Source organism: Mastigoproctus giganteus, chromosome 3, assembly GCF_048544385.1.
Source record: "Mastigoproctus giganteus isolate SK-2022 chromosome 3, ASM4854438v1, whole genome shotgun sequence".
Taxonomy (NCBI): Eukaryota; Metazoa; Arthropoda; class Arachnida; order Uropygi; family Thelyphonidae; genus Mastigoproctus; species Mastigoproctus giganteus.
In genome coordinates this window covers 189,998,721-190,131,993 of record NC_143577.1, presented here as the reverse complement: position 1 = coordinate 190,131,993, position 133,273 = coordinate 189,998,721, and the positions used below count along the sequence as shown (strand labels likewise).

Sequence of the window (133,273 nt, the reverse complement as noted above, 5' to 3'; positions counted from 1 at the left end):
TTCGCTAACAGTTTTATTATGTCTCTGCTGTGCCTTTTTAGTTCTGAAATATAAGAATAGACGTTTGCCTCCAGGACCGATAGGGCTGCCTATATTGGGTTACTTTCCTTTCCTCACAAAATATCCTCATAAAGAATTTTACCGATTATGTCGGAAATATTATGAGGTATGATTCTTAGTCTCTCTCTTATTTAGAACAACCATTTACATTCACTTTTAACTACATTCCAAAACGCTTGTGGATATCACGTGGATATTTTTCGTATATGGTATATACAGGATGTCTCAAAAATACACGGATTAACTTCAGGAATGAGTTCCTCGTATGTAGATAATAAAAATATTTTATATCAACATAGTTCCGGATATGATTGGTTTTTGAGTTTTGAAGGTCTGTCCATGACACTTAACTGTTCACATCATCTTATAGCAATTGTTCAAAATGTCCACCTTCTGCCTGAATACAGGCCTCACATCGTCGTCTCATGGACTCGCAAAGACGATGCCAAATTCTTGGCATGTTTCGTATTGTCTCACAACCTGCCACAATTCGATTGCGGAGAATTTCCACATCAGCTACCGGAGTCGAATACACCAATGACTTTAAATGGCCCCACAGGAAGAAAACTAGTGGGTTTAAATCTGTGAGCGTGGAGGCCAGGCAGTTGGTCCACCTCTACCTATCCACCGACCAGAAAGTTTCTGTACGCCTGCCCTGTGAGTTTGTTTGGAAGTACATGGGGCCCAAATAACTTATCACCAAAAACACACCCAGATGTTGAGGCTGAATCGCTGTTGATGATGTGATGGAAGAATTGCATGTGGGTTTTCCTCAGCCCATACACGCTGATTGTGAAAGTTTTGGATTCGGTCCCGTGTGAACTGTACTTCATCTGTGAATACTAAGGCAGGAAAGTGAGGAGTTATACCACACTGCTGCAAGAACCACTGGCAGAACATTACTCGCGCAGGGTAATCTGCTGGTGACAAGGCCTGTACCCGTTGCAGAAGGTAAGGATACAGCTGATGTTCTCGCAACACTCTCCAAATAGTCGAACGTTGAACAGCCAGTTGCATTGCTATTCTGCGTGTGCTGATTCCATGAGTGGCATGCACAACATCCAAAATATCCTCCTCTACTTCAGAAATCGTAGATCTTGGTCGTCCTCTGTCAGCAGCACGAGGTGTAAAGGTTCCAGGTTCACAAAGGCGGCGATGGATACCTTCAAACGTTTTCCTGTCTGGACATCTTTGTTCTGGGAACATTTCGTGGTACAAACGACGAGCCTTCAGAGCATTGTCGTCCGCCAAACCGTACATAAAGTGCATATCCGCTTGCTCCTGATTTGAGTACAGGGTCGGAATGGAAAACCACCAGATTCTGTGCATTTCCCATTATGATGAAGGAAATCACCTGCGGAAGATAGGACATTCCGGTTAATAACTCGGGAACTATGTTGATATAAAATATTTTTATTGTCTACATACGAGGAACTCATTCCTGAAGTTATGCCGTGTATTTTTGAGACACCCTGTATTTATTTATTTATTACCAGTTCTTAAAATCGCCATAGTTTTCCTTCCTCTATAGATATAAAATCTATCTTTGGCATGTTCTTTAATTGTTTAATTGTTTTTTTATTATTTGTGATATTAAAATTTTATTTCTTAGTTTGTATCTGGGACGTCAACTGGTTGTCGTACTTGGAGATTTTAAAGCCGTGAAAGAAGCTTTCAGCAAACGTGAATTACTCGGCAGAACTCACGAGGGCCTCTTTGAAATGGTGAAAGGGTTTGTTGGTAAGTTGTGGATAAAATTTTAGATTCGCAGATTCCACCCTCCCAAGATTCTGTTATTGCATTTGTAGTTAGATATTGATACATGCTTAGTAATGCTCGTAACATCAGGCTTAAGTGTTACAATGATCCAAATATTTTCCATAAATGTCAGCATAATATTTATTGTTTGTTTAATGTTTGTATAAAACAATTCTTTGGTTTGCAAACATTAATTTTTCCGATTAATTGGTTTTATTAAAAATCATTTCGGGTCAACAGCATTTGTCATTGTTAAAGTATAATTTTTTCAGAGGCAAATACTGTCATGTCTTTAAACCTATTTCTTATTTGTGAAAAGTTGCAGTAGATGTCTCTACCATTTACAAATTCGTGTACCGGTGTCTGAAAGTTAGTTACAACCATAAAACATGAATATTAAGCGCCAAATATGGTTCTGATGGAATTGTATCGAATGTCTGTTTTGTGGAAGGATATTATAACATTGAGTATGCCCACTTTGGGCAGACAACGCTCACGATGAGTTCTAATCCTGTTTATCAGGATTAGTACTTCCCGAATAGTATTACTAGATTCTGTTCTAAAGGCTTTTACTATAACGGATAATAATAATATGTGTGTATTTAAATTTCATTAAACAATAAATAATCTAATCTTCAGTTTTGCTTTCTTTAGGCTTAGAGTCACTGAATGGAAAGAATGGACTGAACAGAGAAAATTTGCAATGAATGCTTTGAAAGATTTAGGAATGAGCAGTCCGTCTCAGGAGAATCTCATAAAGGTATCCACACTTTTAGAGGAAGAATAAATTACATTACGAGTATGACGTAACCGGACGTAACCAATGATAGTAACCGGGCATAACACAAATCAGGATTTTATTTTAATTTATTTGTTTTTTTCTACTTTAAAACCTTTTTTAAATCACATTTCGTGTATAATCAGTGTCAACTAGGATCATTTACAGTGTTATTGAATAAATTTAACAATGATGCGATTTATTAATATAATCATTTTCCATTAAACAAAAGTTTTTCATCCAGCAAGCGTATAGCAAAATAGAGAACAAACCATATTCACTGAGAGATACAGTAGTTCTCAAATTTAAAACTAGTCTTTTAATAAGAGTTATTCATCCACCTATAATTACATCCACAGTACGATTAAAATAGACCGATGAAATAGATTAATTTTCTTACGATGTATTTCTAGCATTCTTTCAAACATTCTTTACTTTATAATGTTTTTTTTTTTATCTTTGCTTAATTCCTAATGATACACTATTTTGAAATTCAGGAAGAAATCATTGCTTTTATGGAGAAACTGAAAGAGCAGGAAGGCAAGCCAGTGAACATTGTGAAATTTATAACAAATTCTGTAACTAATACGCCTTTTCTGTTTGGCAAAAGGTTCTCGCTCGATCATCCCGAACGTAATTTCCTTCAAGATGCAATGGAAGAAAAACTGAAAATTTACTCACTCTTTGTCATCAGGCCATTTTTACCTAATTTGAGGAAAATGTTGCTTTCAGTAAACGCTATGGTGTATCGAAAGGCACTTTATTTGCAACAGGAGTCATTGAAGTTGTTCCAGTAAGTAGATCTCTTCTTTGTTATTAATAATTACATTTCAGGAAACTTTTTACTTAAAGCTATCGAACATATACGTGACTATTATAGGGTTAGCACTGTTGTTGTCTACAACAACAACAGTGCTAACCATCTACAACTGTCAGGTATATGTTTGACATAGGACTGGCCAGCCCTCGTAGGTAACAGTTGGTAGAATCTCCATCCATCTCAAACGGGATGGAAAGGACCTGAGTTCAAGTCCCGTCGATTACAGAGGAAATATTTATAAAACTTTTCCAAAGTTGGCTGAGTTAGTCGGTCTCAGGTGAGGGTGGAATGGTTTTTTTCTCCAGAAAACAGAAAAACGACCACAGAACGTACGCAATTTACAGACTATACACAGTGCAATATGACCTTAATTGCTGATGCTCCTAAAACCCTACTACAACAACAATGCTAATATATTGTTTTAATTTTGCACTGAGAAAACTAACGCAGTAAGACATCCACATGTGCAATGTATCCGGTCTGTAAATTGCTTTTATTATGTGATCACACGTCTGCTGGGTAACAAAATCCAAGTTTTATAGAGAAATAAAACCAATGATCCTCGTTGGTCACCAACTAGCGTATCCACGATGTGAGAAAAGCAAATAAATGTCTTCATCTAACCAAGGGATTCGACCCCAGGAGTTCTACACAGGGTGTGAAGGAAAGGGACCGTATCATTGTTTTAATTGCAGGGTCAGACAGAAAATAGTTTAGACATTTTTTATTTACAATTGTATCATGCTTAACGAATATTCACATATCATCATATTACGAAGGTGACAATTTAAAGTGTAACGTTTACTTAAACAATCATTATTTTTTTATCGTGATGTTTACACTGATTTGCTTGCCATTACCAACATCTACCCAATAGGGCCACCTTTTGGCTGTGAAGCAGGACGTACACATCTTAGCATGGACTCCACAGAGTGATTCAAGATGTTCTGTGGTAGTGGTACCCATTTCATAGTGCGTCCAGTAATACCCGCATATTGTTAGATGAACAGTAAAAGCATCGAATCTCGTATATTTTTCCAGTAGATCCCAAACATGTTCAACTGGGTACAGATCGGTGAATTGGAAGGACGGAGATTTCATTGTTATGTTCCTGAAACCAGTCAGCAAGTTGCAGAGCCTTGACAGGTTACTAACTGGCAACTATCAACTCTGGAATCGATCAATAAGATCACGCGCATGATGCAATATTGTGTTGATAGTTGCCATGGTGGTCTGGCAGCTATGTCAGAAATGGCAGGCGTTCCCATTGAACCCTTGACCAATGATGCTGACCAAAGGATCCAGGGCATGTCACGAAAACAGTCCCAGGCATAACACCACCGCCTCGAGCCTGCCGTCACCAACATTGCACGTAGGTACCATATTGGTACCTCACGTTGCTTTTTCCAAATGCGGATAACCATGTGACCTGGGACAACCATATGATCACAAGAGATCACAATGTTTGCAGAATATAACAAACAGGACCGTAATTAGTAGTCACTCTGGCTTGAACCGCTTTTAATCCCTCGAAGTATATATAATTATGCCTCCGTAGCCGAGTGGTTAGGAGCGGAAGTGCAGTAGCACACGCTCTTTGAGTAGACCGGGGTTCAAGCCCCTGACTGCTTAATACGGTCGATCTGCAAACCCGCACTGGACCAGTGTGGCAGATTATGGTCCATTTCCCTCAGCATGAATTGTTGAGGAGGCTTCCATCCTGCAGTGGGTTGATAATGGCCGCACTTTACCTTTACCGTAATTGGTAGTCACTCTGGCTTGAACCACTTTGAATCCCTCGAAGTATGTATAATTATACGATCTTACACAGACCACTCGGATACAGATTTCGTTAATGCAAAGCTAACTCAGTCTATTGAGTATTTATTATTGTTTATATACTTTTAATATTCATTACTAACATATCTACTTTATAATCTTTAATATTTTAATTTATAATATGGTTCTGTCGATAACAACTAATGTGGCCAAACCAAACCATGAAAAGGAGCCCCATACCATGACACTGCCTCCACCACACTTCATTGTTGGGACGATAAAATCAAGAAGGAACTGTTCCCCTGGCATTCGCCACACCCAGGAATGGCCATCAGACTGGTAGAGTGCGAACCTCGACTCGTCTACCCATAGCACTGTTTTTCACTGCTGTACAGTCGAGCATTCGCACTCTTTACACCATGTTAATCAGCATCTAGGATTTGTTGAGGTGATCAATGGCTTGTGAACAGCTTCACGACCATTGTAACATATATAATGAAGTGTTCTTCTTATTGTAGTGGTGCTGACGTTAGTCCCAATACTCTCACTGGGGGTTGCGTGACTTGAGAAAACGGCAAATTACGATTTGGCACACAGTTCTTCGCAGAATTCTCTTGTCCCGTTCTGTTAGTTTTCGGGATTTGCCATGACGTTTCTTAGAATATTCAGTCCCATTCCTCTGCCATTTGCGTATGGCGTCACTAACCGTTGACCGGTTACTGATGTCGTATGCAAATCCCAGAGTGACTGCGATGTCTCGTACAGAACGCTTGCTTATATGACATCCTACTATCATTCCACGTTGGAAGTCTGTTAATTGTGTTGAACGTGTAAGCTTGGATGTCCACTTTTGCAGTTGTCTGTTCGAAGTCCAATGCGCATTATTATAACAGGTCCTGTGACGTTTTACTAGCACTGGACCAGTTTTCCCATCCATGGAGGGGTGTCCGGATATCAATGGTAGGACAGTGTATGTATGTATATACACTGATTTGGTTTGAATTAGCAACACTCCCTGTGTAGAAATGGACTGATTGTGGTGGTGGTGAAGGCTCAAATTCGGGTAGGGCTGGTTTGAAACTTTCGATCGTACACGTGGCGATCAGTTTTTTGAGTGTCTAAAAAGTGGAATGATTGTGGGAGAATGACTTGCAAGGGCGAGTATCTCGATAACAACAGACATAATTACTTGTATGTGCCAGAAGATTACCGTCTCTGAAAATTACCTTTTAGCTGCTTAGCCCCTGTGAGAGTTCTCACTCCCCAATTTTCATTTACTGTGCAATGCTGTCAGATGCTAATAGGAAACGAAGTTTGGCGATCATTGTCATGCCGCAGGTTTCGGAATCGGATAATTTTACATCATCGAATGTAGATCAGTCTAGAGAGGAAAAAAAGCTTCCCCCACACACTCCGAAGAAGAGGTCTAAAAGGCGTCCTTCTGCGCTAATGTTTCAGCATCCCCACACTGTTCGTGAGGAGGAGGACTTTCCTGGAGTGGCTGAGCGCACCGCCACCAACGTTGAACCAATTGCAGATCTAAGCGAGACTCAAAAACTTGCATTTCCTTTAACCAAATCCAAAATGTTGCTGATCAAAAACGCCTTCCATATCAGTAGGCCGCCCGTCATTCGACTTCAAGGCACATTTCTCAGCAACCACACAACTATAAAATACGTCGGAATCCTTCTCGATCACGAATGGTCCTTCATGGCGCATCTCGATTATATCAAGGACAAGAACAAGAGATACATGGCTATGCTGGCCCGTGTGACTGGAACAGACCGGAGACGTAAGGGGACAAATCTCAAGCTTTTTTCCTCTGCAGTTTCCTCCCTATATTTTCATATGAGATCCCTGCCTAGTTTCTGATGGTTGAGAGAATCACTTTCACCAACAAACTTAATGGAATTCAATGAGGGCTCTTTCTTCTCCCATCCACAAGAGCCTGCAGAACTACCTGTACCTCAGCACTACAGGTCATTTCTGGCAATTTACCCTTGGATCTCTACATTGCTAATTGTGGCTTCCTTCACTGCTCCAGAAGGAACACGCGAACTACCTTCATTCGTATTTCTGCTGCTACCGACACCAACATTGCAACCCAGAAAAATAAGAGACTCTGGTCTGAAGCTTCCAACCTCTTGGCCGGACACTGGTCCGCAGAGCTCAAGAATAAAAAACAAAAAAAAAAAAAAAAAAAAACGTGAAACTGTCCGTGCTTTTTTCATCGAACATGAGATCATCTTAATTTAAAACCCCGATCTAGGATAGGATTTCTAATATTTCGGCTGGCACTAGCGTTGCAGAGAGACATTCTTCTATCGAGCTTCAATCTCTAGTGGCCTACCAAAGCCTTCTAGTTAGGAGTTATGTATTTATTTTTATTTTTTATTGATTTATTTTTATTTATTCTTTTATTTTATTTTTTTTTTCCTTTTCCTGCTGACCCTCTACTCGGCGTAGGATTTCCTGGTACAGGTCCTTATTGCTGCCTGTTGTTTTTCGGTTATCTTCCTTTCCACTTCTTACTTGACTGACTTTTTGCTGTCCTCTCCCTCCTTTCTAAAGGGTGCTCTCCCACTAGTAGCTTCCTGCCCTTCTGCTCGCCTGGAGATCTTGCTTCCTCGAGGTTCCGGCTTTGCTTTCCCCTTTCATTCCTCCTTCTCTATACACGAGTTCATTCCTTGAATCCTTTCCCTCCTTGATCTGCTGGGGGATTGGGCTCCGACAGGTGACCCTATACTGACCTGGTCCGGCAACTTCTGCCGTGGGCAGATTCTGGAATGCCCCTTCCAGGTGATGAGACCACAATTAACTAAGTGGCCAGATGAGCAACAGAACAGCACTCTATTCACGGTACCTACACTACTCACACGCTCATCTGGCCTTAGGAAAATTTACTTCTTCGCTGTGACACTTTCACGCGGTTTTGTGGGTGAGCACTGGTACCTTTGAGAGATACGCACTATGTCCATTACTTGTATGTGCTCCATCATCACGAGTCTACTGTGACTGGCTCATTAGCGGTCGAACAACCAAAGGGTAACAAGTGGGACATTACGGGCGTCGACTACGCAGCCATGTGTTATCTGAGTGTAGTGTTTCGTAACACAGTTAGAACGCAGCACAGTGTTCCAGCTAACGACCCAATACAACGTAGGAACAGCAAGGTCAATATCCACATTGATTATATGCCGGATGTTAGCTCGGAAGGCTATGGCAGACGACGGTCTCCACGGATGTTCATGTTCAAGCGAGACACAAGGAACTGCGCATTACTTGGGCATGTCCGCACCGGCACTGGACCACCGACATGTGGAATACTGTCGCCTGGTTGTTGTTGTTGTTGGATTTTAGGAGCATTGGAACTAAGGTCATGTTGATTCTTGTATATTGTCTGTAAACGGCATGTGTTCTGTGATCGATTTTCTGTTTGATGGACAAAAACCCCGTTTCCGGGAGGAGAAACCGTGCTACACTCGCCTGAGACCGACTAACTCAGTCACATACTGAAAAAAACCTATAAAAATTCCTCCGGTCAACGAAGGGATTCGAACTCAGGTCTTTTCCACCGGGTGTGGGATGGAAGGCGATCCTATCAACTGTCCTACCCAAGAGGGGTCGCTTGGTCTGATGAATCCTGTTTCCGACTCTACCATGGTTCCTAAATCTATCCAGCGATCGTAGGAAATGTTTGCGTTATGTTCTTGAGCAAAAAACGTTAATGGGCTATTTTTCACACATTGGCCGAATTCAGTCACACGAGGGCTACACAGGTTTTGTTTGTTTTTCCTGGAAATTCGGTTTTCCATTCAGAAAAAAACATTTCACATTTGGTACCAAGGCACGACTTAGTTGCCTTGGCTCCAAATTAGCTTCCTAACCAACTGAAGTCATTTAGATATTAAAATGGATGTCTTCTTTTTTTTACAATTTTTTTACCTTACCTCATTATTCAATTGTACTTTCTTGGAAACTTCGACTTAATGCGTAAAATAAATTTCTATAAAACTTGTTATGTAACTTCACGTAATTTAATGAAATGATTTATTAATGCAGAGAGCAAATTGAGGATCATAAAAAATCCATGGATGTCGACAACACTAAGGATTATATTGACCTCTTCTTAACAGATACAGAGAAACAATGGACAAAGGACTTCTTTTAATGGTAGTATGTTATTCAAAAATTTTGACACGTTAATCTATCGAAAGTTATATTGAAAATGAAATTATATAGCGTGATTCAAAAGATACGAAACTCATACTATAATTTAACTTTTAGTTTTGGATATTCGTTAATTTCTGAATATTTCGGATTTTGATTTTCCCCGATGATTTGATGCTGTTTTTATTAAATGAAAGTAATTTTATGTGCTTCAGAATAAAAGTGCAGGTTTAAAGGATTAGTCAGTATTTAAAATGGTTGAATTGGAGAAAAAATCTATTCTAGTAGAAGATCACTTTAGGAAATGTACGAGAGGCGTTTGAAAAGTTTAGGTCTGAGTATGAAAGGTTTGTTTGAATAGTCTTGTGTCATGTTACTCTTTTTGACATAGTCCGCTTTGGAATCAATAAACTTTTGTCACCGATGTTACAATGTGTTAATTCCAGGTGAGAAGAAAGCTTTCTCTTGGAATGCATCCACTTCAGAAATGAGATCACCGTTGGCGGAAAAATGGATGAGAGCCAGGTATTGATTTTCAAATTAGGAAATTGGTGAGAGTCTTATGGTGTTGGATCTGTGAATATGGGAAGGAGGTGCAAGATTTGAAAGTCGCGCTCATGCAAGTAGCCATGGCAAGGACAGACTTTTGAGCAGGCGTGTTGTCCAGGTGGAACAATACTCCTTTTCTGGGTTTTCCTTCAACGTTTGCCCGTGATGTTTTAATCAAACACCTCACAAGGTCTGCGTAATATGATCCTGTGACGGTCTGGCCTTTCTGAAGGTAGAAGGTAATCTAACAGAACATTCTTCAGCATCCCAAAAATCTGATGCCATCACCTTGCCAGCAAAAGGAATTGACTTGACATTCTTTCGAGGAGGAGAAGAACTGTGTTTCACTGCTTGTACTGCTCTGTCTCAAACTGATGTACCATGTTTCATTCATCGTCATAAACCTTACAAGGAAATTTGCTGGATCTGCTTGAAAACGATGCAAATCTTCACTTGACTAGACATCTCCTATACGTTTTTGATCTGCTATTAACAACATAGACTCATCGAGTTGACATCTTTTTCATGGTGAGAACCTTTTTTATATTAGGGATAGAGGCATTCAGATGAGATTCCTAAGACGCTAACAACGTGCCGAACTATCACTCATCAATCACTCATAACCAGGTCATGCACACTCAACAACTTCTGGAATGATGGACGTTGCAGGTCTTTCAGAATTTGGGCCATCTTCTAGGCTCTCCCTCCTTCGTTTAAATTCTACTTCCCACTCTACTTAACTATGAACTAAGAAGTAACATTCTCCCCCAACATTGTAACTATATCCGAATGAATTGCATTCGGCATAGGCCCTTTTTTCCCTCAAATATTGGATGATTGCACTGTGGATTTTGTCCATCTTTCCTCATTCATACAAGTTTTTTTGACTTCGAGGGACCTGCAAGTAAAATCGATATTACTGAAACTTTTAAGTGTTATACTTTTAAGCAAAAAAAAATTAACACCGAACAGAACCCTTTCATAATTTATTTCAAAATAAATATTTTTATTATACTAGAATAAAATGTATAATGCACTGCTTAACAGTTCCTAATGTTTAAAGCTCAAAACCATCCCTGACATGAATTATTTCTAATCGCAGCCGTAAAATATTGACAACAAGCTTAAAAAAGCGACCACTCAGCCCTTTTATTATAAACAAAGTATTTTGTTTAATGAATGGTGAAGAACATCTAATTTCGAGAATTTCTGTGTAATACATGTTCTTGAAATTATTTTGGTTTTTTTTTTTTTCAAAAACGGTAACATGGAAAACTATATTTTTTTCCATTTTGTTTTGACTGAATAGAAAAGTTTACACACCTTAGGGCGGATTAATATTTATCGATCATTTTTCCATTTAGAATGGATGCTAAAATGTAACCTTAATACTATGTACAGTGCTGCAGCCGAATCAATGATTACATCTATCATCTGGGTCATCCTCTTAATGGCGAATATCCACCCATCCAAGAAAGGATATAGGCAGAAGTAGACAGACTTCCTTTCTGGAACGGCCACGACCAGTTGCCATACACTTATGCTACTACGCTGGAAATCGAGAGATTTTGTACTGTTGTTCCTCTCAATCTGCTTAGACGGTAAGTTTGGCCTCTTTAAATTGTTGATTTTGAAAGAGCTGCTAATTTGTGATTGACTTATTTGTTGTGTACATCAAATGAATATATCATTGAAACAGGGTCGTTACCTCACATTGTTTATCCCCTTCCATATTCTATTTCTGTGTTTGCCAGTTTTGTTCATCGCTGCTCCAATATGACAAAAACACACAGTTAAACATCGTGATATAATATCATGGTGTTAAATTTGATTTTTTTCCTCAAAAGCAAAATTAACACAAGATATTTCCAGAATAAGCAAAGCTTACTGCGATGTAAGATTCTCTTCTTCTTAGCATGATTTTCAGCTACATCCATTAGCTGTGCAGATTATGTTCGGAAATTTAAACATCTAGTTTGGATAATGTAATATTTACTGCTTCTCTGTTCTGGTTATAAATTTTCGATATCTATCTAATCCCATGAACCATCGAACACCTGAAATCTAATGAATGAATAGAGTAGTTTTTGTTTTGTTTTTTTCAAATAATAAAATTCAATAATTATACTTTATTTTTAGAACAACGGAGGAAATCCACTTGGTAGGTACACCCTACCTAAAGATACCCTTGTCCTTGCAAATCTCTGGGTTGTTTACATGAATCCAGATGACTGGAAAGGACCAGAAAAATTTATGCCCGAAAGATTCATTTCAGAAGACGGACAAGAAGTGATCAAACCGGATGCTTTCTTACCTTTCTCTTATGATAAAAGTTTTAGTTGCATATCTTAATTTTGTTACAACTGATAAATAAAAAATAGTTCTCGTTAACGTGACGTATTTATTAATCATATTCCTGTTGATATTTCAGGTAAAAGGGCTTGTCCAGGAAAAATGGTTGCGATGGTCGAAGTTTTCTTGTTTTCAGCTTTGCTTCTTCAAAAATTTACATTTTCAGCTCCTGAAGGAAAAAGTTTTCCTACAGAAGGAATTTATGACGTCGTACATCATCCTGAACCATACGAAGTATGCTGCAAAAGCAGAAACTGAGAAAGAACAGAACAGAAATGAATTTATTTAATGTAAAAATACGAGGATAATCAATTTAACAAAACACTGTAGTTCCAATTTTTGCTTTAAATTATATTATACCTAGTAAAATAACTGTTCTATACAGCACGCCCTTTCACGTGATATAAGTATTATAAGCTGCATTTTAAATGCAATTTATTCGGTAGTATTTTATCTTCTTAATGTTGTTCTGTTGTCAGGATAACAAAAAGAACCCAAGAACATCTGTAATTTCGAAATGGGTGTACTGATTGTGCGAAGTGTTGGAGGTTTATCTACACACACAAAATATTCTTGAATAAAGCGGTTTAATGTTTCTCATTTTAACATATTAAAGATTACTCTAAGGCATCTTCAGAAATTCATTAAGATATAATGTTTTGACGAAAGTTCGGACAAGTTACAAATTGACAATAAATTTGATAGTATAGTTGTTTTGCTGTTTATTGTGTAGAAGAAACGCAAGACAACTTTTAGCTTATATCTCCACAGTTTTTATTGATAAATGGCAACTTTACACATATACAATTAGTGCGAGATTACAATTCTTTGAAAATAAAACAAATTGTAAATCAGATATTTTTCGAATTTAAAGTTTTTATTGAATTCACTGCGGTTCTCTCCTCAGAAAGCATATTTTTTGTTTCGCTGGAGAAGCCAATATACTCTGACCTGAGAAAGATACTTTTTCTCCCTTTGGAGGGACAATAAGAAATTTCCGCACGATTCCAGTAAGAAAGATGAACGATTCCATATAGGACACTGCTTCTCCAGGACAATTTCGTTTTCCTGTACGAGACATAATATCTTATTAAATTCTGAAATTATCCATTTTTGCAGAATAATAATGCGCAAATGGATATGAGATTCATGTTCAGCTAAGCACGTTGGACATAAAATTAGTGACTTGTGGTATTTACCGCATACAGTAGATTGAAAGTGTCTTTCTTCTACACTTGTCCGTTTACTTCTTAATTTATTGAGGAAAGTCTTACTTCTTTAATAGAAGAGAGAGAATTCCCCACGAGAATGATAGCCTTTGGCAAGTCTATAGGTCATTCTTTTAAACAAATAGCTGAATTTTCTGCTATTTCAGAGTTTTAAAAGAATGGTGTGAGTGAGTTCAAACCAATCAAAATTAGAAGCACAGTTCTTGTTGAAAGTTTGTGCTAAGGGATCATGATCGGCAACGAATATCACGTCTAGTAAAAGAAATACAGCACGATTTGAAACAAGACAAGAACTACTGCAGATAGTTAACCAAGGACCTTATCAACTGATTCTGAGAAAAGACTGCGGAGAGATTACATGAAATGGATAACAAAGGTCCAATCCCTAAAAAAAGAGCAATGTTAACCAGCTTCTCATTAAAATGGCTGGCTAATATGGGCATAAACACTGCACTGTTGATGATTAGAAAGCTGCGATGTCGTCTGACCAATCCAAATTTTGTCTGTACTCTGATCACGTTAGGCAATGAGTTCACAGGAGAAACAAGGAAGAATTTCATCCAGACTTGGTAAACGTTGCCGTACAAGCTGGTGGTGGGTCGGCAATGCTTTAGGGATGATGTTTTAACTATTATTAAGTCGGTCCCCCTACTTAAAATATCAACCAGGCTATCTGTACAAATATTCTCAATGATCAGGTTGTTCTGTTTGCTGAACATTTGAGGGATACCCGTGATTTCGATACTCCTGAAAGACATCAGACAGGTTCACAGGGGCGTTGCTGTTTTAAATTGGCACGAGAAACACAAGAGAATGATGGAGTATTGAAATTGGCAGCGAAGTCAGATTTCAATTTAGTGACTTCGCTTACGTCATGCCAATTAAATCTTGAATGAAAAATGAAAAAGTAACAACGGCATCCAAGAAATCAGAATGAATTCGGGCTCAATTGTTTTCAGAATGGCTTTATATCGAATAAACTATTTAAGGAGTCCAGTTTTATCCCTGCCAACGAGAATTCATAAATCGATTCATTGAAAGGAGGGGTTACACATTATTGATTGAAAAATTACGCAGGTGACTAATTTTTGTCTGTTGTGCTTATATTAATAATGGTAATGAGCAAATTCTTATGTTTACAGTTCCATGCCACCTCCATAAACAGTCAACAAAAAAATTTAGTAGATTTTGCTTTAAAAAAAGTTGTTTTTTTTTCTTTTTACTTACTTACCAAGACTAAATGGCATATAAGCTTCAGGTTTCACAATACTTTTCTGATCTTCTGAAAGAAACCGTTCAGGTTTAAACTCCTTTGGCGAATTCCAGATATCCGGATCATTGTGAAGTGCCCAGAGATTTGGTATAACATAGGTCCCTTTCGGTATGAAATATTTTCCTATTTGACTTTCTACGCTGGCTCTAAATGAGAAGTTATCAAATGTATCTAATGAGAAAAGTTAAAAATATTAATATTTTATCAAATATTATCCTTGTTCATAAATTAAGATGTTCAATTAAACGTTAGTTTTGAACAAAAAAGGATAAGATGTATGGACAAAAGTGCACCAAGAAGGATTCTATGGAATTTGGAATTCCAGTAATTTTGATAAATGTATTTGTGGGGAAAGGTTACTCGCTATGAATCAAACTGTTGGTGTTGCATTGTCGATGTAATTTAGCGTTTTATTTGATATGTTAAAAGGTTTGGTTAGTCCCTTTTACGGTTACAAAAATAAAACAAAATCGCCCCTTCAGTGTAATTCCTGAGAGGAATTAAAAACTGGCAATAACATCTTCTTAGAGCAATCGGATAATAGATAAAGGGAGTAAAAAAATACTTGGAACAGCATAGAGTCCTTCTTAATATATATTTGCAGAAAAGTGCAAGACTAATTTTTAAGAATAACGCTTAGACATTTCTATACTCATAATTACATTCTGAAATCGCTTAAAGTAGCGATGGTCTTCCATCGTTGAATCTCATGCAATGTAGCCATAACAAACGGCATGCTTTTGCGATCCTCCCAACAGGCAGGTCTGGAATTTCCTGTAACAGTTTCTATTTCTTTAAAGATACGTTCCTGTATTTCAGGAAAGCCAGCCATTGAAAGGAACAGCCACTTTAGAGACATACAGAACGTGTGCAAGCCACCAAGAAAGAGGATGTTTATATTTCCAATCAGCATGGGTACTGAAAGAGAAAGAAACTGGTTGTAGATGTAAAGTTTTCATGATAATAATACTGTTTTCGTTTAGGAAAAACTTAACAATAAAGCATTGAATGTCTTACACATTTTTATTGAAATTGATTAAATTTCTGCTATTAGCAGAAATCGCATTTTGGAATTTAAGGGACCCTTTTTAGTTTCCTATTGCAGGCAGTGTAGCAGTATCTAGGAAGAGGATATCACCGATAGCTGTAAATGTCAACTAGGAAATGTTAACGATGAATTGGCTCTCATAACCGGAAGTTGTTTCATACGCACGCACTATTTTGATACTTCTGCGAAACTATTTTCGTTTGTTTTATCTAAAAATAAATAATAGAATAAAAATAAGTGCTCACCGGATGAAGAGGTTCCTCTATTCTTTTCTTCACAATTTTTTATCTCATTCAGATACACCGTTATGAAGTCCTTTGCATCCATCGACTCCATATTGTTCATGCGAACAGATATTTCCTTTCTGAAAAATTAATTATTCAATGCCTTTAGCGATATTCTCCAGCCATACAAAAACATTATAATATAAATTTTGTTAATGTAAGACAGTGTACTGTGGGCTACTTTTACAATAAAATGCTTTTGGCACTTCTTGGTCCATTCCCGGGCGACTTGTGGCTGTTCTCAGAGTTAAAGATGATTTATAACTCGTTTTAGGTTAGGTGCAACTAATGAACTTTTTTAATTAACCTGTTTTATTTTGATAATATATATTTTCAATTTTACTTCGATTCAATTTTGAATAAAAAAAAGAAGACTTCTAATTCAAATACTTATTATACAGGATGTCCATAACGTTCCTATCTATTTTTGTGAAATAACTGGAAAATATGTGAAATTCAATTATAAAACGATAATTAAGAGTAAGGTTCAACCTGTTCCCCATCAGTATCTCCACACAAATCAAACCTTTCCGCAGCATTTTTAAACATTTCCTGGGCATTTTTTGAGTTATTTTCTTCAGGCACCTTATGCCTGTGACACGTGGACGGCCGGATCTTTCTTCATCATTTACAAATCCGTTCTCTTAATTTGTGCAACAACTCACTTATTGTCTTGTCCCTTTTTTAAATCTTCTTCTAACCTCTCTCTCTCTCTCTCTGATTTCATTGCATTTATTTCTCTGGATTTGCAATATTACCACCATCACACAGTCCTCTACCTTCATTCTGAAGGGTTTCCGCAATAAAAATAAATAAATGTAAATTATTTCACAAAAATAGATAGTGACTTTATGGACACTCTGTACAGTAGGTTAACCTTTTGTCTGTATGACATCCTGAATCCCCTTGGAAAACTTTCTACCAATATCCGACAGACGTCAGCTCGAATTTTCCTCTTTCTGCAAAGCAGTGGCAGGTACCCTTTCAAGAGGAATGGAAGTTATCACTGTTGTAGTGAATTGTTATTTGACGCACTCTAGCTATCATCAGATTTGTCACCCTCTGCTGACTTCCCTTACTAACGAGCTTCTTTCGACCACAGAATCACCATCGGTTGAATGTTTTTGGTTATTGGCCCAATTTCGATACATTCAGGACATACACACAGTTTTACGTGAAAACCCCAGTAGAATTGCAATTTCAGAGATACGCATATCGGCGCATCTGGCGCCAGCGATCAAATCATGATACTTAAATCTCTCGTTTTGCCCATTCTTGCACTAAATTGGACAAATACAGAACCCCACCTGCTTTATATGGCTTTGTAAGAAATGTCAAAGAACGGTGCCATACGAGTACACGCATGTGAAGCACACGATGATTGCTATAACAGATATTATTTTTATTGGAATCGTCATATTCTTGCAATTTTCCGGCTATTTCTATGCAAATCAGATTATTAAATAAACTACTATTGTAAACATTATACAGAAAAACTAATCTACTGTAGTTAAACTAATCTACAAGGTTGTGCTTACCTAATTATGTCGTCGAGTTCCTTAAAGCATGCTTCATCTTCACGATATTGTGAAGCCCTTGGCAACAGAAAAATTTTCCACAGCCAAGGAACGTAGCCAATCGTGACAACGTCATCAAAAAATCGTTGCATGGAATCTAGATATCTCAGGCACAATTGCAACATGGGATCGTCGTGTTTAAGTCTACTACCAAATGCCATCAGCCATATTATATTCGATGCTGCCTTATCAAAATGGTCGTAATATCCACATGGTTTACCTTTGTAATTGTCAAATACTTCAATAAGCTGCTCGGTTTCTCCCTGGAAGGAAAACACAACCAGTTTACAAAAATTAGGATGCACTTTTGGGATTATTGGTAAAAATAGCATGGGTATTCTTCGGGAGATGGCCAAGAATGTTTTACCTAGCTTTCAATGTCAATTGTGGCCCTCATATGAAGTCTAAAATTCTGACGTTCAGGTCATTAATAGCAACTTTTTGCAGTATTGCCTTAATTAGGTTTCGTTATGAAACGTTTATTAAATATGAGATTTAAGTATTGTAAAAATGCTTGACTGGTTAAAATAAGTATCCGTTTAACTCGGTGTTTTTAGTATATTCGTAAATGGGGAAAAAAACGTCTGTTGTCTTAAAGAAAGTTGGTCTTCCCAGAGAAGAGGAGTCAAACAGAAATCACGTTATGACCACGGAACTCTACTTAATATCCATCTTTGGGTTTTGAGCAACTGAGACTGTTTTCTCCTTTCTTTCCTTTGGGGCGCAACTTTAGCAAAAAATATTTCAACTTCCGATCTTTCCATATACTGTATAAACTTCGAATAGAATATATCTCTTGCTAATATTAAAAATAGCAAGCATTTTTAAGTAATATTATTTTAAATGATATCTTAGGAATACATTTTAAAGTGATATCTTTTTAAGTAATGTTAGATTAGTATAACACTGTAGCTAGCAACTATCGGGCTATGAATAATATCAGTATCACATTCTTGCATAATTTTATGATAATTATGAGTACAAATACTTTGAAAGTTATATACTGATAGCTTTCACCTTCCCTCAACCATAACACTCTTCTTAAAAAAAACATCATGGCTCTAGACAGACAAAATAAGAAAATATCAATTACTGCTAGTGAATTCATTTCGAAAATTACTTTATATCATTTTTAAGAGCTACTGCAGCTTTGAAGATCAGTTATATTAAATGGTCTTGAACCATTAAACTTCTTGACCATCTTTCTAAATTGAACCGATATTATTGTTTCCCATTTCCAATGTCCACAATTTCCAGCACCTATCATAAGTTGACAAATGTTTCTGAAAATATTTTCATTCTCGAAAACATTTAGTTTTCTTGCCATTTACTCCCATAAGAGTAATTTTTGCCTCATCTTTAAAGTTCTTAATAAAATGCTTGAACATATAAAAATGACAACTGGTGGAATTTTTCATATACTTACCAGTAGTTCCTCTTCCAGAATTGACTTTCCCATTCCGAGTGTTTTCAAAATGGACATAAATATCCTTCTTTGTTCGTTCCATGTCTTTCCAATAGAAGTGAACATTCCTGCCAGAGGAGAATATTTTCACATCGATATAGTCCAATTTAAAGTGCAAGGTTGAAACAATTTTAAAAATTGAAAATTTAAGGACTTCATTATAAGCATTAAAACAATTGTGCAATTTTTGCACATAAGCAAAAAGGAATATTCGTAAATTCTTACTAAAAATAATTATTAAATAAAAAATGAAAATGATTCAGCAGTAATCATCTTCAGCTTGAAGAAAACGATATATTCATTCTGTGTACACAGTACGTTCAAAACATTCCCAACTTTTATTTATAAAGAGTTTAAAATGTTTCAAGCTTTTCTTTAAAATGAGTTAAAAACGTTCCAAACTTTTCTTTGAAATGTATAAATATGCCTGTACGTTTAAACAAAATTTTCTTCAAATTTTCCCAACCGTAGGTAGAATTTTACCTTAATATGTATACTACTTTATTTTAAGCTAACGTTACATAGAGCTACTCACCAAATCCTCCAGGATAAATATCGTGTGGCATTGGAGGGCGATCCGTGAAATTTGGATTCAGGAATATTTCTCTGAGAATTTTAGGATCGGATACCACCACAGCAGGATGTGAACCCCATCGAATCCTAGACGAAAAGTCAGATAATAAGTAACAAAATGGCTCCGCTGCCATAGATCTCAATTATAACGATTCCGAAAAAAAAATGCTACAAAAATAGTTAAAATGTATAAACTAAATATTATGTCTATTATAACCACTGGATGCAAGTTAATGCTTGAACTTTCAAATTGGACCAAGTATGACCGAAATTGGACCAAGGATCTTGGTCCAATTTCGGTCATACTTGATCCAATTAGGCGGATTAACCGAAAGCTAATACATTATCTTACATTATCTTCATCTGTTTGTTATAATACGTTACAAATGAAACCATGAAACCACATCATTATTTTAACAAATACCAAGATAATCTGTAAACTTTCAATGGATGTTCTTTTATATGAAAAAAAGCGTGTGATCAACTTGGATATTTGGAATTTTCATGAATAGTCTCGGTCTTAGAGAGCACCTCTCCATTTTTATTAATAGCTTTTAAGCCAAATGATTTTTTCTAAGTTCATCTAGGATCAACACTCTCTCGACCCTTTTGCCAAGCGGAAGGAGTATCGCAAGGATCAGTTTTAAGTGTTACGCTTTTCGCCATCAAGGTAAATTCCATCACAGAACAACTTCCTCCAACTGTAAACAGCATCCCCTATGTTGATGACTTTACCATAGGTCCTCAGTCATGCAAACACGAGGGTTATTGAAAGACAACTGCAGACATGATCACCTTAACTCCTCGACATTGGCTAATGGATTTAGGTTCTCGCCGCAAAAGACTGTTCGCGTATATTTTTGTCCTAAGCGCAATCTTCATCTTGAACCTGAATGCAGACTTGGACAAAATGCTATTCCACTACTGCTGGACACAAACTTCTTTGGACTCGTATTTGAAAGCCTTAAAGAGAACAGGAAAGCATAAACCAAAAGTAATAGGGCGTATCTAGCGCACAAATATCCCTCTCAGGAGATGGGGACGTAGTATATATAATGAATTTGATTCATTATATAATATATAATGAATCAAATAAAAACAACCAATAAGAGATTTGTGAATATTGAAAACATCCCTTAAGTAAAAAGAGAAATGAAATCAACCAATAAGCGAAAGCATAAATAACCTATATTTTTTTTACCAAATCAAGTAAAAATAAAATTATTATTACTTGATTTGGAAAATATATAATAAAATTATTACTAATTATAATTTTACAATAAAATTATAATTTTACAATAAAATTATAATTTCTGTTAATAATATTAATTATAAAATTATTTAATTGACAATATAATTAAATATAATCAACAATATAATTATAAAAATTGTGAATGAAATGAAAAGTCATATCTGAAAACATAAAATGCTGTCGCAGTCATTCTCTCAGGTATGCCAAGCTACGCTACTTGGAAGTCTAAAACGCTGATGGAACTGATGTTCGGGTGACCCTGAAGTCAAGTGGACCCTAATTTCGGCAAGTCCGGTCGGTCTGTGACAGCCAAATCCTCTGCTTGCACCTTCACGATGGTGCGACTTGGAGTTACTCTGGGTAAAACTCTCATGGGAAAGTCCTGAAATACGGCATCTAGCACACTGGAGGTGACAGGCAATACAGGTGATAGACGAATCTCATCAACCGGTGCAATACCATCACTTTGCTTATTGGAGAGCACTGCTGCTCCTGCCCAGGTGGCTACGGAGCCAGCTGGGTAGGAGCAGCAGTGCGTAGCACACGCTTCTTGATTAGACCGGGGTTCGAGCCCGTGACCACCAAATACGGAGGATACGGAAAGGTCAGGGAATGACCACTGCATATCCCAGGAGAAATATGGCCTTAGTTGCTAATGCTCCTGAAAACCAAATAACAAACAAACAAACAACAAGCTTATTGGAGGCCTGAAGTGGTGGAACTCATGTTTAGTTTTCAGAGCAAAGCTCCCGCAAACCTCCCACTTAAATCTCTTCCATCGTGCAGTATGATTGATGTCTTTTGAGATTATGATGGACATCATGAATCATTGCGAATTCTAATCTTCCTTACATTTCGAGAGTAAAACGGTCTTCACATGCCGGCAGCTAGATAATCCACCGTACCGAACCTATTAGCAACTCTTTAGAAGGTTTCCGGATCAGGAAGTGTATGATTTCGTTTCCTCTACTCTGCCAGATAGTGACTGAAGAGAATTCGAGTAGTGTGTATGGGGGGGGGGCACTGTCGAGGCCGAATTATGTCAAAGAGTGGGTATATGCTTACCATGTGTACACCTTATCCAAAAATGTCATTTTTTTATACAGCATGTACAAACTGCTTTTTCTTACATCTAAAATGTACCATGAATTGTCAAACTAATAGAACAAACTTCTCTGCGAAAGGTTCAAAATCTCACAAACACTTTCTCCTTCATTTCACAAATACGTGGTCTCAGTTCAAATCTCAATGGTGCCCATTTTCACTTACAATCTGCCAAGCCTCATGTACTTTTACTTACAGAATCCCAGTTATTGGTTGATTCAATCACTGCTCATTTCAGTTGTCCGAATGATTCGCTGTATTATTCTTTTCGCTTGAAAGGTAGTACTTGTGTATCTGTGCGCTCTGATATTCTCTGTCAGAGACTAATTTGAAATCTCTTTTCAACATTTTTTTGGCTTAAATTCTCTACAACATTCTGTCAAATTCATATGTTGCCGCTATCGTTGTACCAACTTCACTTGGAACTCTTTGACTTCCTCTCTTTGAAACTTGACTTTCTCCAGTCCAGCTTTCCTAACAGTTGGGCAATTTCCCTTGACGATTTTAATGTTCACAACTCCATGTGGCTTCCGTTTTCTACTGACAGGGACACAGCTGATATAGACATTGAGACATTTACAATTACTAATGACTTCGCACAGATTGTTCATTTAACTACCAGAATACCAGACAATCCTAACCAAGCAGCCAACATGCTCATTTTTTTTTCTCACAACCCTTCTAAGTACACGGTCGAGATAAATGGTGCTCTGGATACTTCACATTCCAAATTCGTGATGGTCTCATCTCCAATGGAGCCGTTTTTTCGTGGCCATTCTCAACCTCGTGTTGTTTGGCATTATAAAAATGAAAAATGGGATGATCTGCGCGATTCGTTGGTCGTATTACTATTTTCAATTACTGTCAATATCTGCTCAGATCGTTTCTGTAAAATTATTCTTATAGGGATGAAAATATTTATATCTTTTATTCCACACACCACCTTAAAATCTCGTCTTTTATCTAAAACATGGTTTACAATAAATGTGCTAAGGCTGTTCAAGAGAATAATATTGCATATTGTAATTGGCTTGTATCCAAATGCCCAGGTTCATTTTCTGCCTATACTATAGCTTGCCGCAATTATAGTAATGTGATGCAAACGAGCAAGCATATGAGCTTATGCAGCATCAGCCAAAAAAAAAATAATAATAATTCACACAACCGTTCCCTCTATATGTTTGTCCTGTTCCTCCTTGAATTTATTTAAGCTATCAACTTCCACAACGACTGATGGAAGTTTTTTCCAGCAATTAACCACCCGCTGGCTAAAGGCAAATTTCCGCACATCTATTCTGCAACTGTCTTTCCTCAATTTCAATTTATGCCCCCTCAGGTGCGCAATCTGAGCAAGTCGAAGAATTCCATCAGAATTCAGCGTGCTCAACCCATTCAAGGCCTTATACAACTCAATCAGTTCACCGCTGCAATTTGCAGAACTTAAGCCTCTCCTGGTAAGTGGATCCCTTCATTCCCCTCACCAATCTTGTTGCCCTTCTCTGTACATGCTCAAGAAAATCTACATCCTTTCTAAAATGAGGCCTCGAGACCTGTACGCAATCCTTATACAAAGGGACAATCACCTCATTTTCCCTGCTAGCAAAATTCCTGTATATCATTGACAAAACCCCATGACCCGCTCTTGCAGCCTGTCTGCATTGCTCAGAAAACTTCATATCTGACTGCACAATTACTCCCAGATCTTTTTCATTTTCTACCACGTTAAGTGTAGTACCACACAGTTGGTACGTTAATCTGGGGTTACTCCTATTCATATGCAGTATTTTGCATTTGTCGATGTTTAACTTCAGTTGCCACTTCTCAGTCCATCTGCCAAAATTTTCTAGATCCTGTTGCAGTAGCACACTGTCGTTAACAACTCTGCCAACCTTTGTATCATCGGCAAACTTCGACACTAAGCCTGATATACCTTCATCAATATCATTGATAAATATACAAAACAACAGTGGGCTCAACACCGAATCCTGTGGAACTCCACTAATAACATGAGTCCACGAAGAGCTTCTACATTTTATAAAATAATGGAGAAATCAATTAACCGCCAACTCTTAAACTGTCTAGAAACCATCCATCTGATCAACGATCGCCAGGATGGATTCCGTCAGTATCGATCCACTGGTGATATTCTGGCTTATGGTACCGATCTATAGACAATTTCAATGGAAAAGCTTGGTGAAACTCAAGCAGTTGCTCTTGACATTTCAAAGGTTTTTGATCGTGTTTTTTATAAAGGTCTTCTAAATAAGCTTCCACATATGGTTTTCCAACTGTGTTTTGTAATTGGAGTCCAGTTTCCTCTCACTGACCGCCCACTGCGGGTAATAGTAGATAGCTTTATCTTTTAACTTCTCACTAATGCTGTTGTTGCTCAAGGTTCATTTCTTTTAGCCATTCTTTTCTTCTTGTAAATTAATGACCTTCTTCCAATGACCGGAACTCCTATCCATAGTTATGCTGATAATAGCACATTGCATTCCACATTTCCGTTTGAGAAAACATGGCCTGCACAAACAGCTTCAACTTTTCTAGAATATCTAGTACTGATTGCTTAAATGCTGATGTCCAGGTATTTCTCCAGTATAATATAACTTAATTGACTTCAGTCCTTCTAAACTCAGTCCTGTCTTATATCTCGCAAAAAGGATTCTTCTGCTTCTATGCCCATCTTTGTTGACACTTTGCTTTCTAGGCAAGATCATGATCATGCAATGCCCTACCATTAATGTCCGGATGCCTCTCCATGGAGAGGGAAACAGATTCTATGCATGCAATACGTCACAGAACCTGCTATAAATATGCACACTGGGCTTCGAACATATAATTGCAAAAGTAGGCATGCAAGAAACACTTTCAACAGAATTCCCTCAACAGTTCAACAGAATTTATCAGCTCAACAAATGCTAGACGCCGAGTAAACTGGTTTAATAAGCGCGAATCCTGGACTGTAGAGCAGTGGAAAACAGTCCTATGGACATACTAGTCGAGGTTCGCACCCTACCTGTGTGATGGTCGTTCCTGAGTGCGGCGAATGCTAGGGGAACAGTTCCTTCCCGATTTTATCCTCCCAACAGTGAAGTTTGGTGGAGGCAGTGTCACGGTATGGAGCACCTTTCATGGTTTGGCTTGGATCCATTAGTTGTTATCGACAAAATCAGGACAACCTGGACAATTATGCACTTCCAACATAATGGCTCATACCTGTATCAACAAGCCGACGCGCCATGTCATACTGCTCGGGTCGTAACAGTGTGGTTTGAGGACATGGGTGTAGAAAGGTTTAATTGGCCAGCCCAGAGAGCTGATCTGAAGCCTATCGAGCCATCTTTGGGTTGAATTGGATTGTTCGGTATGCGCACATCGATGTCGCCCAAAGAACAAGTCCGAACTGGTGGCTCCGTTAAAGGCTGAGTGGAGGAACATAACACTTGACATTTATAGGACATTTATTAAAAGCTGATTGAGAGTATGCCGCGAAGATTGAAGGCCGTCATAAAAGCCAAAAATTTCAGCACAAAATATTAAATGACACAATAAAAGCTCTTTTTTGTCTAAAGACAGGTATCCGGATATTAATTGTAGGGCAATGTATATCTGTAATGGTTTTATACCCTGATTTCTAACATCTTTTGGCATAAGCACAAATATTGCTTCCTCTGCATCTAAAAACTTGGTTTTCTTTTTCGCTCTCGGCGTTACTTTTCTTCCAAACAGCTGTTCACTCTGTACAAATCGCAAATCCACCCTACCATGGAATATTGTTCCCACATCTGGGGCGGTGCCCCCAAAACCTCCCTCAGGCTTCTTGATTCCATTTAGAAGAGGGCAGTTAGGTTAATTAATGCCTCATCTCTAACAAAGTCTCCACTCGCTGTATCATAGACTTCTCTTTCTGCTGAATCCTTTTATAGGCACTATTCTTCTGAATTGGCTTCTATAATTCCTGCTCTCTCTTTAAAAGCAGTCCGAACAAGTGCCATACTCAGTAGATATCATTTTACTGTCCAACTTCATTATTTAACTTCTTAATTTAACTCTCATTTTCTGGAACAACCTTCCTTCATATGTCTTTCCTGAAAATTACAGTCTACAGAAGTTCAAGTCTAAAGTCAACAAATATCTGCTTTCACCTTCTCAACTTTCTACCCATGGGGGGAGAAGGGGAAGAAATAAATCCAAAATAAAAGGTATTGTAGAAGGAACACGCTCCTAAAAATAATTTTAAAAAAAGTCAATTAATACAATTGCAGAAACCATAAATTAAGGGCACCATCCCAGATGTGGGAACAATGTTCCATTGTGGACGATTCAGATTAGTGTAAAGTCCGTCACTGTTAAAAATAATAGAGCAGATAGCAAAAAAAGAAAGCCTAACTTTTTTTTGTTGTGTTTCAAGATGGATCTGAACAGCATTCTTTTCTACTCGATGTGACACGTAATTTGTAATAACCATTGTGCTGCCACCAGTGCCACATGTTTGCTCATTCCACCAATATGTATATTACCAAATAAGTTATGTTTCAAATTTATGTATTTTAAATATCCACTAATTAATTATTAGCTACAATAAAAAACAATTCTCTGAGATTAATTTACTTACCAGAATGTCTTTCCATACTTCTTCGACAGATTATACAACGCGATGTGGGGCCCTTGTCCAAGGAACGGCACATATCCAACCAGAGGTAAGCAGATGGGACCGGGCGGTAAACCACGAGGCTTTCTACACAACTTTTGTATAATATACACAGTGAGCAGAACACCCACAGCTATTAGCAGAGTGTCCTTCGTAGGAGAGCTCAAAGTATCCAGTAACATTTATACAGTTCAGTGATAGCGTAACTTCGACTTTGACTGGGTGGAGAAACCACTGTGTGCTATCAACACTGAAGGTCTAGCAAGGGCAGACTTAATACTGCGCTCTCTTCCTCCTTCCCTAGACAGGAACAACTTACAAAATACCAGCGGAGTCAATATCAACATCGCTGCTACTACGCATGTCATCCTGCAGAATTGCGAAACATCCCAGATATTTAAAATTAGAAAAATAATAAAAATAAATATAACCCTCCTATCGTTCAAATAAATGTAACCTATCGTGTACAAACCCTTACTGAGAGAATGATGTCAACAGCTTCGGTAGTAGAATGTAAATAGTTTAGAATTACATAAAAGTGAAGTACCACAAACATCGGGGGTGTTAAAACTATTGATGAGTATAAATTAAAAGTTTATAATCAATTCTTCGATTATAACAACTCATTCATTTCCATCGATTCTTAAGAATCATTCAATTATATGTATATCATTTGAATGATTATTAGTGATTGGTATAATTGATTCTTTGGATGGTAATGAGGAGTTCGCAGTTGATGTCATAGTCCCATCCATTCTCCTTCTCTTCCGAAATGTTGAGATAAAACTGGAAGAGAAACTCCAATCCTTTACAAAATTTATGCACCGATATTTCTCTACACATCTGTACTAAATTTTACCATATTAACCATATCTCTTTACACGTACCCCGTACACAGCATGTGATGTCCACGTGATGGACAGCTAAGTCCCAAGAGCGATATAAAAGAAAGAGATACGTACGAATGATGAATGCGTGCAATTCATGCGAAAATGGACCAATAAAAGGATTGTAATTTCTAGGATCATTCGAGAATCACCTAATTTATTCGCTAGTATTAGTCTGTAAATTGTGTTTGAGTTTTCTGGTCGGTTTGCCTGTTTTTTTTACGAAAACTCGAGTTTCCCAGGGAGAAACCTTCGCTTGAGACAAACTAACTCAGATACGGAGTGAAGAAAACCCAAAAACCCCAAAATATTTCCTGTGAAAATGAGCACTATTTGTTTCTTTAAATCCATAGGGTTTAATCGGTAGGACGAACGATTTAAGTGACTTTATACATAGCATAATAGTCGATGCCAGTTCCATTGGTAAGAATATTTCTGACACTGCAACCCTACCAGAGTTTTCCTACACGAGTTTGTTTCGAGTGTATTGTTAATATTATCAATATTATTAATATTATGACATTTTCTCTTTATGTGATATTTTCCACCCCGTGCAGGGTACTGGTACCAAGCTCATAGGGTGAATGGTTGGGCTGGGTTACTATTATTACCGTTGGTCTAGGAACGGTCTGTTTTACAGATGTTGAGGATCGCGGCTTTCTGCAGTTCTATATAAGTCTGGAAAGCCAGCTTCTGCTATATTCTTATGGAGGCTCTTTGACACAATGCCTTGGGTTGGCACGGTGTTCGGGATTTCATGACTTGTTTCTTGCGTCATATTTCATTAACTAACTCTCTTAGGTCTGTGTACTTCCTGGTCTTTCCTCGTAGGTTTTGGAGATTGCTACTGTTGGGCACCACCATGTCAATCAGGCGGGCATCCATTTCCTTCCTCTCGAAAAGGGTCAGATGTGGTCTGTGGTGCAGGATGGTCTTGGTCACCGTACTTGGTGATGTGCTGAATTGTTTGTGGAGCCAGGTGGCATTGTCGACAGGTGTTATTTGTCACTACAGGGTACTCTTCACAATAGTGTCCACTCTTCACTATGGTCAGTCTCTTGATGGCAGATATTGGGTGGTGTTGGCGGCTCTTGGTCATTGTTATCCTGATCGACGTCATAATATCCTCAATCTCGGCATTGATCCAATCTTTGATCCTAAGGGACCATTTTCCAGCCATTCACCCTTGTGTTTAACAAGCTCCTTAGTGTCTAATGGTATTTTTCAGGTAGGCGGGCTTTAATTTTCTTGTGTGCTAACCGTTCAGCTTGCATCATTCCCAGATATATAGAGATAGCCAATTTATTAGAGTAAATATATGCTTTATAATTCTTTTTTTACTTTAATACTGCATTTTCTTTTTAAATACAATACTTTAAAACATATTACTACTTGGTATGCATTCGCTTGTTATAAATTAGCATTGCTATTCTTATTGAAATACTTTCGACATGATTTTTTACAGCAGTTTTTTTTTTTTTTTTATTTCTACATTGTGGTGCCAGATTTAATCAGATTCTCGAACAGCTCAACGTTTGTTGTAATTCTGATTTTTTTAAAATTTCTCTCTTCACAATAGCCCACAAATTTTCTATTGGATTCATGTTTGGATGTTTCCAGGTTTAATTCTTGTAATACTTTGGTTACTTTCTTTGCCTTTTGACAGAAGCTCCGTTATGCATGAAAATGCACCTGCTCATCTGGAAACCACTGTTTAATTTGAATTGAAAGCGTTGTTTGTAAAACCCAGACATATTGGTTTTGCTTCGTTATGCCTTCTACAATATACAGGGTGTCTCAAAAATACACGGCGTAACTTCAGGAATGAGTTCCTTATATGTAGACAATAAAAATATTTTATATCAACATAGTTCCGGAAGTGCTTGTTTTCCGAGTTTTGAAGGTCTGTCTATGACACTTAACTGTTCACATCACCTTATGGTAATTGTTAAAAATGTCCACCTTCTGCCTGAATACCACTGGCAGAACATTACTCGCGCAGGGTAATCTGCTGGTGACAAGGCCTGTACCCGTTGCAGATGGTAAGGATAAAGTTGGTGATTTCTCTCAACACTCTCCAAATAGTCGAACGTTGAACAGCCAGTTGCATTGCTATTCTGCGTGTGCTGATTCCAGGAGTGGCATGCAAAACATCCAAAATCTCCTACTCTACTTCAGGAGTCCTAGATCTTGGTCGTTCTCTGTCGGCAGCACGAGGTGTAAAGGTCCCATGTTCACAAAGGCGACGATGGATACCTTCAAACGTTTTCCTGTCTGGACATCTTCGTTCTGGGAACCTTTCGTGGTACAAACGACGAGCCTTCAGAGCATTGTCGTCCGGCAAACCGTACATAAAGTGCATATCCGCTTGCTCCTGATTTGAGTACATGGTCGGAATGGAAAACCACCAGATTCTGTGGATTTCCCATTGTGATGAAGGAAATCACCTGCGGGAGATAAGACATTCCGGTTAATAATTCGGGAACCAAGCATTTCTGGAACTATGTTGATATAAAATATTTTTATTGTCTACATACGAGGAACTCACTCCTGAAGTTATGCTGTGTATTTTTGAGACACCTTTTTGGATGATAATCGTTCATCAACCCTTTTGATTTTTTTGAATCTCATGGCGCAGATACCATGACGTTGGCTATCGATGGAACTGTTTTGACGTTCTCTGGAGGTGGTGAAAGATACTTCCATTGTCTTGTTGGCGGTTTGGACTCTGACTGGTCGTGAAGCCATGTTCAGCTCATAGTGGCATAGAGCCAGAAAGATTTCACGACCTGCCTGAAATTGAGCAGAAAGTTATTTTTAAGTTTTGAATAGAGAGCGTGGAATGTAAGAGAATGTCAAAAGGAAAGGGACCCATCGTGCAGAAAATTTTGTCCACCTACTTTATTTGACATTCGTGCATTGGAGATGCCGCTAGCATAAATTATTTCTCTAACAATTACTGGACCCATCATCTATCACCATGTCTTCATTGATATTTTCAAGAGTAGTTGCTGTTGATAAATGTCCAATGTGAATTCGTCTTCGATGTTAGTTCTGCCACGTATAATTCATTCACACAACTTTTGACAGTTGCATATGATGAGTTAAATTCTCATAATGTGTTCATGAACGTTCATGAATATTCATCCTCAATAACTCCTTTTGTTAAGATATTTAATTAGGACTCGATGTTCAAGTTTTTCTGTTTATTCATTAAAATATTTAACGTCCAAAAAAAAAAAAAGTGCGCACCTTATGAACTATAATTTTTCGTGCGTTTATATAAATGTTCAAATTATTAGAAAAATGTTACATATCCGCACCAAAATACACTGCCCTATCATTAATATCCGGACACCCCTCCATGGATGGGGAAACATGTCCTATGCATTCAATATGTCACAGAACCTGCTATAAATATGCACACTGGGCTTCGAACAGACAATTGAAAAAGTGGGCACGCAAGATGAGACGTTCAACAAAATTACCTGAACAGTTCAATAGATTTGATCATCTCAACAAAGGCTAGACGAAGATTAACATGATGTAAGGAGCTCGAATCCTGGACTGTAAATCAGTGAAAAACATCTATGGACATAAGAGTCGAGGTTAACACTCTACCAGTCTGATGGCCGTTTCTGGGTGTGGTGAATGCCAGGGGAACAGTTCCTTCCTGATTGTATCCTCCCAACAATGAAGTTTGATGGAGGCAGTGTCATGGCATGGGGCTTCTTTCATGGTTTGGCTTGGGCCCATTAGTCGTTATCGACAAAACCACGAATGTTGTAATACCAGGACAACCTGGACAATTATGCACTTCCAGTATTATGGAAATAGTTCGGGATGTGCCCATACCTGTATCAACAAGACATCGCGCCATGATCTATCCTGATCTGAACCCTATCGAACATCTTTGGGATGTATGGATCGTCGGGTACGTGCACGTCGAGATCGCCCAAAGAACAAGGCCGAACTGGTGACTGCGTTAAAGGCCGAGCGGAAGAACATATCACTTGACATTTATAAAAAGCTGGTTGAGAGCTGGTTGGTATGCAGCGAAGATTGAAGGCAGTCATATTTTTAAAAACACTGCAATATTTTTTAAACTTTTAAACATTAAGGACGGGAAATTGGTGAAATAATGAGCACATAAATCTGCGTGGAGTGAAAATCCGCTTTTAATTTCTTAATGATAGAATTACAAGAGTTCATTGAAAAAGTCGTACGGGAAGTAACAAGAAACATCTGAGAATAATCTGCAATTCTTTAAGAAATATGTCTGAGCTCATAAAAGAAAGATACCCGCGCCCCATGCTGCTAAAAGAATATTAAGAACTTGGAAGTATTATTTTTAACTTAAAAGGTTGATGTTTATATCCATCCACAGAGGGCGCTGCTTACCGGATGAATAATGGCGCAGGTTAGCCGTTTCTACTAGTTCGCTTACAAGTGTTCTATGATATGATGCGTGGTCGTATAGGGGTACTGTACTGGTAACTGAAAACAATCTGCGTTAAGAGCGAGTGAAAAGAATTACGTCATTGCAAATGGCCTTCTGTTTTTTATTGATTCTTTCTGTCTGAAGTGGTTGGGAGAGCGTAGTCAAGTGCGTTGCGCAACTGGCACTGTCAGGATGCACGGAAGGACACTGACAAACAGCACAGCGTTTCAAATTCAAGTGTCACCCACGAAATCGACGCCTGCTGCTATTATGCGGGAGAGTTTCTGACAGTATTTTTTGACGAATCATGGAGAAAATACTGGGAATATCTACAAGTGTTTTGCTGTTAACTGTTGGTGCATTACTGGTAGTGGTACTGTTACAAAAAATATTTAAAAAGCGTAGAAACCTTCCCCCTGGTCCCCTAAATTTACCTATAGTCGGATATCTTCCTTTTTTGGGGAAGGAAGCTCATCTGACCATTAATCGCCTTTCGAAGAAATATGGACATATCATTAGGTGAGTACTGAAATTAATATATTTTATGATCCTTTAAAATATTTCTATAAGAGACAATGATTCTTTCAAACAACATGAGAAAACAGGTTCTCATTTTGTGCATTTCAAAGGTGAACATGCATTCTAAACTTTCTGCAAATAATTTAAATAAATCGATAAATTAAAAGTGGACAAGTTTTCGTCGACTTTTTACTATAATGTTTCATATTAACTCTCATTAATTTATTTAAATTTATTTGTCTATTTATACATATGTGACTTCTAAATAAGGCTTTAAAAGTTGAATACGATTAAAATATGAATGAAGTACTCCAGATGGAAAATCGTGACATTATATTTATATTTTCGTACGCCACCCTTTTTTTAATTTATCTCTGCAGTATTTGTTTCATATTTTACAATGTCCAACAATTATTTACAATATTATTTGCCCATATAAGGTATAACATTATAAGGTATAACAAGAGTCATTATCAGATAACTGTTTGAATTTTTTTGAAAAAAATGGAGCCTCGGCCCCATCAATGGTATCAGCAGAAGATCCCGCACCTGCACGAGTGAAAAAGCAGGATAAAAATATAAATAATAAAAAGATAATAAAAATTAAAAAAAAAACTAGTAATAAAATGAATTAAATTAAGAATAGAATAAAATGAATTAAATTAAGAATAGAATAAAATGAATTAAATTAAGAATAGAATAAAATAAATTAAATTAAGAATAGAATAAAATAAATTAAATTAAATTAAATTAAGAATAGAATAAAATAAATTAAATTAAATTAAGAATAGAATAAAATAAAAATAATTAAATAAAATATTTATTATAATATAATTATATTGATATTTAATATTTCATAATAACTATATTTAGGAAAGTATAAAATTTTAGATGCTGATATTAACCCAGCTAGTTAATGAATACACCCATAATTAGATATTTTCTCTTCATTTACTTCCTTCACCTTTGTGCCCTTTATTATCACTTGTTTTTATCATTACTTGGATTTCTTGTCAATCTCTTCAGCTGAGCGTTGATGAACAATTGGAGCACCCATACCATCCATTCATTCTTATGGACTTCCAACAAAAGAATGAATACGGATGGATAAGAATATGAGTCTATTATTAGATGCAGGGGTATTGATATTTTTCGCATCATCTCCTCCTATGGATTATCAGCACCAAGAAATCATAGAGGTAGTTCCGATCAGCATTAGCACTTGAGCCATTATAAGAAGGTATGCGTTGTTTTCCATTACATTTTAAAGAAATGTGTCGAAAAATTGCATAAGAAAAGAAAAATTTCTCTTCCAATACAGCGCATTCAAGCTTCTGGGACAAAATACTTTTGAAATAATTCACCATAAGCTTCACAGGCAGGCAGATTTCATTCATTGATGCGATAGATGCTAGGTAAATTTCCACACCTTCAAAAACTCTGGGATTCATGCCTTTGCCAATCTAGTTATTTACACCTACGCGTCCCTGCCACATTCAAATGCCTTGTCCTTTGATTCTTTCAGTCCAATACCTGCTCGACTCAAAGAATCACAAGTTCAAGTCTTTTCACCGATCACTCACTTCTCAAATTCTTAACAATCAATTATTTTCAAGTTGGCTAAACTTTTTCATCACACTGACAGATTGACACTATTTCGTTTTTAAACCTATGAACCCCTTTCTAAGATAATCACAGCCATAGTTAAGCTTAGGTTCTGCATAAAATAGTTTTGTTTGTCTTGAAAATATCTGATGTGTAATTATATTAGATATTTTCCAGCCTCTTTTTAGATTCAGTTTGTTTTTGAGCTGTCAGTTTACAAGACCATTGTGTTTGATGTACAGTTTTAAACACGATCATTTGAAACCTCTTCGAAAATTTTTAACTGATAAGTATAAGCTTCACAGAACTGGAAGACCGAGGAAATACTTTGGAGTTTGAATTACAATAAGTTCATCATTATACAACAAGCCCATTATATTTAATTTCCAGAACATCAATGTCCTCGATATTAAGATCGTCACTGAAAGTGACGATCTTGGTATCTTTGTGTCACTTTCTGCACAGAATTTAAACAGATTTTTTGTGTTGATCATGTTATAAATTGTTAATAATCTGGTTAGGTCATCAAAAATTTATAACATAACAATAAAGGCGTCAGACATGATCAGAACATGGTCATCAAAAAAGTGCCAGATGCGGATCAATAAGGTTTATTTATTCTGCTTGTTTCTGGAGCCGTCCCTAGTTACCCGACGCATATCCAACATGACATGTGGTATACTGCAGGAAAAGCTTGGCCACCCCTGGTTTATATATTGAAAATAACATTTTGTTCAATGGCAATCAATCAGTTGTTATTTGTGCATTGTCTTAAGGAAAAAATCTGGTCCTTTTTTTTATTTTGATAGCATCCAGTACGGTTCCTATAATGCTGTTGTTGTTGGGGAACAGAATGCTCTGAAGGAGGTGTTCGAGAGCCGAAATTTTATTGACAGACCCATTATGCCTCACGATATTCTTCCTGGTGGAAGTGGTAAGTTAATTTTCCATGTTATTCATTATTTTTCTCCTGAGTTGTTCCATTAATGGTCTTCTAGAGATGTTCCATTAATAGTCTTCATTCCTGACCCCACATTCCACGAATACAGTTCCTACCGAATTGCTTCTGTAATTGAGATGCCTGGGAGCATAATACGATGCCTCACGATTGTCCAGTTACAGACAGCATGCTCAATTACAGATAACGAGATTTACTTTGATATTCACAAAGAAATAAAGTTGAGTTCTAATAAACTATGGATAATGAAAATAAGGTTCTAGAAATTAAAGTATTCCTAATTATCCTTTTGAAGAGTGAATACACTCTGAAATTAGCCATATTGTTTGCATGAAGCAGAGAAATGTTTCTTACTAATCAAATGCCTCATGTTGAGTTTTTGTTTGTTTTGCAGGCGTGTTTTCGAAAAATGGAAAAATGTGGGATGAAGAAAGAAAAACTTTTGTCTCCGCGTTTAAGACTGCTGGGTTGGGAAAATCTTTCTTTGAAGAACAATTACAGGTTAGCTTTATCATAAATACCAAGTTAAGGTTTTGCTCTCATCGAAATATATTTGTACAAATGCAGTTCCATAGGATTTGAATAATGCATTATTTCAAAAATGGTTTCATTTTAAATTCATTTGAAGACGTTTGAAATAAAGTATTAAATTTCTAAATATGTTATTCTCAGTAATGGTTTTTTAACTATATTTTTTATCCTAGGAGGAAATCCATGAACTTCTACTAGAGTACGATAGTTATGGAGGAGAACCTAGTAACTTCAGCAAGCCTATTCGAAAAGTTATTTACAATATGCTGTGGCGTATGATCTTTGGCAGGAGGGTAAGCGAGGAAGAAGACATCAATAACTGCTTAGAAAGGATCCAAGAATCTTTTCTTGAATTCTTTGGCGAGATCATGACATTAGGCTACATTCCATGGTTATGGAAAATCCTTAGGTTTATGAACCTTTCGCCATACTGTAGATATCGTAACACGTATCAAAAGTTATATGATTATTTCGAGTAAGTTAACGAGTTTATCTTTTGCAAAATTTAACTTATAATCAAATTAATGATTTTACGCATTATTTTGAATATCTCTAGGAAGCCTGAAACATTACTGGTGGAGAAACAAAGTAAATTCGTTTTCGATTGTCAAGATAAACGTTGAAGATAATAATTACTGCAGTAAATTTTATTACAGATCCAGTATATCGTGTGTGAAAGTTGCTTTTTTTATGGTGGGTTTTTCTGGATGAAAAATACAACTTTTTTTTGAAAAAAAAGTTATCTAATTCTCGCCTGAGATTAATTAGATTATATTTTTCTTATTTAAAAATCAGGGAATTCGGAATTATTATCGATTTATACATTTAAAAAAGTTATCTGTTATGCTTTTCTGCCCTTTGGTTATAATTTAAATTATCTTCTTGAAAGAAAATAAAAGGCGTTTGAATAACTGAATTTGATAGCAATTTTCTAACGGCGGCTAGAAAATTCAAGAATATAAATTTAAATTTCATTTTCCAAATGGTTTAATAAAAATCATAATTTCATTTTGAACATTTTGATTTCTAAAATTTAAATTTTTGCACGTATCTTTCTTTTTTTGGTGTACATGAAGCTGAAATATTACGTTATATCTTTAAAATGCTATAAATACTAAACACAGCGATTGAGACACCACGTGTTACATAAAAATAATGCAGTGTTTAAAATAATTGCTTAATCACGTCTTTATAGTTGGTCTTATATACGAAATATCGTATATTAGTTATCCTAGATTCTTAGTATATTGTTTATATTTTAGGAAGGAAGTTTATAAGCGTTGGGAGAGTCTAGACACAGAGGACGAATCTACTTTCATAACCGCATACCTCGAAGAGGTGAAAAAGGCGAAAAAGAACAGGCATACCTGGCTTTCAAGTAAGATCCCTATTTTAATAATAACTTTTCAATTGAACTTTTTTACAATTAATTATAAATGATTTACGAATGATTCTTTGTTATCGTCGGTGTGTAGATGTACTGTCATTTTACGCCTTAACTCAAAATGAACTATTCAGCTTTCTTTCTTTTATAAATTCTTACCATAAAATGTTATCAACTCATACAAGCGATTCTGTTCAATGATGAAAGGCTTTCATTATAGTTCAGTGATTTCATCACTGTGAACTCGTTTAGAACAATTTTGGTTCAAATCTAGGCAACGAGTGGAATAGTGTCTTAAAGGCTTCAATGATCTAATTAGCTAGTGTGAGGTGAATTATTGGTTTTCAGAGATTGAACGGATTGATTATACAACTCTCTTTGTATATTCGTTTCCCACAGTTTCGTAGTGGAGAAAATAGAGAATATGGTCACAAGCAGAACATTTTGGGAACAATGTGGGATATAGGACAAATTTTGAAAACCAGGATGATCCACTAAATGAGGGATGGGTGGCAACGACAAGCACGACTGTGGTGGGAACTTTTAATTCTTTATTTTTTTAATGAAAGCCCTAACACGATAGGTATTCGAAACTATAGTACTTAGTACCATGCGTGGGTTGAAGGATAAGATGAAAGAAGATACTTGTTGACATTAAACTTGAATTTCTGTACATATTGAGTTTTTCAAAAAATACATGGGAAGGGCGGTTGTTCCAGAACACGGAATTTGAAGGAATCAATAAGGAAGAAGAAGGAAAATTGGTTCCACGAGTTTGAAGTTGAATAGTACTGCTCGTAAATGGATGCCGATGGTTGCAACATGTGTTCGGACTGGTTTGGAAGAGAGAGGTCTGTCCGCTTGGTAAGTTATTGAAATGATCATATACATTACTGGATCTGGAAATTTAAACACATTTGTCATATTGTAAAAGTTATAATATTATCCTGATTGTTTTTAAAGATAGCAAGAAAAGCAAATAAGCAGGACCAAAATATCGTATATGATATACACCATGATTGAACTGAGGAGTTTATTATATAATTTCAAGTTCAAAGAGTGAATTCAATCCTTAATAATGACAAAAAAAATCTACCTAACTCATATTAAACCTAACATACATATCAGAACGTTTCTTTCATAAATGAATACGAAATGAAATTTGCAGCAAAGGTTATAAAAACAACTTCAGCATTTACAGACCCATATTAACACTAGTGGTATTAGATAAAAAAATGACATAAAATTCGCTAACACAAAATATATAAACAACTGTATCTAAGAGAATATTATCATCCAATTCTCATTCTAAAGAAAAGCAACAGTGACTGGCATAGATTTCGTCTCCGTTGAAAATATGCCAGTCACTTCTTCAAGCAGTAAACAGTTATTCACCATCTGTTTAGGACACGGGTAAATACACAGATGTATGGATTGCATTCTTTCTCAACGATCAGAAGTAAATGTATATAGCAAACGTCACAATTGGAGTTGAAGATTTAGGATGAGATATACTGGCCCTCGTGACATATTTGTCACTCATTTGGAGGGGTCAGTATTCGATTTCTCTTGAAGACTGAAGGAATTCTGAGTCCCCTCTTCAATCGGGGCTGAGTTAACCGATTTCAAGAGTAGGGGGAGGGAAGAATTTATTAGTGAGTTGTTCCTGGTTATTCTGTTCATGCAAGAGACAAATCATCCCATGAACACGAATGCTAATAAATCATAATAAAATAAGGTGATATAAAAAAAGTGAATTTTGATATGCTGTTAAAACTTGAGTACCATCGCGTTGATACCTCTTTCATAACAAAATCCTCTGTTATTATGCGATACAACATATTTAGAAGACATTCCCGAGACGCTGGAAATGTACCGAACTACCATTCGTCGATCACCCCATCACTATGTCATATACACTGTCAACAGCTTCTGGAGGATGTTGCAGGTCCTCCACGGCATGAATTGTCTTCCAGTCTCATCCTCCCTCATTTAAATTCCACTGCTCACATTTCAACCATGTAATAGGAATGAGCATCCTCCCCAATGGTATAACTATATCCTCGTGAATTGCCTTTTTTGGCATTAGTCCCTCTTTTCTCAAATATTGGTTGGATGACTCAAATACAGTGACTGATTTTGGTCATGTAATTTAAAAAAATACGTTTTTGAAACGGGCATGAAACTTAATAGGTTACTATTTGAAGTGCTATGCATTAAGTACAGAGTTTTTTTTAACAGATCACTGCCCTTTCATAGTGAGCCTACGATCTTTTTAAACGACCCTCGCATGTTTCTCGTTTGCCTGTTTTCATAATAAAGCTTCTATTAAATAAACAAGAAAAATCTTTCAATATACACTTTACAAGCCTTGTACTTCGTTACAGTTGTTTTTAAAGAATAACTTAGTAATAACTTTAAAAGACATATTTTATTCCGAGTTTCTCACATATCTTTTCAGTTCCGATGGTAGTCGCAGACAGCCAGAGTATTATTTATGCAGGTGGAGAGACGACATTAATGACTGTTCAGTGGCTAATATTCAGCATGGCCACTTATCCTGAAGTCCAAGATCGTATATACAATGAATTGATAGCTGTGACGGGAAATGCGCGGCAGGTGTATTGGGAAGACAGGAGGAATATTCCCTACACGATGGCAGCAATCAATGAAAGTCAGCGATGGAAAACAGTTATTCCTTTGAGTGATTTCAGAGTGTGAGTATTTCTATGCAAGCTATAGATGACTATAAATTGTAATATCAATAGACACGCGGTTTTTCACCGGTTGATGACTCTCATCAACCGGTGCAATACCCCCACTTTGCTTATTGGAGGCTTTAAGCTACCTGCCTACCAGTCCGATCCTGACATAACTAAATGGCTAATTTTAATGTTTTGCTAAGCTAAAGATAAAGAGTTATCTATATTCGGGCTTTATTATCACCATCTAATGAATATATTCAATTACTTTCGTGCAGTGCCGTATCAGATTGTTATCTTGGAGGGTACTTTATTCCGAAAGGAACTTCCATTATTCCAAATCTATGGGCTTCTCACAACAATCCTGAAGTGTGGAACAGCCCAGAGAAGTTTCGTCCCGAGCGTTTTCTCACCGAGGATGGAAAGGATGTGCTAAGATTCGATGCCTTCATGCCATTTACTAGAGGTAAGTATTAGTATTAATATTGGCAAAATATGTCCAACGTTTCTTTAAATGCAGATAAACTTCCAACCTGCACAAGAATAGATGAGAGTTTATTCCAATATTCAACCATTCTTTGACTAAAGAAAAATTCTCGGATATCTGTTGTATATAACTATGCCATTCCAATTTAAAATTATGCACCTTTTGGTATATGTCGAATGAATGTTGATCTTAACGTTTAGTTTACTCAATTCATTTTAAAAGCTGAAATCAGCAACTAGTTGCTCCTGTGTTCTTAACCAATCTTGTTGCTTTGTACTATCCAATAGTCTTCTCTTCGCTGGTAATAGTGTGGTTATAATCACTTTCTTCACCCCCGAGTGAGAAAAGGCCTGAATTTGAATTCCTTCATCCACGCGAGGAACTTTTATAACCCCGTGACTAAATTGGTTTCAGATGAGGACAGCAAGTTCTTTCCTCACATAAATTCTAAGTTTTCCGTCTAAAAAACAAGTAAACCGACCAAAGAACGCGCAATTTACAGACATAATACGCATAGACAGATGAAGATTTACCCGTCTGTATTACGCTAAAAAATTGTCGCTTATGTGGCCCTAATATGACACTTTCTTTTGTACTCTCCAATAGGTCCATGTCTGTTATAAATGTCTTCAAGGCGTGACCCATTGCTTTCTACAGGTTGATTGAAAAGAAATGCATTCCATAATATATTTTCAGTTTTATTTCAATTATAATTATAATTACAACAGCGGTTACAATACTTTGTATTTCTATTATTATTATAAACATAATCATATTAAAGATAACAATAATGATACCAGTGTCCTCATTTCCAAATATAATTAAAAATTATTTCCACCACATTTCATGATACTTTACGTAGTGTTTGAACAGTTATCGTTAAAATTTCTGATTCCATATTGACTCTTAATCCTTACAATTTATGAAGGTTTCTGGTGTATAGAGTACCACTCCTATTAAATAATCCTAAAGATAAAATCACAGGGATCTTGGATGTGAAATTATGAACTTGTACTGTGCCTGGAAAAATGGGAGTTCTTTGTAAACAAAACATTATTGGACAGTGAATGAAAGTGAGCATATGCAACTGTTGGACATCCAGGGATGACCAGTACTGTAATTTTAGCAGTTTAAATCAAATTTCATCAAGGTGTCAGCAATAAATTAACACTTATGATTTGGGTTGCGTGATTTTTGACACACTCTCTAGAAAGTGGGTTCCAGCACATCCGGACTTGTCGTAGTTATTAAGTTTTAGGAGCATCGGCAAATAAGGCCATGTTGCTTCGTGTCTTTGTCTGTAAATTTCATGTATTCTGAGGTCAATTTTCTGTTTGATGGACGAAAAACCCGAATTTCCGGGAGAGAAAACCATGCTACCTTCGGCTGGCAGTGACTAACCCAGCCACGGTGTGAAAATTCCTCCTGTCATCAACGGAATTAGAACTCGGGTCCTTTCTACCCGGTGTGGGGAGGATGGCGATCGTACGAACTGTGTTACCCACGAGGGCTCTCTGGATATGTCACGCTACTACTTAAGTGATTTCACACACAAGATTCATTGAATCTGTGGAAAATTAATTCTCCCATAATAAGGCAGGCATACTTGGTCTATAGACTTGGGCTTTTTATAATCTATAGTATACTCCTGCACTAATTTTTTTCCGAATCTTTATATTCCATCAAACTGACTCAATATAGTTATCTGTTCGACTATACTTATTTCTGGTCATTTTCAAGAGTTTTGTATCATCACGGTGGAGTGATGATACAAAACTTATTGCAATGTCTAATAATAATAGTAATTTTATGATGAAAAAATTACAAGAAATTTCAACATACTATTATGATATATTTTGTACCATAATCTTTATAATCATATGAAATATAAACGATGCCCACTTCAATTTATGTGCAGTTTATGATGTATTATTTATAATTCCACAAAGCAATTTTTATTATAGACATTACTGTGCTTATGTTTTATATTTTTCTTTATTAGGCAAGAGAAAATGCCCTGGAGAAACTACGGCAATGCAGATATGTTATTTCTATCTAACTGCAGTAATCCAGAGATTTGTGATTAGCCTCCAAGAAGGAGTGAAGCTGTCACCCGAGGAAACTGAATCTGTGTCGTCTCCACTCGAACACAAAATACGTTTCATGAGAAGGAAATGATGTTAGAGATATAAGATATTTAAAAAACAGTAGCAGTTATATCGATCCTCCTCAAGAATACTGACAGAACTCAAAAATCATAATTTTAAGTTTCATAACACAGTAACTTAGAAAAGGGCATATTTTTATTAAAAAAATGTATGGAAGTTTGAGAGAAGTACTACTAGCCTCCCATCTTTATGGGATAAAAACGGGTTTTGAGCTTTCACTCATCTGGCGAATATGCCATCCACTGTTCGAAAAAATGTTAATAAAAGGTGAGTCATACCATGGTAAGCCAAATTGTCCACTGCAAGTATTTCGCAATTATATTGGAAGAGATAGAAAATATTGTGTAATTTCTTCAAATTGATTGAATACAATATTTTTTTTATTCAAGATAAAAAATATATATTCTTCTAATGAATTCTGGATGTTTATTTCGATAAAATTAGGATTCCATAAAATTTGAAACAATTAGTGAAGTGCAAAAGACGGAAGTATCCAGGCCATTATTACACAGGAATAATTTTTAAGGCACCAGTGGTTAGCTAAGAGTCTAACCATCAGATGGCCATCAGATGGTGATGGCCATTTTAAAGCTTACAATCCGGGACAATCAAAATCCAATTCGGGACTAAAGTTCTCAATTTTTAGGTAGTATTTGCTCTGAAAATGAGAAAGGATTCCAATTTTTCTAAAGATAAATTTTAAAGAAAGGAAAACAGATTAAAAAATAAGTCTTTCAATTGCATACGAATAATTTTAACCGATGTTTTGAGCAGCAGGATTTTAACTTTCCAGATATTGACTGGAACTTGTGGGTTGGTCACTAGCACGCTAGCAAAACTTTTGTGGATTGTTTTCTACAGCAACATGCTCGAGGGGCAATCAGAGGGAGTAATACTCTTGATCTGATTATCAGCAGTGATTATTCGTGCATTAAGAATTTGCAGATAAAGGAACCAGTGGGTGGCAGTGATCACAGTGTACTGATGTGCGATTTACTAAAGATGTAACTACCATTAAGTGTAAAGGGAGGGTTTTTGTTTTCGTAAAGGTGACTACAGTAGTCTGAGACAGTTTTTAAATTCTATACAATGGGATTCAGTGCTTTCAAGGAATTAATCTTGGAAGCTACAAGGCTTTTCATACCAACTAAGAAATACTGTTCAAGATTTAGACCTAAATGAATGTCAGATGAATTAATGAAGATCGTGGCACAGTAGAAAATTTCGTGGATGCATATTAATTATCAGATGACACAAAAGCCATGGAAGATATATGGTAGTCTGTAATCAAGTCACAAAGGAGGCTAGGCAAGCGAAGGCTGATTAAGAGAAATCCTTGGCAAAGGATGCAAAAAAAAAAAAAAACAAGAAAGTCTTCTTTACTTATGTAAACTCTAGAAGGAAGGGGAAAAATCAGATTGGTCCACTTGATGTTGGTGGTTCGACTGCTGATGATCCTGCTCAGATAGCTGACAAACTGAATGAGTATTTTGCATCTACATTCACGCATGAGGAATTCTGTACGGAAGGGGAGAGCAGAAGTTTATTAAACTCTAACAGGAAGCTAAATGATTTTGTAATAACGGAGAGTAAAGTGGAGGAGAAATTGTTGAACTTAAAACTTACAAACGGCACCCGGGGCTGATGGAATCTATCCAGTTATATTGAAGGATGCGGCGAGAGAAGTAAGCAAAACTTAGCCATAATTATGAGAGCATCCTTAGATTTGAGGAATATTTCAAATTCGTCATGTGTGTGTGTGCTCTTAGTAACTTTCACGTGGCCCATATATTTCCTTGACCCAGGAGCATTCCAAGAGGCCTTCTTTTTTCACACTTTGATTTCCAGTCTTCAGCTGCATGACCTAATAAAAACGCCACAGAATATCAAGTTTAATGGTAGCCGGAAGCCTGTTTACGGCTGACATTAAAATGTTCGTCTGTGTTTCCTCACAAACTAGCAGTTTTCTGACAAAGCTAATAATGAGTCGATAGCGTCAGCGAATATTCGTCCTTTTCTTCCAATTAACTATATCCTAGCCTTGTAAAATGAGTCTGCGTTAAATACACAGACTATGCTTCGTAAAATGCTATTTCATGAGCTTGACACAATTTCTCCAGGACCGAATTGATTGACAAACTCCCATCGTGTACTACATCGTATCTTGCTTAACGATCTCTACCAGTTTCCAAAGTGTAATTTTGGAGTTCATAGGACTGCGAGGTAAAAATATCTTCCATAAAGATATTGTGCATTTGGTTAGAAATTGATGAACCTGCGCTGAGCAAGAAATAAATAAAGATTTACAAAAATAATCTAATTACAAGATGATAACTCTACCCGAAGATAATGTTTGCATGTATTAAATGTACTTGCACTTCTTGAAATGCATAAAACATATTAGATTATTAATTGGACGCGATAATAAACTTGATATGATTCATTGAATTACTTGACTTATTTTCCTTATAACTACAGTAATTTCTCCTTTGATTTCAAAATGGCGTAAGGAAAAGTATTAATTCAATAAATGAACAACCTTTGAAAATGTACAAGATTAAATAAAACACCAGAGAACTTGTTTCTTTGGATTGAAAACTGTTGCTTATCCTGGTCTCATTTTCTAATTTCGAAACATACTTTATACGGCTTCGGTTGATTTATGATATCCAAATTGCCTTCAATGTCTAATACTTGACCTTTAGGAACTTTAATTATGAATTTTTGAAGAAGCATGGTCGTATATAAGAAAATTTCAACGATGGCAAACTTCTCCCCCGGGCAGGATCTTTTACCTAAAGGAAATGAATAAAATAAAGGATTGAGGGCACATATGCAGGAAATTGTTTTAAGATGTTAATTTATATCTTGTATTCAAGAATAAGTATTATCCAAACAACCCGCATACTCTAGATGAACTGAATCTAAGTATTGAAAACTAGATAAATAAGATACTCGTGTGAGTGTATTAATGCAGCAAATATTGCAATATTTAAATAAAAATGAATATTTCAGATGTACTGTAGCATTCCCTCCACGTTCAATTGCTGCTGGATTGACAATGCAGTACATAAATCTACTTGGTAATGCAGCAACATCGAAAAGGAGGGTTTCTCCTTTCACAAATATCGCTGATGCTAGGTGAAGCATGCATAGAAATTTCAGCCTTATGCGTAGAAATGTGCAGCCACAAATGCCAAAAGATACTGATGTGTCTTGTCTTTTGGTACTTGTGCAATCCTGCCCATACAGCAGATGTTGACGCGCACGGCATCTTAAAACGCCAGCCGTCGGGAAAAGATATTCGAGATGGTAGTTGAATCGAAGCTCTGGGTCAAACATCTCTCCAAGGTCTGTGGGCTTTTAATTTTTGGTACTACTGGATTGTCTTCACCATTGAGAATGGACTGAATAACAACCTGGGCAAGGTAGAGAGAAAACAACAACAGCATTTCTGCAGACTTAGGTGGATTAATCTATCAGAGGTAGTTGTACAGGTTTGTTCAGTTGTGAGATGATCATCTATTGAAGCGATCTATGTGAGAAGCTTGAGATCATCTGCTAACGTAGCATATTTTCGATATTTATAACGACAGGGATGATTAATACTATGAAAAGGAGCCCAGAATTGACTGGCTGCTTTTAGCGGCCATTTTCTGCTAGGTAGTCGGGGCCAATTCTTCATATTTTTTAGAGTTGTTTCGCAGGAGGGCTTTGATAAGCCTAGTTTCTGAACTGTTTGTTTGTTTGTTTGTTGTTTTGGTTTTTAGGAGCATTAGCAACTAAGGCCATATTGCTCCGGGATATGCGGTGGTCATTCCCTGACCTTTCCGCATCCTCCATATTTGGTGGTGACGGGCTCGAACCCCGGTCTAATCAAGAAGCGTGTGCTATGCACTGCTGCTCCTTCCCACCTGGCTACGGAGGCGCCTTCTGAACTGTATTGTGATTTGTGACTGGCCTAAAGTGTTGATTAATTATGCTTGCTGTTTTATTGCAATGTAGTGAAGTATTTAACACTTCATAATTTTAGAAGGTCCTTGATGTTGTCACAGATATTCTCTCAGGTATGCCACCTAAGTTGTACTTGCTACGTGGGAGTCGAAAACGCTGATGGAACTGATATTCGGGTGACACTCAAGTCAAGTGGACCTCCAATTTCGGCGAAGTCCGGATGGTCTGTGACAGCCAAATTATCTGCTTGCACTTCACGATGGTGGAATTGTTAGTAATCCTGGGTATAACCTCCATGCACATGCACACGGGCGCAGATGTGAGAAATCACAGGTGGCGCCTGACCCTAACACTATGCACACTATGCACATGCACACGGTGGGTAACCACCCAGGTGTGAACCAACGCAAGCAAGGGTCGAGGTGTGGCGTCCACACCACATGGAGGATTGCCGCCCCTCTGTGTTACCAGGCAGTACTAGGTGGTAGATGACTCTCATCAACCGGTGGCAATACCACCAATTTGCTTATTGGAGACTTGAAGTGGTGGAACCCATGTCTACTCTATAGAGTTAAGTTCCAGTCAACCCTTCTCCATCTCTTCCATCATGCCGTATGATTGATGACTTTTGAGGTTATGATGAACATCGTGGCGAGATCCAAACTTCCTTACATTTCGAAGGTACAGCTCTAAAACGGTGTTCGCAGGCCGGCCGCTAGTTAGTACACTGGACTGAACCTATTGGTAACTCTGTAGGAAGCTTCCGGATCAGCTGGTGTATAATCTTGCTACCTCTACTCTGCCAGATAGTGACTGGAGGGAGTCCCAGTAGTGTGTATGCGGGGGTCATTGTCAAGGCCACATTAAGTCAAGGATCTGGGTATAATCTTACCATGTGTACGCCATATTCAAATATTTCATTACTTCATTCAGCATGTCTCCCCCACCCACTTTTTCTTACTATTGAATACACCATGAACTGTCAAACTAATAGAGTAGGCCTATCTGCGAAAAGACCTAAACCTCCCAAAAATTCCTAGTTCATTTCACAAATATACGTGGTCTCAATTCTAACCTCAACGATGTCCATTTCCACTTGCATTCTGTCAAACCGCATGTACGTTTTCTCACAGAATCTCAGTTATCCGTTGATTCAACTACTGCTCATCCCAGTTGCCCAAATTATTCGCAGTATGATTCCTTTCGCCTCAAATGTAGTACTTGTGCATATGTCTGTTCCGATATTCCCTGTCAGAGACTTGGTAATTTGGAATCGCCTCACTTCGATCTTCTGTTTGCTCAAAATCTCTCTACCTCATTGTGTCAAATTCATCAGTTTTCTCTACCGTTCTCCCAATTCCACTAATCACTTGAAGCTCTTTGACTTCCTCTCTTTGCAACTTGACTTTCTCCAGTCCAACTTTCCTAACAGTGAGGTAATTTTCCTTCGTGATTTTAACGTTCACAACTCCAGCTGGCTTCCGTTTTCTAGTCACACTGACTCAGCTGCTCGAGATGCTGAGGCTTTTGCAATTACTAATGACCTTGCACAGATTGTTCATTCACCTACAAGAATACCGGATAATCCTAATCATACAGCCAATACGCTTGATCTTTTTCTCACAAACAACCCTTCTAAGTACACGGTCGAAGTAAGTGGTCCTTTAGGCACCTCAGATCACAACTTGTTGATTGTCTCTTCTCCAATGGAGCGTTTATCTCGTGACTATTCCCAACCTCGTGTTGTTTGGCATTACAAGAGTGCAAAATGTGATGACTTGCGAGAGTTCTTTTTTTCTTTTCCTTGGTTGGAATACTGTTTCAAAAACTCTGATGTACACGTTTGCTCAGATCGTGTCAGTGAAATAATTCTTGTAGGAATGGAATCCTTTATTCCACACTCCAGTTTAGAATCTCGTCCTTTATCTAAACGTTGGTTTTCCAATAAATGTGCTAAGGTGGTTCAAGAGAAAACTGTTGCATATCGTAATTGGCTTGTTTCGAAATCTTCAGTTTCGTTTTCGGCCTACACAAAAGCTCTCAATAATTGTAAAGCAGTTATTAATCAGTCCAAACTAGATTTTGAACAGGTTAAGAGTAGAAAACTTGCTTCTTGCCCTAATGGTAGCCGAGCATTCTGGTCTCCTGCCAAAGCTATTGGCAGCAACCTTTGCTCCCACCTCAGTCAAAACCGGATGGTTTTGTTGTCACTTTATCCAAGGATAAAGCTGACCAGCCAGCATCCCATTTTTGTTCCACCTCCTGTATTAATGATCTTGGTTAAACACCTCCCACGATTCCCAACAAGCTACATTCAATGACTCAATTGGATGGTATATCTCCATCCTCCTGTGCTCCTGAACTTACTCCTGTTCTCTGCCGCCTGTTTTCACTTTCTTCTTCCAAAGGTGTTTTTCCTTCTGCTTGGAAATTTGCTCATATCTAGCCAGTTCCTATAAAGGGAGACAAATCCCTCCCATCCAATTATCGTCCCATTGCAATTACTTCTACTTCTTCCAAAATAATGGAGAAATCAATTAACCGCCAACTGTTAAACTACCTAGAAACCTTCCGTCTGGTCAGTGATCGCCAGTATGGATTCTGTCAGTGTCGATCCACTGGTAATATTCTGGCTTATTTTACAAATTTATGGACAAATTCAATGGAAAAGTTCGGAGAAACACAAGTAGTTGCTCTCGACATGTCAAAGGCTTTCGATCGTGTTTGGCATAAAGGTCTGCTAAACAAGCTTCCATGTTACGGTTTGCCATCTGTTTTTTTGTAATTGGTTATCCAGTTTTCTCTCTGATCACTTACTGAGGGTGATGGTAGATGGCGCTCTGTCTTCTAAGTACTCCACTAATGCCGGTGTTCCCCAAGGTTCAGTTCTTACCTCCATTCTTTTCCTCTTGTATATTAATGACCTTCTTCCATTGACTGAAAATCCTATCCATAGTTTTGCCGATGATAGCACATTGCATTCCACTTCCCATTTTGAGAAACCTTGTCCTGCTTAATCAGCTTCAACTTCTCGAATATCAATTCCTTATCCCGATTTTCAGGTAATTCTCCAGTGGGGCAAAGACAACTTAGTTGATTTCAACCCTTCTAAAACTCAGTCTTGTCTTATATCTCGCAAAAAAGGATTCTTCTGCTCTTATGCTTATCTTTGGTGACACTCCGATTTCTAGGCAAAATGATATATCTCTTTTGGGGATTACTCTGACTCCTAATCTCTCTTGGCATAAGCATATTACAAATATTGCTTCCTCTGCATCTAAAAAACTTGGTTTTCTCTTTCGCTCTCGGAGTTACTTTTCTTGCACACAGCTGTTCACTCTGTACAAATCGCAAATCCGCTCTACCATGGAATATTGTTCCCACATCGGGGTGGTGCCCCCAAAACCTCTCTCTCAGGCTCCTTAATTCCATTCAGAAGAGGACAGTTAGGTTAATTAATGACTCCTCTCTAACAGAGTCTCTTCCATCCCTGTCTCATAGACATTGTTTCTGCTACATGCCTCTTCTACAGATACTTCCATGGGCTCTGTTCTTCTGAATTGGCTTCTATAATTCCCGCTCTCTCTTTCCAAACAGTCCGAACACGTGCTGCCACCAGCCAACATCCATTTACTGTCCAACGTCAAACTCACAGAACCAACTTTTCATCTTCCTAGTTTTTTCATTCAACTTCCATTTTCTGGAACAACCTTCTTTCCTACGTATTTCCTGAAAATTACAGTCTACAGAAGTTGAAGTCCAATATTAACAAATACTTGTTTCGTCTTCTCAACCTCCAACCCGAGCACGGTACTAAGTACTATAGATTCTAATACTTCTCGTGTTTGGGGTTTTCATAAAAAAAGGAAAAGAAGAATCCTTCTTAATAACTAAAAAAAAATGTTGAAGTTGTTGATGCTAGTGGTAGTTTCCCTGCTCTGAGTGTGGACAACTGGTACTTGAGGTTCTAGTTTTATTTTGAATTCTGATCTTAAAAAAACAACGGATGATATTATTAAAACAATGAGGATATTGGTTGTTGAAAAAACTGAGGCATAATTAAGAATTACTCAGATTAAGAAATTTAAAAAAATTAAGAATGTCTTATTATGTGACCGACAGTAAAATTAGTGATTAACTAAGGTTATAAATTCTAAACGATATCTTTGATACAAAGTTCAGATATTTACCATAAGAAAATGGAATAAAAGCTTCTGATTTAATAACTTTCGTTCCATCTGCTGCGATGAATCTTTCGGGCATAAATTTTTCTGGTTCCTTCCAGTAATAAGGATCATTGTGAATGGACCACAGGTTTGCAATTACAATGGTATCCTTTGGGACGTTGTACCCAGCAACGGTGGTTTCTTCTACTGTGCTAAAAAGTAAGATAAGAAATTATTTAATATTTGTTGATGATTCAATTTTTATATATACAGAAGTGGGATAAATAATTCGCTTCTTATACTAAATTTACAGTTTAGCACACAATTAAAATAAACATGTTTCATATTTATTTTAAATACATTTAAATAAATGTGGCATAAGGAATGGCATTAAAGCTATTTTAAATTAAGTAGAAATGTTCAAAAAAGGTTTTAAAATTGCAGATGCTGGTTTCTAGAATATGTGCGCCTAACTCGTGCCGAGTATAAGAACATTTGTTTGGAACTTAATTATCCATTTGAAACAAAAATGGATAATTAAGACGAGTCCTGGTATACGAAAATACACACCAGTAAAGAACAAGCGCCCATTGGGAAAGTTTAAACATTGGCAATTTTTATATAACTTCACAAATAGATTGAGAATTATCACCCTGCTTACCGTCTTGGAAGACTCAGTAGAACTATATTACAAAATCGTTGAATTTCTAGAATAGTTGCGTGTGTATATATCATTTGTTTATGATCACTCCAAGAAGGAAGTCTGTCTTTCCCAATGAATTCGTCCAATTCTTTTTGAATCTTTCCCTGAAGTTCTGGATATTTAGCTACGAAAAGGATTAGCCAGCTAATAGTTGTACTTACTGTCTCTGTACCAGCATTATATATGGAAACAATGTTACCTTTCAGCATCCATTCTAAAAGAGAAATGAACCTTAGCTTGTTTATACACACGATTATCATTATTGTAATCTACAATTTACGATCACGTTAAATATTGTTTAATTTTCCTTAATTGTGAATCTTATTTTAAGAGACTTGACTGTTTCAATAGTTTCTTATCACGTTCCTTAGTTCATCTTTACTAATACTTTATCAAGACTAAGAATATACGAGATGTATTAAAATTTTCATGGACAGCAGGATTTTAAAAAGAAACAGCTGTTCATTTAATCCGTATAATGGACCTAATTTAAGGAAATAATTACAGAAGCTAGTAGACATAAACTAGCCTGCAGTCAAGTCAATAAGAATATTAGGCAAGCTAAGGCAGATTATGAGAAATCTTTGGAAAAATATGCAAAGTCTTCTTTTCTTATATAATCGATGGTTCAACTGTTGATGATCCCACTCGTGTTGCTAGCAAGCTTAACAAGTATTTTGATTCACCATTCACATATGAGGAAATCTTTAGAAAAGTAGATACCAAAGGTTTTTCAAACTAACCGGCAGGTTAATGATTTGTAATAACTGAGAGGAAAGTGGAAGAGGAATTGTTGAAGTTAAAAGTAAGCAAGGCACCTGGGGTGGATGAGATCTATCGAATTATATTAAGACAGGGAGCAAAGGAGGTAAGCACATCCTTAGCCATAACTATCAGAGCATTTTTTGATTCAGGGAAAACCACGTGAATTGGAGATATGCGAATATATCCCCAATTCGAAAAGGGCGATCGAAGAATGACACGCCTAATTGCGGACCTGTTAGCTTAATTTTTGTTCCAGGGAAAATAATGGAGTCACTGGTTAAAGAAGTAATGCAGGACAATGAGGACACTAGTTCAATCATAATCAGTCAGAGCATGGGTTTGTCAATGGGCAATGTTGTCTGACCAGAGTGATTGGATACTATGATTCAATCACAAAGGAAATGGATGCAAAAAATAAATTTGATATCATATACTTGGATTTTAGGAAAGCTTTGATATTGCACATGGAAGAGTACTGCACACATTGGAGCAATATGTCATTAAGGGTAAGTTGCTGCTATGGATAAAGGGATGGCTGAGTGGGAGAAGACATAGAATTGTTATCAATGGAAACTGTTCTTCGTTGACTAACATTATTAACTGAGTCCCCCAGGGTTTGGTGCTAGGCCAATTGTTGTTTTCTCTATTTGTTAATAATAGTGATGAATGTATATCAGGCTTAATCTATAAGTTTTCAGATGATACGAAGGTTTGCAAGTGATCAATGACAGTAACCCCAGCTACTGCAAAAATGTCTGGAAAAATCAGTCAGTTTGGCTGACAAATGGCAATTGAGGTTTAACATTGACAAATGAACAGTACTGCATGTGGGTAGCAGTAATCCAAGATTTATGTACCAACTGTATGGTCCTACACTTAGGGTAGTTTAAAATGAAAAAGACTTGAAGATAAATGTGCAGTCAAACAAGAAGTTTTCTGAGTAGTCCAGACAGGCTGCTCGGAGAGCACATATGGTTTTGTCAATGATATACAGGAATATTAGTATTCATTGTTATAAGGTGATACCACATTTTGAGTATTACATATATGTCTGGAGGCCTCATTTTAAGAAGGACGTAGAGCTGCTGGAGCAGAACATAGAAGGGTAACGAAATTGGCGAGGAGATCAAAGGGTTGGTCTTAGCAAGAAGGCTCCAGTTCTGCAAATTTCAGCTTCTGTAGACTAAGCACTAGAGAGGTGATCTGATTGAGATGTTTAAGGTTTTGAATGGATTGAGCAAGCTCAATTCTGATGGAATTCCTACCCTTGCTCAGACTATGCACATGAGGGGGCATAAATTCAAATTGGGGAAGGACCGTCGCAGAATAAATGTGTGGAAGTTTCCCTCTTTGGCCAACGAGTGGTCGATTGCTGGAACAAACTTCCATCTGTTGTTGTTGTGGAAGTTGATAGCTTAAATAAATTCAAGAAAGAACTAGACAAACTATTGGAAAGAATGAATAGAAAATGGATTGTTTTTTTATTGATGCTATATAAACTTGCTTTGTTGGATAATTTGCGGATATTAATACTAAATTATTGTAGACTTTTTATCGTATTGTGTCTATAAAATTTTGTTCACGTGCTAGTGTGATTCATGTGCTATGTGGAACTTATGGACAGGTACCTGTTCCTCTTTCCCTGAAACTGGTGAATTACAGCCTCCGTCGAAACTGACTATTTCTTTCAATATATGAAAAATAACTCTGTTGTTGTAGGGGTTTTAGACATATATAGTGATTTAAACCATATTTCGCTGTATATATTTATGCCCGTAAATTACGTGGATTCAACGGTCCATTTGCTGTTTGCTGAATGAGAAAGAGGAGGTTTCAGGAGAAGAAAAACATGCAATCCTTGGCTGAGACCGACTAACTCCAACACTGATAAAAGCCAATAATCATTCCTCACATTACTGACAGGATTCGAGCCCTAGCCTTTTCCACCCGATGTGGGGAAGGCGGTGCATATATGCACTGCACTACTAATGAGAGCAACTATTTCTTTAAGAATACATTACTTCCACTCTCTGATGCGATTCAGAGAACGAAGGAAACCCTAACTTTCTAAATGAATGAAAAGTTCGAACTGACTCTACTCTCACGGAGTAGAGTCAGTTCGAAGTAGTAGAAGGGTAATATCAGTTTCTAAAATTTGTTTATTTATATTAGAACAATAATTTTGAAAAGTTAGTTATAAATTATATGTTTAATGGCTTTATGATACGTCTTATTAGTAATTCACTACCATGAAATGAAGACCTTTCTTTCTTCTTCTTCTTCTTCTTCTGCATTTCTATTAAAAAAGCGTCAATGTAATCCCTGATGCTGCTATCCATTGATTTCTTATGTTCTTCTATTTCATCTCTGTATGAAAATATCAACATAATTAATCCACGATAAAAGTTTTTAATGAACTATGTACATCCTATTATGGCTGATACAAGTCTGTCTATAGAAATGTTTGAGCATAAAGGATACTAATCAGTAGGATACATACAGTCATTATTAATATCGATAGGTTTTTCTGGATTCAATTAATTTTTAATTGTGATCTCTTTCCCTCATTTAGTGAGGAAGGAATAAAGGAAACTTTGTTAATGAGATAACAACGTTAATAACTGATACAAACGTTTTGACAAAAATTACAGTATATCCTTCTTAACTAGTTTTTATCAGTATAAGTAAATTAAACTAGGATATTTTGTAGTCTGAATCGCCACAATTGCATACGTGTCCAGTAACACTTGCAGGAACAATAATATATTAATTTGGTTGACACAAACTTGTTGTATAAATCATTTTATTTGGGCTTTTTTGATAACAATAATTCTGCCAATACTTTTAGAGCAATCTTCTTAACCGACACTAACATCTAGAATAACTACATCATCAGGGCTAATCCGTAAACAAGAAATCCAAATATTCTGAAGGATTTTCGGCTCTAATCTCATTAGAATTTTCTCTTCTTAGAATATTCGAAAAGGTGATTCATTTTGAATTTATCAATCATTGTTTCGGCTCCAGACTACGTACAATCTGTATTAAGTAGAAGCTCAACAATCATCAATTTTCTGGCTATCCTTTTTTCGGATTGAAACTTCTTTTCGCAACAAATCACAAATAGATATAGTGTCCTTGGCTGCTATGAAATCGAGGTTTGATCGGTTATCAGTCCCTGTTCAGTCTTCCGAGATGTAATTTAACACGGCGTCTGCGGAAGGTGCTCAACTTGGTACATAAGAGTGAGGTGTCTGCAGTAAAGAACTTCAGACGCTTCACAACTATGCACCAGAATCTTAACCATGGAATTATAATCCATGGTTAAGATTCCACAAGAGGGCGTTCGCCATTATTTGTATTCTCTTTAGATTCCTTCTTGTCAGTGAACCAATATATAATTTCCTCTGTAAACGACAAAATGTTTCATTGCTTCTGAAGATTCGGATCCCATCAATGTTTCGTAGATTAAGAAACAAGTAGCGCAAAAGGCAAACAGCTTATAGAATATCTATCCCTCCGCTGGACTTGGAATTATCCCATGCAAATCGACACAGGTGACATCCTAGGGTGAGTCAGTGGAGTGCGTATTCATGATGGGCCACTTCTTGAGCACGTGTTCTATTAAGGCACGAAATACATAATGTGTCACGGTATCACTTCTTCAAAACATTATGTTTCTTCTTACTTGTTAAAGTGGCACCTCACAAATAACTAGAAATAATGTGGGAAATTAACCTCTCCTTTATTGCGTACTCCAAAGACAAGAGGAAAACATACTACCTGGATTGAGGTCCATAAAACAATCGCTCACTTGCTGTTGTGAGTAGGGCCTATAATTCTTTATTTCGTTCGGTGAGAGTGATTTCCAATCCCCCCCCCCCATCCAACATCATATTCGAAGCAATACCTTCGTTTGGAATTTCAGTTTATGAGATGGCTGGACTGAGCTACTAGGAAGCCGTTCAGAAATATACTTTGACCTGGACATTGCACCGAGGAGTTTCATGTGCATACCTTAATGTTGTTACTCTTGGCCCCGTCATGTTATTCACATACAAGATGTTCCAAAAACAAATGTTTCCCCACAATCGGTGGGAAAGGAAGAGGGTACTGTGCTGCAGTCACCACATATCAAAACAACCTACAGAATCTATAAGATATCATCTGCTTTTTCAACGCCAGCACAATGGGCCTATACAAATAAGAGAACCTCAATAAGCCATTTAATACTTAAACTCCAATCTGTTGGAAACTAAACTGATGTGACAGTTCCATCAAAATAATCTTTTCCTCCCATTGCGCCCTACTTAACGAACACTCTAAAACCAGTACAAAACCCCAGTCAGCTGCCACTCCCATATCGATACCCTAACAAAATTATATGGAGAAAAATCTGCTCTACCTCTTGAAAAAATAATATGGAGGAAACTAAAAACCTGACTCGCTGCCCATAACAAATGAAAACATGGAGATAGAAGTGAATGAAACAAATTACGATGCTGTCTTGGAACTTTATGTGTACGAATATATGGGTGACACTACACCCAAATCATTTCGGACCCGATGGACAATCTTGTCCTTTCAGTCCCTATAGAGACTACAGGCAAATTACCCCTTAATAAGATTTATTTTCAGTGACAAGATTCGTGCAAAGGACAGGTATCAAACAAACCCTATCAGATTAAACCTAATCAAGCTGTGGCAGTCTGTTTTGCGCAGAGTCGTAAAAAGAAAGTTGTTCTTGCTTGGCTCCGCATAGGACATAGTTATCTGACACACTTTTCTGCTGTGCGCTGATGACCCTCCTATGTGCGAGCAATGTGACACCATTTTATCTATTAAGCATGTTTTAACAGTATGTTCAAATTTTAGAAGTGCACGTTTTATTACTTTTAACCATTTGGCTGAGTCTTTTAGGCTCAGTCAGATTTTATCCGACAATGACCACGTGTCAGCAGTTCTTAAATTTGATGTGCTATCAGTGTAAAATAGGAAACTTAATTTTTCTCTTCTACTGCTCTTTTTATTTACTGAAGTATATCGTATGTACAACTTTTGGACTAGACTTTTAAAAGTTACGAAAATCTCAATTTTCCTATAAATTTAAATTCTTCCTGGCTCATTCTTACCCTCATCGTTTTTGCCCCATTAAAACTAAAATCCAATCTGATCCAACATATTATATGCTGTCAAGCGTGAATTCTGACTCAAGAAAATAACTATTCGAGGCAGTGTTAGGTGGGTCGGAAAAACTGCTAGCTTGGGGGGAGACAAAGACCAATAGATTGACAGTAGCCACTGGCAGAGGTGAAAGAGATTCTTGCACTGCTTCTATTAGAATGAGCAGAAGCCTGAAAAACAAGATGCATGGTATTTCAGAGACTGCTGGGAGCCATTGCGGTACAAGTAAACACATGGGTTGTGTTAGGGTAGCTAAGAATAGAAACAGGTGCAGGCATACTTGCGTGTACACCAATGCTAGGAGTTTAGTAAATAAATTTGATGAATTTGAGGTATTGCTCAAAACATCAAAGGCAGATATTGTTGGGATATCAGAGACGTGGTGTCACACAGATATAAGGGATGCGGAACTGCAATTTGGGGAGTACAACGTCTATAGAAAGGATAGACAGGATAGGAAGGGGGGAGGAGTTATGCTATTAGTTAAGAAACACATAAAAACCAAGGAAGTGAAGCCAGTCGACATCGCTGGACAGTGCAGTGTTGAGTCAGTTTGGTGTGACATAAGCATTGGGAGATCCAAATTGAGAGTAGGAGTGTGCTATAGGCCTAATGACTCTGATGAGTATAATAAGGAACTGTACAGGGAAATAGAGTGGGCCAGTAAATCAGAGAGTCTTATAATGGGAGATTTTAATTTCCCAGATATTGACTGGAATTTGGGGGCTGGTTACTCACACACTAGCAGGGCTTTTGTGGATTTATTGGATGATTGTTTTCTACATCAGCATGTTCGGGAGGCAACTAGAGGGAGTAATACTCTTGATTTGATTATCAGCAGTGATTCTTCATGCATTAAGAATCTGCAGATAAATGAACCACTAGGTGGCAGTGATCACAGTGTGCTGAAGTGGGATTTACTGAAAGAGGTAACTACCATTAGGGGTAAAGGGAAGGGTTATTGCTTCCGTAAAGGCGACTACGATGGACTGAGACAGTACTTAAATTCTATACAGTGGGACCAACTGATGATGTTACCAACAGCAAATTCAAAATGGGAAGCATTCAAAGAACTTATCTTGGAAGCTACTAGGCTTTACATACCAACTAAGAAATATTGTTCAAGGTTTAGGCCAAAATGGATGTCAGATGAACTAATGAGGCATATGGCAGAGAAGAAAAATGCATGGGATACTTACAAATTAATGGGTGACATGGAAGCCTATGATAGATACAAGTTGATATGCAACCAAGTTACAAAGGAGGTTAGGCAGGCGAAGGCAGATTACGAGAAATCCTTGGCAAGGGATGCAAAGAAAAACAGCAAAGAGTTCTTTACTTATGTAAACTCTAGAAGGAAGGGGATGAATCAGATTGGTCCACTTGATATTGATGGGTCAACTGTTGATGATCCTGCTCAGATAGCTAACAAACTAAATGAATATTTTGCATCGACATTCACACATGAGGAGTTATTCAGCAAGGGGAATGCCAGAGGTGTATTCAACTCTAGCAGTAAGCTACAGAATCTTGAAATAACTGGGAGTAAAGTGGAGGAGAAACTGTTGAAGATAAACACAAGAAAGGCACCCGGGGTGGATGGGATCTATCCAGTTATATTAAAGGAGGCAGCAAAGGAAGTAAACAAACCCTTAGCCATAATTATGAGAGCTTCCTTGGACTCAGGGGAGGTACCCATAGACTGGAAATGTGCAAATGTGACCCCAATTCACAAAGGAGGATCAAAGGCTGACACAAGTAATTATAGACCTGTGAGCTTAACTTCTGTTCCAGGAAAATTAATGGAGGCACTGGTTAAAGAAGCACTGCAGGATCATTTAGACAAGACTTCAGTTATAGCTCAGACACAGCATGGTTTTGTTAAGGGGAAGTCTTGCCTGACCAACTTGATTGGATACTATGATGCAGTCACAAAAGAACTGGATGCAGGGAATAACTTTGATATTATATACTTGGATCTTAGAAAGGCTTTTGATACTGTTGCACATGGAAGACTGCTACACAAATTGGAGCAGTGTGACATTGGAGGCAAATTGCTGCTATGGATAAAGGGGTGGTTGAGGGGGAGAAGACAGAGAGTGGTAATCAATGGACACTGCTCATCGTGGACTAATGTTATTAGTGGAGTCCCTCAGGGCTCAGTGTTGGGTCCATTATTGTTTTCTGTATTTATAAATGATATTGATGATGGTATATCAAGCTTAATGTCCAAGTTTGCAGATGATACAAAGGTTGGCAGGGTTGTCAAGGACACTACTGACACTATGCTGCTGCAACAGCATCTGGAAAGGTTGAGCAGATGGGCTGAGAGGTGGCAAATGAAGTTTAACATTGACAAATGTAAAGTACTACACATGGGAAAAAGCAACCCCAGAGCAACGTATCAACTCTGTGGTACTACACTGACAGTGTTAGAGAATGAAAGGGACTTGGGGGTGATTGTGCAGGCAGATATGAAGTTCTCTGAGCAGTGCAGACGGGCGGCTGCAAGAGTAGCTCATGGAGTATTGTCAATGATATACAGGAATTTTTCCAGCAGGGATAAGGAGGTGATTATTCCATTGTATAAGGCAATGGTCAGGCCACACCTAGAGTACTGTATACAGGTCTGGAGGCCTCATTTCAAGAAGGATGTAGAGCTGCTGGAACGAGTACAGAGAAGGGCAACAAGATTAGTGAATGGAACAAAGGGGTGCTCTTACGAAGAAAGGCTTAAGTTTTGCAAATTACAGTGTCTGGGGACTAGGCACCAGCGAGGTGATCTGATAGAGGTGTATAAAGCCTTGAATGGTTTAAGCATGCTCAATGCTGATGGCATTCTTCCTCTAGCTCAGAAAAATCACCTGAGAGGGCATAAATTCAAATTGAGGAAAGACAGATGTAGGATAGACGTGCGGAAATTTGCCTTTAGCCAGCGGGTGGTTGGTTGGTGGAACAGACTGCCATCCCTTGTGGTGGAGGTTGATAGCCTAAATAAGTTTAAGGCTCAGCTGGACAGGTATTTTGAACGAACAGAGGGGTGAAGTGGAAGTGGGTTTTTTTTTTTTTTTTTTTGGCTGATGCTGCATAAGCTTGCTTTCTTGCATCAAATGCCTCTACTAATGCTAATGCTAATGCTAATGCTATTCACGCTCAGGCTGCTTTTGATAAGAAGCATGACGCTATCACCTTTCTATCTTCCCTGGAACTCGGCATCCCCAATTTCCTGGCGTCATCATGTTTCTGTTAACCCTATTATATGAATTAGTTGTCCTAAACAGTAGTTCGAATTCAAATTTTATTGGCTACACTCCTGACCTTAATGTATACATAGTTATTACTGAGTATTCTTCTATAGTTTACTACCCCGAAACACCCGTTAAAGTTCTTCAGGCTTGTTTCCCTAGCTCATTTGAAACGTTGCCATCCTCAGAACACCTTGCTGACATCGGCTGTCGTGAGAGAATGGTTGCAAGACGTATCCGTCCTGCAACCATTCTTCCTCAAATTGAATTTATGCTTCCTCCTGTTCGTAGTCTGGGCAAGTGGAAGGATTCCATGCATTGGAATCCTTCCTCTAATGGATTGAGTAAGCCCAATCCATTCAAGGCCTTAAGCACCTCCAGCAGATCTTCTCGCAGGCACTGAAGCCTTTCTTGGTAAGAACACCCTTTTACTCCCTTCACCAGTCTTGTCGTTGTTCTCTGTACTCGTTCCAACAGATCCACGTTCTTCCTAAAAATTAGGCTTTCAGACCTGTATTCAGTACTCAAGTAGTATCTTAGCTATTGCCCAATAAAGTTTGTGTGGGAGGTGGGGAAGGTTCAGGTTTCTAGCGAAGGTTACCATGATAAATGTCTCACAGATCATTTTCGTCAATCTCGAAACGTGCGTACGAAATTATGTCGCAGGAAATCGTAGGCTATGGAATATTAACTACGGTATGCTGCGCATAATCCATTTTATATAGCTTTATACACAGCAGAGGCTATATGCTCAAAGACTACAGACCTGGCTCTCGCTCTATGTTTAACCTTTGGGATTGTGACTTCGAATATATTCAAATTGAAGTTTAGAAATATATTGTAAGTTGGTTTGTGTTGTACAGAGCTTGCGTGAGTATAACTAATGCCATGCCGTGTCTTTAAATTTCTTCTATTCTCTGGTTCAGTGTTTGTGGGATGAAATACCAGAGTTTCTCGCCATATATTCTAATTAGTATTCGAAAAATGCTGTCATCATTGATATATTTTTATTATGAATGACGTCAGTCAGGCATCGCTAGTTAAATAGCTTTTCTAGATGCAAATCTTGTTTTTGATAACCCTGCCCACAGACCCATGAGTTTCATTATGTGTAAAACTTGGATCGTTAACTACGGTTTGAATACAATGAAACTATATAATGGTAACAAACTGTGTAATAAAAATGAAACTATGTAATGGTAGGGAACTAACTACTAAAACTAGTATTTAATAGAAGGAAAAGACTTACTCGAACATTTTAATCAGTTTCAGTTGCAAATTTACAACCTTCTTGCAACCAAAGGCCCTGAGAGAAACCAATATATTCTTCAAGGTGGGAAAGACGGATCCGATTTTAACCCGCGAGACAAAGGTCAATGTCTCTCTAAGAGAGTCTTGCAACAGAATTCTTTTAGGATCACCATATTGAAACTGTTTGCCAAACACAAACGGAGTGATATTATTTGACACACTGTCAGTTATACAGATGACAATGGAGACTGGCTTCCCATTTTGCTCTTTTAATTTCTCCATATAACAAGCAATTTCATCCTTGAATTGAAAAATGAACACCATTAGAAATATGCTAAACACAATTAAACACAGAAAATTCAGTCATGAAATTTAAAATTGCACTATATGTAACGTACGAGAATTAGAGAAATATAGTCGGCCGAAACTGGCTTGTGAACTTGTGTTTCTAGCCGTTACTGAAGCCCATCAGTCATGGGCTCCAGTAATACCTACAAAAAACAAAATAATTTGTACATGTTACTGAGATCGGATTGCAAAAGCAGTAAGATTTAGGTTTTGAGGTGTTAACTTTTGCGTGAAAAGATGGTGACTGAAACATAACCTATCAACTTATAACAATGAACGGCATAAGAGCTTTCTGAATTTTACCTGCATTTCGAGGATGGATTCCATGAAATACAGAAATTACTCCTTGAAAAGATGAATTGCTTGAAATTCCTTGATTTCAACGATGGTTTGCTGTGGAGAAGAAGTAAGTTGATACAGCATCAGCAAAAGAAAATCACATAATCTGTACATCCCCTCTAGCAATTGTTTAATCCTTCCTTAACTTTATTTAAACTCCACAAAACCACATGGAAGTGTATTCCAACAATAAATTACTCAGTGGCTGAACTCAAATGTTTTCACATCTATCTTGAAACCATACGTTTTCAATTCAAAATTACGTTCCCTTAATGTGTGTTGTCAGAGAAAGAATAAAAAGTGTCATAGTAGATTCACCAGAGAATAACCTCATATACCCACGTGTTTTATGCCCATTAATTGCACGCTTGTGTTCTTCATAGTAGCATACTTCTCGGAGTTCGTATGACTCCGAGAAGTATGCTACCATGAAGAGTAAAACAAAAATCATAAAGGTTCCTTGCATCGTTGAGAGAATTCGAACTAGGACCTCTCCATCCCGTGTAAGGAGGGCGCTGATTATAACTACTGTACTACACGGAAAGGCCTTAGAAAGAGCAAGAATGTCATTAGCATTTAGTTTACTCAATCCATCTGAAGCCTTAAACAATGAAATTACGTCCTCGCAAGCTCGGAGCTTCCATTTGCAAAAGTGAAGTCTCTTGGTATGAGAACTTCTGCGTCTCTGACTGATATTGTAGATTTTCATTGCACCAGTTTCAAAAGATCGACATCTTCCTAGAATGGATATGGCAAAATTACTGTATATCATAAAGATATACAATAAACTCCATAAACTGTTCTAACAGCTTGTTGGCATTCTAAAAGAACTTCATATCGAATACTTTAGTTAATTTTTAGGTCATTTTCGTTCTCCAACATCTTTATCGTGGTATTGCCAACATATTGGCATGCTCTTCTAGGATTACTGTTTTCCACATGCACTTCCTTGTATTTATCTATCAATGTTAAATCTCAATTACCACATTTCAGCCCACCTGCCTAATTTTCCTAGATTTTCTTGCTGTAACATGCCCTAATTCCTTCATGAACTACCCTGCCAACCTTTATATCATACGTAAACCTAGACGTTAAGCTTGAAATCCATTCACTAATATTGTTAATAAATATTGAAAACAATAAAGAACCTGAGGAGATCCACTAAAGACAATTATAAGAACAGCATTCACATTAATGACTATCCTCTGTCTTCTACTGGGAGGTATCTCCCCGTTAACAAATCTCTACTGCCAATGTCGTACAACTGTATTCCTCTCAAAATGATGATGTATACTTTTTTTAACCACTGATTCCATTATTTTCTCTGGAACAGAAGTCATACTGCTAGGGTCACATGCATTCCAATGCATTCCTCTCCCAGCACCAAAGAGAAGTCTCCTTCCCTTTGGTCCTGGGACAGGGTCAAGATTTATACCGAGAACTCCTCAGTTCCAATCTTGACTATGGTTCCCAAGCCTGTTCCTCTGCTTGAAATTCTGTACTCCGATAGCATGATCCAATCCATTCTTATTGATTAGATTAAGCCATAAGAACGTCATCGTATCAAGAATGGACCAACATCCATAATAATACCATTGGATCAAGAATAGATTCAGATCAATAAGAATGTCATTGGATCAAACTCAATAAGAATGTCATTGGATGAAGATCAATAAGAATGTCATTGGATCAAACTCAATAAGAATGTCATTGGATGAAGATCAATAAGAATGTCATCGGATCAAAACAATGGCTTCTTATTAACAGGACCTGGTCCCTTTCGACGGAAAATAATAGAGCTTGGTATACTGTATATACCACAGCGCTTGGTATACGGAATAAACCACTTTGCTTCTGTGGCGAATTGGAGAGTTGGGATCACGTGATATACGCCCATAATACCCATAATACGTAGCCCAACGAAACAGACTTGTCACCAAGGTACAGGACAATCCCCTCAACAACAAGACGTTCTGCTCGTGAATGAACACTATTACCCCGCATTCAATAAATTTTCTCAAATATTTTTTTTTCAAAAAAGGCGTGTAAAACTGCAGGCTATTGTGCAAAATTTAAAATGTAATTAAAATATGCAACGTCTAACAAATCCTCTCCTACCATTGTACGAAATGAACACGTGCTAATATCCAAGCCAAATGGCCTCGGTTGCTTTCCGGATCACCTGCATCTGTTTCTCATGGAGGCCCAAAGTAGGGTGAGCTTATTTACTCATTCAGATCCGCCAGTGTTTAACTGAAGCGTCTTGATATTGAAACCCTAGAAAGATTACTCCGTTCTCGAACTAGCAACTTCTTCTATCTCTACCTGAACATTATCGTAGGATCACATGCCACCTGACATGGTTGGGTAGGATGTCTGCTGACCCTGCACCGCTGCACAGTGTTGATATTTTGCTATCGTTCCCTGATTGGCAAATGGCAATTATATGGGAACCCCATTTCCCCACAACCTTTCCTACGAGAATTCGCCCAATCCCTCTCCCCTTTTTTTTCGCCTCAACATGCTGAATGGGCCTTCTTCTCTGTGACCCACTCTTTTCTCCATTAATTCTGACCTCCCCTCTTCTTCCCTATATCCTCTCCAACATTTTTTTACTTGGAAGCTCAGGTGACCCTGGTGGAGACCAGCCAGAGAACGACAGCTATACTGCCTGGTTTATCTCCCGTGGTGATGGCGGGCAACTAGGAGCACTAGGGCCAAGTTTCGTCTACGAAATATGGCCCACGTGTAATTAATTTCCTTTTCACCATTAACAATAGCAGCCAGATGGAATTTGCCCGTGCTCCTTCGGTACAGTCGCTATTGTAAAAGTCAAATGGACTCTATTTACCACACCTCGATGGCATACCAATTTGTTCCAATAAGTCATAGGCGATTTCTGGAATTAAGAGCAGAAAGCAATTTTTTTTTCTTTTTCGGAGAGCGCTGAGTAATTGTATAGTTTCATCTCATAATCCATGGTCAATAGGATCAGAACCAAATTGATATTAAAATTTTAATAAAATGTATTTAAATAATTCAAAAAAGGGTAATAAATTTAATGAAAAACACGCGCTAAGTTAACTCAAATTTGTAATCTGATTCTCTAGCACTATAGCAAATTATACAATTAAAATGCTTTTAAAATATTAATAGAAGTGTAAAGATTTTTAATGGAAAAACGCATAATTTCTGTATTATACAATATATTATGTAATATCTGTACTCCTTTTCGAATTCTGGACATCACTGCATTGATTTCTTAAAGTCATTACATTGAATTTTCGAAATCAACGTATTGAATTCTCGAAGTCATTGAACGTAACTTCTTTGGTTTGTAATCATTATCTTATTAACTTGGATTATAGAGGCCTTAATTAGGATTGAAATTAATCAAGTATTCTTTGCCCCATTGGAAAATAACCTGGAGATCGGCATTTCAGGAATCAGTGGTGTCCGTAGCCGAGTGATCAGGAGCGAGAGTGCAGTAGTACACTGTCCTCTTTGAGTAGACCGGGGTTCAAGCTCCTGACTGCTAAATACGGTCGATCTACCAACCCGCACAGGACCAGCGTGGCAGATTATGGTCCATTCTCCCTCAGCCAATTGTTGAGGACGCTTCCATCCTGCAGTGGGATGATAATGGCTGTAGTTTACCTTTTTTATTAGAAAAGTTAAAACTGTTTCTGCATTGTGTCTCAAACTGGAAGGTGAAATGCAGCGGAAGATCATCAGCAAAATATGGATAAGATTTCCAGTCAGTAGCAAAGGTAATTTATATGCAAGAGTCAAAGAGTGGGAGAAAGCACCGAACATTGGGGAACACCAGGATTGTGGAGAAATTATAATACAGGTAGCCATTTGCCATTACTTCTGTCAGAGGAAAAAATGGGAAGTCCAGTTGTAAAAATACAGTAGAAGGTCCATAATATGGGAGCTTCTTGTTCAGAAGAACTTTATGCCAAACATAATCTGGAAATCTGAAGAAATTACTGATTAATGGTACGCATAAAAGTACTGAAAAATCGAACTAAGAGGAAACAGTCTCTTTATAGATTACAGCGTACATATGAAAAATATTTGTCTATTTGGTAATTAACCTTTATGCGATCTTCCATCCAAGGCCTATTCATTCCTAATTCTCTCAGAACGGACACTGCAAATCCTCTCTGTTCAGACCAAACATCCCCACTGAGGGCGTCGAATCCTGCAAAAGAAAAGCTGAATATAATAATAATAACTTGAAAATAGGATAACTTCTAAATCTGAAATCAACACTAGCCAAAAAAGTTGTTAATTATATTTATTGTATGCCTTTCTCCAAATCTATTCAGTACCCTACGTGAGGCAAAACAATTGCCTTTGGATTCCTTAAATGTTGTGAAAAATTCCTTTGCTCATTCAAATTATTAATAATGTAAAATTTTTATAGACGTTGAACATGATTGGCCCAGCATGTGTGCCCTGAGGTACTCCTCTCTTTACATTATATGATTTCCCCTTTGTATTTTCTACTTCAACTGTGATTTTCTCTTTTGGTTAAATAAGATGTTAAGAGTTGATTGACTCTTCCCCTTATGCCGTATTTCAGTAATTTCTCTTTCAAGATTGCGATATCAATTAAGTCATTTGCTTTCGTCAAATCTATAAATAAGATCATTATGAAGTTATTGTTGTTTAAATGTAAGTTAAAAGAGTCTACTAAACTTTCTGATAATGTCTGTGTGCTCTTGCCCTTCTGATATGAGAATAGTGAGTTCTTTAACAGTCCATATTGATGTAAATATTTGCTTATATGGGAAAATATATAATTTTCTATTATTTTATTTATAACCGACTGAATTGTAATTGGTCTATAATTACAAAAGTCATCTGGTGGTCCCTTTTTATATATAGGGATTACTTTAAAAGAAAGTAAATTTGTAGGATAGCTTCCCGACTCTAACATCCGTGCTATAAGATCCACCAAGAGAACAAAGAACTATTCTTTATTTCTCTTTACTTCGGTTACTGTAATACGGTCCAGTCCATAAGATTTCTTGTTCTTCAACTGTTCTATAATCTTAAGGATCTCGGTGTATTGTGGAGTTAAGACTACACAAGAGCTCACTATCTGAGGAAGGCTGTCTTGTTGAGTAAAGGGATGTTGACAATTGTGTATATCATATCTGTTGAGCTCTAATACAGCTTTGGCAAACCTATTTGCAGCCTTATATTGTTTGTTTGTACCAGAAAGCTGCTTTAATAGGGTTTTAATATGATTTACTCTTGATTTTTTCTTCCTTTTACTTAACAGATTATTTATAATGTTCCATTTTTCCTTTTGTGTTATCTGCCTATCCATAAAAAGTTGATTGTAATAAGTGTTCTTTTTGTTTTCTTATCATACCTGTCAATTTATTTCTGAGTGTTTTATAATTGTGATAATGTTCTATCTTTGATGGACAATTTCTATTCTGCCTGAAGTATTTGTTCCTTTGTACCATTAATTCTTCTATTTCGTTAATCATCCAAGGTTTCTTAAGCTTAATCCTGCTACTCCTAGAATTTATACTGCAATCTGAGTAATTTTCTTTACTCTCTCTTCATTAAATCTCGAATTGTTTTTCATTTGTATTATCTTATTTGAAAAGACATTTACATCTGTTGTGTAGGATGAGTGCTCTTGTATTAACATGTTTTCTATGTTCTGTTTCAGTTTACCTGTTGATAAATAATTTTTCCTCACAACATTTGTTAATTTTATATCTACACATGGATGTTGTTTTGAATACTTATCTACTATTAGTATACACGTTCTGTGATCTGAAAGTTGATTTAATAATATGTAAGAATTAGTATACTTTAACTTTATATTTGTTATAAGGTGATCTAAGCAAGAGCTTGCTGTTCTATCTCTCTCTGTCCTTTGTTGCCTTGTTATTCCAAATAAGGTATGTTCAAATCCATAATTGTTTAAGATTGCAGAGTATCTGAGTATCACATTATCTGTTTCATCGGTTAGTAAATTAATATTAAAATCTCCTACTAGTATGGTCTTATCTGCTTGTATGTCATCCCATTGCAAAATTATGTTACCTAATTCTATTATAAAGCTGTTTATGGAATCTGCTGGTGGCCTATAAAAAGCACAATCATGAATGTGTTTTCTCGATCTTCTCCTGATAATTTGACACAGCAGTATTCACAAGACTGAGTAGAGTGGTAAGCGTGTATTGCCTTATAGCATGTTCTGTAGTATATTATTATTCCTCCACCCCTTCTCAACTCTCTCAATATATAGACCTTCTCATACCCTTGTACGTTATAATTAGAAATTTCTTCACTTTTTATGTTAACCTTTGTTAAAACTATACATGAAATATAATCTTTCATTGCATTTATATATTGCAAGAAGTTAAACCAATTTTTTCTTAATGACCTGATATTTAGAGCTACCAGAAAGAACTGATTTTTACCAATTATAAGATCTTGAATATTTGGATTATTTAAAAAATGTAAAGGCGAGTTGAAAGTCTGTGATTCCTCAAAAAGCATAACTGAAGTCTTAACTTTAACTTAGGTCTAGATTTCAATTTTTCACAATATAAGGGTCTATTTTATATACTGTAGATCCTTTGAACTCAAGATTCTTATGGCTCTTGAAGATTCATTCTTCTTCACATAAATTCTTCCATGTTTTAACCATAGAAATTTGTAACTGTGCGTTTTTACTAATTGTTTTGTTTCCCAAAACAATTGCTTGAGGTGAGTTGTTAATTGGTCATTTATGTAGATTGGAATATTGCTGTTGTTCTGAAATACATCATTTGCTGTCAGTCGGATCTCCTTTGCCTTTCTCATCCATTTTTCCTTTACCACATGGTTTGAAAATTTTACAATTATTGTAGGCTTTTCGTTTATTTTCTTATTGTTAGGTATGTAATAGTGTTCTACTTCTTTATTGTGCTGTAGCTTCAGTGCAAGTCCTGGCTGCTGTATAACAAGCCCTAGATCTTGGCCCTCTAGTCCATTTAATCCTATTATTTCTACATTATTTGCTAATAATTGCTGTTCTTTCGAGTCAATCCTTAAGTTTAAGTAGGGTGGAATTTTCCTCGTTTTGTTTGAATGAAGCTTCCAGATCCACAATTCTTTTGCTGATTGCAGCGTTGAAGTCCTGCAGTTTACTTATGCTTTTTTGTATCTTGTCAAAGTTAATCTGAGACAAAAGAGATCCATTTCTTGATATCGTCTACTTCTGTCTTCAGGTCTTCCATTTGCTTCTTTATTGGTAATACTTCTATTATCAAATCCAGCAAATGAATTTTACTGGATAACTTCCTTAGTACGTCGTCTATATTTAGGGTGTTCGCCTGCGGTTGTCTTCGTTTAATGCTGTTGTTGAATGCAGCAAATCGTGAAAGTCTTCCGCCGAGTAGGAAATTTCACTTCTTTCTTCCCTCTCTTCTTTCCTGCACAAAATACACCTCCACTGTTGTTTCTTTTGTTTCGCCAAGTCCAATGGGGCAAAGTTGCTCCATTGGACTTGCCTTCCCTAAGATCGGAGTGACTGCTGAGGCAGTTAGTGTCGCCATCTGGTGGCCCTCACGAGAACTAACAACCACTTGAATTAAGTCGAAGCTAAACAAGTCCACCTCGTACAGGACGCAAATATATATATAGTGGTTGGAACGATTCCCAGATATTCGGGTCGCCGAACAGCGATTACCGGACCAAAGAAAGATCATCGTCACGAAGAACCTAATAGCTCCTGCCATCTTGGAAAAAATGAAGCAGAATATGAGCGATCAACTACAAAGAACAAAGAATATGGTCAATATGGAACCAAAGGAGGAACAGCATACTACGGAACCAGAGGAAGACGAGCATGAAGAAATACAACCCACAGTAGCCGAAGTGGAAAGAGACGAAGAATAGAAGACGAGTGGAAGAAGACCCTAACAGAATTCGAAGGAATGGACTCCACGAGAACCCACCTGATACCTAAGCAGAGGCCAAATAAAATCCTGTGGAGAGTAACAGACCATTTCAATCGGAAAATAATACCACATTACAATTACAACAATGGTGCAACGCTGGAGGCTGTCCACACAGCCGTATACTGTGCTGTCATAGCAGCCACTAGGATTAATGGAAAAGAAACGAGAGACCAGCAACAGAAGAACAGAAAACAGAAGGAACCGCCAGCTTGGGAAAGAAGACTTCAGCAAAAGATAGAAGAAGAATTAAGAGTCAAGATAAGTCAGTTGAACCAGTACCAACAGAATAATAGAAGTAAGAAGTCGATTGGAAAGGTGAAGAGCATCCTCAAGTGAGACAGCATCCAGAGAAAATATGAGACCAGAAATCAGAAAATAGGAGAATTCTTGGACAAACTGAAGCAGAACTTCCTCGCACTCATCAAGAGACTATATCGATACAAAGAGAGCTCCCAGAGGAAAATAAAAAACCGAATCGTCGATGAGGACCAAAGAGCCTTCTACAGGAAACTGGGAGAAGATGAGAAGAGAGGAAACGGACCACCCGAGCAGAAGATGATCGAGGTGTTCTGGGGAAATATCTGGAACAGTGAAGTCAGACATAACAGCCGAGCCCACTGGATAGAACAGAAGAAAACCGAGGACGTACAAGAGAAGAAAGAGGGAGTAATTCGAGAAGAAGAAGTAAAACAGTCGATCAGGAACACGAACAACTGGCGAAGCTCAGGAATTGATAACATCCACAACTACTGGTACAAGAAGCTCACTTGAACACGCAAGCATCTAGCAGACCAGTTCACTCGAATGATAAGGCACCCAGAGACAATCCCGAAGTTTCTCACTGAAGGAGTCACATATCTGAAGGCTAACGACGAAGATACAAGGAACCCGGCGAATATAGGCCAATCACCTTCCTCCCAACGATGTACAAGATCCTGACCAGCTGCATAACCAAGAAGATATGACACCAATTAGATAGTCAGAAAATAATAGCCAAACAGCAGAAAGAATGCAAACGGAGGAGCAAAGGAAGCAAGGAACAATTAACCATAGATGCCGCAGTTATGGAGCAAGTCTACAAGAAGCATCGCAACCTATACACGGCCTACATCGATTACCGCAACGCCTTCGACTCCTTACCTCATAGCAGGCTAATAGAGACCCTGAAGATCTACAAGGTCAATCCGATAGTGACAAACTTCCTAGATACAATAATGGCCAATCCCCAGCAGAAGAGGAATCGTTCAGGGAGATGCACTGAGCCCACTGTGTCTAGCACTCAACCAACTAACCACCATGCTTAACGGCAGCAAGTATGGATATAACCTCAAAGAAAGAAGAAAGAACCTATACACCCTCACCCACCTGATGTACGGTATATGGATGGCATCAAGCTCTACGCGGCAATCGAGAAGCAACTCCGGCAACTACTCCGGATCACAGAAAAATTCAGCAAGGACATCAGGATGGAATTTGGTCTAGACAAATGGAAGATCCACACACTGCACCAGGGAAAATTAGTCAGCCAAAACTACCAGCCGTTGAATGGTGAAGAGATCGAAGCTATGACAGAAGGAGAGACCTAAAAATACCTAAGGATAATGCAGGCTCAGCAGTTAGAGCACAAGGAAATCAAGAAGTGCTTGAGCCAAAATATCATCAGAGACACAGAAGCCTGCTGAAAGCAAAATTGAATGGGGGGAACACAGGTAAAGCCATAAACACCTATGCAGCTCCAGTACTAACATACACCTTCCGGGTCATAGATTGCACTAACACCGAGCTAGAAGATATCATGCGAAAGGCAAGGACAACGATCACCAAGAGCCTCCAACACCACCTGAAGTTAGTAGTGGAGAGACTAACAATAGCTCGGAAAGAGGGAGGAAGGGGCCTGACAGACCTGATAGAGCAACAGAAAACAGCAATAGTTAACCTGAATAATTTGTTACTTCGAGAACAAAATAGCACCAATCCAACAGGCCACAAGGAAGATATATAAGTGGTATACCCACTCAACCTAAGCAAGAAGCTGCCTCCCGCCTAGACGGAACAAAAAACGAAGCTAGAAAGACGGGCAAAGAAGACACTCCATGGCAGACACTGCAATGACCTCCATCAAGATCACATCGATAATATTGCTTCCAATGCATGGCTCACAAGCGGGACGCTCTTCCCGGAGGCTGAAGGATTCATGCTGACCATCCAAAACCAAGTAATCAACACCAGAAAATATAAAATACATCACAAAGGAGCCCGGAATGTCAGATAACTCATGTCGACAATGCCACCTGGCCTCAGAAACGATCCAACACATCACCGCGGGATGCAAAGTGATCACTCAGACTGAGTACACTCATAGACACGATCAGGTAGCCAGGATAATACATCAGAAGCCAGCAAGGAAATACCAGTTGATCGAAGAAAGTGTACCGTACTACAAGTACGAACCCCAGGCAGTACTAGAAACCCCAAACCACAAGCTGTACTGGGATCGCGCCATAATAACGGATAAGATAATCCCGCACAACAGACCGGACATAACCTTTGTGGACAAGAACGAAAAGGCTACCTATATGATTGACTTAGTAGTACCCAACACTGGCAACCTACAGAAAACCCATGGGGAAAAAATCAGGAAGTACACAAACCTAAGACAGGAGATCAAAGAGATGTGGCATATTCAACAAGTTATGACCATCCCTGTCATCGTGTCAACCACAGGTATGGTGCCAAAGACACTACATAACAGCCTAGCAGCAATAGGTCTCACAGCGAACACCAACAAGGAACTCCAGAAAGTCGCAATCCTAAACACCTGTAGGATAGTCAGAGAGTTCCTCTACCAACAGTAAAACCAGACATCACAATAACCACCCTGTGTACTTGGTAGCAATACCCGTCACGAGGTGGAACCCCCCCCCCCAATCAGGGAGAAATAATATAAGAGCAATAATAATTTATTAAAAATTGGTGGCTGGTTTTACTTATCTGATTCATCTGATTCGCCCTGTAATGAAACAAAAAATCGGCATTTTGAAGGGCATTCTTACCAAATGCATTACAAAATATATTAAAGCACACATTAATTAATTTTTCAAATCACATGCACACGAGTCATTAACTTATTCTCGGAGAACATTTTACATACATTTTTATTACATATATACACAGATACAAACACTTTATATTTACAATCGTCGCATTCTGCGTAAAAATAAAAACAATTTTAATTATACAGCTTCACTTGCAAGCAATAAAAGATATACTATGTGTGTATGTATGCGGATGTACTTGTTTTGGGTGGCGCCTAGACGTTTAGTCGAACTCCACCTTGGAAATTCTGTGTTGATAGAGAGAGAAACTGTCTACACTCTACAGCGATCAACACCCTGTCAATCACTGCCCATTTCTAGGCTTGAGTAGTTGTGCCTGCTTCTATTATCTAGTGCTGCTGCACTAATTTGTCGTCCAGTGGAAGGAGTGCAATACCAAAGGACAGGAGCTCTCAGGTTGCCCAACCCGAGGGAAAAAAAAAAAAAAAGAAATAATAATAAATAATAAATAAATAAATAAATAAAAAATAAATAAATAAATAAATAAATAAATAATAATAATAATAATAAAAAAAAAAAATATATATATATATATAAAATAAAATAAAAGAAAAGAAATAAATAAATAAAAAAAAAAAAAAAAAGTTAAAATAAAATAAAAATATGTATAGTTAATACCATTATATACATTGAATGTTATTACTAATTTAAGACCACAACAGTTGGTTTCTAAGTTAACAGCTGTTTGACCTAGTAAGGTAGAAATATAAGTTCATGAACACATCACTCTACTGTCCACTTCTAGAATTAGTAAACAAGGTGCGTCTTCTTTTAAACACCTTGTCAGAAAAGGATTGGAATGCTGCAAAGTTCTTGGCATCTTGAATCAAAATATCGAGGTTGTCAGTCCTAATAGGTTGAGTGCTGTTAAATAGTTCTTGTCTGAAGTCGTCATAAGCCGGGCAGTAAAGCAGAACATGCCTCCAATCTTCTACAGCCCCACAAAAACACAAAGGGTCAGGTTCGAGTCCAAATTTACACAATTTATCCCGTAGTGAACCATGTCCAGTAATTAAATACGACGTTGTCATTGAAGGATAAAACCATCCCATAACTTTCTTATTTACAGCAAATGTTGCATCTTCAATGAACTCCCTGGTAGTGAGTCCCGTTTCACTGGATTGCCATCTGTATTTCCACTTCTCAGTGAATTTTGTCCAAAGATTAATTTTCTCCTGCCGAATGTCCGTGGCCGGATTACTTGCAATGTCGAGGATTTGAGTTGGCAAACCATTCTTTAAGTTAGAAATCATGCCTCGGTATGCCACATAAAGGTCAATCGGAATACAACCTGAGATCACTTGTAAAGCATTGGTTGATGTCGTTCTGCAGCATCTGTGTGTTGCCAATATCATCTTTCTCTGCAATGATAAGAGTTTGGCCTTCACTGTGACGTGAGTAACCCTAGGAAACCATATGGCAGCCGCATATACTACAATTGGCAAAAATATAGCCTTATAATATAATGCCAAAGTTTTGTGCTTTATACCCCATTCAGCTCTTGAGAGCCTAATCACATTGGCAGTAAACTTGTTAATCTTTTCAGCTAAGTTCTTTACGTGGGGGATAAAAGAAAATTTATCATCAATTATGAGACCAAGATATTTATTTTGAGAAACATAAGGAATTTGGACATTGTTGATATGGAGTTTAGGAGGTCTGTTATAATCCAATTTATTGTTGAAGATCATCATTTTAGTTTTCGTCTCAGAAATTTTTAATTTGTTTATTTTAGACCATTCCAGCAAATCATCCAGGATTTCTTTCCCATGTGTTTCTAGCATACGTCTTGACCTGCCTGGTATGCACAGCGCTAAATCGTCGGCAAATGCTATTTTATTGCAAATTTGACTTTCTTTTAGTAACCACTGGTCTAAAACAGAATTCCAGAGGAGAGGCCCAAGGACCGAGCCTTGTGGGCATCCTCTGGAAATGAATTTTGAAAATACCAAGTGTTGTGAGATGACTTTTATCTGCCTATTTGAAAAATAAGATCTCATAACCTGATATAGTAAATCATCACATTCTGCCTCTCGAAGTGACCTGAGAGCGCTCTCCCACCAGAGTGTATCGAAAGCGCCCTCAAAGTCGATAAAAACAACCATCATGTATTTTTTGTCTGTAGTTTTGCATAGATTCACCAAATTTCTGATGGCATCTTCGGTGGAGGAGCCTTTTTTAAAGCCGAATTGTGAATTAGAACTCATATTACTTGCAGCCAAAACCTTCTGCATCCTAGGCGCTAATAATCTCTCATAAAGCTTTCCAAGATTTCCTAGAAGGGATATTGGGCGATATGCCTTGGGATCCGTTGCCAGTTTTCCAGGCTTTCTGAGCATCTTTACTAATGCAATCTTCCAAAAATTTGGAAAAGTCCCCTCTAATAGACATTTGTTGAAAACATTCAACAATATATGTGGAAAATATTGGTGAAATCTTTTGATCGCCACATTTTCAACTAAGTCCATTCCAGGACATTTTGACTGATTGATTTTAGAAATTGCAAGTGCAAGTTCATCTAGACTAAATAGTTCCGTATCATTTGATCCCTTGTAAGATCCGTTAACGAACCTTATCTGAGTTTGTTCGGTGGTGTCTTGCTCTGGGTGATCATCAGGGAAAAGTCTCTCTATAATAGCTTCAACCGTGGAGAGCCAATCAGTAGTCTGACTTCCGTTAGAGTAAACAGAACTATATATCTCAGGAGTTGCAAGTTTGTCACGACAAATTTTGTATATTAATCCCCATGGGTCAGAATTTCCTGTCTGGGACACTAGTTTCTGCCATGAGGATCTTTTGGCTTCCGCAATAGCTTCGAAATATTCCTTACGTAATTGACAATAGACTTCTTTTAGTCGCCTAACGTCTGTTTCTGTTAAGTATCTGTGCCTCTGGAAATTCTTCCTTGCATCTATAACCAGTCTTCTCAAAACAGATAACTGGGGATTCCACCATGGGGTGGAGCCAGGTCTCCTAACTTTCCTTTTAGTGGATTCAGTCAAAGCTCTGTAAAGAGTGTTTTGCACAAAGTAAGCATATTCTACTGCAGTTAAACTGTTCAATTGTGCAATTTTATCATCTGAAAATTCTTGTTGCAAGACTTGCTTAAATTTGGTCCAGTTCGTGGTTCTCATAGAGAAGCGGTTTAAATCCTGAAGGTGACCTGAAGAGCCTCCATCCGTGCCATTTAATACTAAATCAAAAGTGATAGCACGGTGATCGCTATTGCATACATCCGGGCAGACCATCCAGTTTTTTACATGCTGCGACAAGCATGGAGAGGAAAGGGTGAGGTCCATGTTAGACCGTCCGTGAACGTTCCAAAAGGTTGTTGGCATGTTTGGAAGATTATGCACATTCCAATGGTTAGTCAATATAAATTCTTCAAAGACAGAACCTCTAGCGTCGTTGCGTTCGCTAAACCAAAGTTGAGATTTTGCATTGGAGTCAGTTGAAACCAATATATTTGCACTAGGAAAAGTGCTTAAAATTTCTTCCAAAAGATGCATTGGTACCTCGATATTATCATTTGGAGCGCAGTATAAAGAAACCATGTAGAAGTCTAAAAACTGGGTAGAAATATGGATGCAGGTAGAAAAGGATGTACAAAAACGAGATATGACTGTTACAGTTAGAGCTCCATTAAATACAACAATGGCAGTTTTTGGCTGCTTGGATTCATATGCAACGACTCTAGCTACTAACGGGTATCCAACAACGTGATATAATTTATCCGTTTGTCTATACATCGAGTAGGGCTCCTGAATAGCCAAAATGTCTACTTTATCCTGCAAACATGAAGCTCTTAGTTCATCTGCAACGCAACGTGAACGTTGCGCGTTCACCTGCATTATTTTTAGGAAGTATTTGTTGGTAGATCTATTGTAATTTAGATGGTTTATTTGTGTATTATTCATTAGCAGTTTTCAGTCTTGCAAGTTCAGCTGCCTTCTGAAATTCTGGGCAGAGTGGATCCCTTACAGAATGTGCATTGTCCCTGTTCCTCCTCTTACAGTTTATACATCTCGGGGGTTGTTCTTTATGGGGACAATCTGCGTATATATGTCCCCCAGCCGCACAATGACCGCAAGATACAGTCTTGTGGGTGCAAAACTGCGTGAGGTGGCCAAATCCCAAGCAACGGAAGCATTTTGTCACTATTGTAAATTTCCTGTATTTATGGGCTGAGAATCCCAAGAAAATTCTATCGTTTTCTAAAATATGTCTAAATAATCTCGGTGAGAGACCTATCACCCAATTTATCACTTTTGTCTTTGTACCGGAGCTAAAACGTAACATCACCTCTTCCTGAATTTCTTCGAAAGTAAAGCCATAATCTTTAAGATTTTTCATAAAGATGTCCTCTACTATTTCTTCCTTAGTCAAATCTCTTGAAACGTCATAAACTAGTAGGGTAGGAAATGTCATTTTTGGTTTGTCCGACTGTAGTCCGACATCTTTAAATGTGGATGATTGTCTAAGCAGCATTCTCGGAGAACAATATATAATACCCAAAATCAGTAACAACTTAACTAGTCGCAGCAAAACTTGAAAAGGCACAATATAGCCGAAGCAACTATTGCGCCATAAAAAACAACATAAAAAATCCTTTCAATGTAGTGGAAAGCGTGAAACAGGTTTAAAATTACAGACAGTAGCAGAGCTATTACGAAGAGGAAGAATGCGTGCAGAAAGGCGATTACAGAAGTTCGAAGTCGTCATAATTGTACCTTTGTATCTTTGTGCGCAGTATCCATTATTATTCGAAAAGTTAATAGTAGCATAGTTACTGTTAATTTTGGTAAAATTGCAAAACTAGTCATTAAAAGAGTCAAATTAAAATCTGACTATTTTAAAGGCATTTAGAATCTTGAAATTTTGACCCGTTCGCCTGTAGACTGTTGTGGTTTGAATTTTTCAACAATCTGATTGTCAGATATTAAACTAAAAAATAAATTTCTTTTTTATACTTGGCATATGGTCAGGGTCATGGCGATGGGGTCAGGGGAGTTTGCAAGATGAAAAATACAATTCCGCATTTAGCAGTCATGTGTACTCGACCCAAGGTGAATTCAAAGGGTGGTTATACTGAACTCTCTTGTTCATTACTCTATTTTCACTCCTTTTAATTAAACGCAATGTTTTTCTTACCTGAGAACCCCTTAAGGACTTCAAGTGGGGAGTCGTATGGTCTGCCAAGAAAAGCCTGTTTGCTAAAAGCTTCTTTCACAGATGCAAAATCATCAAGAATAACAACGAACCGACTTCCTAAGTTCAGACTGGAAAAAAATGGAAATATTATGATATATACTCTGGTATTTTAATATTTCTTTCATATAAAAGGAAGAGAAAAAAGTGAACGAAAACTGCACGCAACGGAAAATAAAACAAATAATCATTAAAGTATTATAATTCAAAATACGTCATTTTTTTTGGATTTTGTTTTTCTTATCTCGTTTTTCACTGGAAGTTTGGTGATATTCAGATTAAAGTATTTCAAATAATAAAGAAGTTTTATGATTCAAGATGTTTAAAACATCCTATTTGTACATTTTTCCTGTGTATTGCAATGCATAATCTGCTCACTGTATCTAAAACGTAGACAAGTTTTCCTTTTTATCTCATATTAACAAATATTAAGTGTAAGCATTTGTATTTATTAAGTTAATGATCAGTAATCGTTAGTCGACTGAAGTTTCTCTGATTTTCTGTGGTTGAATGTACTCTGAATGCTGTCTAATAAATACATATATATTTGTGTCTTGTTTGTGCACAAACAAGGCACAAATAGCCGAACTACAACGCAAAAATAGATAAAATCCTACGTTAACATTGAAAAACAAATTGTAACTACAGAGAACAAGTAAGTGTAAGTGTAAGTGTAAGTGTGTTTAGGGTCAAACGGCACAAGGGGTTCCCCCCATCTCCGCGTAGTTTACATTGTGGGTGAACCAGTTGAATGGAAAAGCCAGAGATTTAAAAGTGTATGGACTTTGTATATGTGTGATGCCTTGTACCGTTGTTCATCTGGTCATTTAGCCGCTGGGCCCCTATTGAGGCCCAACGTTGCCCCACTTACGCCCCGTGGAGGCAGACCAGGAACCCAGTAGTCTGTTTCACTCTGGCAGGTCCTGCCACTTAATTTCCTGAGATTTCGGCGGCTAGGACCTTAAAAAAAAAATAAATAAAAATAAATAAATAAATAAAAAAAATAAAAAAAGAAAGACAGAAACGCGTCGACGTAGGGGTAGAATCGCTTAGTTTTGCTAGGCCAAGTTATGGGCGTAAGGTAATTTCGATATGTTAAGTTTTTGGGTAGGGCTTTCGCTAGCGTATAGATAGAGAGGGGGGAGGCAGAAGGCTGGGGGGAGAAAGACAGAAATATAGGGCCAATAGAGTAGGTAGCCCCAGTTTTCAGTGGGACATGCCCATGTCCCACCAGAGTAGAAGATATAGGGTGGAGAGGAGAGGAGGACGAAAATGTCCCCCCTCCCCCCAAGGAAGTAGGTTTAAAGGTGAAGGGGGCTAGAGTGCCCTCTTCAGATCGCCATATGGCTATTGGCAGCTATTGTTTCAAGTTTCTTTACTCATGGGGCAAGCTCCGTCCTTGTGCTTGTGTCACTCATCTTTAGTTGCAGCCTTTACATTGTGCTGGCTGGTGTCTCAATAGTAGTACTTGATGTCAGTCATTGTAGATGGTGATTAATGTCCTTCTCCTGATGAAGAGGTCTTGTGCGAACTGGGATAATGCTCTATATTCATCCTCAGTATCTATGAAATGGGATTCCAATCCTTTTGGTAGGTATCTTATTTTTGTTATAAGTACCCCTCTGAGGTCTTCATATTGTGGGCACTCGTACACTATGTGATTCCAGCTTTCTGTCTCCCCGCACGTACAGTTTGGGTCCTCTGCGAGTCCGAATCCGTGCAGCTTCTCATTGTAGGGTCCGTGTCCTGTTATTAGAGATGTCAAATGGTACCCTGGGAAGTACCAGGTCGGCTGTTTTGGGTAGATTTTCTGGAGGTCAGGCAGATATCTTCTGGTTATCTCACCCTTGGTGGTCTCCGTCCATCTTCTCTGCCATAATTTTAGCAGGTGGTTCTGTAATCTAGTTTTTTCCGTTTTTAGGTTGTTCGCTGGGTCAGTTGTGTAGTCCAGATGTGTGGCCGCCACTCCCCTGGATAGCAAGTATAGCAGACCTGTGCGAACAACCTCCAGGTCCAAAGGAAGCGCTCCAGCGAGTACCTGTAGTGCTGGAGTACTCACTGTACTACACGCACGCGTCGTAGTTAAGAGTATGGTCCTTTGGATCATGTCCAGAATTCTTCTATTCACTGCCAGTGCAGTTTTTGGGAACCAAATTGCTGAGGCGTAAGTAATTGCTGGGAGAAACGTTGTCCTGTAATATAGCGTCAGGGCTCTTTTTTTGAGTCCCCAATCTTTCCTAGTAACTCTGGCTACCAGTGCAGAATAGCTCCTGATTTTTTTTCTTATGTACTTTAGGTGCAGCTGGAACGAGAGGTTGTTGTCCAGTACCACGCCTAGGTACTTAAGTTGGTTTACAAACTTAATGGTGACATTGTCAATTTTTATTTGCGGTGGTCGTCGCAATTGCAGGGTTCCTTTAAGCAGGATTGAAGAGGTCTTTATGGGTGAAATTGTTAGCTGGTGTTTTGCGGCCCATTGCTGGAGTTGCTGCAGTGCTTGGTTTGCGTGGGTTTCCAACTGGGCCCGGGAATCCGCTCCCACGGTCAATATCAGGTCATCAGCGAATGCTTGTGTCCTGATGGGTCCCAGATCCATCACTAAGAACTCATCTAACACCATATTCCACAGGAGTGGTCCCAGCACCGACCCCTGCGGACAGCCTCTGTGTACTTCTCTTGTGATCTTATGGTATTCTACATTGATCTCCACTTTTCTATGTGATAAATAGTTTTCCATGACAGGGACGAAAGGTAATAAGAAGTAAATTTTAAGTATTGAATGCTGTGTATCCTATGATTTCAACGACTTATTCAAGGGTCAACCGCCGAAAACAAAGGAAAGAAGTTAGGCCTCTGTTTCTGACATGAAATGTACACAGTTCGGGGTAGATTTGTAAAGCGGGTATGTGAGATGAGGGTTAAAGTTTAAATTATAATTATAAGGCGTACGTATATTTGGTGGCTGACCCGACAGAGGCGGAATGCAAAGAGAAAGGTTAAAATAAAAGAAGATGCCTTACTGAGGTAAATGCTGGTATATGACTGAGGAGTGAGAGAAAGTCTGTATTGCAGTGGAGAATCACGAAAATGTTTCAAATAAATACTTGTATGTTTGGTATACACCAGCGACCCCTTGTGTAAGAAATAGGAAAAAGTTAAATTAAGGAAATAATACAATTAAAATCAAAATTTAAAAATCTAGCTACACGAGGTGTCATAGATTTGAAATGTAAGTTAGAGAAAATAGTCAAATCAATTAAATTAAATTAAATTAAAATTACGAATATATATTAGGGTAGGTATTAAATACATGAAGTAATATATCCCAGGATAGAATGGAATAACAAGCTTAGAAAGTAGCGGTAAATAGTCGCTAAACTTTGTTTAGGCGAGAAAAGTGTGTTAAGGTAGTAAAGGAGCATCTAGACATTGCGTTCGGTAAACTAATGGTTCACGATAAATAAAAATATATAGAATGGTAGGAAAGTGTAAAAAAATATGGAAGAAGACGAAAATAGGTCGTGTTCGGGCATGGCCTGTGTTCAGGGTCCTCTATAGGAACCCCGAAGAAATATCTATTTCTTCCTGCAGTCTTCTGTTTTCGTGTGAGGTCTTCACCTAAAGACAGGTGAAAGCCTTCACCAAACAGCACAATACAAGTGAAGGTCTTCACCTGTATTGTGCTCTGTTCCTGAAAACATTTATTTAAAAATGTAGTCAGTTTGGTTTCTTATGACATCTTCAAGACTTTTCTGTGAATATAGCCTTCTGTAAGGGTTGTTGGTAAAATATGTTCATTACACAGTATTGCTTATAATTACAAAGTTCGACAAGCTGGCCTTCAATGCATACAGGAAAGACAGACATAGCAGGAGGGGTGGAGGAGTTATGCTCTTAGTTAAGAAACATATTAAATCTAAGACAGTGCATCCAGTTGACTTGAAGGACGAGTGCAATGTTGAATTGTTGGATGACTGTTTTCTATAGGAGCATGTTAGAGAGGCAACAAGAGGTAGCAATAATCTTTATTTGGTTATCAGCAGCGATTCTTCATGCATCAAGAATCTTCAAGTAAGAGACCCATTGGCAGGGATCACAGTGTACTGATGCGGAATTTAATTAAAGACATAGCTACTGGCAAGGGTGAAGGGAAAGGATTTTGCTTTAGTAAGGGTGACTATAGAGGTCTTAAACAGTTTTTAAATTGTGCGCAGTATGACCAACTGATGACGTTACCAACAGCAAATTCTAAATGGGAAGTAATCAAAGAAGCTACTAGGCTTTTCATACCAACAAAGAAATACTGTTCAAGGCTTAGACCTAAATGGATGTCAGATGAACTATTGAGACATGCGGTAGAGAAGATAAGTGCACAGAATGCATATGAATTATCAGGTGATACAGGAGCCTATGGTAGAAATAATATAGTCTGCAATCAAGTCGCAAAAGAGGTTAGGAAAGCAAAGGCAGATTTCGAGAAATCTTTGGGGAAGGATGCAAAGAAAAACAACAAAGACTTCTATGCTTGTATTAACAGTAGAAAGAAAAAGTTTGAATCACGTTGGGCCATTTGATGTCTATGAGTTAACTGTTGATGACCCTGCTCACGTTGCGGACAAATATTTGGAATAGATATTTTGTATCTACAGTCATACATGAGAAATTCTTTAGGGAAGGGGATGCCAGAAGTTTATAAAACTCTAATGAGAAGCTAAAATGACGTTGTGATAACTGAAAGGAAATTAGTGCAGAAATTGTTGAGGGTGATCATAAAAAAGGCACCTGGGACTGATGGAATCTATCCAATTATATTAAGGGAGGCTGCAAATGAGATAAGCAAATTCTTAGCCATAATTATGAGAGCATCCTTGGATCCAGGAGAGGTCCCTATAGTGGTCTGGTGATGTGCGAATAAATTCCCAATTAATAAAGGGGGAGCAAAAGGCGACATGAGTAATTACAGACTTGTTAGCTTAACGTCTGTTCCAGGGCAAATAGTGGAATCACTAATTAAAAAAGTAATGCAGAACCATATGGACAGGAATGTAATTATATTGCAACTACAGAATGGATTTGTCAAGGGGCGGTCTTGTCTAAACAATCTGATAGGTTACTATGGTGCAGCAACCAAGGAACTGGATGCAAAAAATAATTTTCACGTCATATACTTGAATTGCAAATAATAGACTACTGTACATACGGAGCAATGTGGTATTACGGGTAAGTTACTGCTATGGATAAAGGGATATTTAAATGAAAAAAGACAGAGAGTAGTTATCAATGGGCACTGGTCTTCGTGGACTAATACTATCAATGGAGACCTCCAGAGTTCAGTGCTGGGTCCATTGTTATTTTCAATATTTATTAATGATATAGATGAATGTATAATGTCCAACTTTGCAAACGATACATAGGTTGGCAGGGTAGTTAACGACAGTCATCAGGGTGAGCTACTGCAACAAGATCTAGGAAAATTTGGGTGGGTGCGCCGATAAATGGCAGTTGAAATGTAACGTTGACAAATGCAAAGTACTATATATGGGTTGAAATAACCCCAGAGTAATTCATCAACTGTGGGGTACAGTGGTACTACACGCAGGGTAGTGGAGAATGAAAAATACCTGGAATTAATTGTACAGTCAGACATAAAATTCTCTGAGCACTGCAGACTTGCTGCCAGGACAGCTCACGGGGTTTTGTCAATGATATACAGAAACTTTGGTAGCAGGGATAAGAGGTGATTATCGCTCGGTATACGGTCATGGTTAGACCGCATCTTGAATATTGTATGCAGATTTTCAGCTTCACTTTAGGAAGGATGTATATTTGTTGGAACGAATGCAGAGAAGGACAACCAAATTGGTGAAGAGAACAAAAGGATGCTCTGGCAGATTATAAATTACAGCGTCTCAAGCCTAGGCACCTGCGGGGAAATCTGATAAATTCCAGTCCAGGAAGAATGGTTGCAGGATAGATGTGCGGAAGATTGCTTTCAGCGAGCGGGTGGTTGATATTTGGAACAGGATTCCATCTGTTGTTGTGGAAATGGATGAAATGAATAAATTCAAGGGGGAACTAGGCAAATTATTGTCGGCTACGATTGGGTGAACTGGTTTTTTTTTTGGCTGATGCTATATACCATATACTATATGTTTCCCAATAGGAGACGTGCCTCAGGCAACTCATTCCAAGCATATTATAATAAACGACTTTAGACTTATAATTTGATTTCGCTGAAGTACGGGACTTAATACATAAGAGCTACCTTACTATTGCTTATACAGCTAAATTTAATAATTCTACGAAACTCCAGTAATTTCATAATCATCGATCCTGCTTATTACCAGTCAAAGCATCTTATTTGAATAATAATAAGATTGGATTTCCAATGTATTCCGTAAATCATGTTAAAAACCCTTCCAAAAAATCAACATTTATTTTTCTTTTATGGATTAATGACTAATTATGATTTAAACAAAGGCATATTTATATAAGATGTGTTCAGTAGCACAGTTGGTATAACCACGTCTTCCCTTCATAGGCTCGAAAAGAATTCCAATTCTTTGGAATTCAGAAATTCTTATGGTCTTTTTCACAATGTTCTCTTTTACTGGTTTAGTTACTCACGCAATGGTAGCCCCCCCCTCCCTTACTTTTCTCCCCGAAACTCGAGTTTTTCGTCAAGAAAACTGAAAATCTACCAACACACGCAATTTACCAGCAACTTTCAAAGTAGTATCAAAAATAGAAATTGAAAATATCCCAAAAATATGAACATTAGATTAAATTTATTTTAAAAGTGGATTACAATAAAATAAGAAATCTTATCAAGAGTGGTATAAATTCTTTGGGTTTGTAACGCTGGAAGAAAGATGGGATTAATTCGATTTAATCCTATTTAACAAGCTGTTAAATGGCACAATAAATAGCCCCAACCTGGGCTTAAAAATAAACTTCAGTGCATTGACCAGAGCTTTAAGAAACTATCCACTGCTAAGATAATAATTTTCAAGAAAATTATGGGTATTACAACTGCTATAACAGAACTGTAAGATTAATCAACAAAGCAAATTTGGAGATATCTGATGGACACTTCAAGAAGCAACTTAAATCTGTAAAAGTTTTCTGAGCTTTGAAATTTATTTTAATTTCATATTCTAATATTACGTTCCTCTTATGTGAGTGAAGAAATTCAACTGTACAATTTCTTTCCTCCATGTTTATATTAGTAAGACTGATCTCACCTAAAAAAACTAGTTTAAAAAGAGTATATCCTCCTTTAATATTCCTTCTTTTGTACTGAAGCAGTTGGGGTGTAAAATTAACTCGTATACCTTTCTGCCTCGACTTTATAGAATATAATAATTCCAAAAATGTTGGAGAAACAGGATACGCATTGAGTTGATAATAACATAGTAAACAGGCTAGAGTATTCGCTATATCACTATAAGCTAAACAAATTTTCAACTTATTTAGGAACCTGCCAATATGGGAAGATCACTTACCTTATAACGCGTCCGTATTTCTGGCAAAGTCGGTGAAACTCTTTGTGAGGATACCGAGTTAGAAATGGGAAATAGCCTACAATAGGCAATCCTGCTGGTCCAGGAGGTATGTGGCGTTTCTTCTTCTTAATTTGTAGAATCAAAATGCCGATAATAATAACACATGCCAAAGAAACCAGCGAAGCCCTAGTAGATGAGAAAATTTCTCCATCATTGGCGATAACTGGATCCTCACTATTTCTCCCAGACATGGCGTGCACTTGAGCTCCTGAATGATTTTTCACCTCTTTAATTTATCAGAATTCCGGCGCCCGTAGCATTTCGATTTTGAAATGATTTGTTCCAAGAATTGACCTTGTTGTTGTTGGCCTTGAAAACAAGACAGTAAATTAAAAAATCATTAAGCCTCCCAGAAGAAGTTTCACATAAAAAAACAGAAAAAAAAACTCCAGCAACTAACACTATATTTAAATAATGAAGATTAAACAGTCCTTTAATGGTTACGATTAAACGTGATCTGAATTTTTAATAGGAATGATGTTTCGGACTTCCAGAGCAAGTTCCGAAATTTAAACTTATTGGTAGAAGTGAGATCACGTGATGGAGTCCTTTACTGAATGAATCAGGAGCAGTCAGTGCATGTTCTTCAGCGGAGTGACATCATTCTTGGTTAATTCTTTGTTTTCAGATACTTGTTTGTGACTGACTAGCAGACAGAAGTGTGTCAACGACCTGGAGGACTCTAGTCCCTGTCCGACCAGCCGCGGACCGTCATTTAGACGTGCACTCTTGTGTTTGAGACAATTTTTTGGTTATTGTTAAATATAATGCGTAGAAATGTAATTTTTTATCCCCCTTATGCCTGAATGCATGTGGTAAAGTAAAGTACATTATATATATATAATATTTTTCTTCTCCTGAACTAAGAACGATTAGGTCTAGCATTGTTTGTTGTAGGACAGTCCTGAGACCTTTGTTTCTGTTCTGAAATGCGTTCTATAGCTGAGTTCAAAGTAGAAGCAATTCCGTATTTAGGTAGTTAGTTTGCCCCCGGCGAATATCATATTATTCGAGATAATGTGGTATAAATAAAACAGGATAATTTTCAGAAGCACCACATATGTACACAATAAACGAAAGAGGAGTCAAAAATGATTAACTCCATTTATTGCTGTTTGAACTTCTCGCCAGTCAAACAGCGATAAATGTGTCCCGTGTCCCCATTGCGCCACTGTACCCCGATATGTTTTATATATTTATTTAAATATGAAAATTCTAAATCACCCAACGCTCATTCATATAGGGGAAGGTTGCCGAAATTAAACCAGAGCCTGGGAGATTTGAAATTAAAAAGTGTGTTTTTGATGCTTTTTATCTTATTTCAAGGCTTTCAATTCTCGCGATAATTTCTCGGTGATTTCTGAATCTTTATAATCGATTAATAGTCATCAATAGATTCGAATTTCCTCGAATTACTGCCGATTTTCTTGCTTTGTTATCTTTAAACTACTGTACGTGAAAATGCTGAATACAGGATAACGCTTTGTTGCTTAGAATGGACCACATGCTGTTTATTAGAATGTACTGGTGTTCCGATGGAGAAAACCTATTTTCAAAGATACTTTTTAACTGCTGTCAGTTGATTAACTATTGACACTTCGTGAAAATAGAGAATTCAGGAAAATATGTTTATGTTTTACAGCAATGTAAACAAATAGTATTAAGAATTGGCAATTCAATGATATTTGAAATTTATCAATTCATTTTTGATAAGGTTATTTAAAATAACCTCAACCCAGGATCCATATCGCCTTTAACTTAGAATCAGCCCAACAGTAAGCTGACATTCACCCTTAGGTGTCTCTTGATCTAGATAACCTCGAACCGAATCTTTTCTCCGCCCCTTTATAAGACCCTGCTATTAGCAGATTTGCAGTTGAAAAGCCTAAAGGGAAAAAAAAAACAACTTAAAACCACCAGAGTCCTAGAACTTCGGGGGCTTACTGAAGAAAAGCAAGATAATGAATGCTGGTATTGCTTTATTCGTGAAAAGTAAGAGATACACGATATGATCCAATGCATGCTATGTCATAAGGGGAATGCCCAGGCTAAGTATACCGGTTAGGAGAAGGAAATCCTTTATTTTGGTACCTTGCCAAGAGGTTGAGTAAAATAACCGTGCCTGAACCGTCCCCATGATTAAAGCGCAGTGAGGCGTTAGAGAGCTGTTTGATTTCGCAAAATTGTATGCAATAAAATTAGCCCTATATAAAAAAGTAAATTGCAGCCATTATCAACCCACTGCAGGATGGAAGCCTCCTCAACAATTCATGATGAGGGAAATGGACCATAATCTGCCACGCTGGTCCAGTGCGGGTTGGCAAATCCACCGTATTTAGCAGTCAGGGGCTTGAACCCCGGTCTACTCAAAGAGCGTGTGCCACTGCACTCCCGCTCCTGACCACTCGGCTACGGAGGCCTTGCCCTATATAATATAATAATATCAGCATTTCAAGCAATCGCTGATACTGTATATACAGAATCCTTAAGGGCAGTCACCGCCAATCAGTCAACTACTTCTCCTCACCAACCCATTTTAAAACATCCGATCTAAATTTTATAAATATCAAACATTCAACCAGATGGTCAACTTCTGCTGGATCCCTGGTTATGGGGCATCCCAGGTAATGAATGCACGAATCGTGCTGTTAAACATCCTGACAGTGGACCATTCTACCATCCGAAAGGGCCATACACTGATTATAAATCCATGGTTAAAAGAGCATGTAGGAATCAATGGTCTCAACTGTGGCAAACTCAAATCAATAATAAACCCTTCCAGATTTAGAAAGAACGGCTGCTGTGCAATTCTCGTTTCAGGAAAAGCAGGCGAGAAGAAGGCAGGTCTGAATTCAGGTACGTGGAAATCGAGTTCAAGCTCTCTATCCAACTTGCAGGCCCCAGGGGCTAATCTTGGGGAATAGTGAATATTGGTGATTATCTTGAGTGATTGTTTAATTTGATTGAATTACATTTTAGTTGATAGTTACCATTTTGCTGTTTCTATTGTTGCACGAGTTGTAACCTGATTAGCTGCCCTACGTCCTCGGCGTCTGGGGTGGGCGGTTGGGGGTTTACCCCTAGCCGGCTGAACGGGTGTTTTGAGGTAGGAGGTGCAGAGTTGGTCAGGAGTTAATTGCATTTTGTGCCCTCAGGATTGTATTTAAAAGTTTCCTGGGACCCTGACTCGTTTGACTTGAGTAGGGATAGATTTTAAATTGGTTTGGATAGATTTCCAGACTCTGTTGTTAGTTTAATATTTTGTGAGTTAATATTTTTGAGTTCGGGTCTGTTTAAAACTTTTGGCCGCCAGACTCCTTTATTAAGAGTTGTATATAGTTGGCTAAATTGCCTTTTAAAAATTTTAACATGGCTAGTAAGAAGTCGAGCGCTGGCTCTCTTCCTTGCGATAGAACAGAAACAGATTCAGGAAGTGAAGACTCAGATGATAGCTCTGTGTATGAATTTGATGAAGAACAGGATAAAAGTGCTGTTGCTGAAAAAAGGAAGTCTAAGGATTCTGTTTCTAAGAAGCAAAAGCAAGTTATGAGAGCAGAGTCAACAAAAACTAAGGTGACTAAGAGCAGTCAGGTGGTTGATTCACCTAGAAGTGCTAAGAGAACTGATATGTCTGTGGATAATAAGGAGCAGTTGTTTCAAAATATGAAGGTTATACTAGGAAGTATAAAAGAAAGTTCTGAAGATGTAAGTGCTGCAAAAAGATTGGAAAAAATAGCTGAATCTCATTCTAATTTGAGATATATCCTTTTTCAACGGGAGAATCGAATAACTAGTAAAGTATCAGCCCGAATTTTGGAGTTATGGGATGACCTAGAGATGGTTCTCTTAGAGCTTGATATTAATGCTCGAATAAAGAGGGTTAAAAAGGACACTCAAGGAATTCCTAGAGAATATGCAACTGTAGTAAAAGATAAAGTGGAGAATAAACCGAAAGTTGCCATTATCTCAACCAAGAATGAGAAACATAAGAGCAGTGAAGATGTGAGAAATGATCTAATAAAGAATGTAAGACCGATACTTCATGATGTCAAAGTGAGAAATTTAAGGGCTGTTCGTGATAAGAAAGTGGTGATTGAAGTTGAAACAGAAAAAGATCTAGATATGATTACAAAATGTGTGAAGTTTAAAGAACTTAAATTGAATGCTGAAAAAGTGAAGAAGCAGAATCCGAAGATTTTGATATATGATGTTGAAAAAGACATTGATAAGAAGGAGTTATTAGAACAGCTATGGTTAAAGAACTTGAAAGATTATGGAATAAAAGAAGACCTGTTTCAAGAAAATCTGGCAGTTATATCTGTGAATAAAGCCAAGAAGAGGAATGTTAATAACTGGATTCTTCAAGTCTCCAGTCCTGTTCATAAGCAGTTAACAAGTGTGGGCAGAGTATTTTTGAATTGGTCCGCTTGTCGAGTTCGTGACATTGTCACAGTAACTCAATGTTATAAGTGCATGACTTATGACCACATTGCCAAATTCTGTAGGAATGAGGTTTTTTGTGGCTATTGTGCAGCACATGGGCATTCTTTTAAAGATTGCCCAAATAAAGATAAAGTCCCTTGTTGCGTAAATTGCAAGCGCAAGAAATTTGTAAGTGATCATGTTGCAGTAGATCATGCATGTCCAGAGTTTAATAATGCAATGGAATTAAATAAGAAGCGTACTGATTACTATTAGAAGTTAATGACATTATTTTGTCGATAATATATCAGGATGTTTTGATGTTGAGGTGCTGTGGCGGTGTCGTGAACTTGGCGAGTATGGGACTAGTGTGTGGATGTTCTGTGTTGGGAAGAGATCTAGTGTGAGATTTGAGTTAGATAGCCAAATTTGTATAATATGATTTTAGAATTTTAGTTAACCTTCTGAGCGAGTAGAGGTCTTCCTCCTCGAGGAAGGGGCGGCAACTGGAGTCGCATGAGATACTAAACTAACTTCATGCGATGACAGGCTAATGACCGAAAATTTGTAAGTCATTTAAACAATGGAATGGTTAAATGTATAATTAGGACATAGTTTGATTTGAGATTATAACACCAAAAATTTTAAAAGTACAAAATTTTCTTTAGACTTCTGTGCAGATAGGCATATTTGCCTAGGTGGCACGTTGAGGTTCCGTTGTTTATATGTATGTATATATCCAACTTGCAGGAACCTTTACTTTTATTACACATTCTTGGCAATAATGCAAATTTTGAAGCACTGTTTTAATGCTTGAAATGCATAAGTTAATGTAATCATCTCTAATAACCATAATATAAAAGATTCAGTCAAAAGTAAGTGGTGAACAGGCACAATATGGCACAGGACGGCCTCGTGCAAATACCCTCAGTACAATAACATAAACAACATTAACCATTTATGAAGAGTTTTATTTATCATTATTTTCTGGCGATATGCATATTTATTACGGTTTTGGTTGTAAATAGCTGGTGTTTTATTGACACCAGCTATTTACAACTTTGTGTTCTGATACAGATTACAACATATCGAAGGAGATCGAAAGGTATCTTTGACAGGAGGATTTAATTTTAAACCTAAATTATGAAACAAGAAAGCCTCCATCCAAATTATACATACTTTGAAAGAAGATTGTGATTGGTCAGATTATGAGGACAAATGATGTAATATTATCTACACCGGTTCTCAGTGTAGAAAATACAACTACACTGGTGTGCAAAACTTAAGGACCAACACTATTTCTAAAGGTTACAACCACAAAATCTTTACTTAAGGTACTCTTTACTGATGAGAGTAGATTCGGTCCTAGCAGCGATTCTGGGCGTCAGTGAATCTGGCGAGAGGTTGGCACACGGTATCACCCCGCAAACATTACTTAAAGGGAACGATATGGCGGTCGAGGTGTTCTCGTCTGGGGAGGCGTTATCTTGGTTGGACGTATACAACTCCAGATACTGGAAGGCGGTACTGTAACCGGTGCATGCTATTGTACTGCGGTCATCCTTCCCCATGTACGTCTGTTCTGAGGTGCCACTGGCCCTGAGTCCTTGTTTATGGATAATAACGCCACATCCCATCGCACTGCACCTGTTGATATGCTTTTGGAAAGTGAGGACATTGTTCGTATGGATTGGCCTGCCCGTTCTACCGATCTAAGTCCCATCGAACACAAAAGGGGCGATCTGGGGAAATCCCTAGCTGCACATCCACACCCACCAGAAAATGTTTACCAGCTGAGGATGGCGCTGACAGAGGAATCGACGATGTTACCGCAAGAACTTATCAACAACATCGTTCTAAGTATGGACAGGCGGTGCAAAGCCTGCATCGACATTAGGGGTGGCCATATCTCCTACAGAGGACCACCTCTTATCTTTGTTCTATCTTTGGCAGGGATGCATCTGTATCATGGCAGCCAGTGCTATGTTGCCATTTTTGAATAAAGTCCCTCTTTACCGTTTTGTTTCCGTTGTTGTGTCGGTGTTGTTTCCTTCATCATTTCTGTACCTCACGAGGTTCCTTTGGTATGTATTTCCCATATCCAGGCCACTCCTATGAGAAGCTACAGGTGAAAACCTGACTGGTCCTTAAATTTTGCACACCAGTGTGCTTGAAAGCACGCACCATTGGAAGATAACAATCTGAAAGAATCTTCTTCTTAGTAGAATTTTCTTCTTAGTAGAATTTTATTCTTAGTAGAATCTTCTTAAATTGTTGTTTTAAAGTCCACGCTGTAGTGACCAAACAACTAATAACTTGGATATTAAAAAGAATAGAAGTATTGCCATTTAAAATTAAGACACAAATAGCGCACGTTTCTACGTATTGAAGAAATAATCATTATTATGGAATTGAATAACTGTCATCAATATATGAGCATTTCGGTCACGAAAGAAAACATTTGATCATCAACAGTGGAAACAATGGAAACACCCACTTATAGTATATCTTTATAATCCCAAAAGAAAATCTTTAATTGACCGGAGAACAAGACTTACAACAGATAGGAATATTGTTCTATTTTTCCTTAAGCCATTAATAGAATTACAGAGATAATTTGAAAGACTTTAGATGTTCAGAAAATTTCTAAAAGATTCTATATCTTTGAATCAATTGTAGTCGATATTTTTTTGATATCTGGCAATGTGCTTTCTCACGTTGTTAGGTCTGTTCAGGAGGAGAAAACGCAAGAAAAATTCGCAGCTCCGTTCATGAAATTGGTTAAATTATCGATGTACAAAGACTCTTCAATTATAATCTAGGTTTATTTTTGAATATATTTAAAATGTTTATGTTTAATTTTATTTAAATTAATCTGAAATCTATAACTTCCTAAAAGGGTAGTATATTCGAAGGGGTAATGTAATATGAAATATATTATTTGCAGGAGGAAGTTATTATGTGTAGTTTAACTTACAATTAAAGACGTTTGAAATAAAATGATAAAGGTAATGGTGCATATGGGATCTGGAAGTCTCGAGCAATTTGAACTTACTGTTTAAGAAGAGAAAAATAATTAACAATTATGAGCAATACAATATGAGCAAAGGCTGAGAACTGTTCTTTGTTACACCAGATCACTTGGCATTTGGACTTCCATCTGCGTATGGATTCGAGGGCCAATCAAGGAGCCATAGAGTTCAAGAGCACCTTATCAGCAAACTGTGTACAATCATGATCCTTTCTTGCTACCTTGGATAACCAGGAGTAGGAAGAAGAAACAACCTGGAATGGGCTTGGCGCGGATGGATATGGTGGACAGATGACTGTTTCTGCAGCCTATGTCTTCGCAAAACCGCTTACAGCCTATTATGCAACGTACTGATGAATCGTATAATATAATATTCTAAGGAAACACCTTTGAAAGGTCCTTAGACTGGTTGCTTGGAACTGGAGAGATGAGTCATATTTCTGAGTGTTCCTAGGCTCCCGGGCGTGATAACATCCTTGTGATTCCTGGGAATTTCATCCTATTTAGCGAAGTACTGGTGTTTCTTTTGATGAGATCAAGCAGCAAACAGCCACTCCCATAAAGACATAAAGGCGATAAAAGAAGGCTATCCTAGCGGGGATATGCCATAATAGGATTGAGTACTCGATTTAAAAGAAGATTACAAGTTGAGACACCTGCTGAGGTGTAGATAGACTGCAGAGATGACCTTACCACTGAACACAATTTTAATCCCTGTTCAGCATTCCCTCTTTTGCACAGATACCGGAAAAAATCCACCATCCACTGATTGCATTTCATTGACTGCACCTTTTCGAGACAAACTGACTCGAGTAAATAATACAAAGGTCTTTGAGATAACAGAAGAGGAGAAAAAGCAGTATGTACTGGAACTTAAGAACAAGTATGAGCTTCTGCAGACTGCTGAGGACCAAGATATCGACGAGGAATATTACAACTTTTTGAAAGTGATAAAGCCCAAGAAACCTATAGGGAAAAAGAAATCCAAAGAAGAAAAAATTAGTCAAGAAACACTTGTCATGATGAACCGAAGACGACAAATGAAAAGCAAGAAAAACACTGACAGGGAGAAAATTGAGTATACTGAGTTATGCAAAGCCATTAGAAAGAGACTCAGAGAGGACATAAGAAGATTTAACACAAGAAAAGTAGAACAAGCATTAAGGGAAAACAAAGGATTTAAATCAGCAGCCATGAGCAGTAATACAGAAAGACAAATGATACTGAAACTGAAGAATAGCGATGGTGTACTTATAAACAGCAGAGAAGGCATAATTCAAATAGCAGAAGACTACTATAGAGAATTATACAAGGAGCAGGGGAATGATGCCAGCAGTGGGGAAGATGGATTGCAAAGTAGCAACACATACGACATACCCGATATTCTTCCTGATGAGGTAGAACATGCATTGAAGAAAATGAAGAATCAGAAAGCCCCGGGGGAAGATGAAGTTACTGTAGAGTTGTTAAAATTGGGAGGAAGAGACATAACACAAAAACTGGCAAGGCTCTTCACAAAGTGCATTAGAAAAGGTGTGACGCCTAAGCAGTGGAATAATGCAATCATAGTTTTGCCGCATAAGAAAGGAGATAAATCAGAAATTGAAAATTATAGACCAATTAGCTTGTTATCCCACATCTACAAGTTGTTCACAAGGGTCATTACTAACAGATTAGAAAGAATACTGGATGAGAATCAACCGAAAGAGCAAGCTGGCTTTAGGACAGGATTCTCAACTATGGATCACCTTCATGTAATATCACAGCTAATGGAGAAAGCAAATGAATATAAAACACCATTATGCCTGGCATTTGTGGATTATGAAAAGGCATTTGACTCCATACAGCATAAGGCAATGTTTCGGGCACTGGAAAGACAAGGCATTGATACCCCATATATTATGATTTTGAAGAAAATATACGAGAGTGCTACCTCCTTTATTAGACTAGACAAAGACAGTAGGAAATTTAAAATTGAGAAAGGAGTTCGACAAGGAGACACAATATCTCCTAAGCTGTTTACTGCTGCCCTTGAGGAAGCTTTCAGAAGATTAGACTGGTCGCAGAAAGGAGTCAATGTGAACGGAGAGTACCTAAACCATTTGCGATTTGCAGATGACATTGTGGTCATAAGCCATGATCCCAAAGAATTAGAGGAAAATCTTAATCAGTTATGCACAGCTAGTAAGGATTTTGGACTAAAGATGAATATGTCTAAAACAAAAGTAATGATGAACAAGTATGCCACAGAAAGGGAAATAATGATTGAAGGAGCAGTAATTGAAAAGGTGGAATCATATACATATCTGGGACAAGTTATTAGCTGTAATAATGATAAATGGCTGGAAGTCAAGAGAAGAATAAATTTTGGATGGATAGCATTCAGGAAATATAGTCACATACTGAAGAGCAATATCCCAGTTTGTCTGAAACGTAAAATAATGGACCAATGTATACTCCCCACCATGACTTATGGAAGTGAAACTTGGGCACTCACCAAAAGAATGGAAGAGAAGCTGAGAACCACACAGCGAAGAATGGAACGAATCATATTGGGAATCAGACTGTTAGATAAGAAGAGAAACACATGGATTAGGCAGCAAACTCAAGTAAAGGACATTCTTATCAAAACTAAAGAACTAAAATGGTCCTGGGCAGGACACATAGCTCGAAGACATGATGACAGATGGACTAAGAAAATAACAGAATGGTACCCAAGAGGAGCTAGAAGAAAACCTGGAAGACAAAGGCGGAGATGGATAGATGAAATTCATGAGTTTTTGAGTAGTAAATGGATGGCCAGTGCTCAAAACAGAAGGAGCTGGAAAGTTGCTGGAGAGGCCTTCATCCTGCAGTGGATTGAAAATGGCTGATGATGATGATGATGATGACCGTTTCGAGACAGACAAACGACATGGCAGTTTTGTTTTTTTTTAACAGTACAAATTTTGTTCTGGTTCACCTCCATGTGGCTTCGATAGGTACTAGGAAGTAACCTTCCAGGCGATCCCTGCTTCCTTAGTAGCAAAGTGGCCAGAAACATTGCACTACAGTGATTTGTGGCAGCAATTTACAGAATTATGTATCGTCACGGTGTAACAAACGGAGATGAATGTTCTGGAGTAGCCTTAACTTAAATAAGTTATAACACATGTACACATGTGTCTATAGGGCAGCCAAAATTTTTCTCATGGAATTGGCAATATTAGGTGAATGGACGCTGATCATTCCAAACCATTTCAAGTTTTTCGGGCTATGCTTTCCGCCTAGGGAAGAAAGACATCCCAACAATAGAGTCAGGTCTTTTCTTTCAGGATTTCACAAATAGTGAGACCTATTTTTTCAGACTTGGATGTTCAAAATTCTAATCTAAAGTAGCCAGAACCAACGACAGGGTTTTGAGATATGTAGTAAGCGATGAGATGCATTGAGAATCATATAGGTTCAGTACTTCAATATACTTTGAACATCATATGTGAAGACCAACCTTTCAGATTATATGATTAAGAAGGTAACATCAATCAACCACTCGGTGGATAAAGGCAAATTTCCGGACACATATTCTGCAACAGCCCTTCCTGAATTTGAATTTATGCTCCCAATTGTGTAATCTGAGCAAGAGGAAGAATCCCATCAGCATTGAGCTTGCTCAAACAATTTAAAGCCTTATACACCCTAATCAGATCACCTCGCAGGTGTCTAGTCTCCAGACGCTGCAATTTGCAGAACTGGAGCCTTTCTAGGTAAGAGCACCCTTTTGTTCCCCCTTCACCAATCTCGTTTCCCTTCTCTGTGCTCGTTCCAGCAGCTCCACATCCTTCCCAAAATGAGGCCTCCAGATCTGGATGTAATACGCAAGACTTGGCTTGACCATTTTCTTATACAATGGGATAATCACATCCTTATCTCTGATAGCAAAATCCCTGCATGCCATTGACAAAATCCCGTGAGCTTTCCTTGCAACCTCTCTGCACCCTTAGAGAACTTCATACCTAACTGCACAATCATCCCAGATCTTTTTCAGTCTCCACCATCCTGAGTGTATTACTACATAGCTGGTACGTTACTCTGGGCCTATTACTATTCATATGCAATACTTTGCATTTTTCAATCTTAAACTTCAGTTGCCTCTTCTCAACCCATCTGCCTAACTTTTCAAGATCCTGTTGCAGTAACATACTGTTATTAACAACTCTGCCAACCTTCGTATTATCTGAAAACTTGGACGTTAACCCTGATATATCTTCATCATTATCATTGATAAATATAGTGAACAAAAATGGGCCCAACATTGAACCTTGTGGAACTCCAATAATGACATTAATCCATGAAGAACAGTGTCCTTTGATTGTTAGTCTTCTCCTACTCAACAATATTCATTGAATTATAAATATTATTTTTAAAAATATTAATTATTTTGTCATTGATTTGTCATTTCGAATCTGACTTTTATATCTTTATTTTTCATGTGGTGTAAGAACTTAAATCCTGCCCTTTTTTCTCATAAATTTCATTTTAGCTGAATTTATTCGGCTGAATTGTGCACCCTTCTAGTTTGTTGAGTTAAAAGTAAGGGAACATATGGGGCTCACATCTGGTGAGTATGGGCTTGGCACACCCAGGATCCTGAGCTGGATATCATCATTCTTCTCTTTCTTGGTGATTCCCTTCTCTCTCTCTCTCTCTCTCTCTCTCTCTCAGGGTGACGTAGTTATTTTTTTTTCTGGTGCAGCATAAGCCTCAGGCTTCTTTGCACCATATGGCTATTGAAAAACAACCATTCGAAACATGACAAACTAGAAGAAATGCATAATTTATACTTCAAATTCGAATTAGCAACCACCATTAATGATCACAAAGTTAAAGTTATCGAAAATTCTCAGGAAAAGCAAAAGTCATTTATGAACACACGAAATTTTTATTAAATACATCATATGCCGCCTTCTACAGTTATAATACAATCATTCGGAAGCACACCTTGCGTGTTTAGTAACAATAGAGATGCTTTTGAATGGTGATTTATAATTTATTCAGAAGTTTCAACGTTAATGGCTAATCTCGCTGTACTGAGAGAAATCGATGATAAAATCATAATAGAAGAACAAGTTGTCAAGAAACATCTTATGATTAATGTGAAATTTCCAATGCGTCCAAAAAGCCATACCTATTTCAGCCAATTGTAACGAATTACCAGTTTAACTTCAAATCCATTTGAGTATAATTTTGAGGATAACAATCCGGTCTTCTCTTACAGGCAGTCTTAATTTAATAAACCGAGGTTAGTTTATAAACCTTTCAACAAGAACTTTAGTGACATCAACTCCCAATTTCTTATTTGTATGATTTCTACGTGCATTACGCGCAGTTCACTTGTCCTTAAACAATAACGGCCATTAATTAAGAAAGTATAAAGAGACCACTTGCAGAAAAAACTGTGGAAAATCAGTCTCCAAAATCTTCAGATTTGAGGAAGATGTCATGCAGCCGTTATGCCAAAGCTATTTGCAAGAAGTCCTTGATCACGGGAATTCCAGAAATTGTGAATTCAAAACACAAATCGATTAGAATCGTTAAACTTTCTGTGTTCCTTATTTGCATATCGGGGTTCTTTTATCAAACCGGATCGTTTTTGAGAATGTATTTGAGTTATCCTACGATGGTGGATGTACAAGTGGAAAGCCCTTCTGAAGTGGAATTACCGGCGATTACAGTTTGTAACAGAAACAGGTAAATTTAAACATTATTTTCTAATAATGATGCCAGATAATAATGGTCCTGTTAAAATATAAGCCTGGAAGAAACTGTATCCAGGCGCTAGTTGTCAGGTGTGGTAAAATGTATACAGTATTACTGTTACCCTTTCATGTAATGGTACGGGTACGTAAAATGATTAATGTGACTCTACAAATACGAAGGGCACCCAAAACGTTATTTGACTTCGATAATAAAGATGTATTTTTTCTCAGTATAACCCTTAAGTTCAATATATGCATTCCATTTTGAGGGCAAGGAGGTAATAATCGAAAAAAAGATATCTTTGGTCTCTGAAAAAGTCACTTATAATTTCCTTCAGACCGTCGTAACTTTAAACTCTGTACTCAGGTATTTTTTCAGCTTTCTGAAGAGTAAACACTGGGAGCCAGGTCTAAGCAGCAATTTCTTTATAGGACTTGTATAAAGGAGCATTGCCACGAAGAAGCAGGCGACATTTTGTTAAATTTTCCTTTTCTCCGTTCCTTTCTTCCCTTTTCTTCCCTCTTATTTTTTTAAGAAACCTCTTGAAACCTCTTGTTTCAAGAGGTTTCAAGAGGTTTCTTAAATTTATAATTAAAGTTATAATTCTAAAGAAATGCTTGTGAATCTGCATCATTATGTATTCCTCACAGATTTGTTCTCTGCACTGTTTCTCAAGAGGTGAGTGAGCATTTATTCCACTTGAAGGAGAAATGATCCTGTTCATCAACAGATGTTGATGAGCAAGTCGGCCAATTGTTTATGGAGGATGAGCAGGGCCGACTCCTCAGAAATGTTCCATTCCCTGGCGATCATAGATACTTTAATCTATTCAACATGTTTAGAATTCAAGACTTCAGGAAACTAACAATAAGTTGGGTTTTTTTTTAAATAAAACTTGGGAAATTACTGAGAAAACTAATAGTTTTAAGTGTCATCTTCATCATTATTGTAACAATATTTCTCTTATTTTTTTTCGAATAATCCTAGAATAAAAAGATCTTTTTTCTGTAAAGATGCTCCACTGAATTGTTTGCAGTATGAACAGAAGGAATTTTGCAGGTTTTATCCGCTATTCTGTAGAGATGGCGAGGATGTTTATCCTTATGTAAGTATTTCTTTCCCATTTTCTTTCTAAGTAAAAGCTAATTATTAATTAAAGGCTCAGCAATATTTCAAAAGGAAAACAAAAACTAAAAAGTATTATAAAAGTTATAAAAGTTTGCATACAGGATATTCAAGTTAAAAATGGGGAAAAGCTTACCTAATATGTATTAGGACTTCGCTCTGATTGCGTACAAATAAATGTAGTTCAATAACAACGCTTATTTGACATTGTTTCCATTCATATAATATGTTAGAGGTTTAATGCCTAAATCTGTTTCGTCTTCACATTTAAAAAAAAAAAGCTTCGTTCGTTCTGGCCAAGTTAGTCGGTCTGGAGCGCTACTCGGTTTTATCTCCAGGAAATCTGATTTTTCCTTGAAAAATAGGCAAACTAATGGAAGAATAAATTTCAGCGCAATTACTGATAGAGTATAGTCACGTCTCATTGCTTAGCTGTGTTTGGCGCTTTACACGCACGCACAAACGCTCAAAAACACTTTTTATCACGAAAAGGAGACTGACAACAAATGTTAAATATGCGAATATTTAACGTTATCTGCTATATAGATCTTATGAAGAATGCTTCTTTCACTTCCTTAATGCTGAAAACAACGTTTGTTTTATAAATTTAACACTAGTCATGCTGGTTTAGATAATTGCAATAAATGATTACCTTTCCTCGGAAACCTGTATGTGTAGTGTTAAAAACACGTGCAAGGACAGCATTTTCAGCCTAACGACTAGTTTTAAACTCTTTTTAAACTTATACGAACATTTTCTGTGTTTAAAATTCTATTTTCTTTCAGGAACCCTATGTTATGTTTCTCTATGACCATAACAATACTTGGAGGTATCTTAAGGAATTTGGACACAAGTCAGAAGACCTTATTCATGAGAATAGTTGTAAAAGAAGGGTAGAAGGAAAAGAAATACCTTGCTCGTGAGTTAAACTGTTCTAAGTTCAAGAAAAAATAGCGCAAACATAATCTCAACGCAGGCCGCTAATGCTCTAATTTATATTTACATTTTAATAATAACATCAGTATATGTAATTTATTTATACATAAATTACTGAAGAAAGCTTATGACGGTAATATTTCTCCTTCGGAAGCTCCTGAGTCTCTTCGTTCTAGTTTTCCTGCTTCCAAGAATTCGCTATTCTTCCGTTAGTTTATGAGAAAAATATATATTAGCACTTCAGCCACAAAGTAGAAAGTGTGTTATATATTGACAGTGTATAATGTCAAATCAAACACAGACCAACTCATCCATGGAGTGAAAAACGCCCATAAAAGTTAAATATGCCAACAAATGTTAAATATGCCACTCGTTATTGACAGGATTCAGACCCGGAATGATGGTGATGCCAATGTGCTGCCCGCGAGGACACGTTATATGGAACCATCGCTTATTTTTGATTGTCAATTCGGACGGATATGGTGAAGACACTAGGCTTTATACATATATCCTAAAGCAGTGAAGTGCGCAGCTGGACACTAGATGCCAGCAATTTGTTTCCATCGGTTAAGGATAATTTAAAAATTTTAAAGTACTCTTTAGGAGCGTTAGAATATATGTATAAAGCGCCTATTGTCTTCACTATTCACTGCGATCAATGGTTGGGCAACAGGAACTGAACCTAGACGTTTTCAAAGGGGAGTAGCCGCTATAACTCGCTGAGGGGCCTGTTACGATTGCAAACCTTTATTTCAGGAAGACTAGCGGAAAAACTTTCCACTCCTTGTAACTGAATGATGTGTAGAATCATTCAGTTACGAGTGGAAAGATTGTTTTCCAGGTAATACAGTTGTATCCGTGGTTCAGATACATAATTGATCAGCCCTTTCAAGCGAGCAATGTCAAAATCAGCATCTTTGCTCGTATACAACTACCATTGTAATAAAACAGTAAATGCTAAAAGCAATGAGTGATACCTTTAAAGGAATTTTTGTACAAAGTGTAAACGGGAAGGAGATGGTGGATATTTATCTCTCTTTCTATTATCCCTTTGCTCTCTGCATGTGGGTCTAGGGACCAGTTAACTAACGAGTTACAGGTAACCTTTGCAACCTACGTTTCTTTTATGCCGTGTATTCCAAAACAAGGAAACCGGCCACAGAACGACGGAATTTATGGAAATAATACACATTCGTGTGTGAGTTTTTTCTCTCATGTAACCTTTATATGAAATGTTTAATTATGCAGTATATTCCCGTTATGGTCATTCTAGATTTAAATTCTATTCGCAGATGTTTACAGATCCTGTTTAAACATTTGTACCGTCAGGATCGATTTTCTTTTGCTTTTTTTCTCGTTCTCCATCCCTTTCCATCCCATTTAGAGTTTATTGGCATTAGCATTAGCATTGCATTAGTTGAGGCATATGACGCAAGAAAGCAAGCTTATACAGCATCAGCCAAAAAAAAAAAAAAAAAAAAACCTTCCCATTTCATGCGTCCGGTCACTCCATATGCTTATCTAGTTCAGCCTTAAATTTATTTAAGCTATCAACTTCCACAACAACAACAGATGGAAGTCTGTTCTAGCAATCAACCACCCGCTGGATAAAGGAAAACTTCCGCACATCTATTCTACAACTGTCTTTTCTCAATTTGAATCTACGCCCTCTCAGGTTCTTAGTCTGAGCTAGCGGAAGTATCCCGTCTGCATTGAGCCTGCACAAACCATTCAAAGCCTTATACACCTCAATCACATCACCTCGCAGGTGCCAAGTCTTCAGATGCTGCAACTTGCAGAAATTAAGCCTTTCTTCGTAAGCGCACCCCTCTATTCCCTCTGACCGATCTTGTTGCCCTTTTCTGTACCCGTTTGAGCAACTCTACATCCTTCCTAAAATGAGGCCTCCAGACCTGTACGCAATACTCAAGGTGTGGCCTGACTGACCATCGCCTTATACAAAGGGATAATCATCACCTTGGCTCTGCTAGAAAAATTCCTATATATCATTGACAGAAATCCATGACCTGCTCTGGCAACCCTTCTGCACTGCTCAGAGAACACCACATCTGACTGCACAATTAACCCCAGGTATTTTGGGGTTAATTGTGCAGTCAATGTGATTAACAACCCTGTGTGATTAACTGTGATTCTTTACTGTGATTAACAACCCTGCCAACCTTTGTATCATCTGCAAACTTGGACATTAAGCCTGATATAACTTCATCGATATCGTTGATAAATACACAAAATAACAATGGGCCCAGCACAGAATCCTGGGGAACCCCACTAATAACATTAGTCCACGTAGAGCAGTGTCCATTTATTACCATTTATCTCTATTTATCTCTGCCGTCTCCCACTCAATCATCCCTTTATCCATTGTAGCAAATTGTCCTTAAAGCCATACCGCTCCAATTTGTACAGCAGTCTTCCATGTGCAACAGTATCAAAAGCTTTCCTGAAATCCAAATACATGATATCAAAATTATTTCTTGCATTCAATTCCTTTGTGAGCGCGTCGTAGTATCCAATCAAATTGGTCATACAAAACATCCCCTTAACTAACCCATGATGTATCTGAACTATTACTGCAGTCTTCTCTACGTGATTCTGTATCTATCACCTCTTTAACCAGTGGCTCCATTATTTTCCTCGGAACAGAAGTTAAAGAATTGTGGATACCTTTGCACATCTCCAATCCATGGGGACCTTCCCTGAATCTAAAGATGCTCTCATAATTATGGCTAAGGGTTTCCTAACTTCCCGCGCTGCTTCCTTCAATATAACTGGATAGATTCCATCCACCCTAGGTGTCTTTGTTTATGTTTAACTTCAACAATTTCTCCTCCATTTTATCTCTGCTCTCAATTATTACAACATCTCTTAGCCCCCTGTTAGAGTTTAATAAATTTCTGGCATTCCCCTTCTTGAATAACTGCTCATGAGTGAATGTAGATTCAAAGTACTCATTTAGTTTGTCAGCTACTTGAACAGGGTCATCAATAGTCGAACCATCTATGTTAAGTGGACCAATCAGATTCATTCCCTTCCTTCTAGAGTTTACATAATTAAAGAACTCTTTGTTGTTTTTCTTTGCATCTTTTGCCAAAGATTTCTCGTAATCTGCCTTTGTCTGCCTTACCTCTTTTGTAGCTTGATTACAGACTAGCTTATATCTGCCGTAGGCCTCTGTGTCGCCTGATAATTTATATGCATCACACGCATTTTTCTTCTCTGCCACGAGCCTCATTAATTCATCTGACATCCAGTTAGGCCTGAACCTTGAACAGTATTTCTTAGTTGGTATGAAAAGAATAGTTGCCTCCGAGATTAAGTCCCCGACGGCTTCCAATTTAGAATTCACCGTTGGTAGCATTATCATTTGATCCCACTGTATAGAATCTAAAAACTGTCTAAGACCACTGTAGTCTTCTTTACGAAAGCAAAAACCCTTCCCTTTACCCCTGATGGTAGTTACACCTTTAAGTAAATCCCACATCGGTACACTGTGATCACTATCTCCTAGCGGTTCCTTTATCTGCAAATTCTTACTGCATGAATAATCACTGCTGATAATCGGATCAAGAGTATTACTCCCCTGGTTGCCTCTCGAACATGCTGATGTAGAAAACAATCGTCCAATAAATCCAGAAAAGTCATGCTAACGTGCGAGTGACCAACACACAAGTTTCAGTCATTATCTGGGAAGTTAAAATCCCCCATTATAAGACATTCTGATTTACTCGCCCAATCTATTTCTCTGTGTAATTTTGTTCATTGTACTCATCAGAGTCATTAGGCTTATAACAAACTCCTATCCTCAGTTTTGTTTTTCCAGTGCTTATGTCACACCAAACTGACTCAACGTTGCACTGTCCATTTATGTGTTTCTTAACTATCAGCATAACCCCTCCTCCCTTCCTACCCTGTCTATCCTTTCTGTACACATTGTATTCCCCAAATTCCAATTCTGCATTCCTTATCTCTCTGTGACACCCCGTCTCTGATATCCCAAAAATCCCCGCCCGTGATGTCGTGACCAGTACTTCAATTTCATCAGTTTTATTTAGTATACTTTGGTGTACATGCAAGTATACATGCACCTGTTCTTACTCTTAGTTACCCTCACACAGCCCATGTATTTACTTGTTCCATTCTGACTCCCAGCCGTTCTTGAAAACCCCAGAAACTTGCTCTCTAGGCTGCTGCTCATTACAAAATAAGCGTGCAAGACTCACTTTCGACTCTGTCTGCGGCTACTGTTAATCTTTTATTCTGTGAAACCCCCAAGCTAGCAGTTTTCCGACCCTCCTATCACTGGCTCGATAGCATCAGCAAATATTCTTGCACCCTTTCTATTTAAGTGTGTCCCATCCCTGCAGAAGCAGTCTCGCTTGTTAGCAAGCACTAACCACGCTGAAAAAAATCTACCCCGTGAGCTTTGCACAATCTCTCCAGGGATGAATTGATCCACAAGGTTATCATCATATATTCCCTCCTATCGTGTCTGGGCAGAATTGCAGACACTTTCAAATTTAACTCTAACTCGCGACTTTTTTTCCAGCATTGACCTGTACTTGTTAAGTAAATCTGCAAATCTCTTACTCTTAAGATCATTAGTGCCAACGTGTACAACAATATCAACTTTCGCCCCTGGCAGACATACCCTGGTCCTATTCCAATGTGCACATACATACATGTGTACTCTAACAATATTCAACTGTTGCCGCTATCACTACCTGCAGGTATGCCACCCAAATAGATTTTCGATTTTTTCTGGTGCACTTCTGTTATTCATGTCGGACATCTCGAAACAAAATGGAATTCTATTCAATAAAAAGATTAAAGAATGCCATTCTCTAAGTATTAATGGGTTAAGTCGCAATTATCCATTTTATTGCATTAATAACTGATTACTGTTTTTCTACCTCTAAACACCAAACCAGTGATTCATCCTCTCAGTCAGGGCATTATGAATTATTCAAGATGTTTTACAGATGCTACATAAGGCCAAAGGTCAAGCAGTCTATAAATGTTGCAACGAAAAGTCAAGAAAATTTCAAAAACAACAAATAAATGCATATTTTTTAAAAAATTTAAAATATATAGATAAAATACTCTAGATAGATATTGAAAAGGACGTGATTCCAACTTTGTCTGACCATTTTACTAGTTTAGGAAAGTTATTCACAATTTCATGAACAGGAGACAAAGGCAGAGCTCATTCATGTTACCAATTGACAATATTTAGCTTGTTATGTTCGTTATATAACGTCGAAGTACTGAGAATACTTTGTGTGTACTCCAACAACTGAAAAGCTATTTTAATTAATTAACAGACTTTTAAATTATATATATAGTCTGCATAACATAATGTACAATGATACGCGATATAACAGAATTTCAAGAGTGCTTTTTTATTTATTTGTTTTGTTTAATGTTTATAGACCTAGTTGTGAAAAATATGTTTTCTAATTACTCGTATTTGCACAAATTGTCCCCTAAAAACACTTTAGCACCCGCTGGTTTAGGTTAATGGAATTTAAAATAGTGATTCGATTAAGCAGCTGCTATTATTTATATAAAAGCATTTCTGTAGTTTTTATAAAGCTTTATTTAACTCTATTTTTTGACAACTGCAAATACAGCCGAATCTTGAATTCACATACCAATTTATCAAATAATACTCTGTAGTAAATCTTTCACAAAAAGTTACTACGTTTGTTAATCAGGATTATACTTATTAATTCATATTTTGTCACTATAAATTAAGCAGTTTTATCTCACTAGTTTGTGTTTATTTCTTTGAATTTGAAATCAGGAGCGATTATCAATTTGTACCCGTTTCTGACGAGGACAGTATGCCAAACAGTTGCTATGCAATTGAATCGTTATGGACCAAACCAGAAGTAAAGCCACAGATTCTTCCCACATCTATGCGTAAGTTTAGTTGCTTTTATGAGTATTATATGAGTAGTTTTGAGCATTCGTTAATATTTGTTTAGATAATACTAAAAGAATATCTGCGCAAAACTCTAAAGAGTCCTTTCCGATATATCTCTCTCAAATAAATAAATAAACTTTTAAGATAAAAGGCCAAGCAGTATTATTTTTGTGTTTTCACAATCGTTCTGTAGCCTTTTAACAAGTAAGATATTGGCAGATATTTATTTTAAGCGTTTTTAATTACTCTTGTTGTTGGTGTTTTTATCATTTGCAGTTATTGAACTAGATGTTTATGTTCAGCCGGAAGAATACATGTCATATCAGCAACCAAGAGAACTTCAGTTTGCTGTTCATTCTCCATACAGTTTAGTCAATCCATTTTACGAAGGTTATTCTGTAGCAGCAGGACACATTTATAATGTATTCCTCAGTCAGGTTTGTATGCAATATTTAAAGACTTTCAAGCGGAAAAAATTATATTCCTTTCCATAATTGTTTAAGAAAAGGAATATGATATAATTTTTAATAAGAAGCAGATTAAGTACTGGTTTGTTTTTTGAAATGCTCTTAGGAGTAATATAAAGTACTGTCGTAACTCGGGAAAGTCCCCGCATGTACTTCCCCTTGGAGTGGCGCCAGTGGTATCCAAGCTTTAAAATTGTATTTATTTATCTTAATATAATAATTATCATGATCAAACGAAGATGTGGCTGTCAGTAACTCAATTTGAAGAATTGAAGTACCCTAGAAGAGTTCTACTTTTTCTGACCGGATAGTTGGCCCATTGAACAAAACTCAAAATCGAATTCGAAATTCGATTGTATATATAAGTAAGACTTGGTATGTTCAAGATATCTATGGATAATCTGTATATCTGACTTATTTTTTAATTTCAGATTGAAAAGCAACTCCTTGCGCCACCCTACCGGACAAATTGTACTGATTACATAAAAGCTTGGATAAAGAGGGGAGGAACCGGTCCACTTACTAACAGAGTAATGCCATTATTTTATTTCATAGAAATTGAAATAGAATTTATTGTTCGATAATAATCAGGAAATCTACCCGAAGTAGTATATTTTTTATCATCAGCATATTTTTCCTTCCATTACTCTAACCGAAGTTCCCACAAATCAAATTTCATACAAACAAATTATTTGCAGCATCGATAGTGACTTTAAAAAGCCATAATTAAATTACTGTATTGCAGAAGAAACTGAAAACAACTTACTCTACAGGGTTTTAAGAAGCAGTTATGTCGCAGGTCCTAAAAGAGAATAAATGTTTCATATTTAGGATATAGCTTCCAGAAAAGAAAATCTGACCCTAAGTTCTATTATTTCTAATAATCTTTGTCTCACTGTACCTCGATATCAGTTCAAATAAATCGCCATCAATATTGACACATAGGATTTATTTGTGCATATAATACGTAGGAGATGAGTGACGAGATCAGTGACAAGATCAGTGACAAAATACATTCTACTGGGCCAAAATCACCATAAAAATAAATGGAAACCATAAATAAAGTGTTCTACATATTGGTCTAGTCTTCATCGTCGTTCTAATTCATGTCATCAATATTCAATTAGGTTCAAATCGGTACTCTGCGCTGGCAATTCCGTCGTTTATTCATTCCTATCCATAAACAAATTTCGAATATCAAGGTACGGGGAATTATTGTGTTGAAACAAACATGCGTCTTAACCAAAGAACTGCCACATCGAGGGCATCGTGGAATTATATAAAACGTTAAGCTATGAACATCAACGTTTTCATATTTGGGGAACTGCCACTAAATGTCCCAGTCATACCATGAAAAACAGGTTCCCACTATCATCACCGTCCATCCCCACACTGGCTGGAAAAGTCCCAATGCAAATTCCGTTCGTAATGCTAGGATTCGTATGGCCTTTTTTCTTTGTGTCTAAGCTAGTCGGTCTCGGAAGAGGACAACAAGACTTCATCTCCTGGAAAGTAGGGATTTTCGTCCAAAAAAGGCATTAAATTCGGCACATTCTTTGAGCACATTTGTCCTATGCAGGACTATCTTCTCCTTTCATCTGTTTTTGTAGCCAGCAGGATTAAAATTGCGTATATAATACACTGGTCTTATTTCTCATAGCAGAACAAACTTGCCCTTGGAAAGAGGAGTTGCCATGGTACTCAACTACTTTCAAACAGATGGTTTCTCCAAAAGGTTAATTGGCCATTTTTTTAAAGATGAGATTGCTATGTCAGCCGGTTTCAGATCTGACTGGTCCCTCATTAGACAGAAAATAATATCTAGCGAAATGCATGGACAATACAGTCGTAAAGTTATTCGATATGGGCTGCCATAATGTATGAAAAATCAGAGTTTTTAAAGTTGTAATATAGTTAAAGCTGTTGAAGCAGCGCATTACTAGGGCAAGTTTGTTCTGCTGTGAGAATCAAGACAAATCTAAAATCCGTGCAGTTTAAATGGGCTTGCCACAAAAATAGATGAACGACAAGATAATCATTTATAAACGTTTACAGATTTAAATAAGTTCAGTTGTTTGTGCTTAATATTCGTTGAAACACGCCCTTCTAAACCTGTTCAACCACTATATAAACAGCTGCAAAATCTGAAACCTCTCACTATGGCGTACTGGATTATAAACTCTTAAAGGGATCTCCTGGTTTCGGTCTTAAATTCGTAACTGTCTTCAGATATACGCATGAAAGTTTTATAAAAAAGCTGGAAGCCTATGTTACTTTCCTACTTTTTTTGTAATTTCTTTAATTAGTATTGTCTCATATATATTATTTAAATTTGGTCTTCCATGTACAGATGTGCATCGAAGAATGCAAACTACTAACCCTTGCGGAAACGGATACCTGTATCGATGGAACCGTGTCCTATCCCCATAATAAAAGTGTCTGCAAAAAAAGTAAGTGGTTACGTTGATCAGATTTTGCTCAGCACGTATATTTATATAATTACAGCAGTTAATTTAGTTCTGCCTTGACCTAATTTGAATATTTAAGTTAACATCTTAAATATTCAAATTAAGTCAAGGCAGAACTATTCTCTCAACGTATGTTTGTCTTAAGACATACGTTGAGAGAATGATGATTATATATTTCCCTTAGTAAAATTGTCGAGGATCCAATTTGTACACGTTACTGGAGAGCCAAATTTCTCAACTTGTTCTCAATTTCAGACTAATTTTTCTTCATTTATAATCGGTCTTATGAATCTGGTACACCGTTAAAATAATTCTTGTTTAAAGCCGTCATTTTTATTAAGAATACTTTACAGCATGTTGTATTTTTGAATACCTCCCATAAACTTAATTTAATTTCTCCCACTTACTCTACATTGCATTGGACGAATATCTTGAAAAACGATTGTTAATTTGGTTAATGTAGTATTGACAAAGTAGCAGATGCTTTCTTTTGAAAATTAAGTGTAGGTCAATCGTAAACCATCCTGTTATATACATATATATAAGATTGGATTATATGAACCTAACTTACGTTTTCTAATAGCCCTTACTTTTGTTTCTTACAGATACGTATGCCTTGACTCAAGAAATAGTTCAACGCTGTTCCAATTCTTGCGAACTTGCCTGCCAGTATGTATGTCGTTTTTCAATAATCAATTATACACTGAGTTGGCTTTGCATTAGCAAAATCCCCTTGTGTAGGAGTGAACTGGTATGTGACGCTGGTGAAGGCTCAGTCAGTAACGGCTGATGTAAGACTGCAGTTTGCATACGTGACGATCAGTTTTTGATCGTCTTTTCTTTCCGACTTCGACCATGGGGACAAGATTGTGGGGGCAAGATGTGCAGGTGCCAGTATCTCGGCAATAGCCGAATGGTTAAGTGCTCTCTTTCTGTGGTGTCACGAGTAGCTCGTGATTGGCTCAACAGCGTAGAGTGTACCGCTACTGGCTTTAACATTGACAAATGCAAGGTACTGCATATGAGCAGCAGTAACCCTAGATAAAAAAACAGCTAGGGGTAATTGTGCAATCAGATATGAAGTTCCACGAGCAATGAAGACAGAGTGCTACGAGAACTCATTGGGCTTTGATGTACAGGAGCTCTGCTTTTATGGAAAAGGAGGTGACTGTCCCATTTTATGGGCAATGATTAAGCCGCAAATTGAACAGCACACGGGCTTGAGACCTGTATGCAGTATTCAAGTTGTGGTTGTGCAAAGAAGGGCAACGAGATGGTGAAGTGAACGAAAGGGTGGTCTTACAAAGAAAGGCTTCAGTTGTGCAAAAGAAGCGTCTGGAGACTAGGCAGCTGCGGTGAGCATGCTAAATGGATTTAGCATGCTCAATGCTGATGACATTCTTCCTTTTGCTCAGACTACACACGTGACGGGGGCATAAATTGAAATTGAGAAAGGATGGTTGCAGGGTTGATAGATGTGCGGAGGTTGGTTTCCTTCAGCCAGCAGGTGGTTGATTGTTGAAGCCAACTTCCATCTGTCGTTGCGGAAGTGGGTAGTTTGAATAAATTCAGGAAGAACTAGGCAAATTAATTGGAGGGAATGATTTTTTTTCCCTTTTTGGCTATGCTTTATAAGCTTGCGTTCTTGCATCATATGCTGCTACTATTATTACTACTACTAATGATAATAATAATAACAATATCAATGGTAGAACAACCAGCCAAAGGTCACACGTAGAACAGCCACGTGTTGTGGACTGTCGTGGTGAGCGTCGTACGCCTCCACTTCTAGAACAGCAAAAAGTAGCACAAAGGCCCTGCTTACCACCCAGTACAACTTAGGAACATCAAGACCAATATACGTATGGAATATACGCCGGACATTAGCTCCTATAGTCTATGGAAGTTGACGGCCATCACGAGTACTCATGTTCACTGCGAGACACAAGAAACTGCACCTTGCCGGGCACGTCATCATCAACACTGGACTACCGACATGTGGCAATTTTTCGCCTGACCTGATAAATATACTCCCATCTTTTCTCTAAATGCGGATACGCCAATCTGCATTTGGAGAATGCAACATAAGGCCATGTCACCTGGATGTATTGTTCATGTTCCGCAAGCTGGATGAAGTCGGCTTGCGTTGTGGAGACTGTTTTCGTGGCATGCACTGGATCCTCTGATGGGAACACCTGCTATCGTTGCTTGATACACTGTCATCCATAAATGATGACAACGTATCAAAGCAACTATGGCATCTCTCAACAAGATAACGCGCCTTACCACAAGGCCGACAGGGTGCTCACTGGCTTTCGGAACATAATGATGAATTCTTCGTCTTCCCATGGCTGTCCAACTTATTAAACCGCCACCGAATTGATCATGTTGAGGACCTACTGGGAAAAGCTTACGACCATCCGCCTGACAATTTGCGGACATTACTGGACACATTGCGCAACGCATATGTATCTACGACTTCGGCTCTACCACAGCTCATCATGCAACACCTTGTGGAGTTCACACCAAACGTGCATGAGTTGTATTACGGGGAAAAGATGTCCCCATGAGGTTTTAGATAGGTTTTATTAATGCAAAGCCAAATCAGCGTGTAAGTGTTTTTCAAACTGTGGTATGTGCTTCACAGAAGAAATTACAAAAAACTAAAAAAAAATTCATAGACCAAAACGTAATATTTTTATTAAATTTTTGTTATACGAGTAAATGCAGTCATTCGTGGCAGAGTTACGCGTACTAAAAATAATACATTTTTTGTTCTTTATAATCCGATGTCTAAATGAGAGTGAATTTAGTGTCTGTAAATAATCGAAATATTATTGTTTTATAAATTTCCATGCATAATTTTGGTTATTTCCCTCATTCAATTTACGTTTTGGGTTTCTAGCGAAATATCCTATGTGATACGCGTCGAAAAGAAAAAATCCATAGGCGCATTTGTAAGTATTAATCTTTTATTTCTTTTATGAAAATTAAATATAAATAATAAATATATGGTTCTGTTAAACATTACAGTTAACAATATTTCTGCAAAAAGACTTGTATCCATTTTTTATTTTATAGACCGAGAAAATTTGAAAGAAAAGACAAACACCTTGTTAGAAGCATTGATCTATAAAATTGCGATATTCAGATGTCCCATATTAGATGAATACTTAAACATTTAACCTAATGTATTTAAAACTTGTAACCGATTTCTTGTTATCACTTCCCTAAATAATTAACCTCTTTATCTTTCAATTTGTTCACTTCACTTCCTCAGAATATTGAATTCAAACTTGTGCCAAACGGAAAACTCCAGATCAAAGTGAAACCCTTGCTGTCTACACCAAAGACCGATTAACTAGGCCACGGAGTAAAAAAATCCAGGAAAGTTCCTCTAATCACTGACGGGATTCGAAACCGGACCATGGGAAGGATAGAGACGATGCCACTGTACTATGTGCGCAGATAAACGCAACACTAGTTCTTACCTTCCCTGTTATTCAGCCCATGGAGCCTCAATTATTCTACTAGGCTCAGCATGGTCTAAGCGGCCCATGTGGTAGAAAATCCCACAACAATAACAATCTCACCAAATCAAACCCATTGCCATTTTGTGGTCTTCTTGAAAAGCACTACATTAGTGATAGTTTGCCCTCCTGTTATTATTAGTATATTTCTGAGGAATTTCTATGGGAATTTTTCACAACGTGGCAGAGTTGGTCGGTCTCAGGCGAGGGTAGCTTGGTTTTTTCTCCCGGAAACTCTGGTTTTGCTTCCAAAATCGAAAAAAAAACAGAAATCGACCACAGAGCACATGCAATTAACAGACACTATAAACGCAGCAATATGGCCTTTGTCTCCGATGCTTCTAAAACCCTACTAATACTTCTAAACATATATCTCTTTGTTTAAAAAAGTTCCCGAGTTTTAGTTATTTTTAAATTTGTCTCTGTCAGTAGTTATTAATTCGGGGTTAGTAATTATTTACATTTTTCTTGCAGTGTCAAGAAGGAGATGAAGTTTGCAAGTAAGATTTTCTGTTTTATTTCATTTTTAATATTATTATATTTAATTTTTTGTATTTAATGATGTGTGGTATTTAATTTATATTTTAAAATTTGTTATTTAATTTTTGTTTTAAGTATTATCTTCATTTTGTTTATGCATAAATCTTTCTGAAGGTCAGCCTCTTTTTCTCTTTTAGGGTAGACTACGCTCGCTTACGATTCTACTTTAATCGTTTGGAAATCACCAAATTTGTTCATAAACCAAAATTCGAGGTCAGTATACATTGAATTCACCTTTTCCAGTTATATTTAATATTATTTATATTTAATTCTACCGTATTTAAGAAGGGTTATTCTGTAGCTTCAATGGATTACTATTAATGTTCAGATTGGGTGACGCATACAGATAAAAAAAGGAAGGCACTTTTCCTTTTCGAATATGCAGCCTAAAGTTATCGCTGACATCATGGAAGGTTTCTTACATTGCGGGAGTACCCTTTAAGACGTATGAAATTCTGAAGCTGGCATATAGTCCACGAGACCGAAAATATAGGTAGCACACTAGGAGGTATCCAGATCAGTTGGTTTATAATCTTGCTGCCTCTACTCTTCAGCTGTCACATGTCTAAGGATAGCTGTCAAGACCTTTTACTATTAGTCCAATAGTTTCATAATCGTTTATTTCGGCAGGAATCAAGTATTATTATTAATAATTCTAATACCACTGTTACTAATTATTAATACTAATATTAGAGTTTTTAGCAGTAGAACCCAATCGTGGTTCTTGGGGTATAGATTGGGTTCTACGGAGGCGCGTGCACGTTGTGGTGCAAACCTGGATTCAGAGGGCTTAAATGTTGATAGAACTCATAGTCGAATAGGGTTCCTGGCGCCAAGCGTTCACGTGGCCAAGCGACTCTTTAGAAAACGATTTTCCAAAGCTACGGTTGCAGTTAATATTAAGTTTCAAAGTATCTTCTTCCGTTTATTTTAAAAAAGTACGTGATTTGCAAATTGTAAGCAGGTTTTCGGAAAAGAAAATCATTTTTCCTTTTTTATTCCTTTATATTAACACACTAACTGTTAATTGCTTGGTTACTTTATCATTACTGCCCCCGCCTCTCCGTGGATGGCCGGAAACCTGGGAATCGCAAATCACTCTTCCATGACAAAAAGGAACAACAGTGGACAACATAAATCAACCGATAGAGACTATAGACTCTACCCAAAAACCTTCGTTTTTGATAATTCACTCAACAAGCGGTCAGACCATTGCTAAACTAACTATCAATCTTTTTGATGCAGAAGTGTCTAGAAAACATAGCTGTACCGCATAAATCAGTCAGAAGCCTAAAATCAGGAAACCTTCTTGTAGAACCAAAGACAATTACAGCGACTGCTTAAAGCAAAAAATTGCTGAGACCCCCAATAACAGTTAATCTCTCATGCCACATTATATATCAAATGGAGTAATTACAGAATAAGGCCTCCTCAATGTATCAGAAGAAGAAGAAGACCTGCAACATGAACTGCAAGGATATGCAGTTCCCTTAACAAACCCATGCTGTGTCTGAATTATTGCTGCAGTCCTGTCTAGATGATCCTGCAATGCATCTTTAACCAGTGACTCCATTATTTTACCCGGAACAGAAGTTAAACTAACTGGTCTGTAATTATTCGTGTCACCCTTCGAACCTCCTTTGTGAATTGGGGATACATTTGAACATCTCCAGTCCGTGGGAACCTCCCCTGAATCCAAGGATGCTCTCATAATTATGGCTAAGGGTTTGCTTAGTTGCTTTGCCGCCTCCTTTAATATAACTGGATAGATTCCATCCGCCCCAGGTGCCTTTCGTATGTTTAACTTCAACAATTTCTCCTCCACTTTGCTCTCAGTTATTACAAAATCATTAAGCACACTGCTACAATTTGATAACCTTCTTCCATTTTCAAACTGTAATGATTCCTCACGTGTGAATGTAGATGCAAAATACTCATTCAATTTGTTTGCTATCTGAGCAGGATCATCAACAGTCGAACCATCGATGTCAAGTGGACCAATCATATTCAGCCCCTTCCTTTTAGAGTTTATATAAGTAAAGAAATCCTTGCTGTTTTTCTTAGCATCTTTTGCCAAAGATTTCTCGTAATCCGCCTTTGCCTGCCGAACCTCCTTTGTGACCTGATTACAGACTAGCTTATATCTGCTACAGGCTTCTGCGTCGCCTGATAATTTGTATGCATCCCATGCATTTTTCTTCTCTGTCACGAGTCTCATTAGTTCATTTGATAACCATTTAGGCCTAAACCTTGAACAATATTTCTTCATCGGTATGAAAAGTCTAGTAGCTTCCACGATTAATTCCTTGAATGCTTCCCACTTAGAATTTACTGTTTGTAACATCGTCAGTCGATCCCACTGTACAGAATTTAAAAACTGTCTGAGACCACTGTACTCCCCTTTACGGAAGCAAAAACCCTTTCCTTTACCCCTGACGGTAGTTACCTCTTTGAGTAAATCCCACTTCAGCACACTGTGATCACTGCCACCTAGTGGTTCCTTTATCTGCAAATTCTTAATACACGAATGATCACTGCTGATAACCAGATCAAGAGTATTACTTTCTCTGGTTGCCTCTCGAACATGCTGCTGCAGAAAACAATCATCCAATAAATCCACAAAAGTCTGACTAGTGTGTGAGTGACCAACCCACAAGTTCCAGTCAATATCTGGGAAGTTAAAATCCCCCATTATAAGACATTCTGATTTACTGGCCCACTCTATTTCTCTGTACAATTGTTCATTGTACTCATTCGAGTCATTAGGCCTATAACACACTCCTACTCTTATCTTTGCTTTTGCAGTGCTTATGTCACACCAAACTGACTCAACAGTGCACTGTCCATCTATATCAACTGGATGCACTTCTTTTGATTTTATGTTTTTCTTAATTAACAGCATAACACCTCCTCCCTTTCTGTCCTGTCTATCCTTTCTGTACACATTGTACTCCCCAAATTCCAGTTCTGCATTCCTTATATCTTTGTGACACCACGTCTCTGCTATCCCAACAATATCCGCCTTTGATGTCTTGACCAACACTTCAAATTCATCAAATTTATTTACTATACTTCTAGCATTGGTATACATGCAAGCATACATGCTCCTATGCCTATTCCTTGTTAAAGCAAAACGGATAACAAACGAGACTGAATAATTACCCCAACATGAAATATAATTTTAACTTTCATCACACCGAAGCCACTAACCTCTGTAAAAGCGGACTTCTTGAATTGCCACGTAGGGCCATATATACCGAACCCTTTCCGATACTACAGATATCAAAATTAGAGACATTTCTAAGAAGCACATAGGGGACCAGCAATGTGCAGCATATATGAATCCCGAGGTCATTCACAACAGGACTGTACAAACCAAAATCCAAGGTGTCCTAACTGTTGAGAGAGAACTCAATGCTTATTCAAAAGAATGTGAACAGTGGAAGAAAGAAAAGAAAATAGAAACATACAAAGTAGAACACAGTGTGACATAACAAGAAGCAAAGAAAAGCAATACAGTCAGAGGCAACAGATCACGTTGAGATGCAAAAAGGAAAACAATCAGAAGAAACCATATTCGAAATCTTTGCGGAGGAAGAAATAAACACTTTAATAAGATTACAATTTGATTATGGAGCACTAGTTTATCAGTTTGTAAGATAGTTCCTAGATGGCTGGGTCATATACACCACAGCGCCCTCCACATAGCTCCTGGAGCATATTGCACCTTTCCAGTGCAAAATCTGTAAGCTGAAACCTATGAACCTCCACTTCATCTGGGAAGACGTGTTCTCTAATTAAACTATGCTGCCAAAATAAAAAGCATACCGGCGCGGGAAACTTTATGCACCAAAATGTGAAAACATCTAGAGAGTGCATGCAATGATAAACCGACTAGGAAGCTTACACTTGAAATAATTATCCTAAGTTAGTCACTTGACTTTAATAAAGTAGAAACTGCACCTCTTATATACAATCCGCTCTGAAATCCAGTATTATTACCAACTCCCGTGATATTTTCTTTCACAAATGGTAAAAGGATTCCCTATCTATAAGCAACTTCCAACAGTTACATGCAGCGTTGTAACGCGTTTTCCGCTGTTCAGAATAATAATATATATATCTATATACTGATCATTTTAAGACAGATAACGAATATAGTTTTAGCACAACTTTCTGTCGAATGTAGTGTCTATAAAGCAGAACTACAAGCAATACCTTTAGTCCTAACCAAACAGGGTATAAGACAATCTCACATCGCCTGATTTTTACATATTCCCTCAGTGTAATACAAACCTAACAACATAGCAAAAAGAAGAACAACTCGGTCCTGAGACAAATTTAAAACACGCTAGATAAGCTTAACGAACGGAACCATCAGTAAAATTCTGTTCGATTCAGGTGCTCATGGCAATCAAGGAGAATGAAGCAACTGCCGAAAAATGGAACCAGACCCTACAAGTTCATCCTTTAAAGTACCATATGGGGACCATAAATACAAATACAAGAGGAAGAATCCCATCAGCATTGAGTTTTCTCAAACGATTGAAGGCCTTGTACATCTCAATTAGATCACCTCGCAGGTGTTAAGAAGTCTCCAGGCGCTGCAGTTTGCAAAACTTCAGCCTCTCTTGGTAACAGCAATCCTTTGTTCCATTCACCAATCCATACAGATTGTAAGATGGATCGTATGCGCATACTTAACTGAACTTGTTATTTGGCAGTTAATATGCGACACCTTCAGATGGGTCACTGAAACATCGCTGATTTTATAATCCGTTACTCATGGTTATAAGTTATTTTAACTTTTGGAATTTATATTTCAGTAATTATCTTTTGTGATATAATTCATGCTGTGTTCTTTTTGCCTTTCAGAGTGTCGAGCTCTTTAGCTACATCGGCGGTTACATGGGCATGTGGTTGGGTATTTCGCTAGTGTCTCTCTTTGACAGTTTTGAGAATATCATTCACATTCTCTGCTTTCCTCTTGTTAAAGCTCATAAAAGGAGACGGAAGTCTAAAAGAATCATACTTGTGCAGAAAACTAATCACAGCGATTTTATTTCTAATGATAACAAAGTTTCTGTTTATTAAATAAGACTTTCCACGATTTGTATTGATTTATTTTAAGGTTGTCATGCTTTTGTGACATAATGTGACTTATTATTAATTAATATAAATTATGTTTTATTTCTATTTGATCTAATTTTATTATATTTCTTTTTAATTTTAAATTTATTTAATATTAATATTAGTTTTCATCTGTAATAATATTATTATTGCTTTTATTCGTGTTAATAATAATATTATTAATTATGGCGAACATTAAAATTATTATTTCTTCTATATATTATATGTATGCTTTATAGTTCACTGTTTTTTTTATTTTTTTTAGACACTGGTTACATTTTTTTCCCATTTAATGAATAATTATTATATTTCCTTTAAAATTTTAAATTAAATTTATTTAAATTAAAATATCTGAAAGGCAATTCTATAAGAATATAATGCTATTATAACACTTCTCATAAGCACATTTTTGTAGGATAATTGATCACTTAATGAAAATAAAATTATATTTTTGAAAATAAGTAAAATTGTTATTTATTTATTCATTCACGTTTTAAAAAGAAAATTTCTTGCTATTTTCTGTTTGAAAATTATTAAGTTGTAGATGCATTCGAACTGCATAGATAAAATATTGTTGTATGTTTAGATGGTGTACTGATGAATAAAAAAACTTACTGTTGTTTGAGGTTTATAATTAATACCCTGGAATTTCGTCAAAATGTATCGCATGCATCAAAATTAGAAATTAGGGAAACAGTTTTCAAGAAGGTCATATGCATTTTCACCAACCGCATATGAGGACACATCCATTTACTACATAAGCCACATTTTGGCATTATTGAATCCTTGCTCTTTTATCGCCATCGTAAAATCTCAGACACACCTTCTTAAAATTACGAAATGAAGATCATCCACTTCACAAACTAAAGATCTGGTGGGAAAATTGTTGTTGAAAATATTTTCGGTTTTCTTCGGTAACCTTATTGGTAGTTAAATCTTGTAAGAAACTGGATTAAAATTGACCACAGTTTTAAAAATAAACAATAAAAAATACTAAATTTGAAATTCGAATCCGAAGTCCTACAAATGACAAGATCATAAATATAATATTAACTGATTATCCTTCTTCGTGTTTAATGAATATCAATGTAAGAAGTCATGATTCAATTCTCAGGAAACAAGCTGGCATAATTTTAATTTTGGCTAAAAATCATTAAGAATTTTAATATTTTAAACTGATTTAATCACTCAACCTATTACAAGTGGCATTTCAATTCCGGATAAGTGCATGAAGTCAGCAAGGTATGGTGAGATTGGTGATGCACAGATGGTGATTTAAAATTGGTGAAGCAGCAATTTCTTTTGAGCTGTAATAAATAAGTTTCTTTAAGAGAGAAAGAGTTAACGTTTGGAATGGAATTCATTTTTTTCTTGTCTTCTTTTTCTGGGATTTTGCATTGGAAAGAAAATCAGTTTGATGATGGTCTCCAGGAAATCGCACAGACTAATTAGGCACACTCCCAGCCACATCCCCATGTAGCCTCCAATATAACTGAAAAACTCAATACCCTGTAAAATATAAAAAAGCTCATACCTTACAGATTTTATGAAAACAAATTACATCATTAAATGTAAAATTCCAACTATGATATTGTAAATTCAAACGACTTTTCATACTTTGCGGCTTTCTGCCTATTAAAATGACTTAAAATGTTACGAGCCAAATTTATTATTAATGATTTTATACTTATAATTATCCATAAACTATTTTTTAAAGTTTTTAGCTAAACTGTAAAATCTATACAGTAAATATACGTCTCCCATCATGCATCGCATTATTTACATGACTAAATAATGTTAATTACTATATCGGTGCATCATGGGAATTATAAAATCCATCATGAACTCGTAAAAATTGCTGTCTGTCATTATTGCAGTTGAGAATAAATTAATTAATAAACCACTAAAGATTATTTAGAACAGTTGTTCTCAATGTATAAACTTGGCGAGCCCTTGAGTAATAGTTTTTCGGCGAATCGCTTTTAATATTTAATTATTTTTTTAAAATAAAATAACTTTAATGAATGCATAGAATTTATTGAAAGTCAAGTCTCTAAAACACAATGCGTGACATGCTTACAATAAATATCAGAATTCTGATTTAATATTAATTATGCACGATGTAATTAGTTTTGGCATATTTCAGAACTCTTAATTAATAAATAAGAAATATATACAAAAACATACCGCGAATTTTTGAAAGTCTTTGTACTGTATTACTTCCATTCGGTCGAAAATGATTTTTAGAACCATCTTGGACTGCCTACAATAATAAAATTCCTTGTATCTTGTGAATATAATTCCTGTTTCAAAGTACCAGATATAAATTAAGTAGCTTGTTAACAATTTCCTCCATTAAATTCAGTAATTAAATAGATTATTTTCTCTATAAATACGAAAGGAAAAATACTCGAAAATCAATATGTTTTTTTTATTGAAATCTTCTCCTGTTTGGATATTATTTATTAGAGCCATTTATGATAATTATAAAGAAAACAGAATTAAGAAAAACAACTCACTGACAGCCAGGATCATTATCGTCGCACTGTAAGAAGAAAGAAAAAATAATGAAGAACAGCACAGTTTAATCATCATTCTGAACAAAAACAATTCTCAGTCTACGTCTATAAAAAATTGCCAGTTTGCACGCTGTACCCGAATTACATCTTAATAACCACAGCATAACTATTGGAAATAAAATTCGCTTCGTGGGATTAATTCTTTGTAAAATGAATATCCTCTGGATGGTTTCCTCTAGAATAGAGGAAACCATCTTACACTTGTACAGATTCATAATTGTTCCACAGTGGGCCGTATTAGATTGCCATTCCTGTATACAGGAACGATGGCGAACCAAATAAAGAGTGTCACAAGCGTCACACAAAGGTAAATATATGGGCACGCAGCCACCAATAAATATAAATTATTAAAAAGTACTTTTTTATTTGAACATAATTTGTTTTACCGTCTATCAGACACATATGATGTTGAAAATTGTAAATATAATTGTGTGAAGAATTACGCAGCAAAGTTCTCTTTAGAAACTTTCAATTATTGTTACTAATATGCATCGAGTGCCTTTTGATATATACAGTATCAAAAGTCACTGGATGTGTAGAGCACAGTAATATGAACGTGTCATTTAAACAAATTACTAAGTGCAATACAGGCATTACAAAAGAAGAAAGGATCCTGTCATCCTTTGTTCAGTGAAATTTAAACCAGAGTCTAAAATCATCACATCTTACAGAAAAACCACAAGCAGTACATTTAGCTCTAAACCAAATACGATATAATACAATCGCACATAGCTTGATTTTTACATATTCCCTCAGTGTAATAAGGGTGCGGCCTTTGATCATTATTCCGCCCCACACGAGAACGCCACTTCCACCTAAGTGTCCCCTTTCTCTGATGTTGGAGGGATGGTACCGCATTTCTCGTTTTCTCAAGAGAAAATAACGTCTAGAATCTGTTTATAGGGTAAAACTGAACTCAGCAGAGAACAGAAGTGTACTCCATTCTTAAGTGTTCCAAGTCACATGTTCATGGCTTCAGTTTTCACGAGCTTCACGATGGCTTGGGATTAATGGGATGCAAACCATTGTCTTCCGTGCTTAGAGTCCACTTGCAGTGAGTCTTACCACAATCCAGTTTGACATGAATTCGCTTGTGGCTGCAGTAACCTCAAGAGTCAGTTGATAACAGGAGAGGGTTCCGGTTGTAGAGTCTTGCTCTTAGAGACAGACAGCGTTGTGTTCTGGTTGACGTAACCCTCGAGCGATTTTGGCCAATTCTTCTTATAATGGTTCCTGTCTCCAGACACTGCTTCCATAGTGCTGAGACAATACTGCGTGACACAATAAACAAATGTGCCACCTCCCCCTGCGACTACCAGGCTTCAAGTTGTCCAATGGCCCCATCTCAAGGAATCATCTGAGAAAGGAATGAAGTGATGTGTTCGCAAGCTGTGTTTTTATAGGCATGGCTAATTTGCATAATATGCAGCTCTGTAAGGTGACAAATCGATTTCTTTTGGATAATTGGTATACGCAGGCCAGGATGCCTATTATATCAAATATTCGCCTTCGCGATACTGTTCACAATAAAATATTCATGAAAACATTTTGTTCTCTTAATTTTGTCTAACAGTGTAATACTAATGGATTTAAGAGTCAAGATACATGATGATAAAGTGGGAAATAACAGGATACAATTTTTAACTTACAAGATATTTCAGTGGTTCTGCTTCTTCTATGCGGGTGAAATAAATTGTTGTCCTATAAATGTAAAATAATTCAACTTTTAAAATCGCAATGAAATATTTAATCCATATATAACTACTAACAGTAATGTATTTGTTGACATTATTCAGAAGTGTAAAATGTCAATAATAATATTTATTAATTAAATATCGGTGGGCTATTTGTAATGATATTCTAAATTCTTTTTGCATTGATTTTAAAACAAATCCTTGTTGGTTTTTCGAAATTTAACGAAAACAATTGGTTACTCACTCACATTCTGTAGAACACTGACTTTTGCATCCCTTATCCATTCCTTCCGAAATATTAAGAGTTTCTATTAAAAGAAAGCATACTTTTATATAAAGCAATTTGTTAGGTCATAGTTATATATCAAATATTTTATTTGATATATAAAATATTAATAATAATAAAAATTAGAAAATGTAGATTTATGAAATTATCTATTTCTGCAGATCGGTACGAATGAATCATGTTAATTTTATTTTAATCAATCACATTAAATTACTGTTTAAAGACTCGTCGAAACGTGTATCACTTTAATTAAATTAAAGACATTTTCTTTATGAAAAATGATATAACAACCCACAGATAAGATGTTCTTTTCTCGAGAAATAAAGATTTTACAGGAAATAGCAGAAGATTGGCAGTCCTGGTCACCAGATGCATTACAAAAAAGCGAGTGCCCACTTCATAAAGCTCAAAAGACAAGCACACTACGCAACTGTACACTCAAAGATCAAACGGAAATGAAGTATTCTTGATGATAAGAGATAAAAGGCTTTTATGACAGCCCAAGTCTTCAGTGACACGTTATTTAAATTACCAAATGGTTCTTATAATCTCCCTATTCTCATGGGAAAAGTCAGTAGCACTGTTCAGGTGTTACAGCGTTAAATTATGCTTTCAACCAAATTATGCAAAAAAAGATCTCTTTCCCGCTCATGGACCAATTACATAGTCACACCCATTCCCAAAATAAAGAAACAAAACATGTAAATAACTATTGACTCACTGCAAGTTCTACCTTTCTGAAGACTCTTCTAGAAAGAGAAAGCTTGATTATAAACACAGAACAAAGTTCGAATGATAGAGAAGGAAAATTTTAGGATCCATGTTTTCAATATTTTTGGACAGCGCAATCCAGTCATTGAAAGACAGGTTTGAGCTGATCGTGTATACTCGTATACACGAGACCTACAATGCAGTGATGTCTCGTTTTGTACCATCGATGACGACTGCCATTTCTTACAAAAAGTCTTAAAACTGTTTCATTTCCTCACCTAAGTCGCACAGTCGACGCTCCTGGAGGTATTGCGTTGACGGAAGAATACATCCATATCGCTTTTCAACGGCATCATCTACACATTTATCAAAACACATCTGTAAAGAAAATCGTAATAAGTAATAATAATAAAACGGAATTATGAAATATCATCAAAAATAATTTTATCTCGACTATAATCAATACCTTTTCTGTAGTTGGCCCTGCTCCATTATTTTCTTTCCATGCCTTCAAATAGTCAGTGCAGTTGGGCTGGTATGGAGGGTACATATGCTTCCTCTGTTCCTGTAATGATGTGACAATGATCACTTGTTTCCAGTAATAAGAATATATAAGCAATTTTGTAATTGCTTATAGATAACAAAAATACATATAGGATTTAGAGCTAAAAGCAAACATAAAAGGCTAAATTACAAAAGTACTTAAGAAATCTCTGGTAATTTGTATTTGGTCTTGCAAGTCAAAGTGATAAAGTAGGCAGCTATGGAAGGCAGTAAGGCTATTATGGGGTTCCAAAAGGACATGGCTGTGGGAGCTCGTGCAAATGAAAAACGGCACGTCTTGAATTCAAGAAGAATATCCCAAAGCACGATGCTCTGGCATTCAGTGGTATGAGGCTCCACAGCAACAGAGACATCTTCTCCTCATCGCTGATCATCGTAGACGGAGAAAGCTGTGGTGTCAACAACACGCTCGTTGGACACTGAAGGAGTGGAAACGAGTGTGCTGGTCGGATGACTCCAAATACCTGTTTACAAAACACCGACGGATGCCTTCTTGTGTGGTGCAAGAACAGGAGTCCATCGACCCATCGTTCTCGGTGTCCACTATACAGGCAAGTGGCGGTGGTTGCTTAATATGGGCTATGTTTTTCTGCCAACAACTAGGATCACTGCTGTGTAAGGACTAAGGTTTCACTGGTGGCGTACACCAGTAGCGCATAAGAGATCATGTGCACCCTACCATGTTGCATTTTTTCCCGGACAGAAACGGGATCTTCCAAGAATATAATATGTCATGTAATGGAGTTTGCACAAATTCGAATCAATGCGTACGAGTATTTGATATTTCAACAGATCGTTATAAATAGTGAACTGTTGTGTTATGATAAAAATTAACAGAACTGCCATTTTCAATTAGGTTTAGCAAATTGTGCTATTCTGACTAATGATCGAGTATTTTTCTTTTAACTCCTCTATCTTTAACTTCTATTCTCTTTCTGGAGTTTAATTTCGCAATTTTCTTGAATTACTGTAATTTAATTAAAAGAAATTCCTGCTTTGTAAGCTTTGGATTTAAAGTTGAATAAATAAAAGGAAAGTTTCTTTTCTTTTATTTTATTTATTATTATTTATTACATACAAAACAGAGCAACACTCCTTTAACCTTGCATGAATGGAACTCAGTCAGAAACCAATCTATACAAAATAATTTAAACACATAATATTCAAAAATAAAATATACTTGAAACCAACAATAGTTAATATTAGAATAAAACAACATGAATGTAGTTAAAAATAATATGTGATTAGTAAATAGTAAAAAGAATTAGAAGGTGAAAAGCATTCTGCGACGAGCACTGCAATAAAGTTTACTTTATAGAAATAAAGCTGGAAGTTAAGATGTACAGTACTTTGTTCTATTTATATCATATATATATGTCATATTCTGAGTTTTTAAACCATATAAATGTGTATGAACTTGTGAGTTAAGGATAAGAAATTAATCTAGGATAGAATATATATTTAATCGATTTTAAACAGTTCTATAAGAGTTAGTAAAAGCATTTAGATATAAAAAAAAGATCGAAGTCTAGTATTAATTATGTTTAAAATTTTGTTTACCGGGTTTAGCCTTCCATGTCTTCCCTGAATTTAATAATAAAAAGATTCTTATTTCTTCGAACTCTTGCGGTACATGAAAATTAATTTATTGTCATAGGTCAGGGCACCAAACCTTATTTGGAGAGGTTTATGTAAATTACGGTGACCTGCAATCACCCTTCACTTAGATAGACGTTGGAGATTATATTTATTCAAATATGAATCATATTGCTGTTTATAATATCTGATATCACCATATAACTTCAATAGGTGCTTAATAACATATCTGTGGACTTTTGCGACGAGCACAAAATGCATCGTGAACTTTGAGTTAAACTTGGACAATCATCCTCTTCGATCGTGAACAGTAATTCGTCTCCTAGGGCTAATTTTTGATAAGAAGCTAAATTCCCAAGAGCACTTCAAACACCTAAGAACTACTTGCATTAAAAAAAATGAAAATACTCCGGGTCAGCTCTAGTACTTCGTGGGGTGCAGATCGTTATACCCTGCTCCACTTATGTAGTTCCGTAATTAGATCTCGGCTTGACTATGAAGCATCTGTTTATGATTCTGCTAGAGAGATAGAGCAACTTGTTCGTCTTGCTCTCATCCAATACTCTGCTGTTGGGATTGCCCTTCTGATACTGATGAAGTACTCTGCTAAAATTAAAAGCCTCCCCACTCATCTTATTTGGCCACTACTATTATTTGCAGTGGCCAACCCACTATGGAAACAAACCCAAAACAATTCAACCTACTGGTATCAGACTACGGAATCTAACAGAAAGCTGGAATATTCAACTTCATAATGTCCTCAGGGACTTTACAGATCCAGATTCTCCTTTGATTACCTTTATATCTTCTTGTGATGATTACTTTGAACAAAGGGAAAAGGTGCTATTGCAGATATTAATATCCAACAAATACATGTGGTCCATACACAGAATTATTTCCACTTTTCTAATATCTACATTGATGGTTCATAGTCTGGCAATAAATTTGGTGCAGATGTTATATTCCCTAACAGAACTGTTTCACTTCCGGCTGAGTGCAGCAGTTATACTGCTTAACTCCATGCCATTAAGCTCGTCCTGGAAAATATATCACTCCTGTCAATCAATAAAAGCATAGTAATACGGATTCCAAAAGTGCTATATTTGCTCTCAAAAATACCTCACAGTTCAATTTTTTATTAAAGCTCATAAGTCAGGAGCTGATACGTCTTCACGAGCATCCGGAAACTATTATCTTCTCTTGGATCCCAGGTTACAGCTGTATTACAGGAAATGAATATGCAGACGATGATGCAAAACATGCCTCCAGAACAGCCCAAACGATCCCATATCTCAATTACAGATGCAACATACAATGATATATATGGAACAAGGGACACTTCTGTTGAAAAATCAAACACATAAAAGCAGTAAAAGCTGTTTCAGCTGAAACCTGAACCGCAATTATGGACTTCTAGTGTTCGTAAAAATAGAAGAGAGGAGAAGAAGTTATCCAAGCGAGAAGCCGAATTGGCTGTACACTTGTTTCTGCTCACAAGATATTATTATCCTCCGCAGTGTACGCACTGCTTGCAACCACTAAACTCATTGAACGTAACTTATTCAACAACGCCCCACAGTCTACTTTCAGTTCCTGCTCAAATCTACAAGAATCGTTGTCACTAACCGCATCATAGATGACGACACAAAACTCTCCGAATTTTTTTCCTACCTAAAGCAAATTCAAATGTATAACCGATTCTAATTGCTACCAGAGAAGTTATCATATGTAACCTCACTTATTTGGGTAGGCGAAATAGGGCCTATGTAGTCTTTTCACCAGAAACTCCCATAACAACCAATTTCTGCACTTTGAGTTCCGAGATCAATGACCTGGAATGCGGTGACCAAATAATGTCAGCGAATTCCAGTCTAGGAATCACTGCCATTGTATAAAGTCATCATATATACATATAGTGAGCAGCTGAATCTCCCCCACCCTCTTTGTTCTGTAATGCAACTTACCTTTTTCATCACGTATATCCTGTATGAGTAACCTCCTTGGATATAGTTTCCTTCTATTAATGCATTAATTCTGCTATAAGGAGAATGAACAGCAACAGCTGCTTCAGCAGTTTTTGTCATAGAAATATATTCTTCTATCTCCAGATCCAAGGCAATTTCAATGACTGGAAAATAAGCGAAATGTAAAAATTACATATTTAATATCGTTCTAAATTAATCACATAATCTTCAAATTAAAATCACATAATTAATCGAAAATTTCTAAGTTAATAAACAAAGGAAGTTATATGATATTTCTTAGGAAATATATTTGAAGAAAAATGCAATCGCCGTGTCAAATTATAGATTTCATTTATTCAAACAGTTTAGAAGTACGAAACCCTTTCAAGCACTTTCGACAGTACATGATTGTTATTATTATTGGTATTTTCTTTCTCTCCTTATGAAATTTTTTCAACCCTGTGACGGTACTTCTGTAGTACACGTGCATGGGGTGGTTTGTTGTGTCCCGTTACTAATACTATTGGTCAAGGAACTCTCGGACTGTCCAGTAGGATAGTTCCAGAGTTTCTTGACCAATTATCGGTTTGATTTCGAATTTATGCTGTCACTTAAACAGTTAATTCACTAATATTTTCAGATGTGTTTCAATATTTTATATAAAGTCTAGTTGAATGATTTAAAAATACCTGTTGAAATCGGAAATTGGTTAGATTTCAGAGCTGGTTTTCCCCATAAAGAATTCATTGCATAACAGTACTGAGATCGATCCTCCAGAGAAATAGCAGGAACTTCCTGAAATCTGAAAAATTTAAAACGAAAAATACCAAATAAATATTATAATGTTCCTTGTCAGGCTTGTATTAATTTTATATACTTCATAATGTTGAATTTCTATTGAGTTATAAAATAAACATACAATAATTTATTTATTTTTTGATATACGTACATGAAGTTCGCAGTCAATATTTTGGATAACTTAGATGATCAAATGCGGTTCTTAGAATACCTGTTTTTTTCTTCGAAGGATGAACCAACTCTTGTTTTGGAGATGTGACACAGATACATTAGAATTTCGAGTTCGGCAAACTCCTATGCACCAAAGCTTTAGAGAACAGCCAAAAAGTTAATGTGGATTTAGTTTGGTTGCCTTAATTACTTCGGTGCTTAGAATTTGTGCCTAGGCAGATCAGCCCATGCTGCAAATACACAGGATTATTGTGCCTGCAAATTTCGTGCATTCTGTGGTCGACCTTCCTGATTTGTTGAATGAAAAGTAGCCGATCTCACGTCACCATAAGTGGGACACATTATGTTCTCTGTTAATCAATATTAATGATTAATGAATATTAATACCAAAGTTAATATTCATTAACTTTGATTCACCCTGAATGCCTAGCCTACTTGAACTTTGCTGTGAGCCCGATGCGCCCTTCCTGCTCGTAGTTCGTTTATTTGGTAAAGGATAACCTCTAGGGTTACCTCTAGGATAACATTTTGTCAGATTGTCCAAGAGAATAAGGATGACTTTCTCTGTATCATATTCAATGTCTGTTTAGTTATTGGAACTCAGCCGATTAAACATCTATGGAACGATGTGGCACGAGCGTTGCAGAGATCTGCCATTGTTCATCCTGAAGCATATGAGGAATGCGATCGTGTCTATGTAAGCCAGCATCCCCATGGAACATTTTTTTTTAGCATCCTGTCCATTTACCTAAAATTTTAGAATGTTCTGAAAGTTAAAGGAGGTGATGTCCTCGATCTCTATTAGGTCGGCATATCGAATAAACAGCCATTCTGTGTACATAATTTCTATTAAAATATATAAAGGTATAGGCTAAACAGCCTACAGTGTTCTTTCACCTCTTTTAGAGACAACCACTTCTCTTTTCTCAAGGTGCTTCCTCTTAAGGATCAAGTGCTTGATAAACTAATTTAAAATGTTTTCTAGAATTCTCAGATTTTTAAACCTAAAAAGTCTGCTTCTGTTCGATTCAATTCGATACGCGTTGTTTTTGGAAAAAAGAAAAATAACAAAACATTTCTAAAAACAAAATTTAATGCTATTACTGCTTAAAATCTTAAACATTTCATTAACTTATACAATAACAATAATTGTTTTCATCCATTAACTAAATGATTTGTTGAAATGCAATATATCCGTGTATCATGGGTTGCTTGCAGAATAGGAGATTGAGTGGTCATAAACAGATGTTTTCACAGTGGATTGGAGTATCATATGGAGTCTCTCAGGATGGATTAATGCTCCCACCTCTCTTTTCTTGTCTTCCTAAATGATACTGATGAGCGAATACAAAAGAAGCTGGCCACGTTTGTTGATGATTTAAAGGCTGGGAGGTTGGGCTGAAAAATGGCAACTAAAGTTTAAAGCAACTGCATCAGAGCCTTTCCTAAAGTTCAAAAGACTAGGATTTTAAAGGACACACATGTACTGTACCCACTGCACACCCTTGCCCTAAGGACGGTTCTGAAGGAGGCTGAAAAACGAATGCAAAAAATTACTCTTTAAACTACATTTATTACAAAAGAGGCAAAGAAACTTACGAACAGCTTTTTACGGTATTTTCAACTTTTATAGCGCAATTTTCAATCATCGACTCCTCTCGATAAGCAAACTCTTTGGCAAATTTCCAAGAATTGTTTTGTCCCGGTATCTCGTAAGTTTTCACAATCTACACAAAATTTAAGATCTTTAGTTTAATTTTTACAAAATAGGGAAAAAGAAAGATTCTTTCTACCATAAACATAACTTTTAAAACTAAATGTTTAAACTATTAACCTAAAATACTAACTATTCGTTAGTATTTTAGGTTAATAGTTTATCATTTTAACAGTAAAATAAATAAAAAATTCAAAGAAATTTTAAATATCCAAGAAGGAAATTGGATCAGTATAGTTTCATTACGCTGAGATGGAAGGAAGAGAATAGCGTTTTCGTTTGGTTTAAACTTTATTAGCGCATCAGAAATGAAGACTATAATCCACCAGAACTAGGATGCGCAAACGGCAAATGATACGAAAGACCAAGGATCAAGGAAATACCAAGGACCAAAGACCAAGGATCAAGGAAATACCAAGGACCAAAGACCAAGAACCAAGCAAAGACCACTCATTTTTTCAGTAACAGTTTCTAATAGATATCTGCAAGCTTTCACATATAAGTTCTAGGACGAAGTCAGTTTAAAGAAAACAATTGTTAGAATAAAAGACTTTTAATATTTTTGAAATTAATCGCCTTGAGCAGCTGTATGCTTGTATTTTCTCTAGTAGAAGAGTTGGAAATGTTTATATGCTTTTGAAGTGATTGAGACCGTTTTCATATTTCCTTTAATGTCTCTTAGACTGTAAAATTATTGTCCTCAGTGTGGATTTCATTTTGGGAAAACAAGTTGTGCGGGGGAAATAAATTGGAGGAATAACGGGGAGTTTAGCTCTACAGTTCCACGCATTGCCAAAAACCCTTCATAACCAGCATAGAGTCTTCCCTAGTATAACTTGTCGATTGTCTGTTGGAAACCTAGCATATTATGAACACAGGCTGATTCGCCAATGGCAGCGCCATCGTACAACTCGAGTTTCTCGAGATGCCGATAATTGACAGTTCAAGTTTCAGAACTCAACCATGCCAAGGTTGGCATGGTTGAATTCTGATATGGCTGGTAAGAGAAACTGGCTTTAAGTTACATTCTGTAAGTGTGAACCATTTTTGAGTTGCATAATTGAAGATTTGAAGGCTGCGCGAAGCTTTGTTGTTTGCTATGGTGTTTGATATAGTGCGGGGAGCCACTGAGATTGTTAGAAAATATGACAGGTATACAGAGGATCGTTGTTGCTGCTCTAATAGAAGAACTCTTTATTGCATACAAAACGCACACGCCGTACACAATACCCTTCACGGCTACAAGCCAGGGGTTAAACGACTTACTTCCCACCTGGATGGTGATCTTCGATAATCTAGGTGAAGTGTTTCTGTCCTTGCATATGATGGTATGTCCAGGGTTACTGATAGTCCCACCAGCATGAAGATGGAAGCAGAGGATCTGATTGTCACAGAACGCCGGCCTCGTCAGCATTCGGTTCACTTGATCCACAAGTGAACCGAATATCGACAAGGCCCTGAATATCAGTTCCGACTGATATTCAGTGTTCACTTGCATTTTAGATTCCCAGATAGCTGCTCTAGCTGTTTTATATGGAAGAATATCCGATTTTTCGAATAAATAACAATTGCAATCTTAGACGAGCTTCGAGAAATTGAGGTATCACAGTAGGGGTGAATGTTTTTTAAAT

At 37.2% G+C, this 133,273-nt stretch overlaps 4 protein-coding genes across 4 annotated transcripts; 2 read left to right on the top strand and 2 right to left on the bottom strand.

Annotated features, from left to right (window-relative positions):
- Nucleotides 1–13,152: 13,152 nt before the first annotated feature.
- LOC150088506 (cytochrome P450 2J4-like) lies at nt 13,153–26,992 on the bottom strand. Its single transcript, XM_090370200.1, has 7 exons — nt 26,690–26,992; nt 19,678–19,802; nt 19,104–19,210; nt 17,639–17,940; nt 16,062–16,180; nt 14,727–14,939; nt 13,153–13,334 (listed from the first exon to the last, which is right to left on the bottom strand). The coding sequence occupies exons 1-7, from the start codon at nt 26,905–26,907 to the stop codon at nt 13,153–13,155; spliced, it is 1,266 nt and encodes a 421-aa protein (XP_090226326.1). The 5' UTR covers nt 26,908–26,992.
- A 5,063-nt stretch (nt 26,993–32,055) lies between these two features.
- LOC150088505 (cytochrome P450 2J3-like) lies at nt 32,056–42,729 on the top strand. The gene is made up of 8 exons (XM_090369546.1): nt 32,056–32,572; nt 34,987–35,111; nt 35,530–35,636; nt 35,840–36,141; nt 36,929–37,044; nt 39,512–39,767; nt 40,031–40,218; nt 42,242–42,729. Exons 1-8 carry the CDS (start codon nt 32,361–32,363, stop codon nt 42,415–42,417), a joined length of 1,482 nt encoding a protein of 493 aa, XP_090225672.1. The 5' UTR covers nt 32,056–32,360; the 3' UTR covers nt 42,418–42,729.
- Nucleotides 42,730–45,023: 2,294 nt separating this feature from the next.
- Nucleotides 45,024–86,534, bottom strand: LOC150088504 (cytochrome P450 2J4-like). The gene is made up of 8 exons (XM_090370199.1): nt 86,174–86,534; nt 78,612–78,739; nt 66,463–66,569; nt 61,674–61,975; nt 54,244–54,362; nt 51,189–51,444; nt 50,552–50,739; nt 45,024–45,202 (listed from the first exon to the last, which is right to left on the bottom strand). Exons 1-8 carry the CDS (start codon nt 86,422–86,424, stop codon nt 45,024–45,026), a joined length of 1,530 nt encoding a protein of 509 aa, XP_090226325.1. The 5' UTR covers nt 86,425–86,534.
- A 12,787-nt stretch (nt 86,535–99,321) lies between these two features.
- On the top strand, nt 99,322–119,529 carry LOC150088503 (acid-sensing ion channel 1A-like). The gene is made up of 12 exons (XM_090370198.1): nt 99,322–99,413; nt 100,034–100,100; nt 101,333–101,466; nt 107,308–107,426; nt 107,707–107,867; nt 108,329–108,427; nt 110,248–110,347; nt 110,971–111,034; nt 113,271–113,322; nt 114,370–114,395; nt 114,573–114,648; nt 119,311–119,529. The coding sequence occupies exons 1-12, from the start codon at nt 99,322–99,324 to the stop codon at nt 119,527–119,529; spliced, it is 1,209 nt and encodes a 402-aa protein (XP_090226324.1).
- The last annotated feature ends 13,744 nt before the right edge of the window (nt 119,530–133,273 follow it).

Coding starts and splice junctions, on each gene's coding strand:
- LOC150088503 (XM_090370198.1), top strand. CDS start 99,322: ATGTATTTGAGTTATCCTACGATGGTGGATGTACAAGTGGAAAGCCCT. Junction 108,428..110,247: donor CCGGTCCACTTACTAACAGA/GTAATGCCATTA, acceptor TTCCATGTACAG/ATGTGCATCGAAGAATGCAA. Junction 114,396..114,572: donor GAAGGAGATGAAGTTTGCAA/GTAAGATTTTCT, acceptor TTTCTCTTTTAG/GGTAGACTACGCTCGCTTAC.
- LOC150088506 (XM_090370200.1), bottom strand. CDS start 26,907: ATGTTACTGGATACTTTGAGCTCTCCTACGAAGGACACTCTGCTAATA. Junction 19,211..19,677: donor TATTTATCCTGGAGGATTTG/GTGAGTAGCTCT, acceptor CTCCTCTGGCAG/GAATGTTCACTTCTATTGGA. Junction 14,940..16,061: donor TAGAGGAACCTCTTCATCCG/GTGAGCACTTAT, acceptor TTTTCTCATTAG/ATACATTTGATAACTTCTCA.
- LOC150088505 (XM_090369546.1), top strand. CDS start 32,361: ATGGAGAAAATACTGGGAATATCTACAAGTGTTTTGCTGTTAACTGTT. Junction 32,573..34,986: donor AAATATGGACATATCATTAG/GTGAGTACTGAA, acceptor TTATTTTGATAG/CATCCAGTACGGTTCCTATA. Junction 40,219..42,241: donor CTTCATGCCATTTACTAGAG/GTAAGTATTAGT, acceptor TTTCTTTATTAG/GCAAGAGAAAATGCCCTGGA.
- LOC150088504 (XM_090370199.1), bottom strand. CDS start 86,424: ATGTCTGGGAGAAATAGTGAGGATCCAGTTATCGCCAATGATGGAGAA. Junction 78,740..86,173: donor AAATACGGACGCGTTATAAG/GTAAGTGATCTT, acceptor ATTTTTTTCCAG/TCTGAACTTAGGAAGTCGGT. Junction 61,976..66,462: donor GGATGGAAGATCGCATAAAG/GTTAATTACCAA, acceptor TTTCAATTCAAG/GATGAAATTGCTTGTTATAT.